Source organism: Ursus americanus, chromosome 23 (genome assembly GCF_024610735.1).
Source record: "Ursus americanus isolate L20-20 chromosome 23, mUrsAme1.1.p, whole genome shotgun sequence".
NCBI classification, from domain to species: Eukaryota; Metazoa; Chordata; class Mammalia; order Carnivora; family Ursidae; genus Ursus; species Ursus americanus.
Window position 1 is genome coordinate 23876672 of NC_142149.1, and position 143002 is coordinate 24019673.

General features: G+C 48.5%; 2 protein-coding genes and 1 long non-coding RNA gene across 9 annotated transcripts; all 3 read right to left on the reverse strand.

The window, feature by feature from the left end:
• Positions 1–16931: 16931 nt before the first annotated feature.
• Positions 16932–77505, reverse strand: ZNF652 (zinc finger protein 652). Of its 7 annotated transcripts, none has more exons than XM_045813722.2 (8): positions 77145–77504; positions 48208–48275; positions 45656–45773; positions 37458–38629; positions 34798–34945; positions 34348–34463; positions 33733–33877; positions 16932–26016 (listed from the first exon to the last, which is right to left on the reverse strand). In XM_045813722.2, exons 4-8 carry the CDS (start codon positions 38358–38360, stop codon positions 25505–25507), a joined length of 1824 nt encoding a protein of 607 aa, XP_045669678.1. In that variant the 5' UTR covers positions 38361–38629; positions 45656–45773; positions 48208–48275; positions 77145–77504; the 3' UTR covers positions 16932–25504. The 7 variants fall into 7 exon arrangements, with proteins under 7 accessions (XP_045669678.1, XP_087710609.1, XP_045669679.1 ...); XM_087854483.1 differs by lacking the exon at positions 45656–45773 and having other exon boundaries at positions 37458–38407; positions 38506–38629; positions 77145–77334; XM_045813723.2 differs by lacking the exons at positions 45656–45773; positions 48208–48275 and having other exon boundaries at positions 37458–38407; positions 38506–38629; positions 77145–77505.
• Positions 77506–81961: 4456 nt separating this feature from the next.
• Positions 81962–88770, reverse strand: LOC148107962 (uncharacterized). Its single transcript, XR_015721394.1, has 3 exons — positions 88647–88770; positions 82374–82546; positions 81962–82282 (listed from the first exon to the last, which is right to left on the reverse strand). It is a non-coding gene; the product is annotated as an uncharacterized LOC148107962 (long non-coding RNA).
• Positions 88771–107099: 18329 nt separating this feature from the next.
• On the reverse strand, positions 107100–117764 carry PHB1 (prohibitin 1). Its single transcript, XM_045813760.2, has 7 exons — positions 117673–117764; positions 116126–116240; positions 114614–114775; positions 112330–112472; positions 112058–112174; positions 109497–109592; positions 107100–108191 (listed from the first exon to the last, which is right to left on the reverse strand). The coding sequence occupies exons 2-7, from the start codon at positions 116211–116213 to the stop codon at positions 107979–107981; spliced, it is 819 nt and encodes a 272-aa protein (XP_045669716.1). The 5' UTR covers positions 116214–116240; positions 117673–117764; the 3' UTR covers positions 107100–107978.
• Between the last annotated feature and the right edge of the window lie 25238 nt (positions 117765–143002).

Here is a 143002-nt window from a genome sequence, read left to right on the forward strand (position 1 = left end):
GTTCCACAAGTCAGAGGGCTCAGGCGATCTTTAATGGGATTTATCAAGGAGAAATAGGAGCGAGGGTTCTTAGCCTCCAATCCTGATGGAGTGAAGCAGGGAAAGGTGGGGCCTGGGAGACAGATAGGAGGGGGAGGCTGGCGTCATCCTACAAAAGGAGGGCGGGGAGCCCAGAACTGGATCCAGGTCCTCGGTCTTCCCTCCCTCCCGTTTGGAGGTCCCTGAAGACTACTACCGTTTCCTCACCAGAGGACACAGGGAGCGAGATGGAGATTGGCCTGTCCACGTCGGAGCCCAGAGCCTCACCCCGGGGAATGGGAGTGAGGGCTAGGAGTTTGCTCGTTTCTGTTAGGTCTGTTAAGTTCTCCTGATGTGCTTCTGGCTAAGTCCCTTCTCCCCTCAGTTTTGCCACCTGCAAAATGGGGTCACCGGCCCTGCCTGCCACACCGCGCGGGCCAGGATGGCCTAAGATGATCCGACGCGAGGAGCGCAGAGGCCGGGTTCTGTGCCCGGCTGCCGGGAAACCGGTTCCTCCCGGCTTCCCCAGGGCCCGTCCCAAAGAGGCGTCTGGAAATTGCACCGAGCCGGCCAGTCTGGGAGGGAAACAATCAGCAGCCCCGACGCTGGGGATCCGCAGACGCCGAGCTGCTCTGCGGACGGCGGGGGTTGGGGAAAGGCGCGTGTCGCACGCACCCCCGTCGCCGCCGGTGGCCGCGGCTGCCCTTCCTCCCGGCGTTCGGCTCGGCGCGAGGCCCGCACGGCCCCGGCCCCGCTCGGCCCCGGGCCCCGCCGGGCTTCCCCCCCAACCCCCGGCCGCCTGGCGTGTGGCCCGGGCCGCCGAGCCGGTCACGTCCGGGAAGGACCAGACGGGCCGCGGCGGGGACCCGGCGTCCGGCGGGCAGCGGCCCCCGCCCAGCCCCGGGCACGCCTCTGCGGGCGCCACGTCCCGGCGCGGGTGCGGTCCCCGGGCGCGACAACCTCTCGAGGCCCCGGGGTGCGGGGGGGGGGGAGCCCCGCGCCCCGCCGCGCCCCTGTCCCCAAGAGGTGGCGCTTCCCGGAGCCCCCTTCACCGCCCCGACACTCGGTCAGCTGCGAGCTGACAATTTGGGGGCCAGAAGCAAAGCCAACCGGGAAGAAGGGGCGCCAACCACCGGAGCTGGGGCCCCTCCTCCGCTCGGCACCGCCGCCCCTGCCCCTGAACGAGCCCGAGCTAGCCTTGAACTGTAGGATGACCTCCTACGCCAAGGAGGGTGGAGAGAGCCTCCGGGTCAACCTTGTGGTTTGACGGATGAGAAAACCCAGGCCCAGAGAAGGGCCCTGACTTGCTCCAGGTCCCCACTGTCCCTTAGCGCCCAGCCCACGTCTTTGTCGCCGGGCCCAGGGCCCTTCCTCCGACACCCGGTACCCTGCTTCAGATTAAATCCAATCCACCCTGGGGCTAAGGACAGCCAGACTTTTTGCCAAGAGTGGTTTGGCTAATTTAGTGAAATGCCAGAAAAAAAAAAAAGGAAGGTTTCTAATAAAAGCTGTCTCCACCAGCGGGAGCGTCTAAGCCTCACCCACTAGCTCCACAAGTCACCTGCACAGCCTTGCTGGACGCTGGCAGCCTGGCAGCAACAAGCCCACCCGCCCTCCCTCCTTTCTTGCCCCCCCCCCCCGGCGCCGCCCCCCACACAATGACATTTTCTTCTCTGGTACCTGGAAGGGGCAGAAATGCCCAGCGACCTGATTTGACTCAGGCACGCTGCCCGTGCTTTTTTCCCTACGTTTAAGAACCCGCCGGGCTGGGAACGTGGGGATAGGAGACGGATTTGCTTCTTCCGCCGTCTTAGACCTCTAGCTAGGGTTCCTGCGTTCTACCCACGGCAGATCTCAAACTGTGTCCCGTGATTATATTTAGACATCCGTCCATTCCCAGTCTTTACGGAGGGCTCATTTAGCCATTGTGCAAACACACCAAGGCACGGTTTCAAACCACACCAAGGATGACCCTTTGCTTAAAAGTCCCACATCAAACGCAGCTCCTCCTAGATCGCCGCCTGCCGCCCCACAGCTCAGCGAGGAAATGGCCCGCTGCCCGTGGTGGTAGATTACAAAACATAGCTTGGTCAAGACTTTCTTGGTCCGGGTAACCCAGAGGGGGAAGTGAGAACCCCAGCTCAAAATCTAGGTCACCCTCAACAAGTGTCTGGTTGAGCAAATCGTTCAACCCCTCTAAGATTTTGCCTCCATCCCCACTCCGCCTTCTCACCTGTTCAAGAAACAGCATCTCATCTCAGGGCGTGATGACTGACCTCAAAATACAGCGGGGTGACTGATCTACACTCACAGAAAGAAGAGAGGCACGTCTCACCCCCCAGTCCTTGTCATACCTGTGTGTATAATATATACATGGAATTTGTGTCCCAGGGACCTGCTTGAGGGTTTAGGAGTCCTAGGTCTTTCGCCTCTCTGTGCTTCTCAGCCATTAGGGCCCAATCCTGGAAGTGAGACTGAGGTCATCACAGACTTTTAAATAGGGAGGCCACCTTCAAGATCATACATCCTGACCCTCCCATTTTTTTTAAGATTTCATTTATTTATTTGAGAGAGAGTGAGCGAGCGAAAGAGAGCACAAGCTGGGGGTGGGGGAGGCAGGGGGGAGGGAGAGGCAGACTCCCACGCTGAGCAGAGAGCCCGATGTGGGGCTGGATCCCAGGACCCTGAGATCATGACCCGAGCCGAAGGCAGCCGCTTAACCAATGGAGCCACCCAGGCGCTCTCATTTTGAAGTGATTCCGTAATTATTAATTTGTATATTGAGTACCTACCAAGAGCTACGGCTGAAGACTGTTCTCTTCTCTCGGGCTCACAGCGGGACGAGGAGACAAGGAAGTCACACGCGAGTTACAAACCATGTGAGAAGCGTGACAGTCTTGTGCAGAGGGTAGGATGGACCAAGGAGGGACTGGCTCTGCTTGGGGGAAGAATCCTATATACAGAAGAGGTGATCCCTGAGCTGGGTTTCGAAGGATAAATGGTTGGCCCCGAAAGGTGGGCTGGGATAGAGGCTGAGTTTGGACTACAACCCCATTTCCTAGGCTGGCTGGTGCCCTTTCCACGCGCGGTCACTATTTCCATCACGTTGAGATGACGTGCTAGGGAAGCTGAGGACCTGAATTCCCAGCTGCCTGAAGTGGGGTACCCATGCGGTAGTCTGGGGAGGGCCACGATGCTGTGCGGCCTTGACCCTGCGTCCATCAGCAAGACCAGACCAGCCTGGGCAACAGAGGGAGGAAGTAAGAGCCAACCGCTCGGGCAGGCAGACTATGCCAGGCAGCAGCGAAGACTTGAATCTTTCAAACTCTTGGCATAGCCTGGAGGGAACCCAGGGTCTAGCTCTGTTTTGCCTGGGCAAGGAGAGGAAAGGTAGATTCCATTTCTCTCTCCACTCGTCGGCACCACCAGTATACCCTGGTGAATCCGAACAATGGATTCCTGGTTGTCTGTGTGTGGCTTGTCCCACGAGTGGAGAAACTGCTTCCTGGTCCCCGCCATCTGGCACGGGGTGCTCAGAGGAGGCAAATGTCTTAGTGCAAGACAACCCCAACTCAGAATGGCGACTGGCTGGGTTAAACATGCAATTATAGAATGAAAATCCAATAAAAACGAAGTTGGAAACTATTGCTCTTTTTGGATCAGTCTCTATATTGCTTCTCCTCCTTTAAAATATGAATGAAGTAGAATTTTTACAGTATTTGAAAAGACTGGAATATGAGCACTGGGGGTTCTATGCAACTGATGAATCACTCAACTCTACCTCTGAAACTAATAATACACTATGTGTTAATTAATCGATTATAAATTTTAAAAAAAGACCGGAATCAGAGAAATATGCAAGCGAAAGGAAGAGAAATGAAGTCTACAGGGAGGTCCTGGGACTGACTTCCTGAGGGTCAGAGCCGCAGCAAGGCCGTGAACTTGCAGGCTGGCTTAGTGGCCACTTTGCCCTGGGAGACAGTTTCCTTACGTATAAGGGGCGAGCTGAGATCCCAGGACCCTGAGATCATAACCTGAGCCGAAGGCAGATGCTTAACCGACGGAGCCCCCCAGTCGCCCCTACAGCGTTCTGACTCATGAACCCACGGCTCACCTGCCTGATTCCATCCCCGGCCGTGTGGAAAACAGTGTGTCCTGGTGGCCGTCTGACACATCAGTCTAGAACACCAGAGTGAAGGAACGTGGCGAGGGTGGAGAAGGAGAAGCGTGTGCCCAGGGCCCAGACCTGAGTGAGCGCGTGTAGAGGGGAGACTGGGAGGATGGTCTCAGGGACAGGCAGCGGGGCTGTAGGGGGTGGTGGGGGCTGGCTGGAGGGAAGCAGGGGAGGCAGAGGGAGGGCTGTAGACCGGTCTGCCCGTTGCTGGTCAGGTGGCCTTGATGGAACTTGCTCTCCTGTCATTCCCACAAACTGTGGCTCAGCTCGTGGGGCAGCTCTTGGGATTCACCAGAGTGGGTCCCCCACTTGGGTGGAGGCTTCAGATTCTCCATCATTGGCGTCCTGAGCCGAAGTCCCCGGCTCTCTCCCTGACCTGTCCTCAGGGTCTAAACACTTGGATCATAAAGAAGTGGAAAATCCCCAAACCCTTGAAAAGGGCTCTGTTCTTTCAGTCAAGACAGTGGGTGTGAGTCTTACGAGACCCAACCCAAACATGTCACATCATCCCCCTTGTGGTAGGGATCTGGGCAGAAAGATGGCCTCCCCCACGACGAGGAAGGTAAATAGAGGAGTCTTAATTCGTAACCAGCTCTGTTTGAAGTTCTAATTTTGTAGCTTTCCAGGGTGAGCATTATTTTGTGGTCTCACATTGTCTGGCACCTTCTTTGCTAACCCAAGCCACCGTCGTTCACCTCAGCCGGCCTACATTCCTGTTCTTTAAACGTTCTGCTGCTCCAGGCCCGCACTGGGTTCACTGGATCTTAACCCACTGCCGTGCTGGCCGCCAGCAACGGATGTCCTCTCACCGGAGCCCCGCAGGAGACCTCGCCAAACCCAGCTGGGACGTCGAGGCGCCAGTCAGAGCAGCTCCGTGCTGTCCTAAACAGATTTGCACAACCGGAAAGCAAGGAAAATCATTGCCACACACCGAAGAACCACTGTTCTCGTTTGTTCAGCTCAAGATTCCTGACTCCAGGGGAGCGCCCCTCATTACTCTGACGGGTCAGTCTCTCATTCCTCTGCTTCTGGCCCCCCCACATGCTGTCACTTCACATCTGAGGGGTTGCCGGGGGCTGGGCTTCTGCATTCATCCTGTGGGGACCCCACCGCAAACTTCAACACCTGTCCATTTCCCCAAGGCGTTGTGTGTTGGGGATATTTCCCATCAAAAGTCTTCTTTGGCGTGATCTGTGCCCACGCGCTCAGGTTGGCCGCACTCTGTGGTTACCATCTTGTCATCCGCTGACAACACTGCAGACTGTGACTTCCCGCCATCCGTGCTGATTAACACCGCGCATCAGCGCAAAGCACGGGTACGGGCCCGCGGGGTCGTGGTCCTGAGTGGTTTTCTTCTTGCCTGGTCTCATCTTTCCCCTCAAGTCCGTATTAGTGGACACCACACACCAGGTGCTTGGGACAGGTGAGCTGTGGCCTTCAGTTGGGTTCCCTGGAAACTGGTGATTTGGGAGCTGGAGGCTTAATGGTCACTCTACTCCTCCTCCTTTTTTTTGTTTTTTAAATAAGCCCTCGGAGAGTGATGCGGGCACAGGCCCCGTACCTGTCCGGGCTCCAATGGAGAAACAGACCAGGAGGAGGGTAGCTCTCTCTCCAGCTGTAGCTTTATCTGCATATCCATCTGTAGTACCTATCTGGAGATTCACTGCAACAATCTGGCTTGCACGGTTGTGGGGGCCAGCCAGCCAGATCCCAGACTCGGCAGGCAGGCCCGCAGGCTGAAACTCTAAGGCAGGAGCAAACGCGGAATTTCTTCTTCAGGGAAACCTTGGGGTTGATCTTAAGGCCTTTCAACTGATGAGATGGGGCCCACCAAATTATCAAGGATCATCTCCTTTACTTAGAGTTACCTGACTTGTAAATATTAAATAGCATTACAGCAACACCTGGATTAGCATTTGGCTGAATAAGGGTATTCTAGCCTAGCCAAGTTGGCGCACGGACCTAACCATCCCGGGCCCTGCGGCAGGAAAGGCAAACCCATTCTCGGAATGTGTGTTGATTCCAGTCATGATTAATTGTTGCTTCAACAGTTGGAAGGGAGCCAATCTAATCAACTTGTCATCGAGTGGCTGGTTGATCTTTCTGAGGGATGGTGATGCCATATCAAGGGCATGGCATTGGTCTCTTATTGAGAGATTGGTGAGTGGGAGCTCATGAATCCTGGTGAGTGGGAGCTCATGCTGGTTGGCCCACTTAAAACTTTCATCAGGGGGCGCCTGGGTGGCACAGCGGTTGGGCGTCTGCCTTCGGCTCAGGGCGTGATCCCGGCATTATGGGATCGGGCCCCACATCAGGCTCCTCCGAAATGAGCCTGCTTCTTCCTCTCCCACTCCCCCTGCTTGTGTTCCCTCTCTCGCTGGCTGTCTCTATCTCTGTCGAATAAATAAATAAAATATTAAAAAAAAAAAAAACTTTCATCAGTTACTCCCGTGGATCTCCATTCATGTACCCGTTGAGTGAGCACTGGGCTGACCAATGACGGGGCTGGTTCATGTCCACTGGGCCGGCCATTCAGTCTACTTAGTTGTGTAAGTGCGTCTACCACGATAGATGCCCCGTGATAGGCACTGATGTGTAATGTGAAGATCTTCACAGCTCATGCCCCTTCCCACAGCCCTGTCCCCCTGTCTCATTACCATGCCTCTTTGTTCCTGACCTTCTAAACTTTCTCTCTCAAGCCCCTGGCCAATAGTCAAGCCATTTGCTGCTGTCCATGTCTCCGGTATATTCTCACCTTGGGCTATTTTTCTTCCCGCGCGTCGTGAATGTCCAGGTGGACTGCCAAAGCTCTGCCCACTGGCACTTTCCCTCATTGCCGTTTTCCAGGATCACCCAGAGTAGGACCGTAGTGTAGGCAATGTCTCTTCCCAGCTTGCATTCGGCAAGCCAGCCCATCAGTGAGCCAAGCTCTGCATTTTTCCCCTGTACCTTCAGAGGATCATATAGGAGCCTCCACCCTCCATCCCCGCCCCTGCTCCCAAGTAGCCACCACACATGTAAGCTGAAGGACAGATACCAGGGTCACAGTGGTGGATCAAGTGGGGGGCTGGGCCACATGCCTGTGGAGCTTGCTCCCACACCTTACTTGTGTCGCCTGTTTTTGCCCAAGTTCACTCCTGGTTATATTCTTTGCCTCTTAGAGTGCTGCTAGGCCCATGTGACGTTATGAATTGGTGGGTCTGAGAGCAATGAGCTCATGAGGGGAAGTTCTGGCTGCATGAGCACTGACGGCCGTGGTCAGGTGTTCTGTTTCCACCAGGATCCAGCAGCACTCCAGAAGCTGTTTTGGAAAAGGTTTCTAATGATCTAAGACAGATGGCATGGGCCCGTGTCTACATAATTCTCCTAATGGGGCTTGCCATAACCTCCGCGTAATTTCTTCATAGTTGCCTCTAACGTCACAGCTGTCTGGCCCTTACCTGGCAAGCGGTAGGCCTGCTCGCACCATGGCCTGGACCTCCCGAAGATACCCTTTCCCATTCTGGACCCCACTCTCTGCCATCAGTGTTATGAGTTGAAGCGGCATGACTAAAGTAAGGAAAGATGCTTCCAGAATCCAGAAAGGCCTACCAGGCATTGCACTTGTTTCTTTGGGGTGGAAAGTACAGGAGGAAGTAATGTGTCCTTTATTTTGGATGCCCTGGATCACTGGGCCTCTAGACATGTCACCGGCACTGCGGGTCCATAAATCATAGGGTTTATTTTCCACCCTTTAGAATAAATGGGTCTTAGCAGAGCCTCAACATACTTGCTGCTTCCAGCCCGTGCGGTCTGATTAACACGGTGCCCCTGAGAGCGGGTCACTGTGATGCGCTCCAGGATGTCAGGTAGGTCCCTTTGGACCACATTATATTGGGGGGTGGGGTGGGGAACACAGGTAGAGGGGAGGGGGAATTAGACCATAATGTATACTTTTATCTGTCTGAGTGAATGTACGTTTTTCCTGATTCTCCTTGGCAGGGATGGAGAGGAAGGTGTTCAGTAGATCCGTGGCCATAAAGCAGGTGCCGTGGCCACGTCAGTCAGCTTTAGCCAAGATTCCACATCTGGCACGGCCCTTTCTAGCGGGTCTCCTAGTCGTTGAGTTTGCCGTGGTCTGTTTGAGCCCTGGAGGCTCTGTCTGGTCTCGGCAGGGGCCAGACCAGTGAAGGTAGGAGGCTATCATGGCGATGACCACTCGTGACATGCTAATCCCCTCCGCAGCTCTCTGCAGACCAGCACCCTGCCACCCCCGCCCCGGGTCTGACGCGGCCTCTCCTTATGATCACTGACCTCACCTGCTTCGGGTGTTTGCTGCCATCTGGCCTCTATCATAAGGCTCCCATCATCCCCGTGGCTGCTGGGGAGTCTAGTCCAACCTTCCACCACCCTACACCCCTTGACCCCAGCCCAGAACCCTGACCCACCTCTTATCTGTACATGGCGGCTGGGTCCTGCAACTTCACGTGCCAGACAGGGTCCAGTTGGGAGACAGAAACCACGCGGTCATCTGAACGGGGCAAGTAATAGGTAAGTAATAAAGTCTAACAGGGACCTGGAGTAATGAAGGATTGACTAGTGCATCAACAAAGAGGACTCCAAAGTGTCTAAGAAGAGCAGATCAAAGAACCAGCCACTAGCCCTGATGCTGAGATAGAGCCCGTAAGTGGCCTCCCCAGGACCGAGACCCAGATTTCATGAAGAGGACACAGCCGTGGCTTGCCGGACGGACGGCAGGAGAGTCATCGCGCCGAGCAGATGGGTCTTGTGGGAAATTTGCTCCGCAGAACTCATCAAAATCTGCCCTCTGGGGCCTGGAAATCCGTGCGGGAGGAGGTAGGTCCTGGGAGGCAGTCCAGGCTGAGATGCCTGAGGGCAGTGTGGGGAGGCTGCTGGCCTCTGAGTGCTGCTGACTGCCGGGTCTTAGAATCAGAGCATGGGTAAGCTGCCCAGGCGCGGAAGGCGGGAGCCGGAGAAGCTGCTGGAGCCTGCCAAGAGCTTCACCCGAGAACTGCAAAGAGAACCCCTTTCTCCTGCAATGAGGCAAAAATTGACACTGGCCCAGTCCTTTTCTTCCTTTAGTAAGGCCAGCACTGCCCTAGCTGGGCTGTGACTTGACCCTCGCTACTGGTCTGGTGGCTAGGAGCAGAGGTGGGGTAGACCCAGAGATGCGGATCTGCGTCGGCTCTTGGCAAGAGGAGAACGTTATCCTCTTGCGGGAGGGGTGAACCACTTCTGCAGTCCCAGAGGGTTAAAAGAGATCTGGAACTTACTAGACCCAGATGTCCCCAACACAAATGCCAGAGTCCCACCCCTTCCCAACCAGGCCCCTGACCTTGTCATGGTAGGTTCTCAGTGGGTAAGAATTCAACTTTCTCTAGAGCTCTGCTATTTTAATAATTAAAGTCTTGGACCTGAGCCCGATCTTCAGCTTTTGTGCTTGCTGGCCGCAAGAGATGAAAGTTGCTCCTTATATTCCCAAGGCAGTTAGTTTTCTAAGGCCGCATAAAAATTACTCTTGGTTTTGGCTCAGGTCATGATCTCAGGGCCGTGGGATCAGGCCCCGTGTGGGGCTCTGGGCTCAGCGCGGAGACTGCTGGATATTCTCTCCCTCTCCCTCTGCTCCTCCCCTTGCTCTCTCTCTTTCTCAAATAAATAAATTAAATCTTAAAAAAAAAAAATTACCGCAAGCAGCTGCTTCCAACAGCATCCACTGAATATCACGCGATTCTGTAGGAGTCTGGGCTGGGTTCTGCTCGGGGTACCAGGTCAGCTGTGCCATGAAACGTACATAGCATGATTGTGGGAGTAGAATTTCATCATAGCGAAAGGTTTTGGGGTTAGGACGTGGAATCTGGGGCGCCTGGGTGGCTCAGTCATTAAACGTCTGCCTTCGGCTCAGGGCGTGATCCTGGCGTTCTGGGATCAAGCCCCACATCAGGCTCCTATGCTGGGAGCCTGCTGCTTCCTCTCCCACTCCCTGCTTGTGCTCCCTCTCTCTCTGGCTGTCTCTCTCTCTGTCAAATGGATAAATAAAATCTTAAAAAAAAAAAAAAGGACGTGGAATCTTGGGGGGCCACTGTAGACTTCTGCCGTCCATGCTCCTGCAGATTCATGTCCCTCCCAAGTACCAAATACATTCACCTCCCTCCAGATTTCCAAGCGTCAATTCAAAGTCCCAAATCTCGTCGAAGTATCATCAGCTCCAAAGTCCAAACCTGCATCATCTAAATCAGATATAGATGAGGCCCCTGGGTACAACCCCTTCCAGAGCAGCTCTTGGACGCAGTTCCTCTCCACCTACGGACCCGGAAACTAAAGATTTAAGTCATGTAGCCCCAACATTCCCAACACACGGGGCGAGACAGGCATAAAGGAGGTTCAAAAAGGGGGAAATGTCACCGGTCCAAAGAAGTTTTAAAATCGAGTCAGGCAAACTCTGTTAGGTTTCAGGCCTGGGAATAACCCCTCAGGCTCTCGCCTCTGCTCTCAGGGCTCTCGGAGCTGCCCTCTGAGTCACTCTTTCTCTCTCGTGAAAGATCGTGCACGTTTGCTGCACTTTTTACCAAACTGCTTTCTGTCAGTAAAATCTGGGGAAGCCTAAAGCTTCGTTCATTTTCTCTGGTCTCTTCCAGTCCATCCTCATGCTGTTTCTCCAGGGATAAAGTCTTCAAGAACCGGTGGGTTCCGCTCCGTTAGACCAAAGGCTCTCCCCACCGATCTTTCCGTGATGGTCTCTTCTCTCTATTGGACTTCTGCTGAGAAGGCCAAGGGGCAACACCCCCTAAGCTTCCTAGAGCACGCCCCCGTTTGATCGAGACTATGAAGAATACCCTTGGTACAGATTGAATTGTGTCCCCTGAAATTCCTAGGTTGAAATCCTAACCCCCCGCACCTCAGAAGGTGACCTTCTATGGAAATAGGGTTGTGACAGACGTGATTCACTAAGATGAGTCAACCTAGAACAGGTGGACTCTTAATCCTATAGAAGTGGGAAAGTTGGCCACACACACACACACACACACACACACACACACAGGGGAGCGCCACGTAGAGGTGGCAGACACGGCCGACGCTTCTACAAGCCAGGGAAGCCCAAAGATGGCCAGCAGCCGCCGGAAGCTGGAAGAGCGGCACGGGACGGGTGCTCAGCTTCGACAGGAACCAACCCCACTGACACTTCGATGGGGCTTTTGTAGCGGAGACAATACATTTTTATCACAGAGGCTGCCCAGTCCGTAGTCCTTCGGCCCGGCAGCCCCAGCACACGGCACAACCCTTGCTCTCCTGTGACTGGCCTTTGGGTCCTTCTCAAGTTTCAGCAGAAGGTTGCGGTGTCACGTCCCCGAACCTCGCTCCTCGCCAGTGCTGGGCGGCCGGTTCCGAATGCTAGCACCGCGCGCGTTCTGGACAGGCCGAGCGTCTCCCCACTCATCTCGTCCTGCCTGGCTCCTCTTTCAGTGTTCCCCTTAGTTTCTTTCTCTCCCCCTTGCATGTTAACATAAGCAGCAAAAAGAAACCAGACTTGATCTAAAAAATCTCATTGAAAACATCCCGGTGTATTGCTTATATGTTCTGTGTTCGGTACCGCTGTCGGGCACAGCCCTGCTAAGCTTTCTGCCGCGAGCAAGAACGGCCCTCCCTCCAGTGCTGATGACATGGTCCTCACCTCCTTCTGAGCCCTGGCCATTAGTGTCCTCGCACCCAGGTGTCAGGGCGCCGCACGGGGGTCACGGTCAGTGGCGCTGTGGCAGCGCTGTGTGGGGACGGGAGCGCAGCGCAGCGTGCAGACGTGTGGAATCACTGTGTTGCACACCTGAGACCAGTGTAAACCGTGGGTCAGTGACAACTCAGTCAAAAACAAAAAAAAACACCTGCCTTGGCAGAAGCCGCTGCCTCGCGCCGGGTGTGAAATTGTCCTTCAGCGCCCGGCTCGGAAGAGCCAAGTTCATGCACCGAAGTCACGGCAAGGACAGCGGAGCAACCGAACAGATCTGCTGTTGTTTGGCCAAAATGAGAATCCTTTGTTTTTCGCTTTGTAAATATATACCCTGCAATCGCATTTGCCACGAAGCTTTTTATTACACATTTTTATCAAAGATTTAAGAAAAAAAAGAGTCCAGGTTTCCACTAATGGTCTGTTCGTGGAGACTGAGCCTCTCCCTCAGCCAGTTCAGAGTCGGACTTTTCCTCACGTTCTTCTGACCGGCAGTGACTTTAACATATATATTTCCAGGGGCGCCTGGCTGGCTCAGTCGGTTAAGTGGCTGCCTTTGGCTCAGGTCATGATCCTGGGGTCCTGGGATTGAGCTTGCATCGGGCTCCCTGCTCAGTGGGGAGTCTGCTTCTCCCTCTCCCTGCTGCTTGTGCTCACTCGCTCTCTCTCTTGCACACTCTCTCGCAAATAAATAAATAAAAAATCATTAAAAAAACCACACAAACATACATATTTCTACTAATGGTCTGTTTAGAGCAATCTAGGCTTTTTTCTAGAAGGCTAGAATGCTCCTCATAATTCCTGCAGCCTCCACCCACTGCCCGATTCCAGAGCCATTCCCGTATCTTTAGGTATTTGTCATGGCACTCTGCTTCCAAGTCCCCCCCCATCTGTTTTACTTTTTTTTGCTGTGTAACAAATATCACAATGCAGTGGATTTAAACAACCCAAGGCCCCCGTGACTTTCCCATTTGCCTTTCATTGGTGATTAAATACTCAGCCACTCGTTAACTTTCTCTGCTCCGGCAGCGGCACTCACCAATGGCCTTCAGGTGCTACTGTCCTTAGAACGAGTACCCCCCCACCCTCCCCGAAGCCTGTAGTATTGCCCTCTCCCCACACCGAGCGCATCCCTTCTCCCAGTTCGCCCCTAGTGAAACTTCGAACGATTGCGCCAAGCCAGCAGGAATGCGCGTCAGTTCCACCTACGGCTAGTGACGGGGTCTTCAGCGCCAGCTGCCCCGCGAGGGTCCCAAATCTCAGCTTAGACTCTGCTTCCCCCAAATCAATCCTGGCACCGACTCTCAGGAACGGACTTCAGTGCTGAGAATCAAAACCTGGAGAGTGTTCCGTGACATAGGCTTGGACAGAGGTCACGTTGGACCCGGAGTTGAGCTGTTTCTGAAAGGCGGAGAATCTGGGTGGTGCCCCACAGCATCCACCATAATTATTGTCTCCTGTATCTCCTAATAGCTAATATTTGCACTTTGTATTGTCTATTGCTGCTTACTAAATTACTCCCAAACTTAGGAGCGAAGAGCAGCAACCCATCATCCCGTAGTTTCTGTTGGTCATGAATCTGAGCTCAGCTTAGATGAGCGTCTCTGGCTCAGGTCTCTCGTTAGGTCATCAAGCCATGGGCTGGGGCTACGGTCACCTCAAGACTGCCGTGGCTGGCGAGCCCACTTCCAAGCTCACTCCTGTGGCTGTTGGCAGGCGTCCGAGACCACTTCCAAGTTCACTCACGTGGTCGCTGGCAAGCTACTGTTCCTCGTCGCGTCCTCCGTAGGTGGCCTGTGTTTTCATGACAGAGCAGCCGGTGATTGGAAAGAGAGAGGCCACGCCCAGTCTTTCTGTAACTAATCTGGGAAGTGACATCTATCCCTTTGGTCATATTCCATTCTGCAGAAGCAAGTCACTGAATCCAGCCCAACCGAAGGGGAGAGGACCGCACAAGGGCATGAACGCTAGGAGGTGGGGATCACTGGGGCCATCCTGGAGCTGCCTGTCACAGACACGACTTGCCAAACACTGAGCTGAGCATTTTACCTGCTTTGCTTTATTTAATCCTCACCATGACCTTAAGGGAGCTGCTATTAATATCCTCTTTTAGCAGATGTGGAAACAGGTTCAGAGTGGTTAAACAGCCTGTTCACAGCCACACAGATTACTGTGTGGGAGAGAAAAGACTGAGCCCAGATCTGCCTGGGAACAAGCCTGTGTTTCTCTTTTACTACAAGGTCTCCCTCAATAACATCTCCGGAAGGATCCAAGTCGTTGCAGGAAGTGGAAGCTGAATAGGGCGTCACTATGCTTTCAGTGCCGGGACCGAGGCTGACATGGACCGGTCAGGGCTCCACAGCCAGGCATTCCCTAACTCAGGAAGTTCAGGAATAAGGCTGGGAACACAGAAGAGCAGGCCAGATGACCGGCTGGAGGGGAACTCTGAAAACCAGCTGCAGACAGGAGGAGACCCTCCCTCCTTTCCAGTTCGCAGCTACCATAAGCATGGACTGGAAATAGAGGGAGCAGGAGCCTGAAGACGGAGGAGCGATAGGCATTATTCAGATACGGCCGGAGAAGGTTCAGCTTCTTGCATAAGGAACTATGCAAACTTACAAGCGCTTCATAACTGCTGGACCTAAATCCTAGGGCTGTTCCGAGTTACCTACTGCTGTGTAACAAACCACCCCAAATCTCAGTGGCTTACGGCAATAATAATTTACTTCTGGTGATTCTTTGGGTTGGCCGGGCAGCTGCTCTGCTGGTCTCCGCTGGGCTCCTAAGCATGCATTCAGTTGGAGGGCCAGCTAGGACCTCTCTCTCCACACAGGCGTCACTCCGTGGTCGAGTCTGGGCTTCTGGTCTCACTGGGCAGTCATGTTCCAGGAAGCTGCGAGACAGCTTGAAGCATAAGCTCCGGACCTGGCACCCCATTTTTGCCATTCTACTGGTCAAAGCAGCCACAAGACGAGCCAGGATTCGACAGGGTGGAAAATGGCCACACCACTAACTGGGAGCTTACTGGGAGGAAGGTCGGGGACACACTATGACAGGGTGGGCACACCAGGGCTTGAGACTCATCCAGGGTCGTTATTAATCCCATTTACAATGGAGACCTTGAAAGGGGGTTCATGTTTGAATCGCGATGAAGGACAGTTGACCCTTGACCCACATGGGTTTGAACTGCGTGGGTCTACTCATCACATGGATTTGGGGGAAACAGCACAGTCCTGTAAATGTCTTCTTTATGATTTTCTTAATAATATTTTTTCTCTAGCTTACTTTATTGTAAGAATACAGTAAAAATGCATATCTAAAATATGTGTGAATCGACTGTTTGGTATTGGTAAGCCTTCCATTCCACAGAAAGCTATTAATAGCGAAGTTTGGTGGGTTGGGGGAGGCAAGAGTCCAAAGTGATACACGGATTTGTGACTGCACGGGGGGCCAGCACCCACAGCCCCCATGCTGTTCAAGGGCCAAGTGCGGTCCTAGTTACCCTGGTGAGGGCAGTGAGTCACAGGCCCCATGAGAAAGGACTGCCCTGTGCCTGCGGTTTGAACGTCTCCACGGCAGGGTGCTGGAATAAGCAGTGGGCTAATCTGTGCAGGGAAGTCCGAGTTGGGACCTCGTCAGAAATAGAAACCCGTTAAGATGTTGCATGTTCCAGTTACAACGGGTTCTATATGAAAGTGAATGCAGGCTGCTGTGGGAAGAAAATAATACACATATACACTGCTTTAGAACAGGAGTCTTCAGGGGCGCCTGGGTAGCGCAGTCGTTAGGCGTCTGACTTCGGCTCAGGGTGTGATCCCGGCGTTCTGGGATCGAGTCCCACATCGGGCTCCTCTGCTGGGAGCCTGCTTCTTCCTCTCCCACTCCCCCTGCTTGTGTTCCCTCTCTCGCTGGCTGTCTATCTCTGTCAAATATATAAATTAAAAAAAAAAATCTAGAACAGGAGTCTTCAAACTGCAGGAGGACTTATGAAAGATATTCGCCTTGAATTTTTAATTCACTTATATAAATAAGCTTATAGATCTGCATCTTGGATTAGCTGAGTCATGAGAAGATCCATTTCTTACCATGGGTCACAAAGTTTGAAAGCCACTGATTTAGTCTCTATTGAGGTGGGGGGGGGTATCTACTCTCTCTCCGTGGAAAAAAAGGCTGGGACACGGGGTGTTGACCTCTCTAGCCAGAGTTATACAATGATAAAGAGCAAGAGTGGTAATCCTATGATCTGGACGGTTTCGTTCCCTTCTAAGAGGCCTTACCCAAAGGGAACTTGAACAGTAGGACTTCTTTCCCACTGCCTTCACTCCCTGCTGGAAAGGCTTGCGACAGAGAACAGCTGATCCTGCAGTTGGCTCCCAGGGCGAGCCTCGACCAGCCTCTCCCCACCTGACGTATCAGATCGTATTTGTTTATTGTTGAGTTTCCTCTACTCGGGACAGAAGCTCCATGGTCTTGCTCACTGCGTGAATTCCCAGCGGCCGGAGGAGCGCCCAGCACATACGAGGCACTCCGCGAACATTAGTGGGCTCGACCGCTGAGGGAGGGAGTGAACAGGGGCGGGCGCAGGAAGAGGGGCCTCGGCCCGAGGGCCGTACTTTACGATCCCTGCTTTTCGGGGCCGGGACTCTGGTAAGCTGTGTCCGTCCGGGCTTCCCGTTCTTCAGACTGCTTCAGATCTCAGTCTCGTGATCCTTTTCTCAAATACTGTTTTCTAGGATATGTTCAGACGGCCGCTCGGCTGGTCGGAGTGGGCGGGCGGGCAGCCCCAGCGGACGAGAACTGCCCACGTTCACTGTGGCCGGCAAGCCCTGAAAACATGTCATCCTGCAGACAGAGGCCGTCGGGTTAGTGAGCTGGGCAGGACTAAAGGCCACAGATGAGAGCAGATCAGGACGGCCCATCTCCCAGAAAACAAGGACAGTTCACTGAGCAAGGAGACCTCAAAATGGTGCTGACATAGGGTGAGGAAGAGAGGGAGGTAAGAAAGACACACGACAGATAGGGCTGCTTTTTTTTTTTACTCTGAACATTAGCATTAAGTTTGTTACCGTACACATCCAAAGGCCCAGCACGTCGGAAATAGGAAGTGGCACGCCTTGTACCAGAGTCTCACAAGAATAAAATAGACAATGCTACATCGAGTGGTTAAAAATACACAAAAAAAGTAGTTTTAACAGTCTATAAATTTTTTATACTTAAAATCATGATTGAGTTGAAATAAAAAAAGTGCATTTCAATTGTTAAAAAAATAATATTGGTATAGTTAACATGAGGGGGGAAATGAGTACGTTGAGGGATCTGACAGGATGCTGGAACGAGATGACTCCGGGAAGTGAGGCTAACTGGGAGATGCAGGGGGAAGCCTGGGTCTGCCTGGCCACAGCTTCCTGGGGCCAAGAGCTCTCCTCTCCCCAGCATCTTCCCCATCTGAAGAGATCCTGTCTTACCTACCTGTCACCTCCCCAACTGAAAGGCTCCTCTACGCTTTGCAGCAAGAGAAATACCTGCCCTACGCGAGTCCAACTTGACCTTCAATGGCGTCTTCACAGAGGTAGGAGAGGGACACTGCCCCCTTCTGGACTTGACACAAGTACCCCAGCCGCATGGCCTGAATCCTTGCGACCTAGCAGGCGAAACAGAGACCAAGCAGCTTCTGTTTTGTCAAACTCCTTTGGACAAATGTTCAACATTCAACAACAAGCTTTGTAAACCTAACGCTAAACAATTCCTGGCAAGCAAACTGGGTTTTCTTTTCTTTAAGAAACGAGGAAAAGTGCAAGTGATTTCAGTACTGTTGGGGAAACCAAAAATAAAAGCCAACAAGTTACACCTGGCCACCTGTTACCTAAACCAATCACAGCTTCAGTTTCGCTCGCGTTTTGTCAAGTGTGGGAGTGGGTCAGACTCGGCCGGGGCGGGGGTGAGGGGGGGTGGGAGTTGGGGAAGGAGCCAGGCAGAGATCCGGTAAGAAGGCCGTTCCGGGTGCAGATGCCTCCTGCCTCGACGGGGTGAACAGTGATGCTCGAGTGTTTGCCCTCAGTCATGACTGGCTGTGAGGAAGATGTTGCGGTGAGGACAAACCTCGTGGTCAGAGCGCTGACGAGGGTCAGGAGCGGCAGGACAAGTCCTGGACAGAGACGGAACAGAGACTGAACTCCAAGCTGGAGAAGCGGCTGCTGCTGGGGACCTCCCGCGGGTCAGGACTTGCTCCCTGGCATACCAGACCTGCGCTGGAGCAGAGGGGAGAAGCATTTCCTCTGTCCTACTCCAGAGTCAGCCCTGCTGCTTGTCCCTCTCGTCGATGGGATCCTCCCGCAGCGATGGTGGGGTGTGTGAGAAAGAAGTAAGGAGGGCTGCCTCCCTGCTCTGCGCAGTCGAGCGCCCAAGGGTGGGTCCTAAGCTCTCCATCTCAGGCCACCGTTTTCAAGCGGCTAATTCAGATGCCTGACCCACTCATCAGTCTTTGTTTGCATCCTGAAGGCTGAGTAACCACTGGACTTGGCAAGAAGGGAAAATGTCTTAAACACACAGATCTATAAACAAGCTCGGAGCCAAGAGAGTCTATTCTGTAAGACTTCAAAGAGGCATCTCCCGAAGTTTTGAGAAGAAAGGCGCTGAAGGACTTTGTTGCCCTCTTGTGGAAAGAGCCAGTACTGCGGATGGAAGAGAAGCCCTTGTCAAGAAATGAGTAAAATGCATATTGAAACTGATGGAAGATTGAGAGGAATTCAACGGATTTTCAGAGCCTGCGGATCTATCCTTTGGGATACAACTTTAGAAGCAAACCCCTAAATCATGCCACACAGTCTCTTTCTTTTTCCCTTTTGGCAAAACCTAATGAGTTGCATCATCAAGCACAGAAAGGGTATTTCCAGGAGTGTCAGAGATGCTAAAAGAATAAAATGTTTCCCACCAACCTTCAAACGCACTTAAACGCAGCCCTGACTCCTCTGCAGGATGTGATGGGACGTCCCTGTTCACCTGTGAAAGGCAGGCAGGGAGGAAGCTGGGGCTGCTCAGGGGAGCTGGATAGTCCCAAACAACTTGATTCTTTGGCACATCCGAGTCAGACAGCGGCTCTGGGGCTGATCAAAACCAGCATTCCCTTCTGAAGCGAGCACAAGTCAGCTTCCACCTCTTCTAGCTCCATTCCCATTTCCTTCGTGTCCCCGAAATTGTTTTCAAGGAATCTGTACCATCCCCCATCTCACCGGAGAAGCTCGGAGAGTGTGGAAGAAACCTGGAACTAGAAGTGGAGGGGACGCTTCTCAGGGCCCTCTGAGACTACTTGAGAAGACAAAGACCAAGCCAACAGTCTGTCTCGGGGATGTGGCTCCCCCAAGAGTGAGGCCGCCGTGCCTCTCCCCAACCTGTTGGGCTGCTTCGGGCTTTGGAGAGAAGCCACACGTTTCAAAGTGGTTACTTCAGGTGGCCAGTTACAAGAAAAGAGGCAAACTTCCAGGTCAGTAACAGGGACCATCGAGGCAGATTAAAGTGGAAAGGATTTAACACATGACACTCTTGTTACTTATTTCTGTAGTCTACTTTTTTTGCATTCTGTAAACTGGCCTTTCAACTCCAAATAGTCAGGGAGGCCTTCAGATGTCTTGAATTGATTCATTATCAAACATTAACCAATTCTTACAATTTTGCACCATCTCACCAATTTACATACTCTTGCCAGGCAAAAAGGGTTAGGAATTTATTAACAGCTGCCTTCACAGACTCCCACTTTGTGTGGTTATTAGTCTTGAAAACCTGAGTGTTAGTATTATCAACTTTAAGAAGAAAGGACATGACATTTTGGGTCAGAAAGGAACAATTTTGACTACGACCAAAATACTCAATAGCTTTCATTCACTTAAAGAAAAGAAAATGCAACCCAATTTCCTCATTTTAAAGAGTTCTACTTGTTTTCGGTCTTAGAGGAGAACTGAACAGGAGCAAGGGACCTGCACAACGACACACACGTCAGTTCTGACTGAGAAAGATGAGCCGATTGCTACCAGGGTTTATCAAGAAGGTGCTCCTATCACGTGGAGAACACACTGCAACCCCCTTTTCATTACATCCTTCATATATTATGTACCAATCACACTTTTAAAATTCATGAGATGAGAACAAGTAGCAAGGAAGGTAACTGGAAGTTTCTGAGGGACAGGCGGATGGATGAGAGAGGCAGATCGACAACCAATAAAGGACTTCTGATCAACCCAGAGAGCGATTTCCAATTCATCTGACTGAACTAGAATTATGGGTGCAATCTTCCGGGATGTTTCTGGAAGAGAGAGTGCATGCAGCAGCAGGGCACAGCAACAGCAGCTTTTGGGATCCCTTCATCAGAAAGGGGAGGCATTCAGGGAGACCCACCATGAGAAGATGTTCAAGACAGGTGCTCAGTGACCTTTAATTTTAAAGGAATATCTTGTTTCTGATGAAAGAAAAGCAAATGAGGAGTAAGGATAAAATCTTTCATCACTAGCGACAGACGAGGTCAAGAAATAAGATGGAAGCGAGAGTGTAAATGTAAACTGCAAGTGACACGGGGCAACAGAACAGGAATAGGTCCAGAATTCGCACCCAAGGGTCTAGCAAGTTTGGGGAGCCACACCAACGGGAGTAAGGTGACTTCCAATACTCAGGAGAATGAAATAATCAGAGGTAGGATTCAGACCAGGGAAAGGCTGTTCCGGGATGCTGGCTTTTTGAAGGCACTCAAGAACAGAGTGAAAGACTGAGCTGCAGTGAGCTAATGGGGTGGGAGTGGGGTGGGGGAGGGAGGTCGGGGGGAAGCGTGGACTCACTTATCTGTCACAAGGAAATAAACACAACTCCAGGAACGTTGTGACAATACATATATTATCGAGGAATACACAGAGTAACAAGGTAGTAGAAATCCACTTTATAAGTAGTTTCTTACAACAAATATAGCTTCTGCTTAGGGAATAAGAAAGTCTGTTTTCTGGATATGCCACTCTGCAAAACAGCTGTGACTTAAATCAAGAATTGGATAAATGGTACATTAATCTGATTCTTTAGACAAATTTACTGAAGCTAGGGCTTCAAAGTTGGGACAACCAAGGAGTTTGCTTTTCCTTTGAATCTTGCACAACCTATCCTCTAAGACAAAAAGATCTGATCATAGAGTCTATAAAAAGTCTAGAGAGTATAAAAGTATAGAACTATGAAAGTGGACTTATTGATGGCAACTTTTATGGCTTCCATAGAAAGTGTGGAGAGGATCTCTGGTTTCCTTTATCGAGGTAGTGTCCAGGGCCGGAAGGCCGTCGTTACTTAGTACAAATGCTACAGATGACAGGAGCAGGGTAGTTCGGGTGTTCTTATTGCATAAAATGCCACTGTCTCTGGTGGCTAATGACCTTTCATTCCTGAAAAGAAATGATCTTTTGGGAAATTTCCTATCTTAGTTTAGGCAAAGAGAAATTAAAACCCGATATTTATTTGCTCAATTTTATCGTCCGAAGAATTCCAAGTGAGCTGGCTTTCGTCATGGTAGAAGAGTTGATAAAATTCTTAAATGTAACTTATCCCCCTTTCCATTAAATACTTCCCATACAGTCTAGAACAGCACCGAAAGGTTCAGCGTGTGCATCAGCAACGCAATACAAGTCGTCTCTTCTATACAGTAGCTCGAACAGAAGGGTTTCCCCGAACTTGTCTTCTTCCATCTACTTCCTCTTCCTTTTACAATAAAATCCCCTGCCTACCATTCTGTTTCACTGGCTGAAATCTGCAAGATGGGGAAAATACATATCATCGGCAATGGATTTCTATTTCTGCCTGATCTTCTCAAAATTTAAAACTTCCAGTGACATAAAAATTAAACACACATATCCATTTGACAAACAGAAGAACTGAAAACAATTTCAAGAACTAGGAAACTCAAAGTGGACAAGCATCTCTTCAGCGTACTTTGCCGTCAGTTACTATCCTAGGGACGATAAAATTATAGGGAGCCTTCTAACCACAATGAAAAGGTACTTCCAACAAATGTATTTTTTTTTTTTTAAAGATGGTACAACCACGGTAATGTCATGCTCAGTCATTAACTTGGGACGATTCGTGTAAATGGTAGACTGTGAACGTATACATAACTGATTTGCACAGATTTCTTTGAACTTCCATAAAGTCTTATGTGGAGACTCCCTGCTTGCTAAAAATAAGAATCAAATCACAAATACACACAGAAGTGAAGCCACGTGCCTTTAAACTGCTCATCTTATTTTCTTCATTCAAATTAAAAAATCTAACTCAGAATGAGCCTACCTGACTCAGTTTGAGAAAGCAGCAAGCAGCCTTTTGTTAAGGCTGAGGAAGAGTTTATGTCTGAATGATACATCTATGAGAAAAAAGAATAGAAAAAAAAAAAAAAAGGCAATGTCAACTCAAGAAAGTCCTTGGGAATTTTCCTCGAGTAAGCCTTAACCCTACCAACGATCTAAGCCTTTGAAGACAGTAAAATTAAGTAATGAGAAACAGCCTTGACTGGGCATCTAGATAATGCTGAAATGTGGCCTCTCTTGTCTTTAAGAGACGGACAGATAAGGGCTGAGAACACAAACTCCTCCATGGTTCTTTTTTCATAGACAGACAGCAAGCAGGCATGAAGTTCTGAAGTCACAGGGCGCTGTGCCCTCTGTCGGAGGGAACACACCACAGAACGCAACTTTCATCTTAGTGAAGGACCCCAATCAAATTTCCAACCCTGAGTCTGAGTCTTAAGCATGTTAAACCTGATGCACAATTATGTTTAAGGCTTAATCCTGCAGTTCTTGTACTCAGAAGCACGAATGCCGCGAATATTCTTAATGCATTTCATTATTTACATGTGATAGGACACGGACGAGGAGTCACTATGTTCTGAGCAGTGCTCCTGAAGACCACAAATCCCAGGTCAGGGAAGGTATACTTATCCAGGGAAAAAAAATTAGAAGTTTCTAGATTGTTCCACAATACATTTCACTGTGAACTGTATTATGTGACAATGCTGATTTAAAAAAAAAAAATCCTTTTTTTTTGCTTCTGTTAAGGGTGGTGGTGATTATTTGCTTAATACTGGTTTTCCTATGTAGTAGGCATTTTTTTATGGCTATAATCACTCGGATGAAAAAATCAAATATGACTACCTGAATTTTCCAGTGTATAATTATAGTACACTTCATAAAATGGTTGATTTAACGGTCTCAAGTCTAGAATTCAGAATTGCTGCCCAATACGGTAAATTTATGTAGAATAAAATAAGGGACTAAAACCAATGAAGTTGCAATTTACATCTTTAAAAAAAACCATCTTAGTATTACAGGCTTGGCCATTAAGTAATGATATGTCTACATGAAGGTACAGATCCACCCACAGACTTGTCATGGAATGGGAGGGGGCTTGTGGAGTAAGGGGAGGCAGCCACTAAAGAAATAACGGTCACAAACAAGACATTAACTTTCCTCATTGGTTTGGGTACCTGGGTGTCCAAAAACTGTATACAAAGACTTGAAATAACATTCTTTAAAAATGACATCCACAAACAGGAAGAAAAGTAGGTCTTGGGATACTTTTCTGCCTCATTCCAAAATTTTCCTATGCTCATCACAGAAGAGGAAAGGCAATAATCAGAAGGAAAAAGTGAGGAAATTTTAAACCAAAAAGCTAGTAGCGAACGTGGTATTTACAAAATAGGGACTTGACCTCACTTGAGAGTTCCATTTTTTCCTACCACAGAGCTAATCAGCCAGAAAAGTGCTTGAAACATATCTGCACATTTAATATTAAAAATTAAAAATAAATAAAAGCCAGGGTTCTGATTTAGGCAATGATCTAGGAGCCTGAGGAAACACAAATGAAGACATGTCCAGATTAAAACACAGAGGGAGAGAGAGAAAGAGAGCAGACCTAGTTTTGGAACTCTGTTCTCTGAGATAAAAAACAAAAACCAACACCACGGTTTTTAGCTATACTGAGTCTGGAGAAATCTGATCAGTTAAATAGGAGCAAAAAGTGAGCCCTTCTCTTCCGCCTTCCCCATAGAAGCTCCTGATTGATCGTGCTTCTCTGAAGCTTCCCAAACCCGAAAAAGGAGCCTGTCTTAAGGGTGTTAGAGACGCTGCTCTCCCCACCTGTGAACACTGCTGTCCCGTAATTATCTGCAGAGAACAGGGCAGCCCAACGTAGGCGTTTTCTTCCCTCGCTACGACTGACCCTGTGATAGAAGAGCTCCAAGCTGTGGCTATATCCACAGATGAACAGACATCTGAAAGCCCAGAGTCCATTTGTTCTCCTCCCAACTTCTCAGCTACTGTCGGGACACCGTGTTTGGGGTCTTAGTGTACTATTTCGCCTTGTCACAACAACGCTAGAGAAACGCAGCAACCTCAAAACCAGCAGCGTGTCGTGACACTGGCATCTGTTGTCGCCACAGGTGAGACACGAGCAAGCTCTGGGGACAGGGAGACACAGACATGACCGAGGACACGAAACCTCCACCACTTCCTCCTCCTGACGGCGAGCAGCTTGACTCAGAGTTTTAAAACCCGCAAGCTTGAGGTGACCCCCCTGGAAAAGGTCCAGCTCCCTGCCACTCTTTGTTCCATGGAATGCGGGGACCCCACCAAGTGAAACGCGGAGGACAGGAGCGTGTCCACGAGCCTAACACACAGACACTTGAGCGCGACGCAGAGATCTGAAAACCTAGCAAGGACGTAACGCCAAGTTCGGAAAGCGACACCTCATCGTGCAGTGACCTGGTGTCTGGAGACCCTCGCACATACAGCTGGCCTCTCTGCAGCACCTTTGAGTTGTACGGATGTAAGAATAACTTTGAACTATAGAAGTTATATGCATCTTTAAGAATCACATTTTGATGATTATAAAAATTTTTTTTTCTATTTTACAACATAGGCCCAGCTACACTGAAAAAATTACACCGCTTATTGAAATACATTTCATTTTAGAAACAGACCACTAAAGAAGTCTATACAAAAACTCTAAAATAATTTCTGTAGTAAAATAAAGAGTGCGTTAGGAGAGCTACACAAAGAAGAAACTTCCCGTCTTTCTCTATAATGCTGGATATACTGGGTAACACGGCCGGCTCCATTCCGAAGCCAGCCCCAAAAGCTGAAAAGAATTTGTTACGATACACAGTGATACAATTAATGCTCTGGATTAATCTCACAGCCTTCCCGATTAGTACAAAGGAAACCAGGCCTGTCCCCTCTTTGAGGAGAAGGCCGGGATATAAAAGCAAGCATACCTCATCAGCTGATATGAAATTATAAAATTCCACAAGTCTGAGTATTTGAAATCTATAAAAGTCACCAGAAAATGCGAGCAAAATGGGCTTTAGTTCGGTGGTTCCCCTGGTTTAGATGACAGTTCCCTCCGTGAGCTCAAGGTAGTCTTCGCGTTCATTCCCTTGGACGTGCTGATTCACCAAGACGATGACAAAGCTCTCGGTGGAGGCTGAGGGGAGGCTGACGGCGACGGAAGTGCTCACCAGCTCCCTCCCTGCACACTCACACGCGGGCGGGCACACGTGGAGAACACACGTGAGGAGGTGGACGTTAATGATGCTGTGCCGAACTGGTCTTCTCGGCCAGGTGCCGCAGAAAGTTGTCCTCGCCCTGGCCTCTGTGATTTAAAGGCTCGCTCTTGAAGAGAGCGGGAGGTGGGGGCAGGTGCGGGACCGGCGGGATGGGAAGGTGGTGCGGGTGGTGAGGGTGCGGGTGGATGTGGAGGTGAGAGAAGGGGTGGGGGATGGGCCGGGGGGGGAGAGCGCTCACAGGATTCATACTGATCGGAGGGGTGGGGGTGGCGGGCGTGTTCACCACAGAAGGAACTGGGGTGGCCGGGGAAGTGGTCAGTGGGATCTGGACAGCAGGCGGCACATTCACGGGGCTGGTCACCCGGAAGCACTTCTCCTTGTGGGCCTTAAGCATGTTGGAGAAGCGGAACCGCTGGCCGCACACGTCACACGGATAGGGCTTCTCGCCTGTGTGAGTTCTGCGGTGCCTCTTCATGTTGGGGCGGCTGGTGAAGCTTTTGCCACAGATTTCACAGATAAAGGGTTTCTCTCCTGAGACGAACACAGACACAAAAACATGATTAACATACTAGGCGGTAATTATGTGCTCCCGCTATTCCTCATCTTTAACCAGGAGATTAGCGCTCCTCTCCCTTCACGGGATGTCATAGTCTAAGTGCCATGAGAGAGTCTCCCAAAGTTGGGAATTCACAAGTAAGAGCAGACAGGAGTGAAACTTACACACAACCTACCATCTGGGCATGGTCTAAAAAAAAAAAAGGGGGGGGTGCCCTACAGTCGCGATCCTTCATGGTGCAGAACCGTTCCCATCGTTCTCCCGTGCTCAAGGCAGCTAGGACCGCGGACGTTATCTCTGCATCTTGAATTTGGGCCAAGCTCGTCTGTTAGCCATTTCTAAATTCCAAACAAAAGGAAGACTGCTAGAAATGTCCCGTGGAGCAAAGAAGTCTCTTCGTGTCTCCTCACACATAATCCTTAGCATGTGGCGTACTTTGGTGCTGGACTTGGAAATGCTGGATGGCTCACCCGCCACCAGGACTGTCCCGCCGCAGCGGCTCCCGGTGGGGGAGCTCCGGCCGTTCCTACAGACGATGTCTTGGGTCTGTGGGGACTACCTGGCACACCTGAGCAGCACACGGCGTTTCTGGGGCCAGTCTCCTAACTGCCCCCAAGAGACTCTGCCAACCCCGACTGTCCTCACACCACTCCCAAATGTCCATGGGGGTCGGGAGGGGCGGGAGGGGGGCTCCTGGCCCTGGTTGGGAAGCGTGGGGCCCGTGAATCAAAAAGGAAACAAAATTCCATAATTCTAAAGGCACTGAGGGAGGAAATAAGGGGTTAATTTTTAGGGTTCCTAAGTTTCCTTTGGACCACAGCACAGTTCCATGCAGTCTGCCTGCTTTTCTCCCCGGGCCACAGGGGGAAACGAAACGGTTTCTGAACATCTATGTCCGTTCACCACTTCACACGGAATGCTACGGTGACACCTGTGTGCACGTGCTTCACGGACCACAGGCTTGTACTGATGAATTCCTTCGTCAGTGCTTGGTGGACAGAGCTTGGACCTTTCCTGGCACTCCCGCTGCGAGAGGCTGTTCTCACCGCAGTGACGGCTCCCTTTTGTTCCGACAGTGTCCTCACTCTACTCTGCATATATGATAGCTCTGGTGTACGGAGGCTTCCTGTGTGCCTGGTACCGTTCCAACCACTTCACACCTATGACCTCTGGTGATCCTCACGGCGACAGCCCGTAGGAGGCAGCTGTTACCATCCCTATTTTACTGATAGGGAAGCTAAGGAGTTTGCCCAGAGTTCTACAGCTAGAGGGGAGCCAGGATTTCAAACTGCAGTCTGGTTCCATCCACAGCGTGCTTTTGACACACAAAACATGGCACTTCACACCTTGACGCTTTGTGCATCCCGGCAAGCACGAGGGAAAATCACGTCCCTCCTGTTCTCCAGTCTGGGACCCCTTCGTACGCGAGCAGAGAACACCTCTTCACCATAGCACAGTCCTTATTTCTTCTCTCTGCCTTTGGAAACTGGCAGCTCCCACTGCCCTCCTTCTGTGAACGCCAGAATTGTCCTCGCTTCTTCAAGAGACTGGACTGTGCAGTCAGGAGGGAACGGTCCCGGCTGTAATCACCGGTACTAGTTTCTGACATCTTTCTCTCTCAGCTTTTCATTATTCGGTCGCTGCCACGGCTAGGCTCTTCACTGTGATTCATATTCAACTTTCTAGATAACCTCAGAGCCCACCTTGTTTTTCCATCTTTTTAACCCGTTTCCTCCAATTACCTTAAAAACTTCAAATCTCTGTTAAACAGAACTGATTAAATCAATATGGCATACCCAGCTGATGGAAAGCGCCATTAAAAACAGTATTATGAAAGTACAGAAATAGAATTACTAACAGGAAAATACATAATCTATTAAGCTTATAGTCTATGAAGTAAAATGAGCAAGTTAGGAAAATGTACACATGGTATTACCCACTTTTAGTTAGAAACAGGTATAGAAAAAATATGGAAAGAACCACAACAAACGTCGGTGATTCTCTCTAGGGAATGGGATGATGAGTGATGTTTTGTTTTTTGTGCTTACGCGCACTTCCTGTTTCTCTCACATAAACACGATTTACTTGTATAATACAAGGTTTTAAAAGCACACCTGTCTGACAACCTCTCAACCGCCCCCGGGCTCGCCAGAGTTAGCACTCTTTACTCCCAACAGCTATAGGGAAACAGAGCCAAAGGACTCACTCTCTGAATTATTAGTCTAATCGGAGCACGGGCTCACTTGATTCACTAATCACTTCTCAGGCACACTAGACCCTGCGTCCACAAACAGCACGGATTCATCGTAAGCTCACTGAAATACACAGACACTAACTTTCTGTTGCGTGTTCCAACCGGGATCAAACCAGGATCTCTCTAACCATCGCCCGTTTGTAGTCTTCTCGGCTATAATGATTTGCCACAGAAAGGCCAAAAACTGTTAGAACCCACCTACCACAAATCCATGGATTCAAATTAAAAATGGGTCCTTTTTATTGCTTAGTACTCTCTTATTCATTTCTTGAAGTCCTACCAAATTTTCCACATTTGTTGTTCCAGACGTAAGCCTACAATCCCACTTACCCCTAAGTCTCCCTACTCATCAGGCCCCATCTCCTAATTGTACTAATGAGTGATGTTAAGGTCGCCGTGAGACCTCGACGTAAGATTCCAAGGAGGCTGAAATGAGGAAAACTAAAAATGTAACATTTGCAGTCAACCACCTGCAGTGTCCCACTTTAAGGGAGAGCTGGTAACTGGGTGGCTGGGAGCTACACTAAAGCTAAGCGCAGCGAGGTAACTGGAAAAGTGTCTACGTCAACATCAATACACCTGAGGACACGACCTCGCTGCTACATAGAAAGCGAAGCTGGTTCTAAGAAGCAGTACTGTAATGAGTCTGGAGAAAGGCTTACACACGAAGGCAGAGTCTACAGCGAGATAGAAAAGAACAAGAATTTGGCTGGCTACCTAGCTGTTCTTTGCACTGTTCAGAGGAGAAAGCGATCTGGCTTCCAGTTGGCTCTGTATGAGCTTCCTTGAGCGGCAACCAGGAATCTGTATATCTACATATGCAGCCGAAGTCTCTCTCAAGTCTTTACCTTTAAACCCAGTCTGCAAACTGCCTACTGGCTATTTCCACTTGACTGTCCCGTAGGGTCTCAAAACTAACTCGTGCAACATTAAATTCATTACCCTACTTAGCAAACCCGCTCCGCCCTCTACCGTTCTCTATCTTGACAAATGGCATTCCAGACCCAAATCTGGGATTATCCCTTGATTCTTCCCTTCTGCACCACCTTTATCCAATCAGTCCCCATGCTCATCTAGCCCTATCTTGTGTACCACTTTCATTTCACCCACTGCCATCACCACAGTCCCTATCATCACCCTCACTCGCCTCCATTCCTGTGACATCCATCTGACTGGTTTCGCCGTCTCTTTTCTCGCTCCCTACCTTCCCGTTTTCTACCCCGTAGCCAGGGTGAACTTTCAGACTCGTGTCGCAATCTGCTCATCCCACTGTCCTTAGAATAAAGTGCAAACTTTTTACATGGCTTATGGGTTTTTTTTGGTGACCTGGCACCTGCTTACTGCTCTCCAGTCTCATGTCTCATCAGACTTCCTGCCTGGCCGCCCCCATCCACCAAACTCTAGCCAACTTCGTTTAGTTCCACGCACTTGCTGTGCGCTCTTCAGTGAACCCTGCGTGTCTACCCAGCCAGCTCCATACTGCAAGCCCTGTGAACCTGGGGACCTTTCAATCCCGTTCCCTACAGTAGCCCAGTTTAGTAGGTTCTTGGTTAATGTTTATATATAAGTATTTGTTAATTCTCAGACATGTGTTCCGTGGCATACTGCCATCCCTGAAACAGATCGATACCTTACACTCAAGGGCCTGCCATTTGTATTTGCAGCATTTCCTTAGCAGTGTACAAATTAAGTTTGTCTTACAAGAGATGGCTTCTTGGACTTGTGCATGTAGGGTACTCACCATTAAGATCACTCAGCTACCTTCCTCTGCTGTAATGCCCTGTCCCTACCAATCTTCTGATGATAATTTAGCTTCTAATACAGATTTTTATTTAGGCAAAGAACATGCTGACCAAAGAAATAAGAGTTCTGAACCATCTGCCACTCAGCCTTTTCACGGTAAATTAATAAATCAGCAATTTAATCTATATGTCATTAAGGCTACTGAACGCATTATCAGTCCCTCTGATCTTGATCTGCGTGCCCGGACTCATCCCGGAAGCTGAGAACCAGACTCTGGAATGGTGCGGTTTGCCCTTACGGTGTCCTGCACGTCCCTCCATTTTATGACTCGCTACATTCAATTATACCAGAATCATTAAAATATGTGGTTCTGGAATCAGACTGCCTTGGACAAGTGATTTACTCTCTGAGCCTCAGTTTCCTCATCTGAAAAATGAAGGTAATAATAGGTGATTGTGATAAGCTGAAAATACAAGGAAAGCGCTTAGAACGGTATCTGGCACATAGCAGACACTGCATTGTAGTGCTTCCGTGATCACGATTACGATTATTACCACCGCCAGCCCTGTCCCTGGACCGTAAGCTCCTTGAGGGCAAAAACCAGGTCTGAATTCATCCTTGTGTCGCCAGGCACTCAGCGCTGTACCCGGTACAAGGAGAATCGGCAATTATTCTATGTTGAACTCACCCCACGTCCACACGGTCCCAGGAAACCCCGCCTGAGGGCTGGGTGGCCTCCCTAGACAGGGTCTGCCTCACTTCTCTTTAACTGCAAAGAAACAGCCCAATCAAGGGCAGTTCCTGCAATGGCCTTAATCCCCAACAAAACATACTCTAAATGTGGTTACGTCCAGCCTCAAAAGAGCTCTTTCTTTTCTTCTTCAATGCTAATCCTTCTCTTTGTATTTTCCCAGGTCCCTTATTTAACACCAAGGAACCAGGGACCCTCGAGGCCGTGGCGAACCCCACCGGCCGGCCACTTTCCCAATTTGAGTATTACGAGCAATATTAAAAGGCAGATGACAAACCAGGGGAAAGTACTTTAACACTGGTGTGAAACGAGGTCCAGTATATGTAATATGTATAAAGAGCTATTAGAAACAATAAAAAGAAGTCAAACACTGCAACGGCAAGATAAATACAAAAAAGGCACGAGCAATTCAGGAAGGAAAATAGACGGACACCAAGCACGTGAGGAAATGTCCAAGCTCACTTAGCAATGGGTTAAATGCAAATTAATACAGTCAGAAACCATTTTCCACCTATCAAATCAGCAAGGGTTTTATTTAGCCCTGGAAAACGCTGGGGAGATGGGCGCTTTCATAGGCAGCTGGTAAGAGCGTATGTGGATGGCTATTTTGGAATACGTACCACCAAGTCTTAACACTGTGCCCGTCTCTTTGCCCTAATAATCCCGTTTCCGGGAATTTATCCTAAGCGAATAATCATGGATGTGTTATTTATAACACAGTATTATTTATAACAGCAGAAAAACTGGAAGCAGAAATCATCTAAATGTCCAGTAGGCTAAATAAATGTCCAGCAAGCTAAATAAAATGGAAACGGCATTCTTTACTTGATAGGACTACCGTAAAAGTTACATTGATTACGTGAGGTAATGTACGTAAAGCACTTTATAGTGCCTGGCATATATGTGCGTAATAAACAATGGCTATTATTACAGCAAATTTACCAGAAGGAATATTATATAACCATTAAAATTATATTGCTGTTAATGACATAATACAGTAAAAAGGAAAAATCAACTACAATAAAGACCCAGTTTTTGTTTTATGTCTATCTATATACATGAATACATAAACACTTATGTATAGTATCTATCTACATGTGTATTAAGAAACTAAAGAATTTTTTTTAAATGTTTGCCAAAATGTTAACAGTAATGATATTTCAGTGATGATTTTTGTTCTGAACTTTCACATTTTCTTTCTTTCTTTTTTTTTTTTTTTTAAAGATTTTATTTATTTATTTGACAGAGAGAGACAGCCAGCGAGAGAGGGAACACAAGCAGGGGGAGTGGGAGAGGAAGAAGCAGGCTCATAGCTGAGGAGCCTGATGTGGGGCTCGATCCCATAACGCCGGGATCACGCCCTGAGCCGAAGGCAGACGCTCAACCGCTGTGCCACCCACGCGCCCCATGAACTTTCACATTTTCTAATATTCTTTTTAGTAAGTATGTACTACTCTTTCAATGAGAAGGATATTAGGTGGCTGTATTTCTTTGGAAGAAACAGGTAATGTTGAGCTTGCCTATTTGGTTAAAGAAGAATATTTAACTTAAAATTTTATTCAACAAATATGTTAATCATAAAACATATACTCTGGTTTATATTATGGACATTTCAGGGTCTAAAGAAAGAAGGACAAAGGGGAAGGGAGAAAGAGAAAGAAAGGCAGGAGGAGGAGAGAAGAGGGAACCGGGAGAAAGACGCCTAGGAGACACGCAGAGAGGAGGAGGGCAGCGTGGGGACAGAGGTGTCAGTGGCTGTGGGTTCCTTCCAACAAGTGATGCGGCCAATGGCTCTGGGGCACCCACCACGTCCCAAGCATCGTGTATCAAAGTGACACAACTTCCGCCTTCAAAAAAGCTTATTTTCTATCAAGTTCCACGGCTTCCTGCTTTACAACAAAAAACTGAATCCTAAAAGCGACTCAGAACTAACAGCCCATCCAAGAGTCACCAAATTATAAGAGGAGAATTTGTTAATTACTCTGCTATGTCCTGCTGTCTATCCACTCAGGTCTCAAAGTTCTCATTACCCTTTAAGGTGGAATTTATTTAATTAAACTCCTCTCCTGACTCTTCATCTAGACTCATCCTTAACATCGGAGGATGCTCTGCTCTGAATGGGAAAGAAGCCCACCCGGCAGGCACTTTTCTCTGAACTTCAACAGGAGAATGGGAGCTAAAGCGATCCAGCCACGGCACAGTTTCCTCACCTCTGTTACTCCGTGGACTAACAGGATGTAGAATCCTGTGAGGAGATTTTATTTACAAACCCGAAAAATGGCTCACACTGTTCAATTTGTACAAAGACAGCTAACCCCAGAATATCAAGTTAAGGCTGCGATACAATGATGCAGTGTTTACAGGGGGCGCTACTGCTTTAGCCAGTAGTCAAATGCTTACGAGATTCACCTCCATGCTAGGAAGCAAAACCCCCCAGAAACACCAAATGGTTAAAATACGATTTAACTGCAGCTGATGGGAGGTGTTCCTGAAAAGCGGTAATCTTGGGGAAATCCAATGTGATCAAACTTTAAGCACACCGAGGGGGTATTGTATTTAAAGCAGTGTCCTTCAGTTTTGAAAGGTCCAGAAGCCTTTCCTTAAAAAAAAAAAAAAATCACATACATTGTGTACAATGCACAGACACGAAACAAACTGCATACAATTTCAGGAGACCCTGTGCCCCAAGAAAACAAGCCAGGGTCTCGAAGGGACCCACGGTGAAAAGGCACTCACAGATATTCCTTTTTTTAAATGAACAGAGTGATGAAAGCCCCATTTTTCAGGCTAAAAAAATCTGGATTTTTATATGCCAGGCTTCTTGCAAGTGGAATTTGCACTTGGAATGCAAATCCGGGCTTTCGGTTTTTACATAGACAGACTCACAGGTGACCGTCAACAAGTGTCCGAGACGTAGCTGTACTTTCCCCAAGAAATTCTTACCAGTGTGTGTTTTCATGTGTTCGTCGAAGTACTGCTTCATGTTGAAATCCTTGCCGCACCACTGGCACATGAACTGCTTGTGCCCGATGTGGATGCTCATGTGGGAGCGCAGCTGGTACTTGTACTGAAACCTCTCGTCACAGTTCTGCATGGGACACAGTGGAGATTTCTGAACGCCGAGCACGGCCGCTTTCCTCGAGCCCGCCCTGCAAAGTCTCTGAGATGAGGCTTCTCTTTCACACGTAAAATAGAAGCTGCCGTGTCAACTATTTGGCTCTGCTATATTCCTGCCGTTCAGTTATTCATAAAAGGGGAATTTTCTCCCATAATTAGCACTGAAGTTACACCCAACTTCTCTGGATTACTGAGGGAGGAAACATAACCCACCGTGTGTTATTCTCGGGCTTAACCTTATCTATGAGGGTTAACAGCGTGTTAACGATGACCTTTCTCTGCCTGGCAGTGAAGGTGACACGGGGCGCTCCGAGCGCGTGTCTGCAGGGCCCGTGGAAACGCAGCCTCGCGCCTGTACTATGCACGTCTCTCCCTCGCTGCTCGCCACGTCTACAAAAGCTCGCCCCTAGGCCTGGGCCTGGGGGGCAGCGCGTTCCTTACCTCGCATCTGAAGGGCTTCTCTCCAGAATGCTGCAAGGAGTGCACCTTGAGGGACATGCTGCGCTTGAACGACTTTCCACAGGTCTCGCACGTAAAGGGCATGTCTTTCGTGTGCGCTGCAACACAGAACGCACCACACTCAGAATAAGCCCACCGAAAAGCTCACACGGGGAGAGCTTCCTGTCCTACTGCCAGGGGACTTTCTACACTTTAATTTGCGAGGCCGTAATAGCAACATTCTGAAGAGAAACCGAAATAACAAGGTTGGAAAGGCACCTGTCCCGTGCCAGTCGGTGACGCTTGCTGGGGACGTGTCGCAGGTAGCTTCGACAAGTCAGAACGGATTAAAGGGAGGCCGTTCCTCAGAGCCTGCCCCATGTGAAGCATAAAACACACCAAAGAACAAGGAAAAATTATAGGCGTGAGAGAAAAGCCACAGAAGAAACTTACCAACCATGTGTTTCCGCACGTGAGCCATGGTATAGAATTTCTTCTCACAAATTTCACAGGAAAACTTCTTTTCTGCATATCCATGGACGATCTTAATGTGTTCATGAAGGGACCAGAGTTTCTTGAAGGATTTGTTACAGGAAACACACTGAGCAGGATAAATAGAAATAATCTTTATTTACAGGGGCTTGCAGAAAGCCATAGCTGCCGACTGGCTGATGGAACAGGCGTGCCTGAGAGTCGAGGCACAAGGCGAGAATCCGAACAAACGCCAGTCCTCCGAGGAGCCCAGATGCCAACACCAACATCTGTATGTTCGACTTCCCAAGAGGCATCTTTTAGAGACGCTTTGGGAGTACGAAAACACTGGCAAAAAGTAAAACAAAAAGGAATGGAAAGTTCCGCTAATATGAGAGACTTGACTGCTTTTATCAAATTAGTACAGTACCAGTGGAGAAGAACCAAGTTCTTAAAAATAAATGGATTACCAAGAGCAGCTGCCTCCTACACACAGGTCACTAAGCAGTTCACAGGTGTTTACCAGGGAATACAAACTAATTTTAAATGAGCATAAATAAAGACGAGATAAAACACATATTAATGGTTATAGATCTGCAGAAGTGTAACAATGTTTCTGTACCTTCAAGAGTGCATCGGAAGCCTTCGTTAACACAATTATTGAGATTTTATTATACTTTCCCATATCTGATTTACTCTGTGAGACATGTCCCTCTGGCAGAATTTCCTGTGACTTCTAAGCTGTCAGTATCATCCTCCCGCTTCCTGGTAGCCAGCCCCAGATCGACAGGAGACACACGCAACAGTGCCTCATTCCTTGTATTACAAATCAGCAACAGTCTGGAATATTAGGCATAACGTGTATCAAAATGAAGTGCTTCCGGTGAAAGCAAAACAATACTAGAAAGTTCTAGGTAACCACCAGCTTGGAGACATTTAAGGGAACAAGTTAGTTACTCACTGGAAATAAAAATCTCTGAACATCATGGTCGCTTCAGGAAACAAGGACTCTGAGAAGAGTGGGAGGAAAAAAAAGCCTCTGGTTGGACCCGCTCGAGAGGAGGACAGACCTACCCCTACAAGGCACTGTGCAGGGCAGGGTTTCAATTTTTACTCATGACTGGGTCTCCAGGATCATGAGGATCTGTATGCATGGACAGAGCAGCATTCTTCAGGAAGGTAAAGAGAGCAGAAGCCACAAAACCCGAATGCAAGCTGAAGTGTCGCATGGTGAGCAACAGTCAGGAAAGTCACAGAATGAGGATGTAGTCACTGTTTCCTTTCTGTAACTTAACAAAACACATTTAAGTAAAAAAAAAACCTAAAAAACAAAAAACCCCCCAAAACCAAAAAACAACCAAACAAAAAAAACCCACAACTATATGGACATCAAGATACAACTTTCAGCAGTGAGTCGGTGGTCGGAGAAGCCAAGGATGACCCCTAGGGAGCAGCACCGCATCACAGCGCCCTCGGCCTGACCGGTCAAAACCAATCTGTAACCAAGCAAGGGCAGCGGTAGTTACCAGAGGGTCTGGGCGCCACGACTCAGCCTTCTTTCATTGCCAAGCGTGTCAGAGACCAAGTCACAACTGACGAATCAAAAAGCAGCAGAGTTTTGGCAAACATAATTTATATTTAAAAGAATCTCTTTCAAGTAAAGCAGTGATCTCGATTGTTGATTAAAAGCGAGAGGTAAAGTGAAAAAGGAGGCGCACTCCAGATGAAGCGCACGCCAAGAAACCAACCAAACCAAAACAATCGCATTTTTCAAAAGAAGTCTGGCTTAAATGCGGCACAACACATTTGCATTGTACATATCTTACGGAGACAGTAATAGACTTACCTTTTATGAACATTCATTAATATGCATTCACATGTACAAACCAATACAGCTCAACGTAAGATCATTCACTCGACATAATTAGCACACCTCTGAACCTATCACAATACAGTCCTTTCAAGTCATCAGCCTGCTTTGAAAGCCACATTGTTACCTTAATAATACTGCACAGTAGCATTAGTAACCCTACTGCCAGGTGGGCAACATTTTCAACCAGCTCAGCCTCTGTTTAAAGTCTGCATATTCCCATGGGCTCAGCCTCTTGATAAATTTAATGTTGTCATCTCTCCACTGGTAAAAGCAAACTCACTCCTGGAGATCTTCCATTTTTCACCGGTCTGAGTCATTACGGTTTTTGTCCCCATCAGCTGCACTAGAATCTGGCATCCTTTCAAACCTAGAAGGGGACCTCTCTCTATTCCTGACCTTTACTCAGTATCTCCCACCTTGACAGAGAAGATGCCAGAATGAATTACGTATTACACGTCTCACAACAGTGAATCTCAGTGCAAAGTCGGTGTTGACTTTACCTCCTGGGCAATCAATCACCTACGACAGATTCCCCCTTCCAGTGTACCTGGGTTCCCACTAGTCCAGCGTCAGGTAAGTGTAATGCTTTCGAAAGAAAATGTTAAGCCTGGGTTTTGAAAAGACCAAAGCAGGAGCTTTTTAAAAAGAGACATCGGTGAACACTGTCCCTTCAGCCTCTACTGTATTTATTCTCTTGGGCAGATACCAGGTGAGTCTGAACAGCCAGGTTCTATCCTGGAAAGTTTGCCCTCTCGGTGATGAAACCTACCTGAATATTTTTTTCACAGTCTGTTTGCTGGTGAAGGGACAGCTCACTTTCCAGGACAAACTTCTTGCCACACTTATCACAAATCTGCATACGCCTGTGAGTAACGTTCATGTGCTTCTCCAGGTACCAGCGAGTATTAAACACCCTGGGGCACTTCTCACAGGTCAGAGTCTCTTTCTCTTCACACTTGGCCTTCTGGACTGGCGCCTTGGGCTCCTTGGCGGCCCTCTTCTTCCGCTTCGGCGGCTCCACGCTCTTCCTACGCCCTCTCGTAGTCCTGGGAGTCGGGGAAGTGGTCGCCGCAGCCACGGAGCCGGCTCTCCTGGTTCTCCTTTGTGTGACGCTGGCCTTCTCCGCCGCCTTCTCCTTCTTCTTCTGTCTTCCGTTCTCTCCATAGTCATTGCTGTCATCGGTGGCCTCTTCCTCACTCTCTTCCTCCTCCTCCTCACTGCTTGTCTTAAGAACAGGAGTCTCTTTGGACTGAGAAGAGACACCCTTTTCCCCTTTAGAGACATTTAATGTTTGATTATTAAGGTTTACCTCCACTATGATCTGCTCCCTTTTGTAAGAGACTTCCTCCTCCTCCTCCTCTTCCGTGTCATCAGAATTCTCCCGGTCCTCCTTCACAGCGCGCACGTCAGACACTGCTCTTGGCTCCCTGAAATACGGCTGTTCCTCGGCTTCGTGGAGATGGGGCTTGCTCATCTTGGTGTCCACTAACACGGAATAAGGACTTCCTGATTCCCTTTTGTACACTTTGGTGGACAGGTCAAGTTCTTGGTTGGCACCATGGTAAAAGGTAGATGGCACTGGGGCACGACGGCTGTCTTCCTGTGCCATCCCTACTGCACGCGCCGCGCAGCTCTCCACCAGCTCCTGACGAGAGCTGGCTGTGTGGCTCATGGGGGAGTGGCCCGATTTATGACGCAGTTCAGACTGCAGAGAAACAGCTTTAAAACAGGGTAGTTATTAAGACTCAAATCTTTTTCCATCCACAAAGAATCACTCAAATGAAAAAGAAAAAAAAAAAAAAAAGTATTCCTGGAACCTGTGTGCAATCCCTCCAGGGTGGCAGCACCAAAGCAGAGGTCGGAAGGTTTGGTATTGCGGCAGGAGCAGAGCGCTAGCGACTTTCTTTCGAGGAGAGCTGCAATGGACTTGGAGCATCTTACCTGCAAAGAAAAGCAAAGAGGAAAAAGGTCAGATACCACGATTTCCTTCTCCCAGCATGCACGTACATCATACAGCACAACTGAAAATGATTCAACTCTTTACAGAGGCGACTCCTTATCCTGCGTAAATGGATCAGTGTGGGCCACTGGTTTGCTAAATTCAGCACAATTTTGTTCGAATGTAAATTCTAAGAAGGCAGGAGTCTATCTGTCCAGTGCACCGAGCTATCCTTAGAGCTTAGCGTAGTGCCAAGCGCTTAGGAGGTGTTCAGGACGTATCTGATGACAAAACGAACACGTACTATCGCATGGCATTCGTTATGCTGGAAGCTACAGGACACACTGATACGGCAGAACATACGGTCTCTGTCCACAGGGAGTTTACAGTCTTGTCATATAAACGGGTGTCCTAGGTGAAACGCACCAGAGTTTTATGCTGGCTGGCTTTGTTTTCAACATCAGTCACTACCATCCACCACAGTTAGGCCTCAGAGAACAAAGCGGGCCGTGAGCTAGGCACTGGGGACCAGGGAAATAAAACAGCTGATTTTTTTTTTTTTTTAAGATTTTATTTGACAAAGAGAGAGACAGCCAGCGAGAGAGGGAACACAAGCAGGGGGAGTGGAAGGGGGAAAAAGCAGGCTCCCGGCAGAGCAGGGAGCCCGATGTGGGGCTCGATCCCAGGCCCTGGGATCAGGCCCTGAGCCAAAGGCAGACGCAGCCTCAGCCACCCAGGCGCCCCTAAAACAGTTAACTGGTGTAACTACAGAAGAGACAGAAAATGTCCGTGGCCTTAAATGATGCATAATCTCGGCAGAGATATTATTATAGATATTACTGGTTTCAGGTTCATCAGCGTAATTTCAAAGTTGCTAAGTGTTTTTAAGTTTGTTCCATGAGTAGCTCACTAGATCCACTCAATAGCCGGGGAATTTTTTCATATGTCAGTTGCACAGAAGTCTAATAAATTCTAAGAAACAGTAACCATCAGGTTGATACGGTTCCAAGAAAAATGAAACCATCCATTAAAAAAAAAAAAAACAAAAAAACGAGAAGGGCGCCTACGTTGCTTTGTGACATAACTCACACTGCTGTTCAGCCAACCGCCTCGCCCCTGAGTCGTGACTATTGCCAAAAGCACATACCCTGTCCCGCCGACACGAGGAAGGAAACGCGCTCACGGAGGGCCTGCCGCGTGCACCAGCAGGCAGACGTGCCTCGCCTTATTCCTATTTAACAGTCACCACAAGACTTTGGGGGATGCCTTTCAAACTCATTTTCGATTTTTAATCGAAGTAATCACAAAGAAAAGAAAAGCACACATCGCTGTCCAAGTCACACACACGGCCAGGTCTGTCACAAAAAGAGTAGCCCTCTGTCGACTCCATCCTACCTGATCCCGCAGCCTGGAGATGAAAATGTTCAACTCCTTTGGCTCCTCCTCCCCAGTATTTCCTTCCATATTGCTAAACATGATGATATTTCTATTTCTTGATTTTTTTTTCATTTTGTTACTACTTGTCTGCCACTATAGTTTTTTCTCACCTATTGCTCCCAATCCTCCCAATATAGTCGTATCACAGCTTTTTGTTACATCAACATTTGTTCTTACATGACGATGACTCTAATATGTAGTCCATGACTACTTTGTCATTTCTCTGTTACTATCTTCTGTTTTCTTTGTCCTTACGGATTTGTTCTTTTAAAAAAAGGGATTTGGGGCACCTGCATGGCTCAGTCGGATGAGCGTCCAAGTCCTGGTTTCGGTTCGGGTCATGATCTCAGGGTCATGAGATTGAGCCCTGTGTCAGGCTCCTTGCTGTGTGTGGAGCCTGCTTGAGATTCTCTCTCTCTCTCTCTCCCCTTGCCCTTCCTTCCATCTCTCCCCCATCCCCATAAAAATTAAAAATTTTTAAAATTAAAAACAGGAATGACTGGGTGGCTCAGTTGTTAAACGTCTGCCTTCAGCTCAGGTCTTGATCCCAGGGTCCTGGGATGGAGCCCCGCATTGGACTCCTGCTCATCGGGGAGCCTGCTTCTCCCTCTGCTCTGCCACTCCCCCTGCTTGTGCTCTTTCTCTCTCTCTGACAAATAAATAAAATCTTTTAAAAAATTAAAAAGTAAAAAGTAATTTTACTTTCATTTCAGTGGAATTCTGAAAGGCCTGGTGATAAATGCCACCATGTTTTACCTGACATCTGTAGATATATTTGTACTTATTTGTATTTATAAATGAGCAAATTATGCCTCTAAGAGGCTAAATAGTTTGTCTAAGATTACATATCTATTAAATGACAGAAGCAGTGCTTGACCCAGACCTGCCTGACACCACGGCTCATGGTCTATTTCTACTCTGGCAAATGACACTCTAAAATAACTTAAACTCGGTTGTCCCTACAACCACATATCTTTTTGCACATATCAAAATTTCCCATCTCATATTTTAAGCAGGAAGATCTCAGTGGCTTTTAATTCTACTTAGCCTTATTTTGCATGTGCCAAAACTTCTGACCCATGGAACTAATCTAAACTACTACAAATACCATTAAACTTACTCACATTAATTATCTCAAATTAAGCAAGGGAGGAGAGACTGTAAAATTCAATTAACCAGCAAAAGCCAGGAATTAAACAAAAAGCAGGAAGACAAAGAAAAATAATTGAGGGGAAATCCTCTGTGGTCATAATTAATGTGTTCTTCCCAAAGACCTCTGGGCTCTCAGCCTTCTGGGCACGTGGCAGGACTGCGTGTTCTGGCCCTGCCCCTCCCCTGCTGTTGGGTGGGGCCGTGTGACTGCTTCTGGACGGCGGGACATCATGAGCAGAAGTGGTGCACAGGAGGACGGGGCATTTTCTAACCAACGAGACCCTCTAGACCTCTCTTCCCTCCGCCACAGGGACCACCAATCTTCAAGATGACCACTGCTGTCACTGCTATCCACCCAGGTCCCGGAGTGACTACAGTGACCTGCAGGCTACCCATGGCACAGTGGATTTTCTTTCTCTTTTTCATTTAATTTTACACAGACTGTGCTTCTAAAACCTCAGAGATCTTACGTTGGCTAGTACTGCAGCGTCGTGCAGAACATGGCCTCTCCTAGCTGACACAGCTGGGATCCAGAAGTGGGGTGCTGTCTCATCCAGAGAACCCAAATACGTGGCAAAAGCTTAGGAGCTGGTGAAAATGGGCAAGGCCACAGGTACAGGAGGCTAACGGGACAGCAGTGGCGAATTCTCAGTGAGACGATCACCTATCTCAGAAGACAGAGGACTCACAGCTCCCACAGGAAAATGGACTGCGAAGACAGTGTTGGCTACCGTCGGCTCTACCTGACCAATCATTACAGGCAGAGGATGAATTCAGAAAAGAACCGGTGGGTTTAGTCGGGATGAAAGGAGTTCAGAAAGTCAGCGATACGTAGGTTAGAAGAAGCAGATGCTTAACAACAGAGAAGGTCGTGAGCTACAAATGCCGACTAGACTTCAGTCCTGAGGCAGAATCAAGCCAGAGACGTACCCTCCACCCCCACCGATAAAACGATAAAACGTCCCAATGGATTAAGGCGGTGCGCGGGAAAATAGCTCTTCTAAGAGAGACGCGGGAAGGTTCTCTCACTGAAGCACTTTCTTAGTGTATTTTGCTACAAAGCCTATTTCTCTAACGTGAATTAGTTCAAATGCTATTAGTAAATAGGGGAATGATGTCAGTGGAACACCGAAGTCCTGGTGGTTAATACGAGATTTTCCCCTGCAAGTCAATGCTTCAAGGGATCAAGAGAAAGCTTGCTCACAATGAACAAGATAGGCTTAGCGATAAACGAGGACCTTAAGAAAAAAGCTGAACATCCTACCTGTGTACCTCCTTTAATGCAAGTAGTGGCTCGTTCACTGGCTTCAGGAACCACTAAACTTTCCGCTTTGTATCTGGTGAACTTGAGGGCATATGTTTCCCTTCCTGTGTTTAAAAGTTTTTGATCGCCAAAGCCTACACATCTCATACATCGAATTTTTAATTATAATGAAATTGGTCTCTATTGTAAGCGAATGTCTTCAAGACCCCACCCAATCTCAGAGGAGGAAACCACCCCCCAGGGGATTAAGTCTGGAAAGGTTCAACAGACTGATGCTGGGTGCGTATGGCAATGGAGATTTAGTATATTTATAATTATATTTAATATATTTATTTATTGTAATACATTTATTATAATTATTGTTGTTTCTATGAGTGTACTGGTCGCAGTGTTTCCCAGATTTTGAGTGCTCTGCCCCAACCTGATTTTTTCATAAGCCCCATTGATTTTAAAGTATGACTCTGCAGCAGCCAGGAAGGCATTTATGGCATCACAGCAGAAATACCCGTACTCAAAACTAAGTCATGGAAGAAGTACTAAGACAGAGCTGTGTAGCAAATTCATGTACGATTAGGAAAGAACTGTGGCTGCAGCGAAGGCCCACAGAGCTGACCGGAAACTACTCTACAAAAAGTCGATTAAGTTTTTGAGAGTTATACTTCCAGAAGAACTTCCAGACTGGGTTAAAGAGACAGTGACTGTCAAGACTTACGATGGTCTCTGGGTTCTCAAGCACCTATGGCAGGAGGCAGGATAAGAAAGCTGCCCGCTGTCCATTCCCCTGAGGGGGCAGAGTCTTCATTGCCCATCTCACATACAACCAAAGATAACAGGAAAAAAAAAAAAAGGAGGAACCAAGAGGATGAAGCTAGGGAGCAAAGAAAACACAGACAGATGAGCTACCCCTAATGAGCCAAATCAGGGTCTATTCCAGAACATTCCCCAACCCTGAGGAGGCCCGCTCAATGACTGCTCAGAGATTTCAGAATTTGCTACATATCTCCTACTCTTCCCCCTTACAAATGGGGAGTATTTTTATTATGCTGCCGATAGTCATGACTGCGTTTTGTATGCGGGGGCAGGGATCATGTGTCCATTTCTTTCCCAAGTCTCTGGACGGAGAAAAGCAACATCTGGAGCCAGTGCAGAGACGACTGCGCACCATCTCCTCACTGACAGACCAGCAATCATCAGACCCTTGTGTCGCTCAGAGATCCTGGACTTTGAGCTTGATGCGTGACTGGATAGGGCCTCGGGGTCCCCTACCTTGTGGAGGGACTGAGTGTATTTTGCCTATGAGAGAGAGTAGACTGAGGGTCTGATGACCAAAAGGATGGTTTGTCAAGTGTTTCCAGCTGTGTCTCTGGCGAAGGCAGTGCTACCCCTGCGGCCCCCGCTGTCGGCACGAGGGACTACCTGACTGTTCTGGCCATCGTGCTGTGAAGTAAGAGACGAGCGTCATTGCTGAGCTACCGTATCTCATGGCTAACGAGAGACCCTCAGACCTCTTTCCCATCTCAGGCATGGAGACCAGTCATGTACAAGAAGACGGTTGTTTCCATCAGCCTGCATCACCGAGCGATACGCACAGAGCTTCCCTGCTGACCGACCATGGCCATGCAGTGAGAAAGCAAGCCTTTCCTGACTTAAGCTGCCGAGACTGGGGACTGATTTGTCCCGGCAGCACCACCTCACTAACGTAGCTCTCTATGAATCTGCACGTGTGGACATCCTGCATGTATCAGCTCTCTCAGTCCTCAGCTGCACAGCACAGACCGGAGAATTACTAAGTGAAAAGTTAAAAAATCAGAAAGACAAAGGGCTGAATTCACAGGGGAATTCTCTACTTAGTAAGTTAGAAAATAAGACTATTTTTTCTTTAAAAAAATTACAGTTAGAGCTCTTTACTCTATTTTATGACGCACACGTACATGCACTCGCATACGAGCCTGAGACCCGTACCTCCCACTATTACAATCAGGGAGACTCACAGAAACACGAACAAGCCACACAGTCACGGCAGAAGATGTAGTCTGACTGTTCACTTTGAAACACACACAGGCTTTCTGCCCACATTTTACTTTTTTCATTCGATTTTGGCACCTTTTGCCTTATCTCAGTTTTGAAGATAATCTTCCTTTATTCTCCTTCCAGAAGATTTAAACTATCTCCTAAGAGCACAATCGAGTAACCTTTACAAAACCAAAAGCACATTAGGGAAATTAGAACATTCCACGTTTCATTATCCAACTCTTAATGTGTATCCTCAGTTCTAACTTACTTATTACAAATCATCTTAACTTCATTTTTTAGAATACTCTCTAGGTGAATACACTGAGCTCTAAGAACCTGAAAGCAGACAGAAGCAGCAAATAAGAAATGACCCTCGTTAATATTTAAAGCTGTTTTAATTCATCTCTCTTTGGTATTAAAACAAGTTCTTAGAGATCATTTTCTCCTGCTTCTTAAAATAAATTCTAAACTAAAGCAGGTCATTCCTTAGTGTCTTGCTATAATTAACGTTATACAACTTCGGAAAAAATGTGGTATGTTTATTAAGAGGTATACAAATCGAGAAGCAACAAGTCCTGGCACTCTACATTCTTGACCAACTAGTAGGAAGAAAATACAATCTTAAGGAAAAAATTAGGGGCTCCTGGGTGGCTCAGTCGGTTAAGCATCTGCCTTCAGCTCAGGTCATGATCCCAGGGTCCTGGGCTCCCTGCTCAGCACGGAGTCTGCTTCTTCTTCCCTCCCCCTCTGCCCCTCCCTCCGCTCATGCTCTCTCTCTCTCTCAAATTAATAAATAAAATCTCTAAAGTAAATAAGTAGATCTTAAGAAAAGAAAAAACTAGAAAATATAATAGCATATTATAGATAAAGTACAACCTCCAGAATGCGCTTTTTCTCATGCCATTTTTTCCCCCAAGTGGACTACAAAATAAGTTTACAGCGTCTTCAAGAATGTTTACTTACATTTAGTCTTAAAAGAAAAATAACTTTGTTCCCTGAAACGTTTTCGTAGTTAATTTTTGACAAATCCAACAGTTTTCTCTCTATTAAAATAGGTACCTATGCATCCTCCTCATGTGTTAGAAAGATTCTATTTGGGGCGAGTCTGTTCAGGTTGAAAGGGCAGCTGCGTAAAGCGTATCACTCTGCCACCTGTGCTTACCCACTGGCAGAACCGCCTCCACCGGCCTGTCTCCAAAGCTCAAACTACCCGCGGTCCTGCTGAACGCAGAGCTTTCTAAGGCGTACAACCATCCATGAGGATCGGGCCAGAAGAACAACTACCAAGAAATGGAAAGGAACAAGGAGGGAAAGGTAAGTGCGTATCGGCAAAATTCGCCCCCAAAAAAGATCCGCTAGGAAGGATGGGCAGGAGGACAGGTGGTCTGTGCTAATAATGGTCTGACACTTTACCCAAAGCTTTATGGCTTTTCCAGAAGGCTACTCACTTCTTTCTTATTAGGAAAGTATGTTAGTGACACATTTGCCAAGTAACAACTCATCTCAAAGTCTTTGGACAGTCACATAACTATTTAACAACTACTATACACTTGAGTAAAGAAAAAGTAGAAATCTGAAAGTTTAGAAGAGAAAAATCACTCCTAGTTGGAGAAATCAGGAAAAGTCTGTGAAGGACAGTGTATTTCAGAAAAGCCTGAAGGGCAGATATAGATATGTATATTATATTACATGTAATAAAACAAACACACAATTAAGCAAGATAAAATAAATTAAAAATAAGTAAAAAAAAATTGAAGTAGAGGGGCGCCTGGGTGGCTCAGTCGTTAAGCATCTGCCTTCGGCTCAGGGCGTGATCCCAGCGTTCTGGGATCGAGCCCTACATCGGGCTCCTCTGCTGGAAGCCTGCTTCTTCCTCTCCCACTCCCCCTGCTGTGTTCCCTCTCTCGCTGGCTGTCTCTCTCTCTCTGTCAAATAAATAAATAAATAAATAAATAAATAAATAAATAAAATCTTAAAAAAAATTGAAGTAGGAAAGATAATACTGGGAATTAGGATAAAATAAAAGCACAAACCTTTTTATACTAAATTTTCAGTACTGACAAAAATAAAAATTTAAATATCTGAATTATAATTTTAAAAAGTTTTTTTTATAAGAATGTGTTCCTTATAATTATTTCATTTCCCTACCTGTAATTACATTGAGTTTAAAACTCATGTCCACACTAAAAGCTTAATTTTTTCTTTTACTTTTTAAAGATTTATTTATTTGAGACAGAGAGAGAGAGTGCGTGAGTGGGGGGGAAGGGGAAGAGAGAAAGGGAGAGAGAGAAAGCTCAAGTAGACTCCATGTAGGGTGCAGAGGACGACCCAGGGCTGGATCCCAGGACCCTGAGATCATGACCTGAGCGGAAATCAAACGAGAGCTGACTGCTTGGGATGCCTGGGTGGCTCAGTTGGTTAAATGTCTGCCTTTGGCTCAGGTCATGATCCCAGGGTCCTGGGATCGAGTCCTGCATCGGGTTCCTTGCTTAGCAAGGAGCGCGCTTCTCCCTCTGCCTGCCACTCTCCCTGCTTGTGCTCTCTCCCTCTCTCTCTCTCTGACAAATAAATAAATAAATAAAATCTTAAAAAAAAAAAAAAAAAGAGCTGACCGCTTAACTGACCAAGCCACCCAGGTACCCTTAATTTTTTTTTTTTTAAGATTTTATTTATTTATTTGAGAGGGGCAGAGACAGAGGCAGAGGGAGAGAGAAGCAAACTCCCCACTGAGCAGGGAGCTGATATGGCACTTGATCTGAGGACCCTGGGATCATGACCCAAGCCGAAGGCAGATGCTTAACCGACTGAGCCACCCAGGCGACCCTAAGTTTTTCTTAATACAGTAGGTTCTACTTGTCTGAAATGAATGAAATCTCACTGTGTCCTTGTCTTTTTCTTAAAAAGAACCTCTAAGAGTAAGACAACTTTGAAGATACCTACGGTGGACAATGGAAGACTGACTACTTAAGACCCTGAACTGCTACGTAATTTTATCAAGTACGGTGAGAATCACTCAGACCTCTCTGACCTTGTTCTTTTACATAAAACAAGCTGTATTATTATGGCAAAGAATGCGTGACCGAACAGGCTTAATGACGGGACCTATAACTATAGCTCACGTTTAACCCAAGTTTTGGTACTGTCAACCCTTAAATTTTACCAATCCAAACCTCAGTCTGCCACCTTGAAAAGCGGGAGCCAAGACAGCAAACTGCAAAACTGCAAGTTCGGTAAACTGTACTTCTGATTTACCAAGTGTATATGGTAGTGGTGATAATAATTCGCATTTATACGATGTTTTACAGTTCGCACAGAGCACATTTATCACACACCTGTTAAACATTTATTAAGTGCCTACTATGTGTTTGGTATTGGGGGAGCTGGAGCCAGTTCAAAGGTCTAACTAGGGAGGCAGACGTGAAAACCGGTAATCACAGAACAGCGTAACAGGGAAAACGACAAAAAACAGCCCAGCCCAGCGGTGAGGAGCACACACCGAGGCCTGACTGCCTGCACTGGAAATCTGGCTCTGACACATACCAGAGCTCGGGGGCCTTGGGCGAATTATTTAACCTCTCCACGTCTCATTTTCTGCATCTGTAAAATGGGGATAATAACTGTGTCTGCCTCATGGTGTGTTACTGGGATTAAATGAGTCAGTAGGTATAAATGCTTACAAGAGCACTGTTGTGTTTCTTGGGTAAACACACTCACCTTTACATACAAGGTGCAGACGAAGTGCGGAACGAGGAGGTGAGTAACTGGTGTAAAAGGTGCTGGGCCTGTCAGAGGAAGTTTCAGAAATGAGCTAAAGCTGGAGCTGGTTCTGAAGGACAAGCAGAAGTCAGAGAGATGGAGAAGGGAAGTAGGCAAGTTGCACACAAGAAACTCAACATGAAAAAGACAGGAATGAAACCACACCGGGTTTTGTTTATCTCCTTTAAGCATCACTGCCCTACAGTGACTTGGGACTGTTCCTATTTTACAGCTAAGGCTCAGTGTAGTAACGTTCCCGTGGCATTGCTGGTTAAGTGAGGGAGTAAGGGCTGGAATCCTGGTTTTCTAACTCCTCATCCCAGCTAACCAACCCTATTGAGCTAACTTGGTAAATAACAATTACTTTAAACGACGTATTTAGACCTTGAACAACAACAACAACAACAACAACAAATCTCTAATGACACAAAGTAAAAAATAAAATTCTAGACTAGTATTCAAGGGTCTAAGTTTTAACCTTAGCTAGTGAACGCCCATCTCCCTCCACAAGGTCTCGAATGTTGGATGAGTTCAGATGGAAGGGCGCCTGGGTAGCCCAGTCAGTTAAGCATCTGACTTTCGGCTCAGCTCATGATCTCGGGGTCCTGGGACTGAGCTCTGAGATCAGCGGGGAGCCCGCTTGTCCCTCTGCCTCTGCCCCTGCTGTGCTCTCTCTCAAACAAATAAAAAATCTTTAGAAAAACTCACATGGATACATTTCAGTTTTCAGAGTGACTCATCTGCACTTCGTGTTCCACAGTCACCAGGCTGACCAAGTGAAGATTTAAATTGTTTCAGTTCATCTTCTTGCAACAAAATTCTTAGGCTTTCAATGGATGAAACCTGAATAAATCTGTGGACCTTAAACTTGACGTGTAAAGTGCAAGTTACGGATACAAAATCTACAGTGAAAAAAGTTGTCGCAAGATCCACAGCATTCTATAAATGTCCTTCATTTCCAAGGGTGAGCACAAAATCAGCCTGGGTTGCACAGCAAAGCTACCAACACAACATGTGGGAGTCAACTTCACAACAAGCAAAACCTCAAAGGACACACATCACTGCTCCACATTTTAGATCAATGTTGTAAAACGTTCTCCGATGCCTGTATTTTATATAGGTGAAAAACAACTAATTTTAATGCAATCTCACCTAATACAATTTCATACATCAATTATTTTTTAAGCAGTCCATCTAATCGGTTATCTGTAAGACATGGAACTGAGAAATGCCTGTCACCTTCAGTTTTAGACAAAGCTTTTATAAAAATAAATTTTCACTGTAGTTTTTTTACACATGCATTTAAATGAGACTGCCATTGTGTTTCCTCAATAATACGCAGGAGAAGCTAGGAGAAAGAGGACAAAGAAGAGGTACTCCCCCTAAGGCATTACCTAATTACCTTCAAGCATCAACAGTCCCAACATTGCCATAGAAGACAATAAAAACGAATATGCATTTCTCATCCCAGTGGCTTAAGCAACCTTAACTTTCACCCGTAACCCCCTGGGGCCAAAGAAGAAATCAAATACTAAGTAGGCGACCCTGCAGGACCTGAGTGATCACAAGGTGTATTCAAAACATCTTTCCATTATTCAATTCACAAACATCACCCACAGACAGGAGAATATAATTTAAACAAAGGAGTCCTTTTAAAAAGAAGAGTAAGAGTCTTGTATTAGTGCTATCTTTTCCACTAAAATCTGACAAAGTCCTCACTGCAGGGAACGCTCAAATGAAATTCTGTGCCCTTAGAAACAGTCAGAACATACCCATAAGATACATAATCTGGGAAAGTCTCAGTCTAGCCTTGAACCAAGGGGCTTTATGGAATGCAACGAGTTAATGCACTAGTCTGTTTTCAACATGGCCAACTGTGGGAGTGCCCTGATCATTATTAACTGATATTCTGCTCATTAGCTTTATTAAGAAAAATCAGAGACTTTCAGAGGCCTTGTGAATCGTTCTTCAGACTGTGGCTACCTATAATGTAAGCCATTATGAGAGGCCTATCTATATGTTAACTGACGAGATCATCATGAACGTGAATGAAAAACTCATTCAGAAACTGAAAATAACTGAGAAAGGCCCTCATTACATTCTTATATTTTATAGAAATAAAAATAACAAATATTTCAGATGTGTAAACAACATCAGGAAATGCCAGAATTAAGAAAAAGGAAATGCAAGAATTTACATATTAGACCTACCAAAAGACAAAGGATTGTTACTGTTTTCTAATTCACAGAAAATTTTTTACACTTCAGAAATTAACACTTGGAAAAAAAGTTTAACAGGAATAGTCTTCAACCAGCAGGCATAAACAAACAGTCTAAAACAAAAATATCTGACAGCAGATGAGAAGTTTTCACCCAAACCATAACATACCCAAAACATGGCCAATGGGAAAAGACAAATGCTAACATATTGCTTGTCTGTTCCTTCCCATAAATCTGTATGTGACTCTTCTTAGCAGCAATTCTTGAACTTTTGAGAATCTTTGGAAAATTAAAAATCTTCTCCCCCAGAAAAATGAACATACAAAATTTTACATGCAATTTCAAGGAGTTTGCCCATTTCCAGAAACCCATCCATGGAGCCCCTAGGGATCCATAAACCCCAAGCTAAGACCTCATATTATAGAGCAGAGTTTTCCTTTTCCTTATTTGTAATGTCTAGTTAAATCAGGTTTATAAATTAATTTTTTCTCCTGTTCCTACACCCCTCTCAATCTCTACAGCATATCCATGATCATAAGTGAATTAACAGCTGAATGAAAGAACAGTGATAAGTAACACTAAATGTAAAATAATGATCTTGTGTGAACCCCAATATACTACTTAGCCAGGTATATGACTTTGGACAAGGCAACTGATCTTACCCAATTTCACCCTGTAAAACTAGAATAACAGTACCCACACTGATATAATCTGATAATAGGCAAAGTTCCCAGTAGGTAGGGGGGAGGGGTTCACTGCTGGCTCCTTTCTCCTTATTTGAGAAACTCTTTCTTAAAGAAGTTATAAATTATGGGTGGCAGAGCAGAGATTTATGTAATTTTAGGGTTTGTTGCATGCATTTTTCCATAGTGAACATGACGTAACGAAGATGAAAAAAGGCAAGAGACAGGGAAGGGTAAATAAGTTTGAGAAATGAAATGGGCGGGGCGCCTGGGTGGCTCAGTCAGTGAAGCGTCCAATTCTTGATTTCAGCTCAGGTCATGATTTCAGGGTTGTGAGATCGAGCCCTGCATCAGGCTCCACACTCAGTGTGGGATCAAAATTCTCTCTCTCCCTCCCCCTCTGTCCCCCCTCATTCATTCTGTCTCTTTCCCTCCCTATAAATACATAGAATGAAATGGGCTAAACAGACACATGAAAAGATGCTCACCATCACTCATCATCAGGGAAATGCAAATCAAAACCACAATGAGACACCACCTCACACCTGTCAGAAGGGCTAAAATCAAAAACACAATAAGCAGCAAGTGTTGGCGACGATGTGGAGAAAAAGGAACCCTCGTGCACTGCTGATGGGAATACGAACGGGTGCAGCCACTGTGGAAAACAGTTTGACGGTTCTCAGAAAGGGAAACACAGAGTTACCATATGACCCAGCAATTTCACTCTTAGGTATATGCTCAAGAGAACTGAAAATAAATGTTCATACGAAAACTGGCATATAAATGTTCATCGCATTACTCATAATAGCCCCAAAGGAGAAACCATCCAAATATACACGAACCGATGAATGCATGAATAAAATGCATATCCATATAATGGAATATTATCTGTCAAAAAAAGGAATGAAATACTGACACAGAGTACAACATGGATGAATCCTGAAAACATTATGCTAAGTGAAAAAAGCCAGACACAAAAGGCTACACGTTGTATGATTCCATTTATATGAAATGGTCAGAATAAGCAAATCCATGGAGACAGTAAATTAGTGACTGACGGGAGCTGGGGGTAGGCAGGCGAGGACTGCTAATGGGTTCCAGGTTTCTTTTCGGGGGATGAAAATGTTTTGGAATTAGATACAGGCGATGGTTGCACAACTTTGCGAATATACTAAAAACCACGGGACTGTACCTTTTAAAATGGCGAGTTATGTGGTAGGTGAATTCTATCTCAATAAAAAGAGAGAAAACGAAATAGGCTATCTGGGCACTAAGAGTCTCAAGGTGGTCTGAGAAAATAAGATTATCTGAAAATTATGAGAGTTTGCATAAAAATGACATTACTGGATGGCAAGGCAGGCCAGTAACGAAGAGCTGGGCCCTAACAGCAGGGATGCGGGGACACTGAGCGGAACGGGGACCACACCCTGCACCCCGAGCCGGGCTCTGCTGCGCTCTTCCACACCGCCTGGCAGGCTACTTGACCTTGCCAGCCCTTGGCTTCTTCAGCCGTACAGTTAAGGGGTTCCCTTCCAGCACTGACATTTACTGTTTGGGTTATTTGTTTCCATTCTTTTACCTAATTCATCTGGTCACCTACTGCCACACAGTCATTCCCAACCTTTTCAACAAGAAGGGCTGTCATACACGCCCCTCTCCACCCCCAACTCTCCTGTCACATTCCCATGGAGCACTGCTTTTAAAATATTGTCTCAGAATTTGCATTTAGATCATACTTTTGTATTTCTTACTAACCAAATATAAAAAAAAAACAAACAGCCATCTAACTTTTCGGTTAGACTGTCCAGCTTCACCATGATTTCCATTTGACTTTTGAACATTAAAATTAGCTTATTGGGGTGCCTGGGTGGCTCAGTCAGTTAAGTGGCTGCCTTCAGCTCAGGTCATGATCTCAGGGTCCTGGGATCGAGCCCAGTGTCAGGCTCCCTACTCAGCAGGGAGTCTGCTTCTCCCTCTCTCTCTGTCCCTCCCCCCACTCATGTGCCACGCTCTCTCTCTCTCTCAAATAAATAAAAAGAATCTTTAAAATTAGCTTATAAATCTCAGGTTGGGGATGCCTGGGTTACGGGAATATATTATGTATGGTCTTGAAATACGTGTGATACAAATGAGATCAAGCCCACAACCTTACCCATGGTGTAGGTTAGGTTTTTCCAAAAAGTTTTTCTAAAACTGGGTCCACCACACTTTCTCAGGGTGGAGAGACATGACCACACTTAACACCATTCCATGGAAGATTCTGTTCAGTCCTTTGCCTTAGTAAGAAAGCATTTAAGGCAAGATGCCCAACAGGATGTGGAAGAAATCCATGAAGCCTCAGATACCGGCCAATATCCATTGCTGCCTCTTCCTTTTTTTAATGGTCCTTTTTTTTTTTTTTTTAAACACAAGTTGCAGGCTGAATGAAATAAAACCAGGTGACCATGCCACAACTATGCCAAAATTAAAGGCAAAAGTGGTGGCACAGAGCACAGCTTTACTCAGTAGAGGCGTTCTACACTGGATGCTGGCAGACAGACCCGAGGGATCCTCTCTCCCTTTTGGGAAGTAGAGCTGAACAGAGAGAAGAATGGATGGCTAGGCTTGGGGCTGTTGCCCTCAGCACACTGAGTTACGGTTACGAGTCTCACAAGACAGTATACCCAGCACCCCACAGTCCTGGAAGTGACGGGACTCTGTTTACTAAAACTGTTATCAAATACAAGGCTTATTTATGAATGCCCAGATCTCCTTTTTTCCCTCCAAAGAGAGAAATAGCTTTTTGACTTTTTTTCTGATTATAAAAGTGACATTTATAGTTAAGAAGAGCTTACACATTAAGCATTTTTTTAAAGATTTTTTTAATTTATTTGAGAGAAAGAGAAAGAGAGTTGGGGAGAAGGGCAGAAGGAGAGAGAGAGTCTTAAGCAGACTGAGCACTGAACGTGGAGCCCCATGCAGAGCTTGGTCTCATGACCCTGAGGTCCTGACCTGAGCCGAGACCAAGAGTTGGACGCTTAACCAACTGTGCCTCTCAGGCACCCCCACGAAGCATCTTCTTTTTTTTTTTTTTTAAGATCTTATTTATTTATTTGACAGAGAGAGACAGCCAGCGAGAGAGGGAACACAAGCAGGGGGAGCGGAAGAGGAAGAAGCAGGCTCCCAGCGGAGCAGGGAGCCCGATGTGGGGCTCGATCCCAGGACTCTGGGATCATGCCCTGAGCTGAAGGCAGACTCTTAACGACGGAGCCACCCAGGCGCCCCCATGAAGCATCTTCTGTGCAATTCTCGCACTCTACTCTTTATTCATAAGCTTTGACTATCATCTACATACGAAGCACCAAGAATCTAATATAAGGAAAAGATATTACTCATTCTTTCCAATAATTACTGTGTTGGCCCTAATCTTTACAAGCTTAAAGAGTGTTTGGAGAGCAAGCAACTATATAGAAAAAATAAGTCACAATTGCCAAATAAAACAAATGCTATTTCTTTTAAAGGTGCCATATAATTATTTAAAAGGGCAGGAAGGACGTCGGACGCCCAGGCTATCGGAGGCCCCGTGCAGGGCATGAGATCTGAGCTAGGTCCTGACAAGCGGGAGGGATCCGAAAAGGCAGAGAGGAAATTAAAAGACAGGTGGAGGGGAGGGCTGTGTGAATAAAGGTATCTTCAAGAATAAGCATAGTATATTCCGGGGGTGATGAAGACAAAGGCCTAGCCAAAGGAGTCTGGCCGGGGATTAGGAGGTGACAACATTGTAAATACGGAGTTGGGACAGAAAATGGAGGGTTCTGATGGCAGGCCTGAGAAATACACGTAACACCAAAAGGTGGCAGAGAGGCAAAAAAGGAGAAGTCAACAGAATTTGCTTATTGATGTGATGGATAAAGAAAGAACTAGATCAAAGATAACGTATGCAATTTAAATTTCCCTTCCTACAGCTAGGAGAAAAACACAGGTGGGAGAGGCAAAGCAAAAACTATAGGTAAGACAATCAGCCTCAAATTCAAAGAGAGTATGTCTTTCACACAGTGAGTAGAGAAGTCTTTTGCTAAATACTGCTAAAATTCCTTTACAGTGAAACCACTGCCAAAAAATTAAGGCCAAACCTCCTTCAAGGTTAGACCCCTCATCTTACCTCTCTAATCTCATTTCCCTCCACATCCCCCCACAAACTCTATGCACCGGCTTTGGGGTCTACTCAATGTTCCCTGAACATCCTAGAATTTCTCTAAGCCAGTCATCAGTGTATGTTGTCCCATCAGTCAAGAATGCCCTTATCTCCCTCCCTAACAAGTGAACCTCGCTAATTTTTCAATATTCAGTTCAAACACTACTTATTCTTTCTGAAATTCCCCAGCTCCATCACTTCCCCTTTATTTGTAACTACTACCTCTAGTATACTTATTCCTTCTATTTTGTATAAAAATTGTTTACATGTCCATATTCCCACTGCCAGTGATTGGTTTAGAGGTGGGCCTGTGACCAAGTTTTGGATAGTGAGATTTACGTGGAAGTCAGCTGGGAGGCTTCTGAGAAAGATTTCCAAACTCTTGAGAAGCAAAAAGAAAGCAATAACCACCCCCTGCTGGATGTCCTCTTGTCTCGATATGATGCCTAGAATGGAGGTGCCCATCTTGCGCACATGATGGGAGATGGCCCAAGGACAAAGTAGACATCTCGAAGACGGCACAGTAGAAAGGTGGAAAGAACATGGGTCCTTGATGATGTCACTAGACCAGACTTAAACCAATCCTAGACCGAGGCATCTTGTTCCTTGTAATGATACATTTTCTCTATTTTAAAATTATTTTGAACTGGATTTTCTATCAGTTGAAACTCAAGGCATCCTACTTGATACAGTCGCGTGTAAGATGCAAACTAGACGTCTAAGTAGAGATGTCCGTTGGCTGGAAGAGGGTGGAGATCGAGAGGAAGTCAGGCCTAGAGGTGACTATTTGGGAGACATTGGTATACAGAAAGAATTTAAATTTGGGGGCTGGGAAGACAGGATAAATAAAGAAAAGAAAGCTCTGGGGAGCCCTCAGGGCAGAGGAGAAAGCGCCACCAAAGAGAAGAGACACGAATACAGCTAAAAGGAAACGCGCAACTGCAGGGCACAGAAGCTAGGACAAAACCACATCTTCTCAAGAAAGAAGAACTGGTCAACCGTCGCAAATGCTGCTAAAACACGGAGTAAGACCGAGAAAACTGACCACTGAATTTAGTGGCTGAATCATTCCCTAACCTGAAGGCCCACTTGTCCTCTGGCGAGCCTCCTGTTTCCCTGAAAAAACAGCAGTCTTGAGTTACTTAGTACACTGGCTCAGGGCTCAGACTCGGGCTGGGTTCTGCAGCTCTCGCTCCCTAGCTGCAGGGCCTCCGCTACCAGCTGGCGAGGGAGTGACCAGGACGGAATGGAAGCTGAGGGACAGAAGCTGCAGTTGGAGTCAAAACAGGGACAAGGCTTGAGTTTGGTCTCTAAAGATGGGAGAGACCTGAGTGTGTCTGAATGCTGCTGGGAAGGAACACCTCTTAGCACAAAGAAGCCTTTACAAGAAAACATTTTGTAATTCATTATAGTGGGAGGTTCGTTTGTTTAGCTTTTAAAAAATTGTAAGTAGGAGAAAAAGTATGATAAAGCCACAATCTTAAGCTCTTCCTCATTTCAGAACCTATCAACCAAAAGAAAAAAGATGGTACGTTACCAAAAGTAGTAATAGTAAATAGTAAATGGAAAGCGCCTAATTGTCTCTTGGTTATACTATAAAGATGGTTCTAACATTAAAACACACTCAAAGTACTAAGCCACAAAAGTCCAGATATCAGAAGCGAAGGAGATTACAGAGCTACCTAAAACCATTTGGAATACGCTCCTAAAACACTGTCAGTCTTCAATACTTCCTCAAATCTTCAGTATTTTTTTCTTTTGGTCTTATTGAAGAAATACGTTGTCTGGAGATAAGCTTTCTATAAACTTGTGTACAACAACCACATAAGAAAATATTAAAACATTTTTATGTTCACTTCAGGAAATTCTAAAATTTAAAACCACTCCAAGTTAAAATATGACCACTTCAAAGAATAAGGGATAATCTCAAAGTTAAGACCAAAACAGCTTTTGATACAAACCACTGCATGTTACAGAACCAGTAACCTAGTTTCATTTTGAGTGTAGTGTTTGTTGCCCTCAAGGGACCTGCAACTTTCGAGCAAGTTTTTTCATTAAGTGCCAGATAACAGGTAAAGTATGGGGGGGGGGATTTCAATACATCTTCATGCAACAACTCATCCTAACTTTTCAGGTTAAGGAAAGAAAGGCCCAATCCTTATGAACACACACACACACACACACACACACACACACACACACACACACACTGACAAACCTCTGTTAGTTACTGGTGACATAACACTAAAATTTTAACTCCAGGCTAACCTACAGAGCACGCAGCAACTTAACAATCTGCTTGTTAGGAGGGGAAAAAAACCTCTCGGCATCACACAAAATTATTCTTGGCTATTTGCTTCCTGGCCCAACAGTTGGTCAGTAATAACCTGAGCAGGAAAAGCTGATGGAAGATGTTCAAACACAAAAGTTATCTTTCCACATAGAATTCTTAATTACCTTTTCCCAAACGATTCTTGTATTGAATTGTGAATGGCTGTACATGTTTCAGTAAGACAAAAATCCCAAACATCCAGGTTTCTGAATGAACGGCATGTTTTAAGATACTATCTGCTCATAAACTCCAAAGAAGTTACTTTTAGGGTATGAAATGAATTAATTAGTAACAATACACACTTTAGAGATTTATATTTTAACTGCACTGGAATGTCTAAAAAAAATGAGCCCGTGAACAGCAAAGGCACCGAGCTCAAGAGGAAGTGAACAGACTCCTGGCTTGCAGACAGATGAGTAGGTGGAGGAAACATTCATGTGGGGAGGATGATTTTTATATAGTGTCTCTTAATCTAAGGAAAACCACAGCTCTTCACAATATATGTGCTATAAATAGATGTAATGAAAAACCTGCATAAATATTTATTTGCTCGCTTGTTTTGTTTTTAAAATAACTTTTGTCATTACTCAAATCCAATGAGTGGTCAAGATAACCAAGCCAACATGACCAAGCAGGTTACCCAGTCAGAGGCCTGAGGACATATGACTAAATTTAATTCCCCTTCATCTATTTATGTCGGAGAAGAGATTTCAGTCAGTAACTTGGACTCCACATACACGTCCTTTACCACAATCAAAGAATTTTCACAGTAGTTCACATCAGTGCAAATTTTCTATCACTACTTTTGGCAGTATCTTTAAGAAATGTGGCTAGAGCGACCAAAGATAGTTCTGATCACAGAAACATTGTTCAAGTAATCACTCCCTCCTTCCTCAGCTCCTCCCCACTAAAAAACCGCATTTATCTAAGAGTCACAAAGTTCCTGTCAGATAAGTACTAGCCTCTTTTATAAATGGAGGAAACTAAGGCCCACTGGCTACAAGGTGAGTCAGAGGGATTCTGAAAGAGCAAGAACTAGTCGAATATATAACTGCTCTGCTCTTTTCTCCCTTAAAATCCAACCAGAAGACAGAAGACTTTTTTTTTTTGGTAAGTGTAGGGGAGAGGTGGTGGTGAGATTATCTAGATTTTCTCATGTTTTTATAATGAACATGTATTATTTCTATAATAAATAAAACATCTAATTCTAAACTAAAAGAATAAGTGAATTCATCATATCCATTCAGATTCGATATATAGGATCATTTCGATGCAAGTGTTAATGAAAGAAAATCTGAAAAAAGTGCAATCATAATTTAAGCACAAAAAAACACTTAAAATCTACACCAAACCTCCAAATATCCACAGGCTTTTCGTAACAGCCAACAAATACTTACTGAGCACCAACAGTATGTGAGGTACCACAGACATTATTGTGAACGTGACAGATACGATCCCTGGCCTCAGGAGACCTATGGATATTGTCAGTTAGTTTATAAGTAGGGTGAGCATATGTTCTACTTTGCTGGGCAAAGTCCTGGTTTATACCTGTTTCTCCCAAAGTAATTATTAATAATGCCCCTCTCACGTATCTCCCAGTCTGGACAATAAATTATATGGTTACCTACTTATGCAAAAACAAACTACTCTTCTCACAGAGTAACATATTTGTAAAATGTATATCATTTCAAGGTTTTATCTTTCTAAATTCATTTTATTCCTTTTTATTACACATTAAATTTTCTTAAATTATAAAAATTACTTATTTTAGACAATCATCTCACTTTGCTATAGGTACTTGTTACATAATGAAATCAGAGATTGGCTATAATCGAGTAAGAAGAAATCAAAAACTGATTTTATCACATCAAAAAATGTATACAAATGAATCAGATCAATAAAAAACCAAAAACTTTAAGGACTATGAACCCCTGAGGGCAGGTAGTTCTTTTCAAAATACTACTTCAACATTCTAACCTGCGTTTAGCTCAGTACTGAGAACATATTGTGGTTTTCAGATATTTCCTATTAAAAGGAAAGAGGACAGAACATGTATAAGATGAATCTGGAACATCTTGTCATAATGGAAAGCAAGGAAGCTTTCAAAGATTACGAGGGCTGTTTCAAAAGACTCAAGGGTGCCTGGGTGGTTCAGTCGGTTGAGCGGTTGAGCGTCTGACTCTTAATTTCAGCTTAGGTCTTGATCTCAGGGTGGTGAGTTCAAGTCTCATACTGGGCTCCACACTGGGCATGGAGACTACTTAAAAAAATAAATAATAAAATAAAATAATATAAAATGCAACTCTGTGATATTGAACATTTAAAAAGACTTAGGAGCCAGCCTAACAAACTCCTAATGGACAAAGAACAACTGAGTATCAATAAGGAATAACAAATGGACTGAAACACATCAAATATACTTAAATCCTTTGGTCATCTTTAGAGGACGCTAAGAGAAACAACTCATTCCTTTGAAAACTGGTAAGTAAAGGGCAAGAATCAAGCGTTGAGTCTGCCATTCCTATCAGATCTAAACCTTAAAGAAACTAAATACTTGTTGAGGGAAAATTTCTTTTTATAGAGGTATTCCAGCTAATAGCTGAAGAAGAAATTATAGGATTTGATATCATTTTGCAACCCCTAATGAGTAGGCAAAGATCACCACTGGCTGATTAACAGTACCAAAAAAGAAACCACAAACACTCTATGTCTCCAGGTAGACTTGTATGCCAGCACCTATTAAATAGTCTTGCCCCACACCCACGAGAAAAACGGAACCTCAATCTGATCAAGCTTGTAGATCTAAAAACCAATTTATAAAAAATAGAAGGGACTGAGGAACATGTTAAATGACACCACATGGATGCAATCAGCAAAATCCAGACTATGAGAAATGATACAACAAATGATCCGGATTCTTCAACTAAAACTGCAAGAAAAAAAAAAGAGAAGAAAGGAAGGAGCACCTACAGATTAAAGAGACTTAACAGGGGCGCCTGGGTGGTGCAGTCGTTAAGCGTCTGCCTTCGGCTCAGGGCATGATCCCAGCGTTCTGGGATCGAGCCCCACATCAGGCTCCTCTGCTGGGGGCCTGCTTCTTCCTCTCCCACTCCCCCTGCTTGTGTTCCCTCTCTTGCTGGCTGTCTCTGTCAAATAAATAAATAAAGCTTAATAAATAAATAAATAAATAAATAAATAAATAAATAAATAAATAAATAAATAAATAGACTTAACAGACATATTAACTAATCACTCTTCTTTGGACCCTAAATAAATAAATAAATAAATAAATAAATAGACTTAACAGACATATTAACTAATCACTCTTCTTTGGACCCTAATTCAACATTCTAGCCTGTGTCTGTCAAAAAAACAAATTGAAGAAACAATAATGAGTTATTACTGGGAAATACAGACACTGACTGAATACTTAATGATGTCCAGGAAGTTTTTTAGTGTAATAATGATATTGCAGTTGTCTTATAAAGAAAGAATTCTTATATTTATAAATGATATGATGTCTAGAATTTTTTTAAGGTATTGCAGTTGTCTTATAAAGAAAGAATTCTTGTACTTATAAATGATATGATATGATGTCTAGACTTTTTTTTAAGTAATCTCTACACCCAACATGAGGCTTGAACTCACAACCCAGAGATCATGAGTCAGATGCTCTACCAACTGAGCCAGTCAGGAGCCCCTAGAATTGCTTCCAAGTAATTGGAGAGGGGAGTGCAGTGAGGGTGGCTATATATGAAACAAGACTGGCCATGGGAAATGGGCATATTAGGTTTATCACACTTTTCTCTTTATTTTTTTATATTTGAGAATTTCTATAATGCAAAAAAGTTTTTTTTTTCCTTTTCAAAAGCAGCCTTATCTCCTCTGAAAGACCAAAAACACTATCATAATTTAGAAACATAATAGGACTCTAACCTGACAATGGAGAAAAAAATATTGTAACAACCACAATTAAATCTAAATTAACTTTTTGGTATGACTAAGAAATTAGAGAGCAAGTCAAATATGGTGTGAAAATCCCTTCATATTAGGACTACTGTATATTTTATACAACTTAAACTCATATCTCTAACAACTGTAATGTGGGCAACATGGTGTATTTCTGATTTAAGAAAACTTTGATCCCAAATACGCTCACACATAATGACCAAACATAAAGGAAAAATTCCACATGTTAGAAGTAAAACAATTCGCCTAGGAAGGTCACAGCTCAGTCACGATTAGAATCCGACCTTCCAGTAGCCACCACTGTATTTTGCTTTTAATTTTCCAAGGACAGAACAATAAACCAACCCCGGAACTCTGTCTATACGTGGAACTACGCAGATCTATACTGTGCAAGTGCGCAGCCAAGGCTTCCGCAGGAACTGCACTCAAGCCGCTTTCTGTGCGCTCTCTAGCCCACACACTACACAGCGGGCTCTGCCGCCTCTGTACGTACAGGTCCACCTACGAGACTGTTATGCAAACACAGTACACACACGTTTACAGCCACACGGTGCGAGCAGATGATCGTTTCAGATCGTCTCCATGTGCCACACTGTGAGATGACCAGGATTCTCTCACTCAGTGCTGTGGTGCTGGCGTTACTGTCTAGAGGGGCTGAAGCCTTTCACTGCACAAAAATCGGACGTAAGCACAGGTGATAACCACAGCTCTCAATGTTAAATAAAAACCCACTTTCTTCCCTTCCTGGTTTGCTCCCTCCATCCTAAGTCAGCAACTATCATGTATCCTCAATTCTAAGCCACATATTTTATTGCTTCTGAAACAAGACTGCTACATATTTTCCCTCAGTTCTCAGATGTTACTGATTTTAAGTTTTTATTTTATGGTCAAGTCTATGAAGATCCAAAGGAATCAACTATAGTCTCTGACTGAGGCCCCAAACCTCCTGCTCATTTTTGGCTGTTCCCTCTACCTTACCCCACTGTGTAATGAACCCACAAGTCCTGGGTTTACAAATTGTCCTGTCCTCCCTGTTCCAATTGCTAACACAACCTCCCAGTTCAGGCCCTAATCACCTCATACACAGATTATAAGTTTCTCTGACTTCCTCTTTTAAACCACTTTACACCGAGATCTTCTAAACTACATTTCCCTAAAGAATTTGGAACATGTAACTCCCTAGCTACGAAACCTTTATTGGTTTCTAAAGCCTTAGAATAAAAATACAACTCTTCAGCAGAGCATTCCAAAAGCCCTCCACCATCGGAGCCCCACTTTTTCAGTCTTGGCTCCCAAAGCCCTCTTCTCCTATCTAACATCCTCGTGCTATTTCTCAAACACACCTTGATTTTTTTCCACCTCTAAACCTTTGACTATGTCATTCTTTCCTTCTACCTAAAACATTGCTCCCCTGCCATTCGATTATAAAATCCTAGCCATCTTTCAAGACCTAGCTCAAATGCACCTTCTTCTTGAAGCTTTTCTTGACCACATTGTTTCCTAGAATGCTTAAGAGGATTTTTTTTGTTTAGAAAAAAATGTGGCATGTTAATGGAGGGAACACTCAAGAGTTCCACTTATTCTGGGAGGAAAACTGATTTTAAAAAATCCACATCTACTTGATGTTGCCAATTCCTTCCTCCTCTTCCATAAACCAAACAGTTTCAAGGAATGACTCAAATTAATATCACGAGTTTAGATGCCATGGTTTGCCTCAGGAGGGATTCTTTGCATGAGCAAATGTGAGTGAAAGATACCCCGGTACTTCCCTCTCTAGAATGGTATTCTGCCTCACAGCCAGCACCTTTTTCTCAAGAGCCACCTGATACTTAAATTATCTCAGAGCCAACCAGCATAGTAGACTGGTGACTGCCACTCTTGATTAACAGACAAGTTAACTTCCTAGTAAACAAAAGATGGCTTGTCCCATGTTTTCCTGGAGACAGCAACTTGTAACTATATTGGAAGGGGTACCACTGTGCAAGAGTTACACTCATCCACACTGCAGATCCTGTTTTTATATGGAACACAGAGGGGTGGGGAAAAAAATCTGCAAGCGTATCTAAAACGGCCTTGGGCAGAACTGTCTGTAAATGCCAAAAGATAACTTTCAAGGTATTAATGTTAAAGATAACTCAAACTTATCTAAGTGGAGATCTAGACACATTATATATGGTGTATACCGTCTATGACTAAAATTAATCTATGAACAGATATTCTAGCTCATTTAAGCATAGAGTTTAAAAGCCTGATTTAGGGGGCGCCTGGGTGGCACAGCGGTTAAGCGTCTGCCTTCGGCTCAGGGCGTGATCCCGGCGTTATGGGATCGAGCCCCACATCAGGCTCCTCCGCTATGAGCCTGCTTCTTCCTCTCCCACTCCCCCTGCTTGTGTTCCCTCTCTCGCTGGCTGTCTCTCTCTCTGTCGAATAAATAAATAAAAAAATCTTTAAAAAAAAATTAAAAAAATAAAAATAAAAGCCTGATTTAGGATGTCTCCAAATAGAAAAGGGATATTAGTTGAAAACCTAGTGAAATCTGAATGAACTCTGGAGTTGAGAGTAATATACCAATGTTGCTTCTTCAGTTTATGTAATACTTTAACATGGTTAGGTAAGAATTCAACAATCAGGGGAACTGGATGAGGGATATACAAATACTCTTTCTGCAACTTTTCTGTAAACCTCAAGCTATTCCAAAATTAAAAACTTATTTTAAAAAATTTAAAAAGAAGGGCACCTGGCTGGCTTAGTCGGTGGAGCGTACAACTCTTGATCTCGGGGTTCTGAGTTCAAGCCCCACCTTGGGTGTAGAGATTACTTAAAAATAAAATCTTTAAAAAAATCTAAAAAGAGACTTATTGGGATAACACAAATTGAGTTATAATCACTTTATTTTTTTTTAAAGATTTTATTTTATTTATTCGACAGAGATAGAGACAGCCAGGGAGAGAGGGAACACAAGCAGGGGGAGTGGGAGAGGAAGAAGCAGGCTCATAGCAGAGGAGCCTGATGTGGGGCTCAATCCCATAGCGCTGGGATCACGCCCTGAGCCGAAGGCAGACGCTTAACCGCTGTGCCACCCAGGCGCCCCATAATCACTTTAATTAAAAGATTTTCTTTGAATTAAAAAAGCATGTTGCTTTATCTGTTTATTTTTCTCCAAAGTGAGATTTTTTAAACTGACTTGGTCTTTTTAAGCTTTGATGTTTTTAAACATTCTCAGGTTTACTTGGTAAAGACTATCAATCAGCAAACGGGCTGGGTTTTTTTCAGCAGGATCCATGTGCGAACATGTGTACATACGTTTTGTGGCTTGAATCCCAAACTGGCTAATGCCAAGATACCCTGACTGATCTATGACATGACCTGGCACAGCCGATTATCAAAGTACGGTGTAACCTTCCTTAGAAGGGTTCAGTGCCATGCTTCTAAGTGTGAAGTGTGCATGCTTTTGGACCCAGCCACCTAAGAATTCACCATTAGAAGATAATGCCACAAGCATAAAGTGATGTGTGTACAAAGGCATTCGCTGTAGCATTATTCATTATAACAAAAACCCTGAAACCTAAATAAGGGAACACACAGACAATGGAGTACTATGTATCCATCCAGATTATGATATAGATTTATATTAATTAACACAGAAATAAGTCCATGTCGGAAAAAAAAAGACTAAGGGGCAGGATCATGCCATCTCATTAATGTAAAAACCATGTCCTTACATGTAAGCATATGTACAGTCATACCTAGAGACTCCTCAGGATGGGGTGAGGGTGGGGAAGGAGATACTTTATTTCTTTATATTTTTCTGTAAACCTTAAATAGTTTTAAATAAGCATGTATAATTTTTTAGAAAAATAATAAAGCTATTCTTTTTCCTGCGCTATAGGAGCAATTTGTCTCACTCAAAAAAGTCATTAAGGTCAAGTTCCTAAATATGTAATCTTTAAAAAAATAAGTGATCCCTCATTCATGACAGGAAATGGCAAAATATTTGTGATTAAATTTTATAAACTGTAACCCTAGAAAGCTAAGAAATAGTTATACTATAAAAACATCAGACATTAGCCAAAAGATTATAGGTTGTCAATGTTAACAGTAACATTAGCTATGTAATTTTTGCTTCTAGATGTGACACACACCATCACAATATTACGTTTCACTCCCAAAGACAAACTATAGTTATAAATATCGAGTAGTTTCATATGGGTTCTATTTATAAATATGTATGCTGCTTATAGTGTTTTTACTTTAGCTCAGAAGATTGGTCGATAGACTTTTGGTGCAAAAGCAAACACAAATCTGTCCTCTTGCCAAGGATTTCTCTTTCCCTATCAATGAATTTGGGAACCGCAGGAGAGCTTACAGGACACTCAATACTCCCTATTTTATGAGAGACAAGGATACAAGAGGCTCAGAAAAGTTAAAGGGTTCCTTTAAGGTCTAGCTAGTTGACAGCAGAGCTGGGCCTACCACCCAGATTCTGGTCATAAGGCTCAAAAGGAATTATTTCTATACACCTGTTAGAACAGCTAAAATAAAAAATACCGACAATATCAGCTGCTGACAAAGATCCAGAACAACTGGAACTTTCATGTTTTTGGTGAGGATGCAAAAGAGCACACTGACTCTGGAAAACAGACTGACATACATACTACAGTGTGACCCAGCGATCCTGTTCCCAGGGATTCACTCTACAGAAACGAAAATTCACATTCACCCCGAAACCTGTCCGTGAATATTTATGGAGGCTTTGTTCATAATCGCCCAAAAATGGAAACGATCCAAACGTCCTTCAACGGGTGAATGGAAAAACAATCTGTAATCCATCCACATAATGGAATATTACTTGGCAATAAAAAGGAACTGCTGATATACACAAAAACTAGGATGAATCTCAAAGGCATTAAGCCAAAAGAAGTCAGTTTCAAAAGGTAACATATGGTATGATCCCATTTACAGAACATTCCCCAGAAAAGGATAGGGGTGAGCAACAGGTCATCACTTGCCAAGGACACCGTGTGGGGGAGTGTATAAAAGCAAAGAGGCTGCAGCAGCGAGCTTTTTCAGGTGATGGAACTGTTCTCTATCCTGACTGTGGTGGTGGTTACATGAATCTATAACACGTACTGATATTCACAGAATTGTACACACCAAATGTCAATTTTACTGTATGTTAATTTAAAAATTAAAACAAATGACTTACTTAGTCTCTGGTTTCTAAAAGCCAGAAATAGTTAGGGATTTTTAAATTCTCTTTTTTAAACTTTAGTTTTTATTTTTTATTTTTAAAGATTTATTTGAGAGAGCGTGCGTGTGTGCAAGTGAGTGGGAGGAAGGGGCAGAGGGAGAGAGAGAATCCTCAAGCAGATCCCCCACTGAGTCAGAGCCCCACACGGGGCTCCATCTCACAACCCTGAGATCATGACCTGAGCCAAAATCAAGAGTCAGACGCTTAAGTGAGACTAAGCTGCCCCCTAAACTTCAGTTTTTAATAAGTAAAATCAAATGATTGAATGGGTCCTTTCTTATAAAACCTCATTGCCAAGAAAAGAACGTATTTAACTTGGCAAGTTACATAACCTCACTTTGTCTCAATTTCCCTGCTGGTAAAATGGGGTAATAATAATACAGTACCTCAAAGGCTTATATGAGGATTAAATGGCAAAGGCTTTGTAAAGGTTGATAAATAACAAAAATACAGACAGTATATAGAACTCTGGGGACAGAAATGAAAGACAATGCCGACCAAGCAACTTTAAAGTTTTATCCTTCTGGAGAACCAGGTTCTGGTGAGTGCTTTTCTGATAGAGCAGTCTCTGAAATAGTCCAACCCTGGAGTTGGATTTTCACACAGAAGTAAACACTCACTACCGAGTCCTTGGCAGATTTTTATTCTGTAACCATCCTACAGAAGCAAATTATCGTCTAAACCAGGCTCTGTGTTAAAGAAAGTCATATTACAGAGTTAAAAAAAAATCTTTCCACATATTCATTAATCCCCTCAGTTCTACCTAACTTAATAAACAGGTAGACAGTGTGTGTGTGTGTGTGTGTGTGTGTGTACTAAGCAACAGTAGGTGTACTACCCTCCTGGAATACCATAGTTTAAAACACTAGGGAAAATGAGGATCCAACCTCAACCCTTCTAGCGTTTTTCGTCTTTTAAGAATTCCCTTTCTACATGGAGTAAGGTCATAAATACAATGATTTTCTTCATGTCACATTACTTGGATTTCTACTGCAAACTTACACCTCTAAGCATAGCTTTTAACTTTGGCACTCTCCCAACCCCCACTTAATCCAGTAAGCATTTGCTCAGCATCTACTTCAAGAAAATAATTTTTGTTAAGCACAAAAGGGTGATGTTCACATAGGGTGATTTTCAAACTGTCTGACCCACCCCAATTTTGAAAAATGAAATGGAATAAAAAAAACCACCGACTGCCTCACAACCAGTAAGGGTAAGTACTGTTTCATGAAGTTTTCGTTTCAGTTGTGGGCGGGGGTACGAATGTGAGAGAACACACGTGACCACACGTGCGCGGCTTCTCACTGGGGGTCACGGTCAAAAGGCTGAAGAAAGAGGGCTATAGGAAATTCAATAGATTGAATTTCATTCATCTCAATGGCTTGAGAATTGTCCAATTCTGCAATATTTGGCTTCTGTGGACAAGTCTTTTAATGCTCACTGCAGCACCTGACCTTAGAGACAGAAGTCACCTTCAAAGAAAAAAGATCTAACTTTCCATTTGAGTTGACGAAAAGGTTGAAGGGAGACTGGGAGGCGGAACAAACTGTGTTTTGGATATTGTTATAATACCCGACAAGGTGGAATTGATGCAGAAGTGTATATTCTTTTTTTTTTTTTACGATTTTATTTATTCCTGTATTTATTTGAGAGACCACGCACGCATGCGCGCAGTGGGGGGAAGGGGAGGGGCAGAGGGAGAAAGAATGAATCTCAAGCCGACTCCCGGACCTTATGACCTAAACCGAAACCAAGAGCCAGACCCTTAACCGACTGAGCCACCTGGGCGCCCCAGAAGTGTATACATTCTTTACCATAACCTGACAAGAAGAAACTAGCCATTTGAAAGTAGAAAATGTTTGTACTATGCATGTATTTTCCAAATTTAATTTAAACATTGTGTCACTTGCCAATATTAACTTCCCACATTATACAAGATTTAAATATATGTTATGTCAAACAACCAAATATTTTCTTTTAGAGAACAAGATACACCTTAGGATCATAAAAGTTAAAATGTATCTGCTTTTTTTAAAAAAAGTCTTCACACTGTGTAATATATATAAAGACTTTTTCTTTTTGTGAATAGTCTTGTAGATAAGAACTATCTTCTGAAATAATCTGGTTTTACCCACTAGGAGACTCTAAATAGCCTATTTTTAAAAAAGATGACTAGGAGTGCCTGGCTGGCTCAGTCAGTAGAGCATACGATTCTTAAGACCTGGGGTCATGAGTTCGAGCCCCACGCTGGGGGTAGAGTTTGCGTAATAAAAAAAAAATTTTTTTTTAAAGATGACTTGTCCACTAAAACTTATACTAAAATCAGTTTTCATACTTAAAACCTTATTACAATTTAGACAATTTCCTAGCTATTTCTTCCCTAGACTAGATAAACTAAATATGACTTTCCAGTGCTAACTCTAACAAAGTCAGTGCTAGAAATTGCTGCCTGCCTCATAGCATCGGCTTAGCTAGCTGCTGTAGAGCAGTGTTTCTCAACCTCAGCACAGCTGACGTTTTAGACCAGATCATTCTCTGTTGTGAGGGGCTGTCCTGGTCTCTGACCACTGGATGCCAGTAGCACCCCCCAGGCCCTGCTTGTGTCAATCAAAGATAATCTCCAGACATTGCCCAACGTCTCCTGGAGGCAAAATTGCCCTTGGTTGAGAACCACTGCTTTACAGGTTTGTATTTTAATCATAATTTCCATGTTTGGGCAATAAGAGGGAGAAAATGACAATAGTGCAATTACAGCCAAAAAATGTGACCAAATGCACTTTTCAACAGAAACGATGGCGCCCCAGCAGTGACTACAGTACCTGGACCCGCACGAGCACCTCCCCCTGTCCGGCTGGGTGGCAGGCCCACTGCACTTCACAATATTCCAAACCAGGTTAACTATATTTGAGTAAGTTTCTCCTGCTGCTATTTGTTTAAAACCTTGGGTTTCCAAAAAGTTTAAATATACCAGAGTTATAAAAATATTAAGTAAACATTTTTAATAATTAGCAATGCAAGAAGGATTATTATTTCATTATTATGAAATGAGACAATGAAAGAAATATTTAGCAGTTACAAAGATAAATCTTTCAAGCGATGTAACTATTTTTAAAACTTATTCTGTCACATTTTACCCCTCTTTAAGGATAAAAGTATATAGGGTTTGCTCTCAGGTTGACTTTGGGATTCTCTTAATATTGTAAAAATCCGAGCTAGGTCTTTGAGAATGTACTTAAAAAAAAGAGGGGGGAGTGCCTGGGTGGCTCAGTAGTTAAGCATCTGTCTTTGGTTCAGGGCATGATCCCAGAGTCCTGGGATCAAGCCCCGCATGGGGCTCCCTGCTCTACTACGAGTCTGCTTCTTCTTCTCTCACTCGCCCTGCTTGTGTTCCCTCTCTCACTGGCTGTCTCTCTCTCTGTTAAATGAATAAATAAAATCTTAAAAGAAAAAGGGGGGGCTGAAATTATTTTGCCCCACTAAATATTTCAATATTTAATTTGAAATTGGACATTATAATTTTCTTATGGATAAGTTTAGGCATATTTTTTAAACGCAAAAATTATTTAGTGGGTATACATTCACATGGATCAAAAGTTTTAAGTACAGAAGAAAATACAGTGAATAGAGCATCATTACTCATGGTAGCCAAAACCAGAAGTAATCCAAATGTCCATCAGTAGTAGAATGGACAAGTAAATTATAACATGCATACAACTGAATAGTGTATGAGCAAAACTAATTATTGTTACACATGAAAACGAGTGAATTTTATAAACATAATTTTGAGCTAAGGACACCATACACATATAAGTACATACTGTATTCCACTTACATACAGCTTAGAGATTTTTCCACAGGAATACATAAAGAGTTTCCTCATTCTTTTTTGCAGCTATAAAATTTATTCTACTGCATGAATATACCCTAATTTATTTACCAATTCTATACTGACAGACATTCAGGTTTTTTCCAAACCTCTGTTGAGTTTATTTAGACGAATCTGTATGCTAGAAAGAAAACTGTAGGGCTCTCTACAAAGAGGATCTTTCAGGCGAGGTAACTTCAAATGCCAGTTCTAATACTATATTAATACAGGAAAAGTCCCGGAGCATCAAGGTCACAGTCTTAACAGGAATTGGGGGAAAAAACACAGATTCACCTATACAACTAAGATCACACACACTCTCCTCATCCCCTCAAAAACAAACGAACAAACAAAAAACCCAACACTTCACCATGTGTTTCTATGTTCACAGGCCACAGGCATTACTTCAGATACATTCAAAGGGTACACAGGAAAGGATGAAAACAATTCATAAGGGCCTAGTTATAAATCTCATTTTGTAGGCCACACAGTGTAATTAAGAAGTTTTATTCCATTGAATCTCCAAAACTGAATCACAATTCCAAAGCTGAAAAGTCTCAATTCCAAAGCGGTTAAAGGCTCTATTCTTCACTAGCATGAAAGATAAACACTGTATATCTTTGTGCAGTCCAGCTAAGAGTAAGGACCGTCTGGTGCCACATGCCCAGCAAGATCAAGAAATCAGGCTCTGGAGCCATACTCTGGATCATTTCTATTTCTGTTCTCTTCCAACAATCCCTTCTCACCACACACTGATTGGTTTAGCAAGAAACTGACAGAAGCAACTAGATCTCTGCTAGGCCATTTGACTCTAGTAAACCAGAAAAAATGATAGTTAAAAAAAAAAAAAAAAAAAAAAAGCACCCTCCTCCCCAGAAAAAGTTTACTTAGCAAAATGTATTACAGTTGAGGAAAAAAAATATGTAACTCAATCATCTAAATTTTATTTGTTTAGTCAGTCCGGGCTCACATAGCGTACGTGCTCTTATTATTATTATACATTTGGCTGAGATTAAATTTTTTCAAGTGTTCTGCAAAATCTAAGGCAAGTCTAAGACCATTAGTTGCCAATCCCTCTTTATCAGCAATCCAATACTAGTGACTGATTCCATTGATGGGAAAGCCCTAGGTGGCTCCATAATAAAGAAAATAAGGATTAGCAGAGTCCCTTGAGGTAAATCCTAATGCATTACTGATGTGCCTACCTTATCTGAAAAGTCTCTAGGTAACTCTTGTGGGTTCACAGACTTATCACAATGATATCCTGCAAAAATGACAGAATAATTTAATTCTACAGAAGCCAAGAAATTCTATTTTAAAAGCTCTCTGCACTGAATAAAACTGTATCCATGCCCTTGAATCTGCTTTCCAAAGGAATCAATCTCTTAAACTATGTTTTAAAGAGGAAAAAAAATAGTCATATTTTACCATAAAATTGCCTTAAAACAAGGCTAGGGATACACACACACACAATTTGTAGGTACAGGCCTAATGTGGAGAGTTGATAAAATTTGACAGGTAAGGGGACCTTACTTTTCTTTCCTTCACCCACCAAACCAAAAATGCCTTAGGCACTCAAACTTATAACCCTAATAACTCAAGACCTCAGATGAGCAGGGGCGCCTGGGTTAAGCGTCTGCCTTTGGCTCAGGTCATGATCCCAGAGTCCTGGGATCGAGCCCCGCATGGGGTTCCCCCTGCTCAGCGGGAAGCCTGCTTCTCCCTCTCACACTCCCCTTGCTTGTGTTCCCTCTCTTGCTGCCTCTGTCAAATAAATAAATAAAATCTTAAAAACAAACAAACAAAAAAACCCCACCTCAGATGAGCAATGGGAATTCTTTAGGAGAAAACGTTCATAAGAGTTTTTTCAAATCAAACATAACTTCTATATAAACAAACAGATTAACTAAAATAAGCATCTGAGGTCTTCACTGATTCTACCAAGCACTTTATGGCGTTCATTAACCATGAAAATTTACACAAGGCTTCGCACGTGATTCAACTCTGGACACAGAACTCATTGAGACACGTCAATGTCCTAAAACACCCCTTTCACCACACAAGCTTTGAATAGGCTTGAAACAAGCACAGCCTGTGGGTAGCACTGCAGAATCCGGAGCTAAGTGTTACTGTCTCCACCACGTTCAGCCAGCCGTAGCGCAACAAACCAAAGTTCCAATAAGCACGCTGCACCTGCAAGACTTAGGTATGCTCCAAGACAAATATTTGCAATTTTTTTTCATCCCAAATCTGCACAAATGAAAGTATGCAGATCACAGCACCAGCCCTCCCATCAGCCAGAAGGATCTCTCTTTCCCACATCAGCCGTGTCCTACCACTTACTGAGTCCTGAAAATGGACATGTGCCAGGCACTGTGCCAGCAGCTTGCTATGTTATCTCTAATTCTTAAAACAAATCCCATTCTACTGTTGAGGTAAGTGAGGCCAGAGAGGTCAAGGTGATTTGCCCAACGCCCTAAAGCCAGTAACTGGGGGGAGCGGATTCCAATCTTGTTCGGCCAGGCTCCAAGGGACCACCTCCCTGATCTTCCTTCAGCTAAATGCACTAACGGCAACACAGTTTCCCTCTATCAAAGTAAATTCAAGCGCTAACGGTCAGAAATGTGACAACAGGCCGAGGAGACTATCCTACCTAAAACGGGAGCACAAGATCCAAGAGTTCCCCGCAAGGAAATGCAGTCACCTCCTTGAGAATAACTAGTTCCAAAGGCTACGGTTCAAAATAGAAGAGAATTCACAGGGGTTTTTGTTGTTGTTGTTGTTGGCTGTCTCTTAACCGACTTTTTACAACAAGGGAAATGAAACTCAAGAGTATAGGCACATTTTTTGGGTGAAATTATCTAAAACCCTTGAGGAAAGGGTGATTTTTTTTTTCTTTTAACAGTTCACTTTCATGGTTTACTTTTGCAGACATTCAAAAACAAAATCACATCAGTAGCATTACTAATCAACTTTTTTCGACAGACTTGAAAAGTATTTTCTTACCACACTACAAGATTACTTCCCATACTTTGAGCAGAAATGGAAACAGCTCTGGGCGGCACGAATCAGATCTTGAGGCCACAGTCGCAGAAAGTAGGTGCTGTTTCCCCTGAGTAGGAGCCGCTGATCTGAACCGTCCTAAGGGAAGGGTGTCTGAGGAACAGTGCTGAAGAAACTCAAGCAAGCTGTTTGTATTAACGAGGGAGCTGCAGGCACTATTACTCCGTGTTCCACTGCCGTGCGATTGTTTTCCGGCTCCCAGGCTCTGAGTCTGCCTGGCAGAATGCTGTTCTCACAGCCATACGGGTTATGTGATCAGCTGCTCTGTGGCGTGTGGGTGTTTAACTAGGTAAGTGACTGGTTCGAAGAGGTTCTGCGATATTAAATCAAGGAAGCACACTGTCCCCTGAGATTTTAGTGATCTGCCACCGTACCACGCTGACAAAGTAACATACTTGCAACTTTGAAATGGTTTGGGTTTAGGATAGGCAAATAATTTCCGACAGTAAAGCTTCAGGCATGACATGAACAAAAAATATAACCTGTAATACAAGCCACTTCAAGCATGTTTATTAGATAATAAAAAATGCAATATTTGCCATCTCAGCATGCTTTCGAACTTCATAGGGCGCGCGGCATAATTATTAGAATAAATGCTGGTCTTCAGGTGTGTGGGACAGGTTCCATGTGAGATTCCAAGGCCCCCTTGCCTTCCAAAAAATACGTTAATACCACCAATTGCTTAGCCTTTCAGAACCCCAAAGATGTCCAAACAAACAAACAAACAAACAAACAAAAAGGTCTCAAAGGATTCCTTAAGTAAAAAATATTGTCAGAATTGTGAGCTCCTGGAGAGCTGGGGGCTATGTTTCTTGAATGTCACTGCCCATCACAACAATATCACAAGTAGAATAAATCTCCCTTGGTTGAAATATAATCAAGAGGCAAAAAGCTGGATGCAGAGTGATTTAAACAAGAATAGCCGATATTTATCCCCTGCTTGTTGATAGAATAGTGCAACGTTCATCCCTTGTTCTAAATTCTAAACACGGAGACTGAATTCCCTAACTGCAATTAAGATCCTTCCATTAAAACAAAACTTTAAAACGGATGATTCTGATGACAATGTCGCCCTGAATAAAGACAAGAAATCATATTTAAGGGGCGCCTGGGTGGCACAGTGGTTAAGCGTCTGCCTTCGGCTCAGGGCGTGATCCCGGCGTTATGGGATCGAGCCCCGCATCAGGCTCCTCTGCTATATGAGCCTGCTTCTTCCTCTCCCACTCCCCCTGCTTGTGTTCCCTCTCTCGCTGGCTGTCTCTATTGCTGTCGAATAAATAAATAAAATCTTAAAAAAAAAAAGAAATCATATTTAATAAAGTTGAAAAAATCTGCACACAGCAGGTGCTCTACTATGGGAATGCTAAAGCCGTCTTTTTAAGAAATCAAATCAACCTCCATCAACACATCACGGATAGGCATCACGAAACAGACCACTGACTCTGCTGTGGAAATCTGCTACGTTTAGAAAACAGTGCAAGAAACAGACATCATCAGCTGGTCAAATTCAGACAAATTATTTTGACTCCAGTTTTAACTTTTTCTGAAATTCTCACATACATCTCATTTTTACAGGAAGACAGGAAATGATACCTTACAAACACCTAACCCACTGTAATCAAAGAACAAAACAGGAGGATACATATATGATCTACTTTGTTGCTTACTGCTCAGGACCAAAGTACTGTAATGCCAATTCTTAAGAAAACAAAACCAAACACAAAACTCAAGTTCCTTTCACTTTTGCATAATATAGATCTCAACCTGACCGTCCCAGGACTAGCTTCAATTGCATACAAAAATTAAGAGTCTCTTTCACTAAGAAGAGGACCCTAAAAGCTTCCATGATCCCAAAGAAAGGTTAAGAACCACTGAAGCAGACATTTCCAGAATCACTAAAACGCAGAGGTGAACATTTTAAACAAAATTGTATTAAAGGCAGTATCTATCTGAGTACATGTGCACGGTCCTGACACAGGCAACCAACCTGCTTGCCAGTCCTGACCATCACTGCAGCGGACCACTCTCAAATCAGCCCCAGGCGGGAACATCCCCTGCCTTCCGCGCGCGCACACATGCCAGCCACAGCAGCTCTTCATTCCTTAAGCATACACATGTTGTCAACAAAGCATGTGCAAGTTGCCATTCCCAGAACAATACAGGCCTGGCCATCTCTGGAAAAAAAAAATACACATTCTTCCCAAAACATGACCCTATTTATTCACTATGCCTTGACGATCGACCTTAAATATTAAAACAAAATAATGAAATGCCCACGCACATGTATCTAATCAACTGAAGAAAAAAGCATCACCCAGGTATTACTGAGGGTACAACGGGAGATGCAGATCAGGAAAACACTGTGATAACAATGCTTGAACGTGGGGACAATCAAAGACTCACGCAGGAACATCCTGAGAACGTGGTTGTGGAAAGAACCCTTCTCCAAAAGCAAAAGCACATTCCTTTGATTGGCACAAGCCATTCCTGACAATGGATCCGCAATGACAGGGGCTGCTCTGGCAATCAGGAAGTGTGTGTGTGTGTGTGTGTGTGTGTGTGTGTATGTGTTGTGGGGGAGGGATGTACTAAATGTGATCAAAGACTGCCCTTTTCAAAGAAGAGCATATGGGATCTCGAATCGTGAAGACAGACTTCGAGGGTGAGGCAGGGGCATTTACCATTTCTACAGGAGACATCCCTCGACAATGAACATGTTATGTGCAGATGTAACGGGGGTGTCACTACCTTTAGTGTCTCCCATCTAAGAATCTTAAGTAGAGCCTGATTGGAGGGGAGGAGGAGGTGGGGGTGGAGAAAGGTCTGCATAACCCTCTGGGGTGAGTGGTGGGCGGGTGTACACTGGATGCATTTTATCTCGGGCGGCACAATACTCCCAGGGGTTGGAGGTTTGGGCGCAACCGCAGGGCCGGGGAGGCAATGGGTGCAAGCCACCAGCTGCAGGGCAGGGGAATGCTCGCAGGAGGACCGGTGCAAACCTCCCTCGGCCCGCTAACCCAGGCAACCCCAGCCTCCCCTCGGGCCTCGGGGCGAGCGGGCTCTCTGCAAAACTGGAGCCCGGCGCGGGTCCGGGAGCGAGGGGGCGAAGGAGCAGAAGCGGGCGCCCCCGGACCGAGCTCGCGGCCAGAGGAGCGCAGCGCCCCGGGCCTCCCCGCCGGATGGGGGCTGCTCCGGCCTAGTGCACGCAGCTGCCTCGGCGAAGGCTTAACCCGGCACCCGAGCCCCGGCCGGCCCGGCGGGCGGCGGAGAGGAAGGGCTGCTGCAAGGGGCGCAGCCGCGACTGTGGCGTGTGCGTGGGGGGCAGGGGCCCCTACTCACCCTGGCCGGCCGCCTCCGCCTCCGCCGCCCCGACCGCCGCCTCGGCGGTCCATCCCTGCGGCGGGGGGCCTGTAGCCGCGGCGCTCGAGTAACAACCGCCGGCCGGGCCGGCCCCTCCCCCCAGCCCAACGTCTGTCCTCAGGGCCGCTCCGCAGACCCGGCCTCGGCCGCCGCCGCCGCCGCCGCCGCAGAGCTACGTGGCCGCCGCTCCGACGTCTCGCGACTCCCTTCCGAGCGCGCGAGGGCGAGCGGGGCCGGCGGGGCGGGCGGCGCGCGGGGAGGGAGGCAGGGGAGGGGGTGTGCGTGTGTGGTTGTGTGTGCGGAGCCGGGGGCAGGGAGGGAGGGCGAGCGGCGGCGAGAGCGCGCGCGCGCCCGCGGCCCCGTCCCTCGCCCGTCCCCCCCCCCCGCCCAACGGGGAGCCGACACCTCCCTCCGCCCGCCCCCCTGGCATCCCGGCCGCTGGGCGCGGCGGCGCGCATGCGCAGCCCCTCGGGCCGGCGCTGGCGCACCTTTTCTCCCCGCTGCCACAATGTGAGCGCCCCGCCGCCCAGATAACCGCCGACTCCCGCTCCACCCCCGCCCTCCCCCACTCCGCCCACTGCCGAGCGCCCAGGTAAAGGCGTGTACTGCGCGTGCGCACCGCTCTCCCTGGGTCTGGGGGCGTGGTTGCTGAAAGGAAGCCAAAACGCAGAGTGGGAGGGAGCTTGGGGCGGAGGGTGTGAGCCTCCCCGAAGTAGGGGCGGGTTGGGATTGAGGAAAGGTAAAGTGAAGAAGGGGGGCCGAAGTAGGAAAGTGGGCCCAAGTGAGATTTAGAAGTAAAGGAGCCTTTGACTTATGAAATAAAAAATTTTAAAAATCTTGGCTGGCCTCTGTTCCTGGAGGGTAAGGTCAGTGACAGAAGACAGAAATAAAGGAGGCAAAATATAAGCAGTCGTGGTCATTCACCAGATAAATGGGACAGCTAATAAAACCTGGAGAAATTTAGAGATTGCCAGAATGGTCAGAAAAACAAATTTAGAGCCGCGTTTGTTCTGTGGCCAGGAACAGGGAAGGGGATGTGTGTGTGCTTGAGACATTGAACTACTGCAAGAAAGGAAGCCTCCATTGCAAGTATTACAGCATTATGACTAATTAGCTATTAATCATTAATATAATTAATGGTACTATTAGCTAACAAGGTAGCATTTATCCGTGTTCCGAGCCAAGAGAGGGTGTCTGTAATTGCGAGTGCTTGGCGTACAGACAGGGGAAGTGAGGCAGGCAAGGTGAAGGCCTAGGGAGGAGAGGCCCAAAGACAGCAACTTGGAGGGTCAGGATGACCCTTTCCCACCATCACCCAAACTTCCCTGATGTTTCCCAAATCTTATCTCCATTGGAGCTCCTCATTCTCCTTCCATTATGAAAAACACACTAAACAAATGTCTTTACATTAAGACCTACCTTACACATTTTTCAATATGGATGCAACTACTTCTCTCCAAAATAGCCACCCCTTCCACCCTCCCCCCGAAAAAAAAAATCCCTATAACAAGTAAAATGACCTCAATCTGGGATAGGGTTAGGGAAGAGATTGAAACTTGATACACAAAAGGGTTCCAGGGCTAGCTCTGTCCTTGGCCCCTTCCGAAAACAGATGCTTGGTCTTTATTATACTTGGACTCCGCACTCCAGGGAGTGTAATTTGGCACCTTTGGGTTGTGTTCCTCAGTAGTGAGTGTCTTCAGTGGATAAACACTAAGATGACATCATAATTCAGCAGGTAGAGAGAAAATCTTCAGGCAGAGCAGGAGGAAATAAGAATGCACAAGTAAGAAAAGGTAAGACTTAGGGGCACCGGGCTGGCCCAGTTGGTGGAGCATGGGACTCTCGATCTCAGGGTTGTAAGTTTGAGCCCACCTTGGGTGTAGAGATTACTTTAAATAAATAAAATAAAATAGAATAAAATAAAATAAAATAGAATAGAATAAAAAACACTTAAATTTAATATAAGAAAGAACTTGGCCTCCACGGGGGCTGGTGAGCCCAGAACATCTGACTGAGACGTCTAGTTTGGCCCTTCTAGGACATTTAATCCATTCCCTACTCTGCCTGTCAGGGCAATCCAGCTTGGAAGACTGGTGTGCAGAGCGATGGCTAAAGAAGCAGGTAGCCTTCCAAGTGTCTATGACCCTCCACCCATAGGCCAGCTCTCTGAAGGGCTCCTAGTACTTAGAATAGTCATCGTATTACCTTCCACTGGAGGAGTGCTTTATGGTTTCTGCAGGGAGGTTATGTCCCTTATCTCATGAGATCTTCCAACAACCCTGTGAGGCAGGCAGGACAGGTATTATTCCCAATGAAGGAAATTTGGGCCAAGGAATGTTTAATGGCCCAGTCGATCATTCAACCCAGAAAACAATGGAGGGTTTGACTCTGAAAGGCTGCTACTTATTCCTGTGGGTAAAAACAGGTAGCCTTGGCATGTGATTGGGAATAATTTTAATATTCACTTTTACATCTGCATCTCCTTTCTTTCATGTGTTTTCCCCCTTTTCTTCTCTCCAGGATCCTAGCACTTGCCCCTGTGTGTCTGAAGCCTTGGGGACCAGTACTTTGGAAGGACTTGAGCCGCAGGGCTAGCAAGAAGATCCCAGTTGCTCTGCTTTCTCTTAACTCTTCCCTTTCATGTATTTACCCTCCTTCTGTGGGTAGTGACTCACAGAAGTGACCAATGTCCCCTCTCGACATGTCAAAAGAGGAGGACATCTGCTCTTAGCCAGACTGCTAAGCCCAGGCCCCTCTTCTTCGACTGCTGGCATTACAGCTGAAACTCAATGCAAGCACCATTTAGCACCCACATCTGGTCTTACTGGAAGATCGGGCTTCTGTCATCCTTGTTTCCTGGCCTTGGATAGTTCTTCACTAACTTCTTCATTAAGGGAGTGGACAAAACCCAGTAGAAGCCATTTTCTTTCTTTCTTTCTTTTTTTTTTTTTTAAAGATTTTATTTATTTATTCAACAGAGATAGAGACAGCCAGTGAGAGAGGGAACACAAGCAGGGGGAGTGGGAGAGGAAGAAGCAGGCTCACAGGGAGGAGCCTGATGTGGGGCTCGATCCCATAACGCGGGGATCATGCCCTGAGCTGAAGGCAGACGCTCAACCGCTGTGCCACCCAGGCGCCCCCATTTTCTTAAAACGATTTTATTTATTTGTTTGACAGAGAGAGAGAGAGGGACAGAGCATGAGCCAGGGGGAGTGGCAGAGAGAGAGGGAGAAGCAGACTCCTCATTGAGCAAGGAGCCTAGCACGGGGCTCAATCCAGGAACCTCGTGATCATGACCTGAGCCAAAGGCAGCCACTTAACTGACTGAGCCATCCAGGCGCCCCATAGAAGCCATTAAAAAAAAAAAAAAGGTTTAGTATACACACACACACACACACACACACACACACACACACACACAGAGGAATATTACTCAGCCATCAAAAAGATTGAGATCTTGCCATTTATAACAACAAGGAAGGACCTAGAGGGTATTATGCTAAGTGAACAAAGTCAGAGAAAGACAAATACCATACGATATCAGTTAGAACAAATGAATAAACACACAAACAAAAAAACAGAATCGGACCTACAAATGCAGAGAACAAACTGATGGTTGCCAGAGGGGAAAAAACGTGGGGATGGACACAATGGGGAGAGGGAAGCGGGAGGTACAGGCTCCCAGTGATGGAATGAGTAAGTCACAGGACTAAAAGGCACAGCAGAGGGAATCTAGTCAATGATGTTGTGATAGGATTGTATGGTGACAGGTGACAGCTACACTCATGGTGAGCGCAGCATAAGGTAGAGAGAGGCTGAATGGCCATGTTGTACACCGAAACTAATGTAACATTGTTTGTCAACTACACTCAAACAATAAATAAATAGTTTTAGTATAAAAAGGTCTGCACACTTTGACAGTTCTGAAAACCTTCAAAGACTTCACTTAAACAGCAGCAGACATATCTGGTTCTTGAACAGCCTCATGCGAGCTCCCAGTTCACTGCATTTCCTCACTCCCCAAGCTTCCAGGAATGTACCCGCAGTTACTGATAGTTCTTACCACCTCTACTTAAATAGGGGCGGTGGCTGTGGCTCCCTGTCCCCTCATTAATATAACCTGGTCCCAGCACAGCAGACTTGGGGCCGGGGCCCTGGTCATGGGCTCAGGTTTTCACTTGTGGTGCTGCAACCTTTGCTCAATCCCTTTACCTTTGAGACTTTGTAAAAAGACTGGGATTATCCGGTTCTTAGAGTCTTCCAGATCTGATACCTAGGATTCTATTCTAGAAAGTTGACATGGTTTACTAATATCTTACAATGCCATTCCTTTGCTAAGAATCACTACCCAGTTCCTGTCTACAGGAACCCTTCCTTCAAGAAGCTGCCCCCTTTACAGAATGGGTAAAGCTGGCCTGGACTCTCCTGTTTTATTCACTTTTTCTCTAAGTGACGGTGTTCAGAGGTCTTTCAGAAAGCTGGACTGTTGGCTTTTCTGCCATAGGGCTGGCACGCATATGTGCCCTCATGCAGTGTGTATGTATGTTTATGTCCAATCTTAAAGGGATGTGGGCCAAGGGCACTTGCACTCTGTGGCCCCTCACCTCCCACCACACCTGTTCCAGTGTCCCTCGGAGCAAAGCTGGGTTTCAGCTGCAACATGGCCTGGGGCCATCATTGGGCTCACAGCCCCCTGCAGCTATGGTCTCTGTACATCAGAATGCATTTTATAATTATTTTTTAAATATATAGATATTTATAAGATTTTATTTATTTATTTGTTTGTCAGAGAGAGAGAGAGAGCACACACAAGCAGGGGGAGCGGCAGGCAGAGGGAGAAGCAGATCAATCCCGATGTGAGGATCGATCCCAGGACCCCGGGATCATGACCAGAGCCAAAGGCAGACACCCAACCAACTGAGCCACCCAGGCTCCCCTCCCCCCGCTGCCCCCTTTTTTTTTTTTTTTAAAACAACAAATAAGAACGCAGTCTGGCTTTTGTCCGGACTTTGTGACACTGTGCCGCAGCCCTTTGCTGGATACCATACAAAGCAAATTAAGCAGATGTGGTCTCTGCTCTCTGGAAGTTTGGACTTACATGGACTGCCACAATTCTGACAAACACAAAAGGACAAAGTGATTCACAGTCAATTCATATATGCCAATAAATAAATGAGTTAAATAGATAAGGAAAGCCATGTTTACCTGATCGACTAATTTTTTTTTTATCTATTAGTAGTGAGGGCCATGTGAATGAGGCTAAGGTCTTCAGCCAGTCCCGTCTCTGCCTCCTTGCTTTGCACACGGAAAAACACTAGTTGTCCTGCACGCTCGTTGGGCTCCTTGTCTTCAACATTGTGCCAACGTTCCCGGAACATCTACCAAGTGTCACACAAGGGCGGTTATCAAGAACCATCATTATGAAATCTCCTCTGTCCTTAAGAGACATCTTCAACCCTTTTCTTAAAGCAAACCGTTGCAATAGCTTCCATCCGCTCTGCCTCTACCATCTCTACGGACCGGAAAAGGACAGATCAACTCAGTGCCCATCCTATTGGTAGAGGGCCTGAGATCCATCTTTATCCATGCAAGACAGCCAGTTAGGACAGCACGGCGGTGGGTTGGGAATTTGAGGGACATTGGTACCATTCCAGAGAAGCGAGGCCCCTGCCCCACCTGCAACAGCTTAGCTTCCGTGTATCTAAGCAAAGGCAGAGAGGACCCTGGCGTTAGGGAATGTGGGCAGCTGAGGGCAGGAACCCCCGCAGAATACCCTCTGATCCCGAACTATAGCAGCCCAATACCGCCCCTGGGGCTTCTGCCTCAGGGTCTGTCTCCAGCAGAGTGATCTAAGTCAGTTGGGTCCCAATTGTGTTTGAGTCTTTAAAGAGGCTCGCAGATTCTTTTAGGCAGCATGCTTAATTGTTGTCTGTAATTGATGTGACATATGCCCCAGAGGCATGCACCGAGGGCCAATTGAAATGATGGTTTTTTTAAAAATTGAAATTAATTAATTAAAGAAGGCAGCTGTGCTGGGCTGTGAGTTAGTGCCAAACTCCGTAACCCTAAACCAGCTAACCCACCCAACCGGCCTCACCACCTGAGGAACAATCCCGAGGTTCTCAGGGAGGTGGGATGGGAGACCCTGGATGTAGTGCGGGAAGCGCGGGCTGCAAGGGGGAAGTTGAGGGGTGGGTGTAGGGGGTCAGGGCACCCTCTCCTAACTTTCATAACTCCCCAAAATTTTGGCTCTTGAGAACTGTTTGGGTGCCAAAAGAAGTGTGTTAGGGGGCTAGGGAACTGCAGGAAAGGGACAGCAAGGTCCAAGGAGGTATGTGAGATTATGGGGAGGGGCAGTCAAGGGGCAAGAGGGTGTTCGGGGCTGGGGTGGGATGGGAGCAGGAGCCGTTGGCAGCCCCGAAGCAAGATGGACCTGCTCAGGTGAGGACTAGGAAGACTGGGGGTGGAGAGGACCCTGTGGGCGGAGCTCAGAGGAGGTGGAGCCCGGGTGTGGGGGCGGGAACATGTCGCCTGGGGCCTCTGGCATTCAGAGGAGGTATTAATTAAACCCCTGACCTGAGGTGGTTAACAAAGCTGTGGCAGCTTTTCATTTGAGTTGAGTTAATAACAATAATAACAATAATAATAACAATTAACGATAATGAGACCTTATCTGCAGCAAGTTATTCCTAGAGCTTTGTAGGCATTAAGTCATTAATTCCCCTGGCCCCTCGGGCCACCTTTTTCTAGAAGTAATGGGAGTGCAAGAGGACACAGACAATCCTTGTGCCTTTCTGCTTGTTGCCATTGGCTAGGTGGGTTAGTTCATTTACAGAGGTAGAAACTCCAGGATTCTTGAGGGCTTCATAAACTGTTACAAGCTTTTGCATTTACTTAAAAATGATGTGTAAACGGGATGAGTACAGAAATGTAGAACTCGGTCACCACAAATACCTCAACAGCTGCGAAAACTCAAATCCCACGTGAGAGCACCAGGTTGAACAGTGTGCCACAGTGGAGAGTGACCTGGAGGTGACCAGGAAGTGACCTGGAAGTGACCAGTGACCATGTGCGAAGCCCTAACTAGTGGCAAGGCTGAGCCTCAGTTGCAAACAAGGTAAATCGGAGGACTTCAGGTGGCTCCCCTCCACGGACCAAGGAGGGAAATTTAGAGCGAAATCTCAAAGCCAGTGAAAAGAGGGAATTATTCTACATTGAGGGGGATCACGTGGGATGAAGCCTGGGAACCAAAGCCTTGAGAAAACCTGAGTGCCAACAATGACCAGCCTTGTAGATTTCCAGGGTTGTTTCATTTTATGTTTTACAGCACAGTGAGTACGACAAATTATATGCACTCAGTCCAAGGACAAGCTTTCATCTGCATCCCGTAGACCGTGAGTGTCATCATCCTTATCCTAGTCAAGATCAAAGACAATTAGAGCATGCATTGGGTAGGCCGTTTTTAAACAAAAAATCTCAATATGCTTAGACAAGTCATGCCGGTGGTCCTTAGGTCACAGCGGTAGGAAGGATGATTCTCCCCATTAATAAAGAAGGCACATGAGATCCAGAGCAGGAGCTGAGCTTGTCTGAACCTCAGAGTTGAGCAGCAGAAGACTCAGTCACGGTTTGTGACTGTGAAATAAGACGGACCAGACCTCACTCTCCTGACCCTTGCCATCTTTCCAGAACCATGGCCTTCCTTCCCTTGTCTGTGTCACTACAGAAAAAATCACCTGTAAGAGGGTACTAGAACTTTCAGAACTTTGTAGATTGCATCAAAGAATATGCAGTAAAGTGATACACGGTGAAGTTGGGAACAGAATGTTCTGGTGAATAAAAGAATCTGGTTAATAAAGTAGTGCTAAACATTTAGTACTAAATACTAAAATTATTCATTATTTATCTGAAATTCAGATGAACTGGTTGTCTTATATTTTATCTGGCAACCCTCCTTGTAGGTAAACTGCTACGAGATTCATATTCACTCTTCCAGGGTCTCTTAGAGTTCGAAGCAACAGGGAGGAGAGAGATACTTTGATAGCTTCAGGTTTATTGATTCTAGGAAATGGGGACAGAGAATACAGCCAGAGATATATTAAAGAATCAAGGGACCCAGAGCCAGGCGCCCACCAAGTCTGATAAGTACACTCATCATCATCATACCGGGTACGTGGATAAAAGATTCATGGATAAAAGGTCACCACGTCTTCAAACTAAATGGTTCTATCAGAGATCTCACAGCAGAAAGCTTAAAACAAACCATCACCTACTCTTTAATATTATTCAACATCCAGACAGAATCCCACCATAAAACGGGAACAGATCGGGGCAGCCTCTGTTCCTTGTTTCTTTATGCCAGCAGAGAGGAGGAAGGCGAACGCTCCACAGAGCAATGTGACATCCGGAGTAGCTGCCTGTTTCCTCTGGGCCGGAGAATCCCCTGGTGCTCGGATACCCCCTTCCCTATCATGCTGACGGTCCTGGGGGGGGAAATGGGCCTCCTAGGGAGATAGGTTTTGCTCTTCAGGACATGGACTGTGAATGGCCTTTTCCTGATCTGGTCGCTATTAGCACTTACTGAGCACCAAGGTGTTCCCAATTCATTGAGTGCTTTCCGCCGTCCTGTTTCACTTCCATTGTTACCCTTCCAACCGCCCTTTGGGGTAGGCAGTTCCATTTTACAGATGAGAAGACCAAGGCAGAGAGAAGTGAAGTAGGAAATGACCCAAGGTCACAGAACTCTTTCATGGCGGCCTCAGGATTGAAGCCAGGTTTAGACCCCTAAGCCTTCTGTTTCAACCATGACGCCACACACCGCCTAGCACCCTAATTCAGTCACGCCAGCCTTCCGCTCAGAATCCTTCAGTGGTCTCTGTGGTAGGCAGAACCGTGGCCCCCTAAAGATGTCCATGGGGCCACATCCTAATTCGTGGCACCTGTGAATATGTTACCGCATTTGGCAAAAGGGACTTTGCAGTTGGGATTAAGGTAAGGATCCTGGGATGCAGACTTTATTCTGGGTTATCTGGTGGGTCCCGTGTAATCAGAAAGGTCCTTAGAAGAGACAGAAGCCTTAGAGGCAGAGAGGGAGCTGTGCCATGGGAGCAAGGGTCAGGATGCTGTGAGTGCTAGCTCTGAAGATGGGAGAGGAACAGGAGCCAAGGAGTGTGGACAGCCTCGAGCAATGAGTAGGGAAAGAACTGATCTCCCCTAGAGCTTCCAGAAGGAACACAAGCTGTGGACACCTTGACTTCGGCCCAGCAAAACTTCCGACCTCCGAACTGTAGGGTAATAAATCTGTGTAGTTTGAAGCCACTGCGTTGGTGGCAATGTGTTAGAGCTGAGGAGAAAACGAGTACAGCGCCCCATTACTTACAGGGAAATTGGAACTGTTCTGCAGGGCATTCAGGTGCTTTGGGTTATCTGCCCCTAGCCCTACCCCCTTCCCCACTGTCTGCCACGCTTTCCGTACTGAACTTCTCAAGAGGCCGTGGCCTCTCTTACTGCCGTGCCATTTGCATGTGCTGTTTCTTCCACCTGGAACACCGGCTCCTCACTTGTTTGTCTGGCAAAGTTCTCATCCTTTCCGTCTCGGCTCAAACAATACATCCTCTGTGAAGCCTTTCCTGGGGCTCCTTTCCTGCATTTCATATGCACGCCCATTAAAGGACCTGTTCCCTTCCTGGACTATAAGCTATTTGAGGGCATGGGATGGCTCTTCCCGCCTTTGATCTCCCTTTGCACCTGGCACGGTTCCTGGCACGTGAAATAAAGGTCCCCAAAGACTAGAGCTCTTATCCGGACTTGTGCCCTGGATGTGATGCAGCCCCTCCAGATGCATCTCTCCTTCCAAAACAAGCATTGGGAGAGCCTCTCCTCTCCTCCCCCTTCCCCTCCCCTCCTCTCCCCTTTCCTAGTGAGAGATGAAGACAAAGGAAATCAGGTGTGGCAGTGTTTCAAATTCAAAAAAGAAAAAGGCACAGATCAAAGTTTTGTAATAGCCCCACTGCATCCACAATATACAATGCTTCTTCTCCGGGTCTCAGTTTCTTCAGCTGGGAAATGGGTCTAGAGATAAGCTGCATGGAAACAGGAGCTGTGGTAGTTTCAAACTCCATTGCATCCTGCCCCCCCCCCATGCCTAGCACTGCTCTTTACTCTCAAGTGAATTCCCCGGTGTTGGGGAGCTGAAGACCTTGGGGAAGACTTTCCCACATTCTTCAGATTCATGGTTTCTAAGGGGCATGCTGATGTTAGGTATCGTCTTGAGCTAAGGTTTCCCCACAGTCACTGCATTCATGGAACTGAGTTCCAGAATACTGAGTCAGATGTGTCTTCTGAGCCTCCAAACTCACCTGAGGGCTCTCCCATGGACACATCAGACACAGAGTTTCTTTCCAGTAGGAATTCTCTGATGTTGTATAAGATGGTTACTCCACCCAAATAAAGACTTACTCACATTTATTACACTTATGAATTTTTCCCCCTGTATGAATTCTCTGATGTTTAATGAGAAGTGAAAGGTAAATGGAGGTCTCAGTAAAGGCCTATTACGTACCCAGCCCTGTGCTCAGCGTTCGGAAGGAGTCCAAAACCTACAGAAGGGCCTCTGCCCTCTAGAAGTTTGCAACCTGGTTGAGGAGACAAGATTTGTGTGCATGAAACAGTGGGGGAGCACGAGATGCTGTGTAAACACACCAAGCTGCATAGTTTAAGGGAATTAAATGAGAATTCAGAGGAAGGAGCATTCCACCAGAGATTAGGGAAAGGTGGCTAGGCTTTAGCTTGACCTGAAAGGATGGTAGGGCTGAGGCTGGAGGACAGAAGAGGAAGGTGTTTGGGATGTGCCCCTAGGGGGATGAAGATATCCTTCTGTAGGAACTCACTGGTTTGGTTCTGGAGGAGAGAGGGAGAGAGCGAGGGAGGGAGGGAGGAAGGGAGGAGGAGGAAGGGGAGAAAAAGGGAAAAAGGAAAGGAAAGGAGAAGAGAAGAGAGGAGGGGAGGAGAGGGGAGGGGAAGGGGAGGGTAAAGAGAGGGAAGAGGAAGGGGGGAGGAGAGGGAAGGCGAGGGGAGGGGAGGAATGGAAAAGAAAAGAAAAGAAAGGGAAGGAAGGAAACTCTTTCCAATATAGTGAGTTGCTCCTCCATTTCAGAAACTCCCATAGACTTAGGGCGGCAGCCTTTGAACATTTTATTTCTCTAATGCCGGTTCTTGTTTTTTTGAGTTCCAACCACTTTCGCTTTTACCAGGCACACCGAAGAAGGAACCCTCTAGCACTGCAATTCATACGCACAGCCCCATCCCCCACCCACACCCCCGCCCCCTTGCATTCCTCGGGCCCATTTCAGTTCCTTGACCATGCACGTCACCCTACCCCGGGTGACAGAGGTGCCAAGTGGGGAGAGAAGGGCACCCTCCAGAGCGCCCCAGGCAAGCACCCCTCCCCGGCCCCCGTACCCTTGAAAACAACTTCACCTGGGATGCTGACACTTGGCGAGAGGGAGAGTCCTTGGATCCAAAGGCCTTTTACTTATGTCGGTTTTATAGAGGATTTTTGGGAGCAATGGGAGTAGGGAGCATTTTAGGACTTGTCCTTGTTTTCTCCATTCCGCAGAGGGCGGCCCGCGAGCAAGGGGGTGGGATTTGCAGCGTCTGTCTCGTCTGGGTTAGACAGTTGGAAGACGGTTCTCCCAATTATAGTGGTTAAACACTGACTCAACAGCCAACAGCCCCATGAGGTGGCAGAGCCTTCATTCATGGACAAGTTTCAAAATGAGACGCGATGGCACCACCTGTCATGGGCAGTGCCGTCAGAGACCAGAGGGGAGTGGATTTCACAGGCAACAAGGTGGCTTTCTGGAGGGATCTGACAGTTCCTAGCACGGCGGTGGCGACATTGTGAAGTGCCACCCCACTCCCCCTGCTCAATGGGTTTGTTTGTACGGGGAATTCTTAGACTCTTAGTTCCGTCCCTGCTTCCTGCATCACTTCCCTAGGAGATGGAATTCGAAATCGGGAAGGGAGGGACCTCACCTCTGGGGGGGGGGGCACGGACAGAATGGGGGCTGGTGCCTTTGGGTCTTACCATGTGGACATCCTGTGGGAATATTCTCCCCTCGTCTTCAGCAAGATACACCCCGCCCTGTGGAGAATCCAAGCAGGAAGTCAAAGAGATCTAGGAGGCCACAGTGGAAGGACAGCCCAGACTCTCGGGCCCCCGGTGGCCACCCAGTCTGACCACACACCACATTCTACTTTCATCATTGGTGTCTGTCCTCCCTGCGAGTTCACTGGCCCCTCCAGGGCAGGAGGCATGTCTGTCCTAGTCACCATCGGAGCCGGCTCGGTACCTGTCACAGTGCCTGCTACACAGCCACCGCTCAGTAAATGTTTGCCCAATAAATCAACTCTAAACTTGGAAGGGATCCCCTTAAAGAGCTCCTCGCACTTGTGCAGAAGTAGAGTGACATGGCAAATGCTGGTGTGCTGGGGATGGGAAGGGACGCCGTTGGGGAATAATAATCGTACGAGTTAGAAACACGTGGGCGGCCCTTGGAAAATAGCCCAAAAGTTCAAATTGTATCTGCAAAGCATCAGGGGAATGAGTGTGTGTTCTTCCGGTCACCCCCAGGAGCCGGCAAGTGGGTAGAGGCTTACCAGGCTGCATTTGGTCTGGAAGAGGGGAGGGCCACCAAAGAGCAGTGCCTCTTGGAGTAGTCTGGTCACTGGGGCGAGCTCAAGATGTGACTTTTGTGGCTCGAGGCGGAATGGTTCAGCCAGGTGGGCGTCAGGGTGAGCGCTGCTCCCGTGTGAACTCGGGGAGGTGGCGTTTGGAGCAGAAGCAGAGGCCAGTGCCATCATGGCCAAGAATGGCCAAGGAGGAAGAAGACGCCTTGGGATTCTGGTGTTGTATTATGTGGAGTGGGGGTGAAGCCCAAAGGGAAGATTTATCTTTCTCCAGAGAGAGCTTCCTGAGGACAGAGGCCATGTCTTTCTCTCTCTTTTTTTTTTTTAAGTTTATTTGTTTATTAATCTCTGCACCCAACTTGGGGCTCCAGCTCAGAACTCTGAGATCAAGAGTTGCACTCTCTTCCAAATGAGCCAGCCAGGTGCTCCAGACAGAGGTCACATCTTATGTATCTACACCCGCAGCTCAAAGAGAGTGCCTTGCACATAGTAGGTGCTAAATAAACACTTGATAAAGGAATGCTCGGCCGGTTGACCGACTCTGGGAGGCATTGAGGATCTGAGAGCTCTCCACAAGCTCTCCACAAGCCCCTAGAGTTCTGTGGACTGCCTTCTCTGCTCCAGAATTCCTCGGTCTCTTCTTCTGTGTCATCCCACCTCTGTTTAAAGCCAGAAGATGTTCCCAAAGATTGCTGGTCTCTAGGTGGACGGCAGATAGTAGAGAGGGTGACTCTAGCCCCAATAGGCTGGGTCTCAGCCTGCAGCTTTGCGGGTCACACCCTCCCTTCTCCTGGGGGTCCCACGGCTAGACTGGGTCCATGCATGTTGTGGGGTCCCGCTCAGTCCCCCACCCAGGCATCAGGTCATCGATCACATTTTCTTGCAGTCTTTCTCCCTTTGATCTCATCTTGGCAAGTAGCGGCATGTCACCACGGGAGCCTCATGTTAAAAAATGCAAACACACAGACACACAGACACACACACACCACTTTCCTTGTCTCTGAGCCATTGTCTGTCCCTCTGCCTCTAGGCCTGACCCATCTTTACAAGACTCTTCCTCTCCCGGGATGCTGAATGTGGCCTCTGATGCGAGAGAGCCGGGCATTTTGCATGTCCGCAGTGCTGGCCTCCCTTAGGGGACTGCAGAAGATCCACCCATATGGCAGAACCTTCCAGCAAGACGTGAAACCAAGAGCCTGACCTCATGATGCCCGCAGCGTCTGGCAAGGAGGGCACCAGCTCTGCTCTCCTGGCCACCGTCCAGTTCCCTCTTCTAGAATCCACACCTTCCCTGGCTCCCCTCCAGGCTGACAAGATCTGCCCCAGTTGGGGAAGGATAAGCATGGCCTAGTGAGTAGCGGATGGGAGGGGAGAGAGGGGTCTCTCTTCTAAGACCTGGGTCACATCAGTCCCCAGCTCTGTGCCTCAGTTTCTCCCTTGAGAAATTCTGCCCATGCTTCTAGGGTTAGAAAGCTGCTCAGCACTAAAAAGTTCCCCGAGCTCACGGGGGAAGAAAGCTACAGTCTTGTTGTGTTCCCTTGCAGCCAGGAGCCGCCCGCCCCGCCCCACCCTAGAAGGCCTTGCTAGTCAGGGAGGCAGGGCCAGCAAGGCAGGGTCCTGCAGGATGAAAGCTCGGAGAAGCCCGAGCAGGAATAATAACCATGATAATCACCAGCTGCGGCGTCTTAACCATCCAGGAATGCAAGGCCCCACGCCCTGTGCGCCTCACACCCCAGGACACTCGAAGGGCTCCTCTCCCTTCGTTTTATTGCAGTGATCCCACACTCTGCCATTCCCAGCCCAACCCATTTGGGTTCCCAAGGAGTGCAGTCCAGCCACTGGTTCATCCACCACCCAGGTTCCATGGGAAGATTCGGCTCAACACGACCCAAGCCAGCAGCAGGACAGAACGCCCAGCTGCTTGGAAACTCGGGCTCCGGGCTTTCCCAGAGAAGTTGCCTGCCCGCACCTGGCCTGGAGCACTTTCCCACAGACGCGTCCGTGTCTGGCCACCGTGAGGGCCAGGAACGTTGCCTGTGTCAATACAACTCTGAATTCAAGGCCTGGCTGGCCCACAGACTCACTCGCCATAGGACCGTGGGCAAGTTTTGTTTTGTTATTGACTTCTTTGGGTTCACTGCACCAAAACTTTCCAAGACTCCCCATTGCTCACTGAAGATAAACTCTGGATCTCACAGTCTAGCGTGTGGCTGTTTAAAATCTGGTTCTAATCCACTTTTCCAACCCCACTCTTCTCCTTTGCCCTCCAGAAACCCCCTGCAAGTAACAACGCACTGTTGGTCATATGCGGCCCATGCTTTTTCATGTGGTGCTCCAGTCCTTCTTGGGAAATGTCATTTCCTTCACCTACACCTGGCCAGACCCTCCTTGCCTTCAAAGCCCAAGTCAGAGTTCATTGCCTCCGTGAGTATGCCTGACCCTCGTCCCACCATGGAACGTGGGTTCCTCTGTGTGAAGTTCTCGAGCTCTCGTGCCCACCTCCCATGGTGCTAGCGTGTGTGTCTTTTTTTTTTTTTAAGATTTATTTATTTATTTGAAAGAGAGAGAGAGAGAGAGAGCAGGGGAGGGGCAGAGGGAGAGGGAGAGGGAGAGAGAAACCCAAGCGGACACGGGGCCCGATCCCACGACCCCGAGATCACAACCTGAGCCAAAAACAAGAGTCGGCCGCCCAACTGACTGCGCCATCCAGGCGCCCCGCTTGCATGCGAATCTCAACGCATCCAGCGAATCATCCGCGTGTTGAAGTCTCACTCACCTCTGTGTCCCCATGTGCCTAGCACAGTGCCTTGCACATCAGGCTCAGTAAGTAAGTGGGGGCCATAAATGGTGGCCAATAATCATCCCCTCCCTATTCACTTCCCCACACAAATATGCTTTGAAAAAGTAAAAATAATTATTTTAATATAAAAGTTTATGCTCGTGCGTCCCCCCCAGCGTCCTTGTTAGTGGAGTGCGGGCCCCCGGGGTCTCCCGTGAAGGTGTTAGGTTTCTGGCTTTGGCTCCGGGGCCGGCCAGGGGGGTGCGTTCCCCGACCGCTTGCGGGTCCAGTCTGGCTTGCCTAATAGGAGGTGAGCCCTTCCCTCCCTGGAGAACGGCAGTCCCACCCTTTGAAGGCTTCAGTTTTTCGAAGCCCCAGCAGCCTCCTTGCCCCATTGGACTAACACAGCCGAAGGCCCCCTGGGGTCTTGAGGTGAACGAGATGAACGGCCGGATGTGTTCGGAAAATTCTCATCTGGATCCTTAGTAGTACCCTTGGAGCGGTGTTCGCCCCTGCCGCCTGTTAGTGTTGCTAATAATAGTCACATGACTTCAATATTTACTGACTGCTTTTCTCCAGGGAGCTCAACTCATCTTTCCCTCCAGAAGGAAGAGAGGGACCAAGGCGATGAAGAGAAGTGAGCCATTGTGGCCAGGCTTCGAATAGAAGCATTCTTCGTTCTACGAAGATGCATGCAACCCATGGTATCACAGATGCGTAGATCTGATCAAGTAGGAGCCAGTTCCTGCCTTGGGACCCGAAACCTCTGCCTTCAACGCTTGCCCAAATCAAATCCTGTGTGAGATGACAACTCCGTGCTGCGACGTTACATCTCATCAGTGGTAGGATTTGAGCATGCGCCCCGAATATGCGTTCCATTCTTTGTAAGTTGTAGACGTGGCTGACTATCATTAGTATCTCAAGACAATATATACTTGGGGTGAGGTTCATTTTTAACAATGGTAGGAGGGTAAGTTCACATTTCTTTTATTCATTTTTTTTTTTAAAGTAAGCTCCACGCCGGGTGTGGGGCTTGAACTCACGACACCGAGATCAAGAGTCACATGTGTTACTGACTGAGCCGGCCAGGTGTCCTGGTTAGTTCACATTTCAATACAATTGATAATTACAAATTACAAAACAGTTCTGTGGTTCTTTTCATGTTAGAGCTGATCAGACTGTCGCCGTTTTCACCTCGTGATGGGGCTAACAAAGAGTTTGTTCGAGAAGCTTCAGCTTTGCATTTTCTCCTGTGCTGAATTAGGAAATCTTTACCCTGAGGTTTCTCTGCAAGAATCTCTCTCTCTCTCACACTATATATATATATTTTTTTAAGATTCATCCATTTATTTGAGAGAGAGAGAGAGAGTGGGGGAGGGGCCAAGGGAGACTCCCTGTTGAGCAGGGAGCCCTATACCATGCGGGGCTCAATCTCACGACCCCACCCCCACCCCGAGATCATGACTCATGACCTGAGCCAAAATCAAAAGTCAGCCACTCAACCGACTGAGCCACCCAGGCGCCCCCAGGAATCTTTTTAACCTCCCCTGTCCATTTTTGTGGAGGTTGATTTAGTGCAAGTTAGGTAACATAATCCATAATGTCACTTAACCAGGTAACACTTTTTTTTTTTTAAGATTTTATTTATTTATTTGACAGACAGCCAGAGAGAGAGGGAACACAAGCAGGGGGAGTGGGAGAGGAGGAAGCAGGCTCATAGCAGAAGAGCCTGATGTGGGGCTTGATCCCAGAACGCTGGGATCTCGCCCTGAGCCGAAGGCAGACGCTTAATGACTGCGCCACCCAGGCGCCCCTAACCAGGTAACACTTTTCAACCATGATCTAGAAACAGTGAGGGACCTTGCCCACCTCTCCAACACGCTCCCATGCTTCCCCCACATGGCCCACAGCTCCTGTGCAGCCCCGGGTTAGAATAACAGTGAAGCTTCCTTGACTCTGTCTGGAGGGGGCTCTTCTGTAACCCCACCTCCTTCCTATCAACGCATGTGCCGGTTCAATGATCTCCAGCGCCCTCATGGCTCTCTCAGCCACCTCAAGGTCACTTCCAAAACCTTCGTTGTTAAGCCCACTTCTCTTTCTTTATTCCCGATGTCCGTTAAGGGCCCCATGAAATGCTCTGTTGTACAGACTAGAAACCACAAACCCGTCCCGTGGCTGAGGACCCTGACCATTGCTAGGGCCACTTAAGCAGTTGGCCTTCCTAAACCACTGTGCTTTTCCTTTCATCCTCCACATTTCTTCCAGAGACATCTTCCAGATACCCAAGCCCGATGTGGGTCTGCCCTCTTCCTAGCCTCTCCATTTGCCTTGTGCCGAAAGGAGAAAGTATGAACTCTTGGCCAGGCCCTATGGACCTTTCCAAATTGGTCACCCCCAGCCAACCACCCAGGAGCTGCCGAATACCGTGTTCGCTCTTACTCAGACAGCTTTTCACGTTCTTTCTTCTCCGCCTGCTGAATTCTATTACTTAACCTCCAAGACCAGCACCCCTGGCACCTTCCAAACTCTGTAGGTAGAGAAAATTACCTCATCTCTCCGCACCTTAGTGCTTGGTGAGAAACTCTCCCGCATATGCTGACATGGGATCGTTCAATTGTTTGTATCTTCCCCACGATGCTGGTTCCTGAACACTGGGGCTCAGATCTTATTTCTCTCTCTACCCTCCTCTTTCCGCTCCCTCCTAGCCAGGTGTGAGGGCAGACTCTCTGGGAAGGGCTGTTCCACTGACCTGAGGTGTCAGGCCCCCCTTCTTCACCCCCCCAACACCTCACACTTAAAAAGCAATTATTAGGCCCCGGGGACTATTCTAGCCGCTTTGGGTATATCAGCTTCCTTGATCCTGACCATAGCGCCGTGTAAGACTGGCAATTACGGCGTGCCCATTTTATAGATGAGGAAACCGAAGTCTGGCGAAGCCTCCTGACAGGCCTAGATCACGCAGCTCATCAGGGGCACAGCCGGGAGTCAAGCTCTGCCTCCTGGATCCAGAGCCCCGATCGTAACCTCCAGGGCATGGTCAGTGCTCTGGCTCCTCACTCCCCCTCACCGCTCTCCCTTTCCTCGACAAGAGTGGCTGCTGTCCCCAAGGCCCGCGGAACACCCTTCCACCCTGCGCAAGGCTGAGGGACTGGCGGCTCGGGTGGCTCTCTCCTCCCAGACAAATGTCAGGCCCAGCAGTCTCCCCGTTGTCCTTGGGGGGTAGGGGGTAGGGGGGTGAGGGGTAGCCCTCTGCGTGCTCACTCCCTTCCTGGGCCAGGGCTTTTTGGGGAGATCTGAAAACTGGTATCGGTGGGACCCCATCGCTCCTCTGGGAGGGCCTACCCGAAGCACGCCCAAGACCCCTTCCCCTGCCCACCAGCCCCTCAGGCACCTGGAGGGCGGTCCCCACCTGTTCTACCTGGTTGGCTTCCGGCCATTCATAACAGCTCATTCTCCGGGGCTCTTTGTCTCTTCTGCCTTGCCTCCCCACGCTTCCTTCCTGTTCTTCTTTCTCTTTACAACAAGAGTGGGTATTTTTAACCTGAGGTTTTCGCTCACCTCTCACTGTCCGGTTGGGACCGCTGGCGAGCCGGAGGGCTGGGAGGGGCATGCCAGCCTTGGAGGCCACTGCTGTGTCCCTCACTGCTGGCTCCAGCCGCAGGCCTCACGCTCACCTCTGTTAAGCTCTCCCTCCTCTGCTTGGAGAGTAAACACCCCACACCGGCCGTGGGTTGAAGCTTTGGACACTGTACAGGACACACGGGGAGTCGAGCTTAGCCCTGGGGGATGCGGTAGAGACCATCTGTGGAGCCAGGTGAAGTTCAAGATCACCAGAACATCACACATGCCCGGAAGAGCCACCGGGGCCATCTCTCAGGCCACCCGTGTGAGCTGTGTTAGCGATGCCCTTTGGAGGGTCTAGGGGGACTTTCGTGGAATTCTCTCACCCTGGGAGATGCAGCTCGGAGAGCTCCCCTCCCCCTCCCCACCCTCTTAGAAACTTCTCGAAGGTCTCTGCTACCAGGAAGCCCTTTGTGCTTCTAGTTCTCTAACCTCAGCCCCCAGCCTGGCCCACCAGTCAGTCTCCACTCTGTCCTCACCTGCTGATCTCTGGCCCCCACCCAGTCTCAGGTCTCACGCTTCTCTGCACCCCAGGAGCTCAACAGAGAAACTTTTGTTTGAAGCCTCAGCAACTGCAAAAGCGGAGATAACTGGCCTTTCAGGGTTTTGTCGTAATTGTTGTTTGTTTTGAAGTTTGGTTTCTGTACCCAGCTTTCTTAAAAAAGAGAACAGTGGCAACTGAACAAGTTGGTATCAGAGATTTGTTTTGTTTTGTTTTAAAGGAACTGACAGTGACTCACGGCAGGCTCTGGGCCCACGGCTAATGTTCTTAAAGTAAGCGATAGTCTTAATGCTGGCCCGGGGCACTGCCATGTCCTACTGCGCGCTCTGAGTCACCGCCAAGGATCAAATAGCTTCAGCCTTGTTTGTATGTCGACCGTGTTTCAAAATTCCTTAAAAAACGAGCCCCCCTGTATAATGTACTACGGATTGAAAATCAGAGAACAGTTTTTCCACGCGATTGATCTAGTGGCCTTGAGGACTCGCTGAGGAGACAGAATATCTGGCCCTCTCATCTCTGGCCTCTGTCCTGGCCACACCTCTGCTTCACATTCTGGTGACTGTCCCCACCCCTCCCTCCTGTGCAACCGTTCCAGGGTCCCAAGTAGCCATGCCTTCGGGCCCCACCGTGAGCTGTGGCTGCAACCTTGTTCTGTCTCTTTTGTCCCTGGCCCCTCTTTAGGAGTTGGTCAGTCATTCAGTCTACAAACATTTCTTGGGCGCCATGCTGGGCAGGTAGGAGGACAAGGCAAAAGAAAGTCAGTGCAGGGAGAAAACTCTCCCACCACAAACACCTAGAGAGCTGCTTACTGCAGGCTCTAGAGAAGCCCGTCTCAGAACTAACGGGGGGGGTGGGGGGGGAGCCAAGCATGGTGGGATGTATCAGAAAAGGCTTCCCGAAGGGGAGAGATCTGAGCTTAACCTTGACTGTCACTAAGGCTGTCCCGGCTGGGCAAGTAGGTGCACAGAGATGGGGAGCCCATCTTGGCGGGGGGACCCAGAATTCCCCGGCCACCTCGGCCAGGAAGCCGCCTTGTGGATCCTGGGCTGCCCCTTCCCCTCCGGGCTAGCAGGCGATAAGGACGGGGGGAGCAGCCCCAGCAAGGAGGAAGTGGACTGGCTTCCTGTTTGTTTGTGAATCTCAGAGCAGCCCCGTGCAGCCACGAACACCAGCTGAGCCGAGCAGCCGGCTCAGAGCCCCAGCCGAGAGCGCCAGGGAGCCTATCCACCAACCCAGCAAGCCTTCCTGCAGCCGGGCGACGCAGGGACTCCATCCCGGGGCGGCCACGCTTGGCTGGCTAGCCCCGTAGCAGTTATGCCAGCTTGGCACGGACAGGAGGTGGAGTAATGACTTCCCTAAAAAAGCCAGAGTCACACATTCATAACATGAAACCTCTGGGCAGCTTGGCGGGGGGAGGGGTGGGGGGCTCAAGCATTGCTATTCCCTGACCCTAAAGATTATTATTTCCTAGGACCCTGGGCACAACTCTTTTGCCCTCTAGGGAAATCTTGTGCAGAGATCACCGATCACCAGGTGCTTTAAAAAATCAGGCAGCATGCACTGTGGTTTTGTTTGCAACAGCAAAATACAAGAAAACCACCACCCAGTCCTCCAAAAACCGACTGGTGACAGCAAAACACGATAGATCCATACAGAGAAAATGCTGTAGCCATTCAAAAGAATGGGGGTGAATTAGTAGGCGCTACTGTGGCGAGATGTCCAAAGGTATTTCCATAAATGAAAACGGCAAGGTGCAAAACAGTGTGATCCCTTTTGTGTAAATAATTGGAACAGCAGAGGACATGTTCATATAGGCTCACAGACACATGTACTGTTGAATGTGTGACTTTTCTTCCGCAAAGAAATTTAAGCAACCTGACGGTGGTTATTTGGAGGGAGAGGAACTGGGAGAAAAGTAGTGGGAAGGCTTCACTTTTCATTATTTATCTTTTGGTACCATTTGCATTTTTTAGTAAGGTTTATATATTTCAAAAATACTACCTGTGGGCAATGGAATTCTGCTCCATTCTGTTTTCTTTCTTCCATGTCTCTGTATCATTTAAAATACAAAAGATCGGGGCGCCTGTCTGGCTGGTTCTGTCACAAGAGCATGCAAATCTTCATCTCAGGGTTGCAAGTTCAAGCCTCGTGTTGGGTGTAGAGATTAGTTAAAAAAAAAAAAACTTAAAAAATAGCATTGAACCATTAAGTATTATTTTTAAGGCAGTTGAAAGAATCGGGCAGTGTGCATTTACAAGATGAAACAGGTGGGTCACAGATTCTGCAGGAAAATTTATGGGAGAAGATGGGAAGACGCTTTGCTTTAAGATCCATACACATCAGTAACGGACAGCGGCGTCAGTTCTTCATTCCAGTCTGGGGATTCCTTGCGGCAAACGTTTGAGCTGTCTCTGGAGTCCTTCCAACCACCCCCATTCCCAGTTTCATTCCCCATTTCACGGCCTCATCATTTAGCTTTTAACCCAAACCAAGCAATAAGGAAGAGAAATCTGAAGGGAAGAAGAAGACAAACAATGTAAGGCACTTCGATACACGTGACGCGATCCCCTGTCATTTCGACTAAGTTGTATGAGTTTCTGTATAAAGGACCTGGGTGTGGTTCATCTTCTAATCCCGGGACTGTGCACCGTAGGTACTCATCAATCATTGGTGGATGAATGAATGGGGCATCTTGTCGAAAGGGTCCTTGTTGTCTGCAGGTCTGTTTGCTCTTCCTTAGGAGTGCTTTGAGAAATTGGAAGGAAACTCCGGAGCCTCAGAAAGAGAATCTGATGTCTCCTTTGTGATTCATTAATTCATTAACAACTGGGTGAGCTCCCCAGATGGACCTCCGGCTGCCAAAGACTGAGTACCCAGCTCCCCGGGAGCCTCCCGGGTTTAAGGAAGAGGTAAAGCTGTGCTGGGTGGCAATCTCTCACCTGGCAAAGAGGGGTGGCACCAGTTTGGCTGGTGGTTGGGGCGGGACTCTTGGTATATTTACAGCCACAGATGCCCCAGGGGTTCTGTATCAGGAAGTTGTCTACAAAGGGTCACCTCGACCTATTTACTTGTCCTCGGAGCTGGCGCTGACAGCCTGCTAGTCCCTTCCCTGAGATCTTTTTTCTGAACATCTTGTACTTGCCGACGGAGCCTGGCACCTGCAGGAGCAGGCAGGCTGCTGCCATCTGGTGGAGAAGAGAGGCCATCGCCTTCCCAGGCTCGCCTGAAACCCAAGAGAGACGGAAGGAACCTCTGACAACAGCTTCCACGACCGTGGCTTTCGAACTTTTGCAGCTGTGGAACACGTCCTTCAAACGACAGCAGTGACTAAGGTCTTCATGTTGGACTGATCAGTTCACTGCTCTGGCTGCAGCAGGGAGAAGGAGGGACTCGGAGCCCCACTGAACCTGCAGGACACTCCCCCGAGCTCAGTTGGGGAATAGTTGATAGACTTCTGTGATCATTGTAAGGATGGGAAACGGAGCCTTGGGGGGGATTTGAAGCGATCTGTGCAAATAGTGGCATAGCAAAGACTAGAGCACAGAGCCCCTGTACAAAACACACCTGGGCATTTGCCCAGCCAACCGTACCCTCGAGCTCAAACAGGGGCCGAAGACAGCTTCCTGAGTGCTCGGTCAAGCCACCTATCCCAAGACATCTGGGATCCCGGGGAGGAGGAGCCCGGAACCTAACTCTTCCTGTGTCTTCTTGCTTGAATCAAACCAGGGTCAGACCCATGATAGTCCCTATGTTCCCTCTTCAACAGCCAGCATGGAATCAGGGGCACAGAGATACCCATTGCTATCTCAGGTTTCCAAAGAAGTTTCCTGGCCTCTGACATGGGGAGAGGCAGGCAGTCCCCCAGAACGCGAATAGGGAACGTTCGGAACAAGAGTATTTTGAACATCTACTGCATGCTGAGGCCTGTGCTAGCCATTTTCACATTTGTCAGCTCATTTACTCCTCAAGGACACTGCGATGTGGAAATTCATTTCCTCGGGTTTAAAAAAATATATTTTATTTATTTATTTTTTAAGTAGTCTCTACACCCAACGTGGGGCTCGAACTCACGACCCTGAGATCAAGAGTTGCATGCTCGGGGCACCTGGGTGGCTCAGTCGGTTAAGGGTCCAGCTCTTAGCACAGGTCCTGATCTCAGGGTTGAGAGTTCAAGCCCCGCATTGGACTCCATGCTGGGCATGGAGCCTACCTGAAAAATAAAAAAAAAAATGAGTCGCGTGCTCTACCGACCGGGCCAGCCAGGCACTTCCATTTCCTCAGTTTTTTGCTAAGAGAAAAAAAGGATGCTTGAAGTATTTAAGTAGCTTACCCAAGGTCTCCCAAGCTAATAAATGGCAGAATCAGGGCGTCTGGGTGCCTCAGTCGGTTAAGTGTCTGCCTTCAGCTCGGGTCACAATCCCCAGTGCTCAGCGGGGAATCTGCTTCTCCCTCTTCCCCCGACCCTCCCCCAGCTTGTGCTGTCTCTCACTCTCTCTCTCAAATAAATAAATAAATATTTTTATATTTTTATTTTTTTAAAAGATTTTATTTATTTATTTGACAGACAAAGAGAGAGCCAGCGAGAGAGGGAACACAAGCAGGGGGAGTGGGAGAGGAAGAAGCAGGCTCATAGCAGAGGAGCCTGATGTGGGGCTCGATCCCATAACGCCGGGATCACGCCCTGAGCTGAAGGCAGACGCTTAACGACTGAGCCACTCAGGCGCCCCTCAAATAAATAAATCTTTAAAAAAGCCCGGCAGAATCAGAATCCAATCCCACATCTTTCTAATTCTAGATCCCGTGTCTTTCCAGTAAATGGAGTTGCCTTCTGAAACAGGAAATCTGGGGCGTCCAGCCCAGCCCAGAGTTCCACTGTGTCCGTCAGGATGACTGCCGCGGGCGGGCCTCACAAAGACAAGATGTTGTCTCTGCCTCCCACCTGTGATGGTCCAGTGGGGGAAAAGTGTGCTCGGGGAAGTGTGAACGCTTCACACGCGCCCACTCACCTGTGAGTGCCAGGAAGGATTTACAGGACAAGGAGCGTCGGCTCTAGAACATCTGGAAGCTAGAGATGGGATGGCAACAGCACTGGACAGTCAGGAGCCCTGAACGCCACCCCGGGCTCTGCCACCCGCGTCCTGCGGGACGTTGGGCGAGTCCCCTCGCCCTCCTCACCTAAATGAAGGGGTTGTTTCTGAGGCTGTGAGCGTCTCCCGCTCGGCTCTCTGCTGTCGTGATTTCAGTGGGGGCGGCGTCAGACGAGGAAGAAGCCCTGAAGGAAGTGAGTTTCGGACAGGATCTTGAAGAGGGGAGGGTTAGAGACATGGAGGGGGAAATGCTCACACTGACAGCTTGACAGAGGCAAGCAAGGACAAGAAGCCGTTGCTAGCTAGAGACGGCGAGCTCACCCGCTGTTGAACGCTTGGTAGAGACTGGGTTTGCTGCCATCCACAACGAGCAGCATCTGTAATTCTTTCGGGGTCTCTGGTTATCCAGGATGGGTGTGGTCTTTTTTTTTTAAGATTTTATTTATTTATTTGAGAGAGAGAGAGAGGGAGGGAGCACGAGCAGGGGGGAGGGGGAGGGGCAGAGGGAGAGGGAGAAGCAGATTCCCTGCTGAGCAAGTGTGGGACTCGATCCCAGGACCCTGGGATCATGACCTGAGCTGAAGGCAGACGCTTAAGCAACTGAGCCATCCAGACGCCCCCAGGATAGATGCGGTCTTAACCGAGACTTCTCCACCCAGTGGCTAAAGCTCCCAGAGGCCCCTGTTTCTGGGAGTCATTGAGTACTGGGCTCCCTTTCTTAGCTGTACGCCCCCCCCTCCCCCGCAAGCTTTGGAAGGACAGTCCAGCAGCAAACCCTTCATGGAAGGCAAAAGGGTAGAAAGGAAGTGCTTTTTTTTTTTTTTTAAGATTTTATTTATTTATTCGACAGAGATAGAGACAGCCAGTGAGAGAGGGAACACAAGCAGGGGGAGTGGGAGAGGAAGAAGCAGGCTCACAGCGGAGGAGCCTGATGTGGGGCTCGATCCCACAACGCCGGGATCATGCCCTGAGCCGAAGGCAGACGCTTAACCGCTGTGCCACCCAGGCGCCCCGAAAGGAAGTGCTTTTACCCCAGGCCTGGAGATCCTCGAACCTCTAGGGACCATCGGGTCCTTCCCTCCTAATTCCCACCTGTTTGCCACCTCCATTCCCACTTCCTGTCTAGTTCAGAAACATGTGCAAGCCTCGGAGAACGGCAGGCATTATACATCTGTGTGCCAGGGCCCCGGTGGGACTTTGCTTTCCAGATCACCAAAGCCTCAGCCTTGCCACACGCAGGAACTCTAGTGACAATGACACTGTATGGGACTGAAAGCCCTCAACCTGCTGGGTGTCTGAGACTTCCACATCCCAGGCTGCTTCTTCTTCTCCAAGGCTATCCAGTCCCCCGAGTCAGGGCTCAGCAAACTTGTCCTGCAAAGGGGCAAAGACTGAATCCTTTCGGTTCTGCAGGCCATGTGGGCTTTGCTGGAACTTTCTACCCCTGCGCTGAAGTGTAATGGGCGTAGCTATGTTCCAACAACACTTGACTTGTGGACACTGAGGTCTGAATTACACCTAATTTTCATGTGTCACCAAATTGTCTTTCTTTTTTGATTTTCCCCAACCATGGAGAAGCATAAATACTACTATTCGCTTGTGAGCTATACAGTTGGGCTGTTCTCAGCTGGCAGGCCAGTCCCTGACCCAAGCAAGTGTTTGCAGCTAATTCAGCCGAACTCACACGGTCCGAACCTTTGCTACACCCTGGGCTTTCTGGTTAATCCGGATGGCTTGGCTTAGGCTTCAGGGGTGACAACAGTTTTCAGCTCTCCCAAAGTGGCCTTGTCCTTTCGGCTTTTCTCTCTCTTCCAAAGCAGCTTGATTGGGGGGTGCTGGAAAGATCCCCTCCTCCCTATCCACCCAGGGTTCTGTGCAAAGGGGTTCTCTCTCACCTATAAAGTGGTTTCCCAGCGCCAGTACATTTCCACGTTCTCTCTTCCAGCTCTGGGCATCCGGCCTTGCCAAAGCGTCCCAGCCTCGACCAGCTCGGGCAGGCCTCATGGCTCTTTTCATGTTGAATTCTCAATCCCTGTGTTGCGGGCGGTCCAGAGCCAGCATAAAGGGAGACCTTATATGCTAGGAAAGCTGGGCGAGTCGGCCAGAAGCGAATTCCCGGAGAGGAGGGATTTTAAGTTGGACTCAAGACAGGGAGAAGGACAGGGACTGAAGGAGGGAGAGAGAGAGAAGTTCCAGACAGAAGCAGGAGGGACTGAGCTGCGGGCAGGCAGCGGCGAGGGGAGAGTCCCACACGGAAGCTGTTTGAAGCAAGAGTGAGGACACTGGAAAGTCGGCCTGGGGAGGGGGGCGCATCAGTGGAGGGGTTGGCCTGCCGGACCCCGAGCCTCCGATCCAGAGGACCTTGAAGTAACTTAATGTGACGGTGTGGGAGAAGAGCTCAGAGGCCCGGCTTCCGACCCTCCGCCCAAACCTCGATCCTTCATCTGTTTCTTCGGCAAACACTCAGGAGCTCCCGCCAAGAGCCAGGGACCTTCAACTTGGGGAAAAGATCAGGCAGTGGTTGGGGGAAAGAAGGAGAAGGGGGAATATTCAATCATATGAAGGTCCTGCCCTTTATAAACGTGGCGTAGGAGAGAACACACACACTACAACCCAACGAGGAGAGTGCTAAATGCCTCATGCGACTGTGGACAGGAATCCAGGCAAGGTAGAGGCCATGAATGGGGGCAGAGGGGACTTCACAGATGTTCTCCAGAAGAGAAAGTTTGGAGGATGGGGATAACTGGACCTGTGAAACGTGGGGGAAGGGCTCTCCAGGGTGAAGTGACACTGAGCGAAGAGGGTGCAGGGAAAGCATGGGGGTGTGTAGACAAGAACTCAGTTTGGCCTGTGTTTTCAATGGGGAGGGTGTTATTGGCATTACTTTGGGGGCAATTCTTCGTAGAAGGAGTCTGGCCCATACAAAGTAGGTCTCGTGGCATCCCTGCCACCCCCCTGCCCCAATACCAGTAGCTGCTGGTGTTCTCAACGCTCCCCACCCCACTGGGGCCACTAGGTTGGTTTGTGAAAGCAAGCAGGAAAATACAAACTTGGACTAGAAAGGTAGCCAGGGTTAGCCGGACCATGGAGGGCCTCGAATGTCAGGACAAGACCTTGTACTTTACGAAGGGAGCAAGGAGTGGCCGTTGAAGGTTTTCCAGGAGATCTGCTTTAGAAACATGACGTTTGGAACCGTGTGCAGGATGAATGGAAGGCCTAAGAAAGGGAGGGAAATGTTACAACCTCTTGCGACCTTTCCACCCAAGTTATCTTCAGTCAGGGTGGGCTGCTTTGCTCACAATTATTGGTGGATGTCAAAGGTCAAGGGGAGGTCCTAACGGCACATCGCCCTGCTGATTGCTGGAATGGCCTATTAGAATAGCATTTGCTAAATCAGGATTTGACTAATATTCCATGGCCTCTTCCTGTCTTTCAAATCAACCCACCTGGGGACGGCCACAGTGCAAGTCCTCCCCCCTTGGTCCACACTGGCAGAATTTGTGTCAAACTAGCATAAGGAAGGAAAAGGCAACCCTTTGAGAATTCTTCTCTCCCCTGCCTATCCAGGGTCCCACTGCTGCCTTAATAAGCAGCGAGCTCTCAGTGCGCAAACAAGGAAGCAATTCAGCCTGACCCAAGGAGAGAGGGAGGGAGGCACTCCCTACTCTGGCCCTTCCCTGGCCAGGACAGGACATGGCTTTTGATCCACGGCCCAGAGAATCCCAAGCTGATAAAGGCCCATTGTGGCAACTTCTGGAGAAAGCCCGAGGCCATCAGGGAGCTCTGGGGCTAAGGAGCCAGTTAACATCACTTGAACATTTTGTGGAAATAATGACTTGGCGGAAGTCAAGGCAGAAGGAGGCCCCCGGGCTGCCAGTGGCATCATCCAGGGCAGGCCAGCTAAAGGCCACACCAGCAGGAACCTGTCTGCGGCTGGAAGGGCCGGCCTGGAGGCGGACGGGACCCACTGTGGGAGGGACCCCTGCAGACACCTGGAGGAGGAAACCCAATCTCCCACCAAGTGTAAGAAACACAACTGCTCTTTTTATAAAGGGCCTGGGGAGGGGGGGTCTGCCGCCCTGCCCCTTTGCCGCCCTCTCCCCCCATCCCCCCCACGGGGGTGTCCACAGCAATAAACAGCAGGAAAGGAGGAAGCCCATCTGGAAGCTATTGAGACATTCTGCTCTCTGCTCGGGGCTGTGTTGAGCCCGGAGTACAGGCTCCTCATCATTCACAGGCCTCACTGCTCCTACAGCAACGAACCGAGTAGAAAGGGCCACCCCGAGATGAAGGGTGCCAGGGCAGGTGAGGGAGCTGGGCTAGACGGGGGGTGTTCACAGGTGTCAGGCAGGACCAGGCTTTGGTGCGAGGTTTAGCCAGGCCCATCACACTTTCGGAGCGCTCCAGGGCAACGGGAAGGGACTGGACTCCCACTCGAAGGCCCTGGGAGGGGAGCAGGTGCACGGATGGGGGGACTGGGTCTCTGCTTTTCCCAGCTGACCACTGGCCCTCACTCGGCGGGGGGGGGGGGGGGGGGAATGTGAATACAGGTCAGAGACCAGCCTGCAGAGTCCTCTTCAAGACCACTCTCCGTGGCCGGGTGGCGAGCCCAGGGGTTAAAATGAGCGCAGAGATCAAAGCATCGTCTGCTGAGTGCTCACTGCACTTGTCCCCGTCTTTTGTCTGGAAGATTTCAGGTGAGTGACTGGTTCGTATCTCAGTGATGGGTCTGCTTTCCCTCCCCACCATCCAAAATGGACCAAGCTGGACCCCTCAAATGCCAAGTCATTTCTACATCAAAGCCAAACAGGATAAGCCAGATAAACCCACCGCAGAGCACCTGAAGCCATTTAACGAATGTCAACATCGACCTGTCTCCTGTCTCCTGTGCTGTCCGCCCCCCTCCCGCGAGGGGCAGACACTGCTGACAGGCTGCTGGGCAAGCCCACAGCTCCTGCTTAGGAGCGGTGCTACCAGAAGCCACAGAGGAAAGGCCGCTCACCTCCACTCACGTGGCTCCCCAAGAACCCATCCTACGACAAACCTCACCTGACACCACAGAGACTCATTTCAGGCTGGGGATGGACCTGGAACACAGCACAAAGCTGTTTTCTGAAACCAAAGCGTTCTCAGCCTTGCCGGAGAGTCTGTCCCAGCTGGCGATGCAAACACGTGCACACAGAGACGGCTGGAATGCTCTGTTCCGATCCCACGGCTCCCACAAACAAAAAAGCAAACCCGTAAGACTGAGCTGGAAGGTTCTGGGTGTCATTTATTGACAGCAGTTTACACACATTTGTGTTCTTCCCACGGCCATTTCCTTCAAAGCACAGGCACAGAGCCCTCTGGAAGGGCAGTCTCTGAACGCGGGAGCCAGGAACGCAGGACGCACTCGGCTTTGGCAGGCGTGTTCAGACTCGGCAGGATGCAATCCTTCAGGCTGGAACTCCGTCGGGGACTTGGAGACACCGAGGTGGGGGGTGGAGAGGAAGTCTTCAGTGGGACTCACATCTCCGGCCAGGCCCTCTCACTTGCTCTCCAAGTCCATCCTGGCGGCAGGACCCTGGGGGGCAGCGCATCAGGCCCACCCACCTTCACAGGGGCAGATCCTTCAGTCCGTGCCCCCTGTTCACACCTGCTTCCGCCGGCCCCGCGGTTCAAGACAATCAGCCTTATGGAGACAGATGACTTCCTCTGACCCTCCCCTGCAGCTCTTAGTGGAGTCCGTGGAGAAACGGCTGGGACACACGGAGACCTATGCTTTCTGTTCAGCCGCGTGGGCCGTCTTCCTCAAATCCCACCTGCACGACAGGCTGGAGGCTCCAAGTGCCCCCCGGCCCAGGGCGCAACGGCCCCGCCTCTCCCCTGCCAACCACCGGCCTGGGCCGGAGCGCCAGCAGGCCCCGGGCTGCGTAGGCACTTGGCAATTCGGGGGAGGGAGGCGGATCAAAAAGTGGATGGAAATGGGGAGAATGAAAAAGCTTCGTCTGCTAACGAGAGATCTGAAGTGATTTCACTTTTATTTCCTTCACTTTAAGCCAATCATGAAATGTCACAGTGATTTCTGGGGTGGGGGCGGGGGCGGAAGGACCGCAGTGTGCAGAGTGGTCGGGGCTGGGCCCGGGCAGGCCTCACTGGGGCAGCTGCAGGAGCACGGACTGCCCGGCCGGCAGGTAGGTGATGTTCCGAGAGCGCGACAGCTGGTACGCGATGTCCTCGGCGGCCTCCAGCTTGCGCAGCTCGATGAGGCCATCGCCCGCGGTGGCGAGCGAGTTGGCGATCAGCTCGGCGGCCTTGGAGTCGCCCTCAGCGGAGATGATGGCCGCCTTCTTCTGCTGCTCAGCCTAGGACAGTGGAGGCGGGGGCGAGAGCAAGACCACACCTTAGGGTGCTGGATGGCAGGCGGCAGCCTTGGAAGGACCAGGCCACACACCCTCACTGGCTCCCAAAGGAACTCTGGGACTCGACCTCCCCCTCCTCCAGAGACAGGCTCAACGAGCACTGTCCACCCCACCCTCCTCTTTCCTGCAACGCGCTGTCCACTTCCCGTTGTCGTGGGGACACATTTCTGTTGGCTGCGTAAGTACCTGTCTTATTTCAAAGTCCTCATTAACGTTAACAGCAATCCAGCCCAGCCACCTTACTCTGTGCCAGGAGGAGGAAAACAGGAGAGGGAGAAAAGGTAGAGGCCACCCTCAGGCTCGCCTTTCCCTCCAGTCCCAAGTCAAAGTGACTTTTCCCAAACACACCAGTTTGAGGAAACAGAGCAGGCACGTGTGACACTCCCGAGTTGGCCCTGAGCTAACCTGGTTCCTGACCAGGAACCCAGGCACCAGAACGAGCTCTCCAGGCTCTCCCTACCCGTATCAACAGACTGACCTCTATCTGCAGTGCACAACTTGGTCACAGGAGGAGGGTACGGTTATCAACAAATGTTAACCGAGCACCTCCTAAGTATTACCAGGTACGGTCTTAGACATGTTCTAGGCTCTGCAGATAGGGGGGAAAAGAAAAAAAGCAAGACAGTTCCTACCCACAAGGAGTTTACATTCCCTAAAACTAAATGTTGGCCCCCCATACATCGCTCTTTTCCCTGCTTCAAAGGACTAAGGGCTCTTGGATTAGGACTAACCCAAGAAAAACTAGCACTGGGGAGAAGGGACAGCAAGAAATAAATACACCTTTGCGAAGACCGGGCTGCTATGCAAATACAGTGTGTCCCACCACACTCGGCTCCATCTGGATGGATTTAGGGCTTGAAAAAAAGCCAGTGACGACAGCACATCTGGTGCAACGTTTGATCCTTTTTGCTGTCAGCTTTCACTGTGAGACCACGGTTAAAAATGACTTCGCAGTGAAGCTGGAAATATTCCAGGAGAAAACATTTTTATTTGCAGAAGAATGTTTCTGATCTTAGGGAAGTGGAAGAAAAATGACCCTTCGGTGATTTCGGAACATAACTTCACATCTCCCTGACTAGCCCCCAAACACTCTGGAACCAATCGCAGGAGGACGGTTCCCTCAATCCCCTTCCGATGATCCCGGAAGGAGAGATGACAGCTGATGAATTTCCAGGCCACCCAGCAGACGGGGAGGCCGAGCACAGGAGAAAGGGGGGAGAGGCTCCTGCCATCTGGCTGAACGCTCACCTTCTCCACCACGAACCTGGCCCTCTCTGCTTCCTGCTGAGCCACCTGCTTGGCTTCCACCGCTTCTGTGAACTCCTTCCCGAAGGTCAGATGCGTCTAAGGGGAGAGAGGGCGCGCGAGATGAGGCAGGGTCATTGCTCAGGCAGTGCTGCTGCGAGGCCCCTCACCCAACCACTGGAAGGAAGAGGCCACGAAAGGCTCTGGCAGCTGGAGGCCTCTGTGAGGCCAGAACACCCTTCCACCTCCACATCCGTGGCCAAGCAGAGCTCACAGCCCAGAAGCCTCGGCCGCCTCAACGGTGCCTGCACGTCATTCTGTCGCCCGCGGTGTGCAGATCTCACACGGGAAACAGCCCGTGGGCACCAGAAGGTACCTGCTCAACTGACCCCTCCCAAGGGGAGGAGACTGTGGGCTCCAGGACCCCCGCCTCCAACTAGTGCTCATCCAAGGTCCTCTGATGGCCTGTTCAGAGCCCCCCGAGAGGCCAGATGGAAAACTGAGCCCCTGAGAGGGAAGGATGCAGCTGGTTCTCAGGGATTCGAGGGCGTGATGCTCTCTGCTTATGGCTTAACCAGTCCGCTTCTTTCTCACAGCAGCCCCACCGCAAAACAGGAAGAGGATGAGAGACGGTGGAACGCAAATCATGGTATTCCCCATGTGTGAGTGCTTCTGGTAAAGGGTTTAAGAGAGGAGGCAGGGAAAGCTATTGCTAGGGTGAGGGTTTACAACTCTGACTACCCACAGACCTTCTCTACTGACACGTATCACTGAGACTTGGCTGAGACGATGGTCTGCAGTGATAGCGGAAACGGGACGGAGCTCAACTCTTGATGCCTGGTCTAGGGCAACTTTTTTTTTTTTTAAGATTTTATTTATTTATTTGAAGAGATAGAGACAGCCAGCGAGAGAGGGAACACGAGCAGGGGGAGCGGGAGAGGAAGAAGCAGGCTCCCAGTGGAGGAGCCTGATGTGGGGCTCGATCCCAGAACGCCGGGATCACGCCCTGAGCCGAAGGCAGACGCTTAACCGCTGTGCCACCCAGGCGCCCCCCTGGTCTACGGCAACTTGAACTCATCTATCCAACTTTTTATTAAAAAGCAAGACATGAAAGGAAGGATGGTATTGGTTTTGCTATCAAAATCTATTTGCCCCCTCTCCTCCTTGACCCTCCCAAACTCTGCTTTAAAAAAAGAAGAAAAAAAAACCCCAAGAAAAACATAAGCAGCTCAAAACTTCTCAGGAGTAAATCCTAGTCCCCCTGTCTTCCATAACTTTTAACACGCCTCGCTCTCAAACTGCAGCTGTTTTACGTCGCCTGTTCCATTTCTGGACTCGTGTTCAAAGTCTGGGGAAGGAAATACAGTCCTGAGAAGTGAAAAATGAAATGTGTAATTAAGGAATAAAGTTTCTTTCTCAGAGGGCCAGGTGAGGGCAGCAAATTCCCCATGAAATCTAATTTTCTTCTCACACCTCTTAGATAGGGTTTCTTGTGGTCAGCCCACATTTCCCCAGAATGGAGTATGTGGTTAAAGTCTAGTGAAACGCCAAGCCCCTCCTCAGGTTTTTACTTGCATCTTCTCACAGCCGAGGTGACTAGGTGAACAGTGAGCGGGCCAGCGGCCTGAGGAACGACCGAGCGGCCGCACGCTGCAGCCTGGCATCCTGCCAGTAGAGGGAGCCCGCAGACCCTCTTGCCGCCAGCAACCGGTGCGAGGTGGGGCTGCACCCTGTGGGTTAGCGGGGTGCTGCGGAGCGCGCCTGTTTGAACAGCTGCACAGAGCCTGTGGGGGAACCGGTGCCTCTCCCTTGCGACGCACAGGAGAATGAACAGGAAACACTCTACCTCGCTACCCGAACAAATCACTCCAAATGATTTTTCCCAGAGAATCTAGAAACACGACCCTTCCCCTCACCCTCCTTGATCTGAAACGCTATCCTCCCTGTATTGCTTTCTGTCGGAGTTATGGCATTCAACGTCCTATAAATACACACGCTATGCGGTCCCCAGAGGCTAGCTTATACTTCCGAGATGTCCCCTGCCCCCCACGCCAGGCTTTGGGGGGCAGAACCACTCATTTACACTCTATCGCCTTTCACCGGGGGTTCCCAGAGCTCACTTCCCTGAACTTCAGATCCTAAGTGTCGGGAAATTCTCGGGCGTCAGACTGGGAGGTCTGCACTAGGGAGAAAGAGCTCAGAGCCCTCTCTAGCCTCACCAGGCACTTTCTTCCTGCGTCAAACAGGGCTAGCAAGACGTTACTTCCTAGGGAGCTCCGGGGAACACTCGCCGTGTTGGGGAGGTGAAAAATCTAGTGGTTAGGGACCCTAGATCGGGTAGGGCTAGAAGTCAGAAGAAAAACGTGTGTGGCAGAGGGGAAAAAAGAACCCTCATCTGAAAACAAACCCAAGGAGACTGCCTCATAGTCAAGAAGGTTCCACATTCTTGAGTCTCACATCTAGGAAAGTGGAAGGCAGGACCGACAGTGTCCACCCAGAGACGGAGCCAAGCCCCTGCACAAGACCCGCAGCCCCTTCCCCAACAGGCTCCGCCAGGATCTTACCAAGGACACGTCATCCAGGATGAGCCCAAAGGTGGCTGCTCGCTCCGTGAGGTCATCGCTCACCTGTCTGGAGACCAGCTCTCTCTGGGTGATCAGTTCTCCAGCATCAAAGCGAGCCTGGTTCCAAAGGAGGGCAGAGGAGCCAGTCAGGATGACGAGGAAGCAGAAAGGCCAGGAGAACTACCCGCCATGTCCCAACCCGCCCACTGCCACTCTCTCCCTGCCGCCTATGTCTTGGGGGCCGGGCTCCAGGCTGAGGCCCTGTCGCTCACCACCACCGACTTGAGGATCTCCGTGGTGATGGACGGCAGCACCCGCTCATCGTAGTCCTCCCCGATGCTGGTGAAGATGCGGGGAAGCTGGCTGGCAACTGGCCGGAAGAGGATGCGCAGGGTGATGTTGACGTTCTGCAAATCTGAGGGGGCATGGACGCTGGGGTTACAAATAAAAATCACGGTGGCCTTGCAGGTGACCTCGCCTACCTTCCGTCTGCTGTAATTCGTAAGCGAAGTTGCTGATGTTAAGACCCGAGAGAGGAAGAGCCCCTGTGCAAACAGCTCCCTTGGTACAGAACCCAGCAGAGCTGCAGACCTAGGGATTCTTAAAGGTCCGTAGTGATGACAGCTTTTCGGTATGTTCCGCATGCCCTCTGATAGAAGCGATTCGGCTTGCACGCCTGAGGGGTACCGTGGGATGTCTGAAACGGCGCATGTTTTCAGAACACAGGCCAATGCCAAGAATTTTCAGGGGCAGCCTTTCCAAGGGCCCAGTCAGGAGGATGCCCTGGAGAGGTTATCATGGGTCCAGTGGAAACAGGCCGCTCGGGCTGCACCAGCAGTCCAAAGGCCGGGGCTGCGGTCCTACCCCGCTGTTTACTAATGATGTGACCTCACTACGCCTTAGCCAATCTCGGCTTATTTCCTTGTCCATCAGAATGGGGGTGACTTCATCTGCCTTCCTGGAACGCTGGGGCAAGGGGAAGGAGACATGAGCTGTAACAGCACTGCGTCAGATGCACACCAGACGTAAGGGGCCGTCAGACTCTTCTGGAGCACGCTTGTCATTACTCGGCCCAGGCGAAGGAGGGCAGGAGGGCGCACGACGTCAGTCACAACGTCCCCTGACCATGCGGGCCTGCCTGAGGCTAAAGCACTGTCAGTGTGCTGGCAGTCATCAAGGATATAGGGCCAGGCGCCCACGGCCTAGTTCTGAACCCGGCACCCAGAGAAGCGGGAGAGCCTGCGCACTAGCTCCTGATCTCTGGAAATTCCTATCAATGGTTTTGAAGATGAGCAAGTAACGTATCCTTACAACGGTTGTAAACCAGCAGAGAAAGCAGCGCCAAAGGGGTGGGAGTTTAGAGCTACACTTTAAGTTAAAATTTTATTTTTCTCGATTAACCCCAACCCACCTTTGATCTCTTGTGGGAGGCCGGCCAGACCGTCGCCGGGCCAGGAGCTACAGGCCAGGTTGCGCAACGCCAATTCGCCCGGCCTGCCTCTGCCTGACACGCATCTCTTACTACGGTCCCAGCTCACACCAAGTTCCTCCCGGGAGCCCTCACAGCCACCTGCGGGGGCCAGTCGTTCTCTTCTCTGCTCCCCTCCGCCCCATGCCCTTGGCTCTAGAACTCACCACGCTTACTGTAACCGCCTGCTCACACGTCTATGCCCCTAGGGGGACTGAGCTCCCAGAGGCCCCCGCTTCAGTTATCTCTGAGCCACCCCCACCCTGTGACCCAGCACAAACCCTGGTACGGTCACAGTAAGCACGCCATCTGCTGGGGAACAGCACTGAAGGCATCAAGTGTGACCAAGATCAAAAACCAACATCCACACGACCCTTGCCTCTTGCTGCGCAGAAATGTCACCGCTGAGCCACGCCTGCTATTCCACTCACTGCCTGGGCATCTCTCAGTGGAGGACGGTGGCACAGCGGTGACGGCCGCCAGGGGACTGCTCTCAGGGACTCGGGCCCCCGCCTATTGAGATCACAGTGTGAGGGGCCCCTGGGTGGTGCAGTCAGCTGAGCGGCCGACTCTTGATTTCGGCTCAGGTCATGATCTCAGGGTCGTGGGATCGAGCCCTGGGTTGGGCTCCACGCTGGGCATGGAGCCTGCTTAAGATTCTCTCTCCCTCTCTTTGGGAAAAAAACAAACAGGTAACAGTGTGAGGCCAGCACTGCTGGCAACAGAGGCCTTGGAGAATAAGGCAAACGGTAAGTCGGCCGTGAAGGCACAGGGAATGGATGGAGCCTGGTTTACATGGTCAGACTGGGGAACGAGAACCGACGGGAAGGGTCAACCGAGGGAGCAAAGGCACTTTTAGATTTCTTTAAAACTAGAGCGCTACCTAACTTCTTAAATAGGCCTTTGTGTATTTCTCTAAATTTGTACAGCTGTGTGTCTACCTGAGGTCCGTATTCCTATGAATCTGCGCTAAAATTCTCCTGGAAAAATACGCAAGGAATTCTTATTAGGGGACGTTCAGCTTTTTCTGGATCCTGTGGCAACCCTTCCACACCCTCTACTTTATGTGACCCACAGGCAAGACTCACCTTTGCTACCAGTGATCACTGGCACATTCCGTGGTCGAGAGCGGCAATCAAAGATAATAGGTTTCTGTACCCAAGGGATGAGAAAGTGAGTCCCTTCTCCTACCACAATGTCCTGTACTCCACGGAACCGGTCAAAGATGACAGCTCTGTGCCCAGCATCCACTAGCAACGACAAAGATAATGACAAGTCAGAAAAATCCCTCCATCTTTTGACCAAAAAGTCTATCTGTGAAAGCTCCTTGGTGCTTTCTCTTATTATTAAGTCTCCCCTCTCCTGCTTTGTCTTCCTGCACTTCCGGTCTCTAGCACCTTCTGAATAGCCACAAAACTCAGCAATCCCCTCCCACCCCAGTGTCTTCCCAAGGACGCTGGTAATAGGACCTGTTCTTCAGCACCCCTTCTCCTTGAAACAACTGGCTGCTGACTTTCTGATTATCCCATCCCCCAACACATTTTCAGGAAATCACCTCCCAAAACTTCTTTCCAAAACTCACCAGAGTCTTCACTGTTACCACATTCCATCCCGGTTCCAATTTAAGCCAGTGTTCCCAGAAGCAGCACCCTAGCCATGGAAATCCTAAAATTCGGAAGGTCCCACTCTTTCCAAGAACTTGGGTTCTCTCAGGTTTTAAGGGTTAACAGAGCTGTTCTTTAGATTCAGAAAGAACTCAGCGATGGTGAGGACTGCCCAGGTGTGCAGAGTGGCTACAAAGATCAGAGCACAGAGCTGCGGCATTTAAACCAAGTAAGCTTTCTCGTCAGCTGCGCTCTGTCTCTGCCTTACTGGGCTTTAGAGTTGCTCCAAATATCTTCACTCTGAAAGGAATCCTCCTCTTGCGCGACAGTCAGTCACACATGAGGCAGGTCAATCTACCGCTGCTTCCCAACCATGAAAGCCAGAGACTATCGGAGTTGGAAGATAAACCAGTTCAGTCCTACTGCTCGATCAAAGCAGCAGCTGAGACCTAGGGAGGCGGAAATGGCTTGCCTCAGGTCACACAAGAAAGTGGAAGAAAAGTGAGTTTAAGCCCCTGCCACACTGTCAAAAGCTGGGCAACGCACCTCGAAGACATTTTGTCTGGAATGACCCAAACGCAGCGGAGCAAAAGCGCCCGGTTGGGTTAGAGCACCAAAGATCTGAAGCCCCTGCTGAGTTATTCCACACAAGGCAGGAAGGAGCAGATGAGATCTCCTTTTCAGTGAACAGCGCGCTCCTGACCCTCTGCGGCAGTGTCGCTTCAAACCACCAAGAGCAACTGGGAACGTTTAACCCGCAAGTAAACTGGGAGACCCTTTGGGAAGAAAGGCCCTGAGAGAACCTATGGCTATGAGGAAAGACAGAGAGGCTTGATTGGCAAGGCAACCATATGGCGTGGGATGGCAGCAGGTAACCCTCTTGGTCACAGACGCATTCACAGACAGTGGCTGCCACCAGGAGTGTCACATGGGCTGTGCAGACCAACGGAAATCCTCCGGCAAAGGGCAGTGACCCACCACCCCTCAGGGCCTCACCATTATACAAGGCAGAGTTCACCACTCCTCCTGCAACAGCTAAGGCCAGGCCGAACTTGCCGATGGACTCAAACACTTTGGCAGCCATGTCTCCTTCTGCTGGACCCACTCACACCTATGGGGATAAAAACAAGACAAACACAACAATTTGATCCCAAAATTCTAAGAGAAAGCCCTCTCTGAGACGCCATATTCACTTCTCAAGCTGGCTATTTATTTCCCCACTCTTGAGGGCTCTAAGTCATGCACTGAAGGACACCTAATAAATAACTCTATAGCTTGGGTAGTACCAATTCTTCTGCCTTTATTTTTATTTTTCTTCTTTCTCTACCACTTTTTAAAAAAGATTTTATTTGATTTGTCAGAGAGAGAGAGTGTGCACAAGCAGGGGGAGCGGCAGGCAGGAGAGGGAGAAGCAGGCTCCCCACTGAGCAGGAAGTCCGATGTGGGACTTGATCCCAGGACCCTGGGATCATGACCTGAGCCAAAAGCAGACGCTTAACTGACTGAGCCACCCAGGCGTCCCTCTTCTTTTTCTACCACTAAGGAAAAGGGGTCTGGAGCACTTGATTCAATAACGGGAATGAGGCATGGGCTTGATACCCACAGAGAACGCCACACCACACTAAACCACCCTTCCATTTCCTGGACAAGCGGGCCCCAAAACGAAGGCTATGTGGTTGGTTCTGGACAATTCTGGTTTGGAAAAGTAACTCAAAGAATGCACTACATAGTGATTCCAACAGCAAAAGTTGGAACAGCTAGCTTTTATTCCAGGAGGCAGTCTTCTAATGGCAATTATTTAATCCTCACACCAACCCCTATGAAGCAGGTTATTACAGATGAGGAAACCGAGGCACACAGCAAGGTTACAAGAAGAGCTGACGATCACATAGCCATTTCATGGGGGAACCAGGATTAGAACCTGGAGGTCTAAGTCTAGCAGACACCACTTAACTCCTCACCGTAGTGCTTCTCCACCATCAGGTATTAAGAATAACCTGTTATTAGGGAAGCAGGAGGGGGGCGACATTCCGGGATCAAGATATCAGAACCAACGGGGCAAAAAGGCTCTCCATAGCCACACTGCCAGGGAGAACCCTGGAAGAAGTGGGAGGGCGGGGCTGAGGCGGGGTGGGCGGGAGCACGACTGACTAACTAGAATCTACTCCCGCACCGAACTTTTTAATGCCCCGCCCCAGCGTCGTCGTCCACTTCAGTTTCAAATCCTCCCTCCCTCCCTCTCGGACCCGAGGCATCCTTGCTCACTCCAGTGCACTTCAGTGTTCCTTACCCGAGGCCAGGACACACAGTCCGGACCCCTCAGCCTTTCCATTTCCAATAGCTTCTGGATTATTCCTCACCCCGCCGCCATACACACCTCCCTTGCTCGAAGCAACCCCGGGCTCGTCCCGGGCTCACCCCCCTCCCCTCCGACACGAGGCAGACCAACGCACGCACCCCGCCCACCCAAATTGCGAATGGGAACGCAGAAGGGATCTGCAGAGACGCCCGGACGCCGGCCAGAACCTTCCCCCCATTCTCACCTGCTCCCACTCTGACCTCCACATGAATTCCCCAGCCACACGTACCACGCATGCGCTGGGCAGCTCCTTCTCTTCCCCGCCCCCTTCCAAGATCCGGGCCTCCGATTGGTGGGAGAGAGCGCTGTGCGTTCTGGGAACGGTGGCTTGCGGCCTTACCCTTGTCCCCGGCTCTTCGGAAATGAACTACAATTCCCAAAAAACCATTCAGCGTCCGGCCCGCGCTGAAAACCCTTTCCTCTTTGGTGGGAAACGACGAAAGATTGTCGCAAAGCCTTTTGGGGGCTGTAGTTCCTTGGGGTTAAATGCACGTGCCTGTCCCGAACGGGTGCTGGAGCTTGCCAGGAGGTGGGCCCTAGGGCCTCAGAAAGAGTGGCTGGGGATGCGGCTGGTGGTGGCAGGGATGGGCCGGGGCAAGTTTACGCTGATTTAGGACGACAGGTGGGCATCCTGGAGAAAGTTGTGGGGAGATAACTGATGGGCCGAGAGACCTTGAGGGAGGCAGATGGGGCCATCTTTCCAAAGCCCTGTCAGGAAATATCCTGAGTCGTGGGACATTGATTGCCAGAACCAGAAAGAATCTTAAAAACCATCTGGACTAGAAAAAGAGGACTAGAGAGAGGAAGGGATTCATTCACAGTCACGCACCAGTTTCGCAAAGGGGCTGGGGTTAGAGTCCGTGTACCTTGGACGGATGGACACGCGCGCGCGCACACACACACACACACACACACACACACACACTTATTTGGAAAAGTGGCAAGAATGATACAAAGAACACATATCTCCCTTACTCAAATTCGTCTTTGGCTAACATTTTGCACCATATGCTTTGTCATTGTTGTCTCCCTCTCTCCTCCCATCTTCTATTTTCTAACAATAGGGGCATCCTCTTACATAACTTAAGTAAGTTTATCCCCCGCATTCCAATTTTATCCATTGACCCAATAATGAACTTTATAGCAATCTCCACACACCCCCACCCCCATACAGGATGCAGCCTAATATTAGGTATGATATTTATTTCTCATGTCTCTTTAATCTCCTTTAATCTGAAAATTGTCCTCAGCCTTCCTTGTATTTTATTACATTAAAACAAACAAAAAGCATATTTCTCCTTTAGGTTTTGGCTGATGTTTCTTCATGATTAGATTCAGGTTTTGCGTTTTTAACTAGGATACGACGTAAGTGGTATATGGACACTTAATTTTAACAAAACTAGACCCATTTCTGGATTCTAGTAGGATTGGATTCTTTCAACTTCTTTTTCCTACATTTCCTCTCTTCTCTGCCTCCTTTCTTTGTCTCCACTTGGTACAATCAAATGACCAGAGATAGCCACAGCGGCATCCTTCAGGTGGTATAAGTTTACCCTAACCAACCACAATTTCTTCCTCTGACTGTCAGAATGCACGCTCTATGATAGCTGCAGGTTTAGCTGGCCGTCTTCATCGTTCTATTCCCAGAACACACAACAGTGCTTGGCATCCGGAGAGTCACTGCCTTACAGAGAAACCCACCACTGGATGAACATTCATGCACACGAAGCTTCTAAGCAGCTCTTCAGTGCTTGAATTACTTGGGATATTAGTTAGAACAAAGTCTAAGTTGCTGTACCAAGGAGACTCCCAAATAGAGTGAGTGGACTAAGGAAGATAGAGGTTAATTTCTCTTTGTTCCAGGGGCCATTCACAGGCCTGCTTCCTTTCATCTCATTGGTTGGCCATCCCCTAAAAGATTGTCTTTACCTAACCGTGGGCCGTGGGCCATCTGTGTTGCCGCCTGCAGGAAGGGAAAACAGGAGGTTTAGGACAGCAGTTTTGTTGTTAAGCAAACGAGTCAGAAGCAGCACATATAAATTCCACTCTTTTATTGATGAAAACTTGATTACATGACCTCATCTAGTCCCTAAAGAGGCTGGAAAATGTATTCTTTACCTGGGGCAGCCAAGTAGCCAGCAAGAAAGGATTTGAGGGCTAACCAGCAATTTGAGTACCTTACTTTCAAACAAAACAGTCAGAAAAGTGATATAAGTCCATTTGAAAAAAGCCATAACATGAAAGAGAAAATCGAAACACAAACAGCTAAGCAAAACAAAACAAAAGCAACACAAACAAAATACTTGGCAGAATCAGAGACAAGGCAGGGAGCATGAAAAATCTGAACAACCAACCCTATAATCGATATGCTCAGTTAAAGGGAAAGATCCTACTATCCGTTAACCCAGAACAAGCTGCTATTAAGAAAGATAGATAGGAACGTTTTCCCCCAAAGTCAAGAACAAGGCAAATCTGCTCGTTCTCATCACTTCCAATCAATAGGAGGTCTTAGCCAGTATAATAGCCTACAATAGGCAAGAGAAATAAATAGGAGCCTTTCTGTGTGGCCGATGAAGGCGGAGGGCGTGTGAAGCCCCATCGCCACGCGGGCTGGGTGGCACTGTCTGCAGGCCAGTCGCTGGGCTCTTCGAAGTCCAACAGACTATGAAGTGAAGATGAATGAAGGTCATCCTGATGTTTTCCAAACACGTCTCAGAGGGTGGCTGTGATAAAACCACTAGGAACACAGCTGCATGTAATGAGCACATAAGAAGCTGCCAATGAACGTTCAAGTCCCTAACTATTGTGGTTAAAAATTCTTCATTGCCTCAAAAGCGTGCATTTGGAAGGAAAAATGAAGAATTGGTCAAGAAGACCCAAATTGAAGCAGATGATGAAAATTAATATTTTATTTAACATTGGTCACCTCACAATAAGTTATGTAGAAAAATACATGTTTGAATACTTTTAATTGCTTGGCAATAAATCCTCTTATCTTTAAAATATTTAAAAAAAAGAAAAAGAAATAGGCATTTAGTTTGGGAAAGAAGAAGTAAAACTGTATTGTGTATGTAGAAAATCCTTCAAAGATTATTAAAAAAATTATTGGGACTAAACCAAAACAAACCTATTAAAACTAATAAGTGAGCTTAGCAAGGACGCAGGACATAAAGACAGTTTACAAAAATCAGCAAGAAACATTTGGAAATTGGAAGTTAAAAACACCATTTACAATGGGATCAAAACCATGAAATACTCAGGGATGAATTTCATGACACCAGTGCAGTAAAAACTACAAACATTGGGGTCCCTGGGTGGCTCAACTCTTGATCTCAGCTCAGGTCTTGATCTCAGGGTTTGAGTTCAAGCCCCATGTTTGGCTCCACATGGGTGTGGAGCTTACTTCAAACAAACAAACAAACAAACAAACAAACAAACACACACCCACCAACTACAAACATTGCTGAGAGAAATGAAGAAGACTGAAATAAGAGGAGAAATATACACCACATTCACTGAAGAGAAAATTCAATACTGTTACAATGTCAATTCTCCCCACACTGGTCTATAGATTCAAAGCAATCTTAACCAAAATTCCACCAAGCTTTTTTCTGTAGAAACTGACAAGATAATTCTAAAATTTAGGTGAAATTTCAGAGGACCTAGAATTGGCAAAACAATTTTGAAAAAGAGAACAAGGTTGAACGGTTTGGTGTACTTGAAGGATAGTGTCCACTCATCCATAAAACTACAATAATCGGAAATTGTGTGGTATTGGTTCTCAGCAGAACACAACAGAGAATCCAGAAATAAACCCATGCATCTATGTCAATTGATTTTTGACAGAGTTAACAATGTTATTCAATGGCGAAGAGATAGTCTTTTCAGAAAATGGCACCAGAGCAACCAAATATCTGTATGGGGAAAATAAAAGTATTTGACCCTTATCTTACACAATACACAACCATTAACCTGAAATGGATCACAGACCCAAACGTAAAAGCTAAAACCATCAAACTGGGGTGCCTGGCTAGCTCATTCGGCAGAGCAGGTGACTCTTGATCCAGGGGTTGTGAGCTCAAGCCCCATGTTGGGTGTAGAGCCTACTAAAAAATAAATCATAATAAAATAAAATGATACAACTTCTAGAAGAAAAACAATAGAAAATCTTCATGACCATGGTGAAAGTTCTTACGTAGAACACAAAAACACAAACCGTAGGCCAAAAAGAATGTGATAAATGGGAGTTGCAGAAAATAAGGCAGAGAAAAGAGAGGATGATGTGATCAAATAAATAATATCATGAATTTAAGGACATGAATTTCAGATTAAAAGATCATTCCAAGTAGAGCACAATGAATGAGAAAGGCTGACGCCAAAACTCATCACGCTGAACTCTTGGAACAATGAGGACAAAAAGATTCTAAATGCTCACAGCAAGGAAGGAACTGGAGTCAGGATGGCATGGACATCTTACCAGCCCCACTGGAACTTAGATACAAAGGAGCAATGCTTTCAAATCTAAGGGAAACTGTTTTGCTACCTAGTTTTGAATACCCAGCCAAATGATCAAGGGAGATGCTACAATCAAGACATTTTCCGAGTACAAAGTCCCAAGACTTTACCTTCCATACATGATTTCTCAGGAAGCTGCTTAAGGATGAGCTGCAGGAGAAAAAAAGAGAGAGAGAGCAAAAATTTAAAGATAAGACATAGGATTCAGGAAGTAGGTGATCCAAACATGAGAGAGTCAAAAGGGGGTTTAGAGGACTCTGGGAAGCACCCAGACCAGATGGGAGCAGAAGGAAACAGGGTTCCAGGAGAGATGTTGCAAAAAAACAAAAATTTTTAAAAAAGATTTTATTTATTTATTTGACATAGAAAGACAGCCAGCGAGAGAGGGAACACAAGCAGGGGGAGTGGGAGAGGAAGAAACAGGCTCCTAGCAGAGAAGCCTGATGTGGGGCTCGATCCCAGAACGCTGGGATCACGCCCTGAGCCGAAGGCAGACGCTTAACCGCTGTGCCACCCAGGCGCCCCAAAAAAACAAAATTTTTTGTTTGAAAATACTGACAATTTTAATTACTGTCAGAGAATGTGCAGAATAATTAGCAGTAAGTATATAGGAAAATAAGCACATTTTATTTATTTATTTATTTATTTATTTATTTATTTATTTATTTATTTATTTTAAAGATTTTATTATTTATTTGACAGAGATAGAGACAGCCAGCGAGACAGGGAACACAAGCAGAGGGAGTGGGAGAGGAAGAAGCAGGCTCATAGCGAAGGAGTCTGATGTGGGGCTCGATGCCAGAACGCAGGGATCACGCCCTGAGCCGAAGGCAGACGCTTAACCGCTGTGCCACCCAGGCGCCCCTTTATTTTTTTTTAAAGAGTTTTTATTTTTAAATAATCTCTACACCCAATGTGGGGCTTGAACTCACAACCCTGAGATCAAGGGTCTCATGGTCCACCAGGTGCCCCAGTAAGCACATTTTAAAAAAGAGAGAGGAGGGGCGCCTGGGTGGCTCCGTCGTTAGGCGTCTGCCTTCGGCTCAGGGCGTGATCCTGGCATTCCAGGATCGAGCCCCATGTCAGGCTTTTCTGCTGGGAGCCTGCTTCTTCCTCTCCCACTCCCCCTGCTTGTGTTCCCTCTCTCACTGGCTGTCTCTCTCTCTGTCGAATGAATAAATAAAATATTAAAAAAAAAAGAGAGAGAGAGATGAATTTAATTCCAGGGAAGTGAAGTCATTCAAGATAGGAAATAGTATCATAGTATACTATGTGACTCAGCTATCAATAACGTTTTCATAGTCATAATAATGTAAGCACTTAATGATCTCATAAAATATGAGATGGCAGCTCTATGGGGAAGATGGGGGAAGGGAAAGATGATGTGTATGTGGCTGAGCTAAATATCCATCTTCCAATACAGGAAGACAGCAAGTAATATTTACAGCTGAAAACTCAGTAAGGTGTTGAAGAAGCACGTGACTTAGAAACATGAAGGGAAATACCAAGAGAAATTGATCAAAGAATTGTAAGTCTCGGCCTCTGGGGAGCAGGAATTTGGGTGAAAAGAGAAGGAGTAGGGACTTCTGTTTGTCGTTTTAAGCCTTCTGGAACGCTTTGAGTTCTTTAACTGTGTGCATATATGTCTTTGATAAAAAATAAAATTCTTAAAAAAAAGAAAGAAGGTAGCTTAAAGGAGGAAGCATACACAAGAACATATGATGAAAGTTATCTCCCTGAACTGCTACAAATAATTACAGACAATAAAGGCCATGATAATGAGGCAATATAAGAAGACATCTATTCTTCCTAGGCAGAAATACAACTGAATTTTTTTTAAGATTTGTTTATTATGTTTCGGGGGGAGGCAGAGGAAGAGAATCTCAAGCAGACTCCCCACTGAGCACAGAGGCCCACACGGGGCTCGATCTTATGACCCTGAGATCATGACCTGAGTCGAAATCAAAAGTAGGATGCTTAACCAACTGAGGCACCCAGGCAACCCCAGAAACACAACCGACTTTTCACTAGAGGGAGATTTCTCCTCTTTTGTGTAATATTTAATTTTTGAATTAAAAAATGGAAAGTGCGTTCACGGTAGAAAATAGGACAAGAGAAAAGCATATGAAAGCAAATAAAAGTCACCTCTAACTTCAACATTCGCTGAATAATTGCTGTTAGAATTTTGGTCTTTCCTTCATTTTTAATGTATAAAAAAATCAGGGTGAGAGTAATATGCACCTTTGTGTCTCGCCTTTTTTCACTTTATAATTTCTTGCAATCATTGTGTCATTAAGTGTTCTTCGTGAGCATGGAAGAAGAAAAATAGAATAAGAGGTGAGGAAGTAGAAATCAATTGTGTCAACAATTCTTTGGAAAGGGGAGAAGGAAATTCTTTGGGGTAGGGGCTGGAAGACGATGTGGGAGAATAGGGTCTCCCTACCCATGGGAGATACTCCATCCTGTTTGCAGACGGGTAGGAATTACCCTGTGGTGAGAATGATGGCTTGAGACGGGGTGGTTTACAGACAGAACAGAGTCTCTGGAAAGGTGGGGGGGTGCTATGGAGTGTAAGTGGAGGTGTCGCCACTGCAAGAGGAGAGGAGGAGGAAGGGACAGTACAGATGCAGGAGGTTTAAGGTTTGCTGGCGGGAAATGGCAGAGTCAGGTCAGATGGTTCCTCAGTTAAGTATGGGGTAACGTCATCTGTTGGGGGGGGCTGGAGGAGAGATGAGAGGGCTGGGATCTTCCGTGGAAGGGAAACAGGACTGCCAGAGAAACAGAGCAGGACTGTCAGGCCGACTCTGGCCTGTGTGAGGTCTGGGAGCATAAATGCGAGTGACTCTGGTCAACTGGGTGAGTTTCTCCTGCAAGGGCCTGGTGTGGAGAACGTGTGTGGCAGACTGTATCCAGGCTTGGGGTTTTGCCAGGTGGGTTATGAGAACAGAAATAGGGGAAGCGGGCGTGGGTAGAGGGATTGCAAGAATCTAGAATCCTAGAATGTAGGCTGGGCAAGAAGGGGGAAATCAGGAAGAGCTGATGGGGAGTGGGAGAGTGGTACCTGACCAGGATATCTCAATGAGTTTGCAGAAGCGTGGCCGCAGGTGGACCCGAGCAAGCCAGCTGGAAGGACGGGGCGGGGGGGTGGGCAGTGGCTGGGATGGCATTGTGTGTGCGCTCCTCCCTTCCTCCAGCACAGCTACCGCCCAGGGGCTCTGTGCCGGGCCTGGTGCTGGTACTGTGTTCGGAGAGAGTGATAAATGCATGGCTCTTGCCTTCCTGGTTTTTCAGGGTCTAATGCCCGACTCATAGAGGGCAGAATATGTTGGAAGAAAAGGGGGGGCCGGAGAGAGGAAGGATGGACGTGTATCAGAGTCAGTCCCCTGAATCCATTCTCTCCACGTTGCCAAGCCTGAGGTCATGACCAAACAGGTCTCTGAAAGGTCACGGATGGTATGAAGGAAGCACCTCGGTTGTCGGCAGAAGACGCTAAACTTGAGAATCCGAAGGCCTGGATTGGGTCCCTGCTTTATCACTCTTGCCAATCCTGTGAGCTCGAGGAAGGCTTCTGCCTCAGTTTTCTCCTCCGCTAAATGGAGGCAGGAGAACACAGCTCTCGCGTTCACGCGGTGCACAAAATCCCCTCCATGCCCGTCACGTGTTCCTTGCTGTTACAAGCCCCTCCTGTCCCTCTCCCCAGGCAGGCGGCTATCCTCACACGGCGCTCTTTTCTTCTTGTTCCCTCAGAAGCGCAGTCACGGCCAGGAGGGAGGAGAGGGTTTCGCCCTCCTCGGATGCCACATACAACAAACCCCTCACGTGAAAAAGCGAGGGAAAGTCACGCGGACTGCACCCGCTCCCCAGCCGCAGGATTGTCGAATACGCAAGACTCTTCCGCTTCTAAAAGACCATATGGGAACAGAAACAGATGGGGGGAGGGCGAAGGAAGCCCTGCGGAGGGTTCCGACTCACCTCTGCCCTCCGAGGTGGGATGGAGGGGCAGGGAAGGAGGTGGAGGAGGAGCAGGCTGGGGCCTGGAGGGATGGGGGCCAGGTGGAGCCCCCAACAGAAAACTGGATGCGGTTCTAGAAGCGCTTCTCCATCTCTACCGAAGCTTGGAGGGACCTGGCACTTGCCACGCAGCATAATCGGGCTTCTTCGTAAAAGGGAGAGATTGATGATGAACTGAAACTGAGAGCGTCAAGGGGTGTAGACAGTCCTGTCCTGGGAGTGTGTGGATGGGGTAGGGGGTCTACAAGCCCCAGGACGGCTGCGTGGAGGTGGGCTTTAATTCTGGCAGAAGTTTGGTGAGCACCCCGGTACATGTGAGGCTCTAGGTCAGACACTAAGGAAACAAAGGTTCTTGCCTTCCGGGGGCTCTTCGTCTGCCAGTGTGGGCTGCGGATCCTGACCTTCACCATCAGCCATGGAAACATCCATCATGGCCCAGGAATCCAGCCTGGAGAAGACAGTGGCTTGCTGGGGTCGAGCCTCAAGAATGAATGTCTCCTACAAGGGCAGGCGGAGTATCCGTCGGGGACTGGTAACTGGTACGGGGCCCATGTTGGAGATTGATCAGAGGGAATTGAGTCCAATGTTCCAGGGACTTGGACTCCAAGCTGACCTGGGGCCAGGGACAGTGCTCCTTATGGCCGCTAGGAGGAGCCAGTGTCCTCAAGTGGACTCCAAGGTGGTGCTCTCTAGGGATGGGGAAGGGATGGCATCAGAGGTCATCAGGCCTCTCCTAAACACCTCTCCTTTGACCCCGGGCTATCTCTTTCTCTGTCACACACATGGCTGTAGCGGGGAGTGGGGTTCCAAGTTCTATGAAGATAGTCAGACTGCGCATAAATCAAAACCGATCTACACTACAGCTTCCCAACCCAGAGCAAGAGCAACTTAGGGGGGCAGTTTTAGCCAGGGCATTCTACTCATCTGAGCCTCAATGTCCCCATCTGTGAGATGATGTCTGAGGCCCCATGCTCCAGTTACAGCAAGGATCCCATAGCCATGGGGATCCTGCACTTTGCAGATTCCCAGCACTGGCCTCTCCCCTCTCCCCCGGCCTTTAATTGACTTCTCAGGTGCACACCAGCCCATCCCACTGCCGAGCTCCCTGCCCCCTTTTCTGCCCTCCCTGCCCCAATTTAGGGACACTCCCCTGTGTGTAGGGGTAAGAGGCAGAATCTCTGGGAGACTGGTGACCTCTGTCAAGATCAATGCTCTTGGCATCACCTGGACCTCTCAGCCCACAGTTCATTCCCAAGTACAGACAGGGTCCCCAGCTCTGAAGCCGACTCTCTGTCTGCACGTCTCTCAGGCACCTGCACCCTAACACACACCCTGACTCCAGACCACTCTTCTGCTTGGGCTGTCCATGTCAGGAGTGACCCCAGCACCCTCCCAGTGAGCCAAGACCGAGGTCTGGGTGTTAACATCCATCCCTCCCATCTCGCGCGTCCCCCTTTTCTATCACGTGACCAAAAGTCCAGACACCCTTACCTCGGATGTGCCCACTTCTCGCTCTCTGGCTACCCCTGCCATACTTCAGGCCTGTACCATTTCTTTCCAGAACCAGTTGGTCTCTCTGACTCCAGTCTGTCCTCTCTCCAATCTATCACCCATCTGTGCTGCTGCCAGAGAGCTCTCTCTAAAACGCAAATCTGATTATGCACATCTCTGCTTCAAAATCTTGGCTGTAGCCTTGTAGCCGAAAGATAAATCCAAAGTCCTAATGAGGCTTCCAAGTGCATTCATGGTCTGACCCTTGTTTCTCAGTCCAAGCTCATCGCCCAGCATGCTCCTTGGTCCATCCATACCACCCTTTTCCCCATCCCCCGATCAGTCCATATTCACCCAGGGTCATTGCCTTTGCAGACATCATCCCCTCAGCCAAGAATTCTGACCCTGAGTTCTGCTGGGTGAACTTGGACTCCTTGAAGACAGAGCTCCAGGCTGTGAAGCCTTTCCCAAGGATCCCATCACACTTCTCCGTGTCCCTGTTATCTCCCCTGCTGGGCTGGAAGCCCCTCTTGGGATCCCATCTCCAGATCTGATCAATGCTGGATGGGTGGTAGGATCCAATGCAGGAGCTGGAATGAATGGCTTGGGAAGCTGTGCACGGGGTTGAAATCTTCCCTTTTCTCTGCTGGAGTGCACTGAGCCAGGGAAAGGCCAGGGTGGCAGGAGACGAGGTGGGGAAAGTGGCGGAGACCAGACCAGCCGTGGCCTTGCAGACCAAAATAAGGAGTTGGGATTTTCTGTTTTCTTTTCTGGATCTCAGGCACACAAATTCAGTCAAGGAGCTCATGTTCCTCCGAGGGTGAGGTGCTGTCGCCGCCCTCGTCATGGCCAGGGCCACCTGACCATGTTCTTGGTCTCTCTCATCACACGCAGTGAGAACCCCCAAACACGTATCTGGTGCAGATCTGCCGTTCAGCCCACTTCTACTTATGGGAGAGTTAGAGTTGCATTCTCGAAGCAATGAGAAGTCTTCGGAGGCTTTTAAGCCAGGGAGTGACAGAATATGATTTTCATTTTATAAAGATCACTGTGTCTGCTCTGTGGAGAATGCGTTGCAGGGGGGCAAAGTGCGGCTGGGAGGCCAGACCAAGGCTGCTCAAGAGGCACCAATGAGAGATGGGGTGAGCAGGGGTGGGGGGCAGAGAAAGAGACAGAGAAAGTGGATGGGGGCAGAGACAGAGAAAGTGGATAGGGGGCAGAGACAGAGAAAGTGGATAGGTTGGCATAGGTTTTGGTGGGAGAGCAGACCAGCTTGGCCGGTGTATGAGATGTGAGGATCAAGAAAGAAAAAGATCTAAGCAACGGAGATTCCAGAATTTCTATATAGACGGGCTTGGGGGGCAGTCATTTGGTTAGAAGGGGGGTCGGGGAACTTGTCTAGAAGCTGTGTGTCTAGCAAGCACACTGTTTTTACTTAGACTGCACTTATATGGAGCAGGCGAAGAGGGCTGCTTCTGGAGATAATGGAGGGGGAGGGTTTGTCCCTCCAAACCACTCAAACTAGACCACAGGCCACAGGGCCTTTGCATGGAAGGCTCTTGCCTTGCTGGGGCCTTGCTGGGGCCTTGCAGGAGAGATGACTTCCGCCCCCCTCCCAACCATCACTTGCTTCCATACTCTTCCTTTCTTTGCTGTACTTATCAAAGTGTTAGCCTAGTTCCCTGAGGCAGCCCGCTTCCAGAGCTTTTGGTGCATTTCGGAGGCTCCTCTCCTCTCTCCTGCTTCAGGGACCTTGGCAGGTTTTGATGGACAGAGAAAAGCTAAGAACTGAGCCCTTGTGAGGGGGGGGGTGCAGAGGCTGCACCCCAGGGCGGGAGAAACATGAAGGCCTTAGACTTTCAAGCTGGAAGAAGTCTCAGGCCCAGAAGGTGGTAGCTGTCCCCCTACCCTTAGTCTCATCCCCTCCCCCAGCTCAGCCAGCTGCTGGAGAGGGAAACTGGGGAGGAAGGAGGCCTGGTGATTAAGAGCTCCGGTTGTCAGGGCTGGGGCCAGGGGGCACGCCCCCTGGGTGACATTTTCTCGCATTGTGTCCTCCGAACAAAAACGAGTCTTATTTGAGGAGTTGGAGGGGGGCGGGGGCAGGGGGCCTAGGCGGCCGAGTGGAATCGTGGCTCCAGGGAACAGCGATTACTCATCAAAGGCCAGGGCAGCCCGTGTCTTTGTGTGCCCTCCGCAGCCCGCCCGTGCCTGGCCACGGGCCCCTAGCCCTAGACTGTCCCCCCCCCCAGCATCCCACCCTCCCCAAGAGTGGGGCTGGAGTGGGGGAGGGGCCGGATTGTGTGTGGGCAAAGGACTGCAACAGACCCGGTGGGGGGAAGGGGTGACCAGGGCGGGCTTCCTGGAGGAGGGAAAGCGGGAGGAGAATGGCTGTGAGCTAAGGGGGTTGAATGGAGAGGGTCTGGAGACAAGGGGGTGAGTGCAGGGGAGGAGGAGGGGGCAGAACTTCTAAGGTGTCAATTCAGCCCCCGGATGTGGAGTCCTGGAGGGGTTGTGGAAGGGGGGCTGCTTCCTGCTAGGACAGCTATTTTGGAGCCTGAATCAAATCAAATCCGCCGCAGCCCCCAGAGCCCCCAGCAGCTGCGCAGAACAGCTGTCCAGGCCGAGGGCGCAGAGCGGCTGGAACCTCGCTTCCTGCCCCCCACTGATCTCTCAGGGCTGCCCGGGGGTGTGGGCTGCAAGGGAAGGGGGAAGAGGAAGGGAAAGGGTTTTGTGTGGAGTCAGAAACCTGGGCTACATTCTTGTGCCCTTCCTCCTCCTGAGCTGTGCTACCTGGGGGTGGAGACTGGCCTCTGTGGGCCAGGGTTTGAGGGGCTCCAGAGAACAGGAAGATCACCCCAGAAGCTCTTCCCTGCACCTAACCCTCCTTTAAGCCCTCATGTCCCCAGGCCCAGACAGTCCCTGCCTGAGGTCCCTGCCCAGCTCCACCCTCCCCTGCTCCAGGAAGCCCTCCCAGTCTTCTCTTGATGGGATGGGCCCTGTCCTCCTCTGTCCCTGCTCCGCAAAGGCTATTCACCAGGTTGCCTTGGTCTCTGTTCTGGGGGGGAGGGGTTGTGCGCCCCGCATGTGCAAACCCCCCCATCAGACTGACACTTCATTCAGTGAGGGGGGTGCTCTCAGAGTGGGAGGAGACTTAGCAAGGAAGGGAACAGGGACTGAGTCTTTCATTAGATCAAGGCTCCCAGGGAGGCTCTGGACACATCTCTTTCCCCCCAGCTCAGCTCTCTATGGGCAGGGCAGTATGCTCTGTCTACCGTCAGACCTGGCTCTTGATTCTTCCTCTAGCCGAACCTCCCAGCTCTCCACTTGGGGTTGACCTGCAGGCACTGGGGTGTTGGCACACTGAGAGACAGGTCAGCTCCAGGTCAGGTTCCTGTTCGGGTTCCTGATTGCACTGAGGGGAGCCCTGCCCCGTGCATGCATGCCAACCAGAACGATAGAACCAGGGTCTATCAGGGAGCTTGGGGAGAGCACTGGCCCCCTCCTCCAGGAAGCCTTCCTGAGACAGGAGGGAAGGAGAACCTCTCTTTCTCTTTGGTCTCCTCTGGCTCTAGGCCAGCCAGTGTCCACAAGTGTGACCAAGACTGGGGTGGACCCTTGGGCAGTTCTGTCCCTCAGGTCACAAGTCTATGACAGGGTCCCTCGTGCCCATCTTGTGCAGAAAGAGCCCCATTGTCCCGGGGGCATAGCTGAGGGGTGAGTTCAGAGCCCAGAGATGTCGGTTGACCACTGGGCTGGTCACTGGCTTTCTGACCACAGCAGGAGGGAGACAGGGAAAATCACTGGGCTGCGTGTTGGGGCAAGGGGCTTGTGCACACAACTGCACAGCCAGAACCTTCCGCCCAGACAGACATGGCCATCCTCACAGGGCCCATCCGCTCCCAGGCGGGGGCATGTCACACACCTGCCCCCAGGCCAGCCCAGCCCAGAAGACCTGATGACAGCTCCTCCTCGGTTCTTTCCGCATTCCTGCTGGCAGGTGCTCCATTCTTTCCTTCCCAGAGCTCGTTCTCACCTTCCGGACAGAGCACCAGCAAGGGAAAGCAGGGAGGTGGCACCTGTCCCTTGGGGCAGGGCCCGCCCCGAAGCCCCGCCCACACGGGGGAGGCCAGGGAGCTCTGACCTCCTGTGTAGGCCGTGTTTGTGGCGGGGGGACTGCAAGGTAAACAGAAGTTGGCAAGCCAGGTCTTTTGGCCAGATCTTCGTTCCTAAACGTGTTTCCAGATCTGGGCGCTCATCTTCCTCCAGAAGCTCCTCCCCTAATGAAATTCTCTCCCCTCACTGAGCGCCTGGCCTTATGGAACCACCCTGTCTCACTGAATTCTCTTTCCGCACTGAATTCCTCTCCCCTGCCAACCCCAACTCTGAGACCCCTCTCTGGGAGAGCAGCATTCTGTCCTTCTCATCTCTGTGGGCCCCAGACGGGCCAGTCTACCATATGGTCCCCAGAGACAGTGCAGAGACAGGTTACTTTGGTCTGCCTGTGCCCAGCCCCAACCCCCCAACCACACACACACACACACACACACACACACAGACTGTACCCATCACTACCACCACCACCACCATGAGGACCCAGGCTGGGGAGGCTCACCCAGGCTTTTGTAAGGTGGGGAGATTTGGTCGCCAGAATTTCAGCAGGTCGGACCATCTGCTTTAAGCCGACCAGGGACTAGAGAGAAGTGAATGACCAGGGGGTAGTCTAGGAACCAAACTCTTGCTTTAATTGATTTGGGTTGAACTTGATTGGGGGCCCCGGAACTGGGTGATGTGGGGTTCTACGATCCACCTGCAGGATCATTCACACAAATTTTTCCCCTGAAAGCTTCCCGAAGTGAGGGGCCCATTCCCCGTTCCCACCGTCTCCCACTCAGGGACGGCTCACCCTGGAGTGGCCAGGCCTTGGTTGTCAGCAAGTCACTGGACTTTGGATCGCAGCTCTTCCTGCGGTGGCGGGGGGCCCACCCTAAGTAGAGGCAGGGACCGTGGAGTGTGGAGTTCAGGGAGGGAGGGGAGAGCGAGACGCAAAGAAAACCAGAGAAAAAGACAGAAAGCCAGAGAGCGGAACACCAGAGCCAGAGGAGATGAGAGGGAGGGGAAAGACAGAAAGAAGGAAAACTGAGCAGAGGGAAGGGCTGGGGGGGCTGGGGGGTGGAGACTGAGAGTGAAGAATGTGCAGCCAAGAGATGGGAGGGAGGAAGCTATCTGCGCGCCCCTCCCTCCTTCAGCCCTGCCGCAGTGCCAGGCAAAGCTCCAGACAACAAATGCTGCCCACTGGGCGTCTGGCACCTCACTGCTCTGAGGTCCCCCTGGGCTCACCTGGGCAAGGGTGTCAGGGGACTCATCACCCATCACCCCGACACAACCGAGGAACCCACACTGCCAGCCCCACTCTGAGGGTGATCCTGGGCATCCAAAAGAAGGAGGCAAATCTGCCCCAGCGCGCCCGGGAAGCGCAGCCCCTCTGTTGCTGGGCACCCACTCCCCATACCGGGACTGCACTAACCACTAGGAGGCCAGGCCTGTTGGCAGGAACAGAGACACCCCCCACCCCCTTCCGCTCTGCCACTCCAGTGACTATTTGCTGACTGTCTCTTTCATGTCGCTAATCGCCCGGCCCCATCTAATTGGTAATTAGCCTTGAGAGCCCAGCCTGTGCTTGGCTAATTGCTGTTTGTCTCACCCTCATCTCCGGCAGCGGAGCTGTGCCAACACCACCGCCTGGGCTCTATCCGGGCTGCTGGCACCCATGCCAGCCTCAGTGGAGCCCCACCCTGCTCTGCTCCGGAGTGGGGGGGGGGGCGGCTGCAGGGAACAGCCTCTCCCAGCAGCAGCGATCTCTGCCCCAGGGTGCTCCCCAACAGTCCTCTGGGCAGCTGCAGACTGTGGCCCCAGCTTTCACCCATATTCCGCACCCAATTACAGAGGGAGACAGCTCTGAGCGAGCCACGGTCCCTGCTCTGGAATGGTCTGAGAAGGCTCCGGGGAGGAGGAGATAGCGAAACTGGGACCTGGAACAAATCTGAGGTTTTAACCCTCAGAGAAGGGCGAGAAGACATTCCAGGTGGAGGGAAAGACAGGGGGCTGCTTGGAAAAGAAGGCTCCAAGGCAGGGCTGTGCAAAGGCTGTTCGAGGACCTAGAGGTGGTCGACCCAGGGTGACCGGAGGGTGTGGCATGTGGAAGAGGAGGCTGGAGAGGCAGGCAGGGGGTTGGATGGTGGAGGACTGGATTTGAGTGCCAGGCAAAGGAGTTGGGTTTTATGCTCTGGGCAATGGGAGCCATGGAAGGCTTTTGAGCTGGGGAGAGACATGAACTGATCTGCTCTGAGGGGTCACTGTGGGACCATGGGGAGGACGAAGTTTAGTGAGCGGAGAGACCAGGACAGGGAGGGCGCCACTGCTCTGGCGCTGCAATAGAGAGGACGGGAGGAGTGGAGAATTGTTTTAGAAGGCCCCACAGGGCTTTGGGATGAATTAGAAGCAGGAGTCATTGATGGGGACCCTGGGCTACGATGACCCACAAAGGGTCATCTCCTTCCTCAACAGCCCTGTTGGGGAGCAGGGAGAGACACATCTCGATGTTTTCCGTGACTCAGAATCGCTTGGGGACCTCTTTCTGAGAACCGACCCTTCCAATCATTTTTGGAGCCTCTTAGGGAGATGGTGCCAATGTCATGAGAACTGGCACTGGCTGGGCCGCTATCACGGGCCAGTCCCCGAGCACCCACTTCTCAGTCTCCCTTGTTTTATGCTCCAATAATTGCAGGAGGAAGCCACTATTAGGATCTTTATTTTTGGAAAGACAAAATTGCAGCCGGGAGAGATTAAGCCACTTGCCCCAGGCCATACAGCCAGTGAACGACCAAGGCTGGGTGAAGACTCGGCCTAACTGCTCAGCCAGGACTTCCAAGTTGACTTTAGAGTACCTCCCACCCTTCTGTGACAACTATTCTGGGCTGGGGTTTGTTTCATTGATTGACGTATCTTAATCAAAATAGCACCAACCATCTTGCCTCCTCCACCGGGAATCCTCTCCCTATTCAACGCTGTCCATATCCTGCTCATCCTTTTAAGCCCAGGGCAAAGCCTGCCACTTCTAGGAGGTCATCCTGGATTTCGTAAGCCTTCTCTGCACATTGGAGATCACCTGTCGAGTGCCCTTGATTTTGAACCTCATGGCAGCACTTCTCCCCCACCTCCACCCTGCCCGCCTCCCTGGAGTCCCCTAGATGGGGAAGGCCTGCCCTGCACGAGGCCCCACACCTGTTGTCCACATTGCCCTGGACTGCTCGGGATGGGTCTTTTCCTTCCTACTGAATGGTGGGTGTCCCGGATCCCCTGGTCCTCTTTGGGCCACCCCCTCTGCCACCTCCTGGCCTGGCACCACGCCCCGGGTAAGTAAGTGGCTGTCCCAGGCCTGTGTGCTGAATGACGCTGGCCCGCCGAAGCAGGAGGCATCTCTTGCCCACCACCCTGGGCCCGAGTGGCTCCTGGTCGTCCCCCAAACCCAAGTTCACCCCTCATGGCAGGAAGCTTTCCCATTGTCCAGGAGTGCCAGAGGCTTGAGGGGCTAGCTGTAAACAGGAGCTCCCCCAAATGGTGGGGGGCTACTAGAAAGATTGCTTTGAGAAGGACCACACATGATTCGACGAGTGAGTCCTGGCGCTTTTATCGAAACCATCAGTGACATCTTGTGCTCTTCTTGAAGGCCTTTATTTCCTCCAGCAGTGCTGGCTTGGTGCCCCGGGAAAAAGCGTACTAGCACTTCCCACCCAGCCTGGAGGGGCCTTTGGTAGAAGCTGGTGGAGCTGCAGTAAAGGGGATGAGCCCGTGGTCCTTGCCCCCCACCCCCGCAGCGGGCCCCAGACCAAAGCAATCTAAAAGCCATGGATCAGAGACCACACTGAAGGCAGGATCCCAGGACAGGATTTAGAACAGTGTTCTCTGCGGTGATCCGGAGAGCGGTGGGGTCCTTGGAGGTGCCTTGGGAACTGCTGAGGGGGGTAAATGGGCCTCATCCATCTTAGCCTTCCGCAGAAGTGTTCTTCCACTCCTGGCTCTCAGAGTCATTGCAGACATGGGCTCTGCCACTAAGCCGCCTGGGTCCGGCTGGCTCCGCCCCTTACTGCCTGTGTAACCACAGACCGATTACCCAACCTCTCTGTGCCTCATTTCCTCACCTGCAATATAGGGATGACGATAATGATCGCATTCGCCTCGCCGTGGGCTGTGATGGTCATAACACCCGTAGCGTGACGCCCGGCCCTCAGTAGGACTTTGTGAAATGAGCTTGTATTACTTTAACCGTCTGCTTGTTTTTACGTTTTTAAAAATTCTCTCTAGCCTTTCTGCCGGGCCTAGGGAACAGCTTGGCACGAGGCGGGCAAGTGCAGAGGATGTCCCGAGAGCTGTCCCACTTCCTGGGAAGCCTTCCTTCCGGCCAGGCAGGGCTCCAGGCAGAGAGGCGGAGAAGAGCCAGGTGTCCCATGGCCTAGTCCTTCCGGGAGACCGCTCGGCCTTCCCACCTCTGAGAACATTAGGCCTTTGAGACATGGCCCCGGCCTGCCCCCAACCCTCCCAAGCCTGACAATGGGGGCTTCAGAGGGGACGGGTGGCAGGACACAGCCCCCTCTGTGAACTGGAGCTGACCGCCAAGCTGGTGAGCCTCAGAGGACACATTCCTCAAGGGGCAGGGAAGGACGAAAGGAGGGGGCCGCGCACTGGCCCCTCAGCCTGGCCCTGACCCGAGGGGTGGTTGCTGCTGGGGGCTTGGACAAAGGTCCCCTCTTCCTGCTCTCTGTCCTCTTGGCGCCCACCAGGCAATGGTGCCAACAAGGATCTGTCCCAGGGCCAAGGAGGAAGACAGGAGGCTGGCACGTGGTAGGGGTCGCCTCCAGGTTGGAACAGAGCACCCACAGCGCTGTGGCGGGGAGGTGGTGACCGGGCAGGCAGCCGTCCAGGGGACGGTCAGCTGGAGCTTCACGTGGCCCCCCAGGCCCAGGCGTCCTGGCCTCCTTCCCTGCATTCTCAATCCTCAGCCTCTGGACCATCTCTTGGACACCATCTCCATCATTCTCAAAGTTCTCCTCTCCCCTTCGGGTCTTCCCGGAGTAATCAAGGGGTTGGCTCCCCTAGGCCCTAGGGAGTTTTAGCACAGGAATTCCACAACGTGTGAAAACCCTCCCCCCTCATCAAGGTCAGTGTGCAGATGGCCCCGTTCCTTACCGTCGGGCAGGGTGAAGAGAAGTCTGAACCAGTAAGTCCACCTTCCCCTAATAGCACCGTGTCCCCTGGGGCCCCGGCTCGCTAGCTAACAGCTACCCAGCCATTACTATGCACCAGGCCTTTTTTTTTTTTTTAAGATTTATTTATTTATTTGACAGAGCGAGAGACAGCCAGCGAGAGAGAGAACACAAGCAGGGGGAGTGGGAGAGGAAGAAGCAGGCTTCCAGTGGAGGAACCTGATGTGGGGCTTGATCCCAGAACGCCAGGATCACGCCCTGAGCCGAAGGCAGACGCTTAACGACTGAGCCACCCAGGCACCCTGCACCAGGCCTTCTGCGCATGACCTCATTTCACCCTCGGATGGCCCCAGGAGATAGGTAGTTTGATTATACCCGATATATAAAACCGAAGCTTAGGGAGAGGAAGCAACTCGCCCAAGGTCATACAGATAGGAGGTGACAGAGCTGGGATCTGGACCCAAGCAGTCTGCCCCCCGAGATTCGTTCCTCTGACGCAGAAGCCCGGGGAGGATGTCCTCATCTCTGTAGCAGGCCGACTGTGTCAGGACCCATAGCAGCGTGGCTCCTACAAAGGATTCTTGCCGATGAAGCTAACAAGGAGGCCAGAAGGAGGGGATGGATACCAGTGACGAAGGATATACCGCTGAAGAGGTGAAGGTGATGCCAGAAAATTCCTGCCTAGGGGTCATTAAGCTGTTGGTTCATTAGTTCCCTCATCCGTTGAATGAGCTCAGTAGAGTACGGTTGTAAAGAACGTGAGCTCCGGGGACGCCTGGGGGGCTCCGTTGGTTAAGCATCTGCCTTCGGCTCAGGTCATGATCCCAGGGTCCTGGGATCAAGTCCCGCATGGGGCTCCTTGCTCAGCGGGGAGCCTGCTTCTCCCTCTGCCTGCCACTTCCCCTGCTTGTGCTCTCTCTCTCTCTTTCTCTCTCTGTCAAAAAAATTAATAAAATCAAAAGGGAAAAAAAAGCCCCTTGTGTTAAAAAAAAAAAAAAAAAAAAGAACATGAGCTCTGGAGCCTGAGGCTGAGTCCAAATCTCTGCCATGATTCACTGTGTGATCTTGAGTAAGTTGCTTCACATCTCTGAGCCTCACATTCTGCATTCATAAAACACCCTCCCAACACACACACTCGAATACATGTGAACACACGTACACATGCACGCACGTACACGTATTTTCATATACATACCGGCTTACTTTGCAACATAGTCTAGCAGCCAAAGTTTAGGCTTTGGATGTAGACAGACCTAAATGGAAACTTTGTGACCTTGAGTTTTAAATAGTCTCTTAGTAAATCTAGAATATCAATGGTATTTACCTTACAGAGTTGTTGGAGTCTTATCTGACACATTGTGCTAGTCAGGTTTCTCCAGAGAAACAGAACTAACTGTGTGTATGTGTCTGTGTGTGTGGCAGAGAAGGAGAGAGACTGTGATTTGTGTTGAGAAATTGGTAAGTCTAAAACCTGCAGGGTAAGCCAGCAGGCTGGAGACCCAGGGAGGACTTGCTGTTCAAATCTGAAGGCCGTTTGCTGACAGAAGTCCTTCTTGCTCAGGGGAGGTCAGGCTTTCTTCTATTACGGTCTTCAACTAATTAGATGAGGCCCACCCACATTATGGTGGATAATCTGCTTTACCTAAAGCCTACGGATTTAAACGTTAAATCTCATCTAAAAAAATACCTTCCACAATACATCCAGAATAACGTTTGGCCGAACATTCTGGGCAGTGTGGCCCAGCCAAGTTGACGCATCAAATTAACCATCATACACATGTAAAAAAACTACTTAACAGTATGCGTGCCACATTAAAACAAACAAAAGCAGCAATGATAGAAGTAGGCTTGTTATAAATAATAGAGGATGGATGATACATAAAGTGGTTTGGATGGGGTTTAGTACAGAATGAACACTCAGTAAATGTTAGCTCTTGTTGTTACTTCTCCTCCTTGCTGGGGGCTTGGCTAAGGTACCAAAGTACAAGGATCAATGGGCTGCCCCTTCCTGAAAGAGACTAGTAGAAGAGGCAGCCATGGACAGACACAGTGTAATAGGTACTGGGAGAGGGGCCCGTACAAACAGCTTTGGACACATTTACTGTGCCTGGATGATTAAGGAAGTCTTCCTGGAGGAGGTGGCCGTATGTGGGACTTGAAGGATAAATGGGAGCCTGCCAGGGAGCTAGGCAGAGAAGAGATAAAAGCCATTCCAGGCAGGGAACGGCAAATGTGAAGTGCTCTGGTGCAAAGGAGGCAACATCAGGGGAGCACTGTGTGTTTTGCAGCCAGAAGGTGCTGGGTCTGGCTCCAGTGTTGGGTGTGAGGTAGGGATGCAGCAGGAGATGAGGCTTTATACAGGGGCAGCGCCTCTGAGATCCTGCTGTGCCTTGATGCTCCTGCAAGAACTCTTAGACACAGGGGGAAAACCAGTGAAGGGCTTTAAGTAAAGGCAATAGAAGACGCTCTCCATGAAGCAGATCCTAAGAATTTGGGTTTGACGTGAGAAAGAATTTCTGATGGACCCTGGGGATTTCATACAGGGGAAACAGAGGAGACTGTTGTTGATGCTGAAGGAGCACATGGACAGCTCTGTGGTGGAAATGAGAGCTGAGCACCAAAAGTTGCTCCTGATAGGAACAGAGTTTAGCCATAAGACTCGAGACACATTCCCGGACCTCTCTGCGTGTGGCCTGTGGGTAGCGGAGATCCTGCGTACCTTGGGGATACGGACTGTGATCTGGGGTGTGTGTGTGTGTGTGTGTGTGTGTGTGTGTGTGTGTGCACGCGCGCCCATGTAGGAGGGTGAGGATATGTGGGGAAGTGAAGGAAGGAGGTGTACCCAGCCATTCCTCCACAGGGAATGAATCTCCGAAGAATAAAGTGGAGACAGGGATGGTGGGCACCTCTTGCTTCTGTAGCCTGATAGAATCTTTTGCTCCCAAACCACTTGGAAGTACAGACCTGGAGTCTTGCTTGCTACTGCGGAAGGTTCTAGAACAGTGACTTTCAAACTTCAGCCTGCATTGGAATTCCCAGGGCCTCTTGTTAAAATGCAGATTCTGAGTCAGCAGGCTGCAGTGGGGCCTAAGAATGTTCATTTCTAATGAGATTCCCCCTTCCCTGGGATGCTGATCACGGACTGCTGATGCTGCTGACCCAGGAACCACACTTTGGGTGGCAAGGATCTAGAACAGCCGCTCACCATCCAGGCTGCACATTACAGTCGCCTGGGGAAAATATAAAAAGAAAAAAAAGACCAAAAAAAAGGATACCAGGGCCTCACCCGAGACCAACTACATCAGGATTTTCAGGAATAGAGCCTGGGCATCTAGAGTTTTAAAGCTCCCTAACTGATTCTGATGCATGAAACATGAAAGAAAAACTGCTCCAGAATATACCCCTTCAGGCTGGGGCAGGGGATTCCGAACTCCCTTCCCAGCGGATGATCTAGAAATAGCACGCAAGCCGCACAAAGTCCTAGCCCGTGGCCCCGTGAACAGCATTCCTAGTAATTCCAGAAGGGCAACCGAGGGGTATCCATTTCAGGAAGGGGAAGGGGCAGGAAGGGCAGCCCCCTCTCAGCTCTGTCCCTACCAGCCCCTTGGAAAGTGGCTTTGTCCAGTGTTTGAGGCACAAAGCTAAATATAGCCTGGGCTGGGGGCTGAATTCAGGCTATTGAAGGAACAGGCCTCTCTGTGGCCCTGCCCCAGGCCCGGGCTGCAAAGAGCTGGAGAAGAGGAGGCTGGGAAAGGAAGGAGTAGGGGTGGGGGGACAGAGCACGGGAGACAGAGCGGGTAGGTGGGAGATCGTCAGCTTGCAGAGTCAAAAGGGGAAATCTGAGCTATTGCATTTTCAAAAATGAGGGTGCAATGTGGGGAGAAAGGAGAGACAGTCCTCACCTTGTGCTATGGACTGAAGGGTGCCCCTCCCATTCATATGGTGAAGGCCGAATCCCTAATGTGACTGTACTTGGAGATATCTATGCTTAGCCTATAAGGAGGGAATCAAGGGTAAATGAGGTCATAAGCATGGGGCCCTGATCCCATAGGATTAGTGCCCTTGTAAAAAGAGACACCAAATAGCTTGTCCCCGATATGCCCCCTTGCACATGCACAGGGAAGGAAAGGCCATCTGCGAGCCAGGAAGAGAGCTCTCACCAGAAACTGAAATGGCCGGAACCTTGCTCTTGGACTTCTAGCCTCCAGAACTGTGAGAAAATAGATTTCTGTTGCTTTCAGCCACCCCATCTGTAGTATTTTGTTATGCCAGCCAGAGTTAAGGTACCCTAGAAGCATAACCTGCTTGCCTGTCCCCTGACCATGCTTCACCCATTTCTCCCAGAGTCAACTTGCCTTCCAGAAACTTCTTCAGAGGGGACTCTTTTACTTCCCTCAGGGATGCTCCCTGTGGTTTCCACTCAACCCATGGGAGGAAGTTCTTCTTGCAGTCTAGCCACAATTTCTACAGCTGCAACTAGATATGTCAGGAAGCACAACGGAGCCCAACCTCCTGACCCATAAAAACACATTTCTTTGTTGAACTGCCTACCAGAGGCTTTGGACAGGCACGGGGGTGGGGTGGGGGACACAGCTGTCCACCTCATGGAGGGCGGGGCCAGACCCAGCCCCGGCCTTGTGCACAGCCACTCAGCTTAGACAGAGCCACTCAGGCAGCCAGGCACCCCTGAACCACATACAGCATCCCTGGTACTCCGCTTGGTACCAAACCCCACCCTGAGGAGTGTGGGCTCTGTGGCTCATCCCCACCGGCCTGGAGTGTTTAAGTGGTGAATTTGCACAGCAGCGAGGCCAGAGGCACATTAAGGATTAACTTCCTGGCTGCAGGCAGCCCGGCTCAGCCTTCCTGTTAGAGGATTCTGTGGGCAGCCGCTGCCCAGAGACACAGTTCTGCAAAACCGCAGCCCCCTCCCAGGCCAGGGATGCCACCCATTCACCCACCGAAGCCCCCCTCTGGTACCCAGGCAGGAGCTGTTCTCGCACCTCTTGCCAAGGCCTTTCCAGATGTCTCAGAGCAGCTGGCCAGAGCTTTGAGGGGTCTCGGCTTGGGGGGAGGTGTGTGGAGCCTGGGCTCTGCTGTCTCAGCTCCTGGTACTGATGCTTAACACAGCCCAAAGGGCAAATTGGTCTGATTACCTTATGGATGGCACATCCCACTCCATGAGTTCCCAGAGTGGATTTGAGGGTTTGGGGGGCAGAGCTCATGACTTTGAGAAGACAGATGGTGCCTACTGCTCCGGGGGCCCCAGGCTTAGGGGGGAGATGCAGCCCCTGCGCTCAGGGCTCCCAGTGCGACCAAGGAGTGTGGCTATCCTCAAGATGGGTGAAATGAAGGCAGGAACCTCAGGGCTGGGGGGGGACAGGGAGGTGACAGCTCTGCCGGGCTGGGGCAGGTGTGGTGGGAGGAGGGGGTGGTTGAGAGATGCTGCGGAAGAAGAGGGCACGGTGACAGGGTCTGAGTTGGTTTCACTGCAGACTTCTTTTAAAAGTCACCAGGAGAGCCCCAAATGTAGGATCTGCGCTGTCCCCCCGGGAAGTTGGGTGGGGGGCTCTGCCTTGTGCACTCCATGTCCTGTAGGCCTGGCCAGGGCTTCTCCTCCTCTTCTTCCCCCAACTGACAGAGGCCGCCTTAGGGCCCAGACTTGCCCAGACTGGCTCAGCCTGTCTCCAAATAGCGTCTGGCTGGGCCCTGGGTGTTTCCGCCATCCCCTCGCTCTGCTCCTCCAGCAAGGACTGCCTCATGGCCCCAAGTAAGCAAGAAAAGCCGCCCCGGTGGGGGGTGGGGGTGGGTAGTCAGTGTGTGGAGGGGAGGGGGAGCCATTAGGGAGCTGAGCTGCTGCAGGACTAGAGGATTCTAATCGATGGGCTCATGTTATATTTATCAGCCACAGTACTTAGGCGCTGCCCTGAGCAGGACTAATGGCCTCCCCATTGGAGACGCCATTACAGGAAGTGTAGGGGGAGGGGCCGGGGTGCTGAAAGGAGATGGGGACCTGGCAAGGTTTACTTCTCCTGGTGGCCGCCCTCAGCCCCTACCACAGGGGCAGCTGTCCTGCAGGCTGCAGTCATGGAGTGTGCTCCAGGCTCTTCCTCTCCTCCTCACTGACTGGGAGGAATTACCCAGAATCCTCAGCCAGAGGTCACCCCAGTCATCCCTCTGAGTCCCCTTAAGTGCAGTCTTCTCCTTGACCCTTTCCGTTTTCTTTGGGCGAAGCCA

Bases quoted from the DNA above. Each gene is read 5' to 3' on its own strand.
- PHB1 (XM_045813760.2), bottom strand. From the start codon at position 116,213: ATGGCTGCCAAAGTGTTTGAGTCCATCGGCAAGTTCGGCCTGGCCTTA. The intron at 112,473-114,613 runs GTGAGTCTTGCC...ATGCCCCCTCAG, and splicing joins AGTGATCACTGGTAGCAAAG to ATTTGCAGAACGTCAACATC. The intron at 109,593-112,057 runs GTAAGATCCTGG...CTCTCCCCTTAG, and splicing joins TCCTGGATGACGTGTCCTTG to ACGCATCTGACCTTCGGGAA.
- ZNF652 (XM_045813721.2), bottom strand. From the start codon at position 75,813: ATGGTCAGGACTGGCAAGCAG. The intron at 33,878-34,347 runs GTAAGGAACGCG...TGTCCCATGCAG, and splicing joins AGAAGCCCTTCAGATGCGAG to AACTGTGACGAGAGGTTTCA. The intron at 26,017-33,732 runs GTAAGAATTTCT...TGTTCGTCTCAG, and splicing joins ACACATGAAAACACACACTG to GAGAGAAACCCTTTATCTGT.